Below are 142,947 nucleotides of genomic sequence, written 5' to 3' on the forward strand. Positions count from 1 at the left end.
GTGATCCACCCGTCTCGGCCTCCCAAAGTGCTGGGATTACAGGCATGAGCCACCACGCCTGGCCAACATTACACATTTTTATAATATTAACAAAAATTTAGAGATGGAAAGGAGAGGTGGAAAGAAAGATAAGTTTTCTCATTTCTGTATCTTTCACTATGGGGAGATACAGTTTAAAGGTGGTAAATCAATAAATAATTAAATTAATTGAATCAAATTAAAATAATTATATTAATGATAAACATTAGGAAAACTAAAAAGCAGAAATTGTTAACAGAATTGCCTCTGGGGTGTAAGACTTAATAAGAAATGTGTAGAAAACAAAACAAAACTAAAATAAATGTGGAGGAAAAGAGACTTTATTTTCTCTTCATAAAATGTTAATATTGCATGTGTGTATGTATACACCTGGTAAAAATTTTTGAAAACTTTAAAAGTTGTCTTAATGCTAAGAAAAAAATATTCTTTTCCATTGGGCAAGAAAATAGATGAAAGCGGCCAGTCCTGGTGGCTCATGCCTGTAATCCAAGCACTTTGGGAGGCCGAGGTGGGCAGATCATCTGAGGACAGGAGTTCGAGACCAGCCTGGCCAAAATAGTGAAACCCCATCTCTGCTAAAAATACAAAAATTAGCTGGGCGTGGTGGTGTGCACCTGTAGTCCCAGCTACTCAGGAGGCTGAGGCAGGAGAATCTCTTGAACCCAGGAGGTGGAGGTTGCAGTGAGCCGAGATTGAGTCACTGCACTCCACCCTGGGCAACAGAGTGAGACTCTGTCTCAAAAATAAAAAATAAAATAAAAATAAAAAAGAAAGAAAGAAGAAAGAAAAGATATATAAAAGCATTTTCTCAAAAGTTTTTACTATAGATGGCATGTCTAATATAATTTACTCACTTTTATGATCAGTTTTGTAGCCCTGAACAGTTAACAAACCAAGAAATCTTAATGTTGCTTTTACCCATTGCTGTCACTAGGTAACGGCTCCATAGTCTTTTTTCATGGCCCAGATACTAGAAGTAGGTTGTTTTTCAGTCCAAAAGTATTAGTATTAATATATTTAGTCACTTGGTGAAATTTCTGCTCATTTTATTGAAAAGCCAGTAAGTATCTAGACCTTGCTTATTCATAAGTATGCTTTTTAATAGCAAGTAACTTTATTAAAAATTTTAATCTGTAAAAAGTGTTTTCATTTCTCATGTCAAAAAAGAAAACTGAAACAGATGAGCATTCAGATACTTCTCTATGTTCCCATTGTTCCTTGAATTATAGTCTATTCAGGGAACTGATATGCATCTTATTAACTTTCAGTACTAGTTAGGTCGAAATTCAGGCTTTGCAATTTCTCACTTCTTATTACTATATTAATAAGCTTCAGGGTCTGCTTAATAAAATAACAATCAAGAATTGACTTACACTGAGAGAACTTATTTGTCTCCCACTAAATGGTTCCTCTTTAAACCAAATCCAGAGGAAGTAGGAACTCTGTAGGTATTTTTCTACATGGATACTTTTAACTATTTGATTTGAAAATGTTGTGGGGCTCTGGGGGGTCAATGGAAGAGATGGATCAGGACTTGAGCTTTGTGGGGTGGGTTGCATTTGTTTAATACAGATGAAGATGGCAAGCCTGTTCCAGATGGTAAAATGATTTGGGCAAAGGAACAGCAGCAGGAATTTTCAGGGAAAACTCTTTATATTAATAGATTAATTGCGTTATTATTAAATGTGGGAAGTAAGTTTGGGAAGATAGTTTGGGTTCTTATTTTGAATACAAAAGCTTGAACTACATCCTGAAGACTAGGGAGAAGTGTTGAAGGTTTGCTTTACGCTTTATTTTAAGAAAAATCAACTTATTGTTCCTGTGAAAATAATATGTTTTCACTGCAAATCATTTAAGCAATGCAAAAGAAAAAGAAAAAACTCCCCGAAATCTTATTATCCGATAATTATACCTCAATAAAGCTGGGGGAAAATATTTTTTTAAAAAAACAACTCCTAAGTCCCACCATCTAAAAGTAGTCATTATTAACATTTGATTAACATCATTCGAAATATCTTTTTATGCTTTTATATGGATAGAATGATAAATAGGTATATAGGCATAGGTACTTTAAAAAATTGTATCATAGGTGTGTTATTAAAAAATAAAAAGTATTAAATTCAAGTTTACTTGAATTTAACAGAATTGAGTTCAAGTTAATTGAATTCTGTTAATCCTGAATTCTAATTTAAGTTAATTGAGTTAAAGTTTCAAAAATTCAAATTTACTTGAATTAAATAAACTAAAAGGAATAAAAAGGAAAAAAGGAACAAGTATAAAAAGAAACTGTTAAAATCTGGGCTTCAAATAAGGGTTAGGAAAAGTGATTTTGACATTATGTTGTTTTGTTTATTTGAAGATAATTTAATTTAATTTAATTTTAATTTTAATTTTAATTTATGAGACAGGGTCGTGCTCTGTCACCCAGACAGAAATGCAGTGCCATTGCAGCCTTAAACTCCTCCCACCTCAGCCTCCCAAGTAGCTGGGACCACAGGTATGTGCCATTACACCCAGCTAATTTTTTAATTTTTATTTTTTAGGAATGGGGTCTTGCAATATTGCCCATGCTGGTCTTGAACTCCTGAGCTCAAGCAAATCCTCCTGCTACAGCTTCCCTAGTTGCTGGGATTACAGGCATGAGCAACTGCCCAGCCCTGGTTTTTTAAGAATACATTTTAAATTAGAATCTATTGTGAGCCCAAGGAGAGCGCACTCATACTGTACTATCTTCCATTATCCCCCCACAGGGCCCAATATTTCTTAGTCATACTATTTTACGTTGTTAACTCATATAACATGTACATAGTATAAAGCAATGATTCACACAGGTATTCAGTATTAATTCTGTATTTAAACGGATTCAGTGATCATCACAAATCCTTTTACCAAGACTTCTTAATTATTGAAGTCTTGATTTTGCCCTGTTTCTTAATTGGCTGAATTTCACTTTCAAGCATTTTCTCAAGAAGAATTTGAGAGAGCTTTTTTTTTTTTTTTTTTGAGATGGAGTTTCACTCTTGTTGCCCAGGCTGGAGTGCAAAGGCGTGATCTTGGCTCACCACAACCTCCGCCTCCCGGGTTCAAGTGATTCTCCTGCCTCAGCCTCCCGAGTATCTGGGATCACAGGCATGTGTCACCACACCCGGCTAATTTTGTATTTTTAGTAGAGACAGGGTTTCTCCATGTTGGTCAGGCTGGTCTCAAACTCCCAACCTCAAGCGATCTGCCTGCCTCGTCCTCCCAAAGTGCTGGGATTACAGGCGTGAGCCACCATGCCTGGCCAAAGAGAGCTCTTTCCTGTGCATTCTTTTGTATTTGTGGGAATCTGCCTAGTATCTTTATTTCCAAATGACATGTTGGCTGGGTATAATATTCTTGGATCACACTTTTGTTCTTTCAGAATTCTGTAGCCAGCGCTCCACTGGCTTCTGTCTCTGGAATGTTACTGTTGAGTAATGTAAGGATAGCCTGAGTTTTTCTCCTTATAGGCATTCTACTTTTTCTGCCTGGTTATCTGAAGTTCAATAAGTTAATTGCAATATTTTTCAGGACAGAATATTCTGTATCAAAGTGCTTTCTGTCTTGACCTTTCAAGCTGTAGATTTGTACTTCATTTTGGGGCAAACTTTTGTTTTTATATTTTTGAGTACTTCTGTTCCATTTAATGAGTTCTCAATTTGAGGGACACCAATAACTTCTGTCTTCCATATCTATTGATTTCTATCTGATTGTTTTAGTGTCTTCGTGTTTTCATCTACCATTATTTTGATTATTTAAAACCATTTTCCATATCAATAATTCCACTTCTAGGGGTGTAAAAGTCTTTAAAAAAGAAAAGAAAAAACTAATTCCACTTCTAGCCATGTCTATTTGGTTCCTTGTTTTGAGGTATTTATTAGTCTTTGGATTCTCAAATGTGCAATTTCCCTATTCATCTCCTTCAGTTGTTTTATTATCTTGGTTTTGAGTTCTTATTCTACTGAGCTCATTTTCTTCTCTTTTTTTTTTTTTTAGAGACAAGGTCTTGCTCTGTTGCCCAGGCTGGAGTACAGTGGCACAATCATAGCTCACTGTAACCTTGAACTCCTGGGTTCAAGAAATTCTCCTGCCTCAGGGTCCCAAGTAGCTAGGATTACAGGTGCCCACCACCATGCCTGGCTAAATTTTTTTATTCTTGTAGAGACGAGGTGTTGCTATGTTGCCCAGACTGGTCTTAAACTCCTGGCCTCAAGCAATCCATTCACCTTGACCTCACAAAGCACTAGGATTATGTAGGTGTTAGCCACCACACCTGGCCTGAGGTCATTTTCTTAATAAATTGTTCTACAGCTCAAAGCACTTGGGGTGAAGTTTTTCTGTTTTTCTATTTGTCTCCAGAATTGCTTTCCACTTTATCTGAAACTGGTTTTTTTTTTCTACTGAACTGCAGTCAGAAGGGTTTTATTTTATGCAGTATGCAGTTTTTCTACGATTTTTATGCTTGTCTGAAGAGGGGAGAGGGCTGCTCGTGTGCAGCCTTTGTTAGAATACTTAAGTTCTGCAATCACTTCTGAGGTTTTTTTAAGTGTCTATTCCAAAGTTCACCCCACTAATGGCTGGTGTAGTCCATTTCCATGGAAAAGATAGCTTCACTTTTTGGAACTTCTCCAGTTCAGCATGTTTTCCTGAGTCTTTACTGCCACCTTAAAGATTTGGTCTATTCCATACTTCCCATTTCAAGTTTTCCTCCCCAGTAGCCATTTTCAATTTTCTAGAGATGGGAGGGGAAAGAGAAGGAAAGTGTTTACTTTTCTTCTCTCTTGTAATGTATGTGTGTATGTTTGTGTTAATTTTCAGGATTTTGTGGATCTAATTGTATGAGTTTTGATGGAATGAAGGCAGGACTGGAAGCCTTGACATGCTCTAGCCCAGAATCTTCTATTTACTTCCTTGACCACCACTTACTGACATTTAAGATACTGACCCTTTTTTTGACGTGGATACAATTTTAACTTTTTAAACTTCCCCAGATATTGGTCGAAACAGAGTCTGTGAGATAGCTTTATTCCATTTTCTTAATCTAGAAGTCTAATAATTTTTAATGTGTGTATATTTTCAATTTTTATTATAAAAATTGTATATCCTGCCTGTAAAATTTCAAACCATACACAAGTATATAAAGTAAAAAGTGAAAGTTCCTTGTAATACTGCCCTCAAGAATATTACTTTTAACAGTCTCCAGATCTTTTTAAATATTTATTTTCTTTCTTTTTTCTTTTTTTTTTTTTTTTTTAAGATGGAGTCTCGCTCTGTCACCCAGGCTGGAGTGTAGTGGCTTGATCTTGGCTCACTGCAACGTCCGCTTCCCAGGCTCACGCCATTCTCCTGCCTCAGCCTCCCGAGTAGCTGGGACTACAGGAACCCGCCACCACGCCCGACTAATTTTTTGTATTTTTTAGTAGAGACGGGGTTTCACCGTGTTAGCCAGGATGGTCTCGATCTCCTGAACTCGTGATCCACCCGCCTCGGCCTCCCAAAGTGCTGAGACTACAGGCGTGAGCCACCGCACCCAGCCTCTTTTTTCTTGACAATGCTTTGACCTTTCAGTGAGAATATACAAATATATAAATACATAGATGTCTTCTTTAAAAAAAAAAACAGCTTTATTGAAATATATTCCACATGCCATAAAAGTCACTCATTTTATGCGTACAAACCAATGATTTTTAGTAAATTTATAGAGTTGTACAGCCATCATATATGTATGTACATAAATACATAGTTATTTTCTTAGTCCCTATTTAACTTACTCTCCCAGTTCTAAAATGTGCTTACCTACTTACCTATGCCCACAGCATGCCCACATGGCTAGAGGCTGCTTTTCAGAACTCTTGGGTAGCTCTGTTCCTGTCAATTGAGCTACTTGCTTACTAAATGCGTTTGGGCTTATTTTATTTATTTATTAATATATCAGTGATATTTGCTATCATAATTTGTTAAATTTTTGAAAACATGAAATATGAGCATAAAGAGAAAAGAGATGTTTCTATGAAAACCAAGTTGAATGAATTGGAAAGGCTTGTTAAAGGCAAGTTGTTAAAAAAAATTGTTAAAGTAACTCTGGGTCAGAAATCTGAGAGTGGAAATTCTTCCATTTAGAATAATTTCACATCCAAACACTGTGGCTCACACCTGTAATCCCAGCACTTTGAGAGGCTGAGGCGGGAGGATCCCTTGAGCCCAGGAGTTCCAGGCTGCAGTAAGCTATGTTTGTGTCACTGCACTCCAACTTGGGGAATACAGCAAGACCCTGTTGCAAAAAAAAAAAAAAAGTCATCATAGCACTATTCATAATAGCAAAGACATGGAATTAACCTAAGTATCCATCAACAGTAGACTGAATAAAGAAAATGTGGTGGGTATACACCATAGAATACTACACAGCCAAAAAAGAAATGAGGTAATGTCCTTTGCAGCAACATAGATGGAACTGGAGGTCATTATCCTAAGCAAACTAATGCAGGAAAACAAAATCAAATACCACATGTTCTCACTTATAAGTGGGAGCTAAACATTAAGTACACATGGACACAAAGAAGGGAACAACAGACACTGGGGCCTACATGAGGGTGGAAGTGGAAAGAGAGAGAGGATCAAAAAGTCACCTATTGGGTACTATGTTCATTACGGCGGTGACAAAATAAAATGTACACCCAACCTCCTTGACATACAATTTACCTATATAGCAAATTTGCATATGTGACCCTGAATCAAAAATAAAAAACAAAAAGAATTTTGGCCTGGCACAGTCGCTCACACCTGTAATCCTAGAACTTTTGGAGGCTGAGGGGGGCGGATTGCCTGAGCTCAGGAGTTCGAGACCAGCCTGGGCAACATGGCGAAACCCCGTCTCTACTAAAAATACAAAAAATTAGCAGGGCATGGTGGTGGCATGCCTGTAATCCCAGCTACTCAGGAGGCAGAGGCACGAGAATTGCTTGAACCCGGGAGGTGGAGGTTACAGTGAGCCGAGATCACGCCACTGCACCTCAGCCTGGGGGACAGAGCAAGACTCTGTCTCAAAAAAAAAAAAAAAAATTGCATTCAGATTGCTTCACAAGTGTCTTTCAGTTATTGCTCCAGTTTAAAGAAACCTTTAAAGAAATCATAAATAGTTCATTAAAGGCAGGAAACTTCATTGAGAGGGCTATATTCACGGAAAAATCCTGAAACTACTTCAATTTGTAAGTCTTAAGTTAAAATAAAATGCTTATACAATAAGCTTATTTTTCTTAAAACAAAATTCTATACTGTACTGTATAATGCTTTATGATTCTGCATTTTTTTGTCTTTGAGACAGAGTTTTGCTCTTGTTGCCCAGGATGGAGTGCAGTGGCTCGATCTTGGCTCACTGCAACCTCTGCCTCCTGGGTTCAAGTGATTCTCCTGCCCCAGCCTCCTGAGTAGCTGGGATTACAGGCACCCACCACCACGCCCGGCTAATTTTTTGTATTTTTAGTAGAGATGGGGTTTCATCATGTTGGCCAGGCTGGTCTCGAACTCCCAGCCTCAGGTGATGCACCTGCCTCGGCCTCCCAAAGTGCTGGAATTACAGGTGTGAGTCACTGCGCCCAGTGGATTCTGCATTTTAATCGACTTTTCAACTAACAACTTACCTCTAGTCCCAACGGCATCTAATAGAAGAGTTTCCCATGGGTTTGTAATCAACTTTTCTTTTACAACATATTAAGGGCATTTTTCATGTCACTTTATGTAAATTTACCTCATTTTTCTTTTTTGAGAGAGACAGGGTCTCACTCTGTTGCCCAAGGGGTAGTGCAATGGTGAGATCATAGCTCAATGCAGCCTTGAACTCCTGGGCTCAAGTGATCCTCCCACCACTGCCTGCCCAATAGCTAGGATTACAGGAACATACCATCGCCCCTGGCTAATTAAAAAAAAAAAATTTTTTTTTTGTAGAGATGGGGTGCTATGTTGCCTGGGCTGTACTCACTTTTTATTTATTATTTGTTTATTTTTTAGACAGAGTTTTGCCCTTGTTGCCCAGGCTGGAGTACAATGGCACGATCTCAGCTCACTGCAGCCTCTGCCTCCTGGGTTCAAGCGATTCTCCTGCCTCAGCCTCCTGAGTAGCTGGGATTACATGCGCCACCACACCCGGCTAATTTTGTATTTTTAGTAGAGACGGGATTTCTCTATGTTGGTCAGGCCGGTCTCGAACTCGCTACCTCAGGTGATCTGCCTGCCTTGGCCTCCCAAAGTGCTGGGATTACAGGAGTGAGCCACCGCGCCCGGCCCTATACTCACTTTTTATAAAACTGGCCTCATATTATTCCATTGTATAGTGGATACACTCTAATTGCTTTACAAATTCTTTATTTAAACTATTTTTTGATGTTCTGTTGGAAAAAACTTGAGCAGGGAACTGAGATTATGAAGGTGGATTGAGGGATGAATCTGGCAATAGAGCATAAAATGGATTAAAGAGGAGAGAATGGGAAAGGAAATGGTTGATGAGAGACCCTTGAAATAATCCAGCTGAGATTAGGCTGGTTAGTGGCCGTGGGTTTTCTCCTCACTCTTATGCATCCAACATATGCTTTTGTCTGTCTTGAAGTCCCGACATTTCTAGAAAACACAGCTGTCTTTCTCGTCTCTACCTTAGCTCATCTCAGTCCTTCTGAATTTCATCTTTGCTTGTTGAAATCCTACCTCTCCTTCAATATCTAGAACAAACCCCACACCTTGCCATGATTGGTCCTGGCTGGAAATTGTCCCTCCTTCTTTCTTCCTTCCTCTATGCATGTTTCTTCCAAACGCAGTACAGGGCAGTGGTGAAGAGCAACGACTTTGGAACCACCAATTTGCTATCTCTGTGACCTTGGGCACCTTACTCAGTGCCAATTCTCAGTGCCTAGTGTCCTCACCTGTCAGGGGGAGAAGTGCACACAGCATTGTTATGATGAGTGAATTAGTTAAAGGTTGTAAGAATAGTGCCTGATAGCATCTGATCAGCGCTGAATAAATGTTAGCAATTATTTTGATTCACCGCAGAGGGCGGTCTACGAGAGCGCAGAGCCCCACTCGGCCAGCGGGGCCTCGCGGGGGACCTGTCGCGCTGAAAGCTCCAGGGTAGGGCCGACGCCCATCAGGCTGGGCATCCCTTCGGGATGCGCAGGTTACCGTCTGCAACCGGCGACGCCACGCCCAGGCAGGCGGAGCGCGGTTCCCGGAGTCTGGCGCCCGCGGTCATGTGACACACTGAAGATGGCGTCGCCCCGCTGCCTGTGGCTCTTGGCTGTCGCTCTCCTGCCATGGACCTGCGCTTCTCGGGCGCTGCAGCATCTGGACCCGCCGGCGCCGCTGCCGTTGGTGATCTGGCATGGGATGGGTGAGTGAGTGAGAAGTTTAAAAGGGTTTGGCGATTCTCTCTCCTCCTAGCCTGGGTTCGCATCTGCAAAATGCGGGTGTAGAGGGCAAGGACCTGGTCCCACAGCACGCGGCTGCCTCGACATTTTAGGATTTGAAGGATTTGAAGGATCTCCATTGGAAAGAGAGAAGGGGAAGGAGCCGTCCCCTTCACTGGAAAGAGAGAAGGGGAAGGAAAGAGAGAGCCGCGCACGGCGTTGAAGTTTTACATGCTGTCCTTGATTAATCCTTACAGTAGTGGCGTCAGGATGCAGCATCTCGCACTTGGTCAGGCTAGGCGAGCTGCGGCTGGCTATATGACTGGCGCATCTACCCTTTTATTTATTCCTTCACACATTGAACAGAGATTTGTTGGGCACCTACAGTTCATTTACAAGTTGAGTAACCCTTATCTGAAATGCTTGGGACTGGGAAGCATTTCGGATTTTTTTTTAAATATTTGCATATATACAAGATATCTGGGGGGTGGGACCCACAGGAAATTCATCTATTTTTCATACACACCTTATACACATAGCTGGAAGGTAATTTTATGCAATATTTTAAATAATTTTGTGCAACCCATCACATGAGGTCAGGTGTGGAATTTTCCACTTGTGGCATCATGTCTGCGCTGAAAACTTTCAGATTTTGGATTTCGCATTTTCAGATTAGGATGCTCAACCTATATTCATTTAACACAGTTATTGAGCACCTACTAGGTGCTGAGGATACAGTAGGGAACTAAACAGACTAAATTCTTTGTTCTTTTGGAATCTACTCTCCAGTAGGAGAAGCAGATTATAAAGAAATTAACAAGTAAAACATAGCATATCAAATGGTGATAAGTGCAATGGAGAAAAATGGAGTAGGGTGTGGGATAAAGACTGGAGGTGGGGGCTTGCACTTTTAATAAAGCAAAGTTGGGAAAGAATTCTTGAAAAAGTGACATCTGAGTACAAAACTGAGGTGGATGAGGACAGTTGCCATTTGGCTATCTGGTAGAAGGAACAGTAAATGGGAAAGCCCTGATGTGGAAGTATGTCTAGTGTGTTCAAGGGACAGCATTCAGATCAGCATGGCTGGAAATGAGTAAGCAAGGGGAAGAAGTTAGGAGTTTAGTTTGGAAGGGAGGGGCAGGTACAGAAGTTATTGGGCCTAGTAATACTAATGCAGAGACTTTGGCTAGAGTGTCATGGGGAACTTTTTGAGCAGATGAGTGACATGATCTGACACATTTTTAAAGAATCACTTTAGTTGCTGTATTGAGAATAGATCATAGGGGGTCATGGATAGTCACAGGGAGACAGGTTAGGAAACTATTGCAATAATTTAAGCAAGAGATGATGATGACTTGGAACTGTAGAGTAACAGTAGAGGTGTTGAGAAGTGGTCAAAGTTTGGATAGATTTTGAAGGTGGATTGCTAACAAATCAGACTTGGAATAAGAGAGAAAGAAAGGAGCCAAAGATTACTCCACAGGTTTTGGCCTGGACAATTGGAAGGGTGAAGTTTTCACTTTACCAAGATGGGGAAGCCTGTAGGACAAGCTGACTTAGGGTGGGGGAAAGATCAAGAGTCTGCTTTTGGGCTGACTAAACTTGAGATCCTCAGGAGACACCCAAGAGATGTTGTACAGGCATTTGGAGCGTGGAGTCTAGGACAGAGATGTGGGCTGGAGATTTAAGTGGGGAGTCTGGCATACAGCTAGTAGTTAAAGGCTAGGGCCTGGGTGAGACCACCTAGGAAATGAGTGTACACAGAGGACTGAGCCCTGAGGCACTCCATTCAATTGGAGGTGGAGGAAATGAGGAGAAACTAGCAAAGGAGACTGTAACCGAATAGCCAGTGAAAGTGGAGGGGTCAAGAAAGTGCAGTGTCCTTGAAGCCAAGTGAAGAAGATGTTTCAGGAAGAAGGGCATGATCAACTGCATCAAATGTCGATAAGTCATGATCAACTGTATCAAATGTTAATGGATCAAGGAAGATAAAGGCTGACAACTGATTGTTGGATTTAGCAATATAAAGACGATTAATCCTGAGAAAAGCAGTTTTGGGAGAGTCATGATAGTGAGAGCTTTATTGGGATGGGTTACAGAAAAATATTCAGAGTAATTAGAGTCAGCAAATACAAACACTTTCAAGGTTCTGCACCAGGCCTTGGGGCTACTACAGTGGGGTCAAAAGAGGACACAGTTACAGAGGAGGCAGAGGCAGTTAAGTAACCTACAATTACAGCTCAGTGTGGAGAACGTTGTTTTCAGAGAAATAAAAGGAATAGACGATTCTCCAGGCAATAGCCTTTTCTTCTTCTAAAATTGGTGCTTAAGCTTTCTCGCAGGTTGAAAATGGAATGAGTAAGTACAAAATGGGAAATGATCTCAGTCCACTTCTCCTACTCAGTAGCCGGTTTGCTTCCTGTTCCTACTTCTGGTTCCTTGAAATAGAAGAAACAAGTCTGGGACTAGGACAAGATGAAGAGGCTCCTGAAGTGCAAATTTAAGGAGGCACTCACTCTCAAATTCAGGGTCAGCACTTACATAAACCTGAGAATGAGTGCCTCCTTAAATTTTGTGCCCTAGAGCAGGGGTCCCAAACTCCCTGGGTCTGTGACCTGTTAGGAACTAGGCCACACAGCAGGAGGTGAGTGAACATGGAGCCTTACTGCCATGAGCTCTACCTCCTGTCAGATCAGCAGTGGCATTAGATTCTCATATGAGCTCAAATGCTGTTGCGAACTGCACATGTGAGGGATCTGGGTTGTGTGCTGCTTATGAGAATCTAACGAATGCCTGATGATCTGAGGTGGAACAGTTTTGAAAAATTGTCTTCCACAAACCTGGTCCCTGGTGCCAAAAAGGTTGAGGACCGCTGCCCTAGATGCTTAATTTGCCTCACCCTAGTCCTGGCCCTGAAGAGAAAACTTTGCATCTGTTCACCCCAAATATCCCCTGTGATAGGGAAAGGGAATGTGTACCTCTGCTTATTTTTCATTTGTAAATTTGGTGTCTTAATTATCCTATATGGGCTTTTTGGTTTTTTTGAGACGGGGTCTCATTATGTTGCCCAAACTGGTCTCAAACCCTTGGCCTCAAGCAATCCTCCTGCCTCATCTTACCAAAGCGCTGGGATGATCAAGGTATGAGCCACCGTGCTTGGCCTATGTGGATGTTTTTTTTGTTTTTGTTTTTTTTGAGATGGAGCCTTGCTCCGTTTCCCAGGCTGGAGTGCAGTGGCATGATCTTGGCTCACTGAAACCTCCACCTTTCAGATTCAAGCAATTCTCCTACCTCAGCCCCCCAAGTAGCTGAGACTACAGACATGTGCCACCACACCCGGCTAATTTTTGTATATTTAGTAGAGATGGGGTTTCACCATGTTGCCCAGGCTGGTCTCGAGCTCCTGACCTCGTGATCCACCCGCCTCGGCCTCCCAAACTGCTGGTATTACAGATGTGAGCCATGACACCCAGCTCCTGTATGGACTTTTGAAGCTTGTTACTACTTGATAAACAGGAGCTAAGCAAAAAATGTTCTTTCTTCTATTTTTTAAAATTGAGGTAAAAATTCATATAAAGTTAACCATTTAAAATTGTACAATTCAGTGGCAGTTAGTGTATTTGCAATGTTGTGCAACTAACACGTCTCTCCTTTTCAACACCCCAGAAAAACACACATAGCCATTAAGCAATCACTCCCTATTCCCCCTCCTACTGCTTCTTGATAATCTCCAGCTTGGTTTTCTGTATCTCAGTGGATTTGCCTATTCTTTATTTATCCTGTGAAAGGAATCATGCATTATGTGGCCTTTTGAGTCTGGCTCATTTCACTTAGTATAATGTTTCTGGGGTTCATTCAAGTTGTAACATGTGTCAGCACTTTGTTCCTTTTTTATAACTCAGTAATATTCCATTGTGTGAATATACCACATTTTGTTCATTCATTCATTGATGGACTGCTGGATTGTTTCTCCCTTTTGACTATTACAAATACTGCTGCTGTTAACATCTATATGCAAGTTTCTGCATGGACATGTGTTTTTATTTCTTTGGGGTGTATAACTAGGAGTTGAATTGCTGAGTCATTTAGTAATTGTATGTTTAACTTTTTGAGAAACCACCAAACTGTTTTTCACAGTGGCTGCTTATTACATTCCCACCAGCAATGTCCAAGGGGTGCCATTTTTCTACATCCTTGACAAGACTTGTTATTTTCTATTAAAAAATTATTATTAAAGACATCCTAGTCTGGGTGAAATGGTATCTCATTGTGGTTTTGGTTTGCATTTCACATGCTTTTCACATGCCAGTTGTTAGCCATTTGTATATCTTCTTTGGAAAAATATCTGTTTAATTTCTTTTCCCGTTTTTAAATTAGGTTATGTTTTTGTTGAGTTGTAAGTAAGTTATAAATTCCTTGTATATTCTGGGTATTAAGCCCTTATTGGATAACTGTTTTGCAAATATTTTCTTCTATTCTATACATTGTTTTCACATTCTTGATAATGCTCTTTGAGGCCTCAAAGTTTTTAAACAATAAATAATATTTTGACTCATGAGTTTCCATCATTGTTTTTTGTTGGCTAGGAGACAGCTGTTGCAATCCCTTAAGCATGGGTGCTGTTAAAAAAATGGTTGAGAAGAAAATACCTGGAATTTATGTCTTATCTTTAGAGATTGGGAAGACTCTGATGGAGGTAAGGTACTTCACAGCTGTTCCTTTGAAGGGTTGCTGACTGATTTCATAGCATATACTGTTAAAATGCTTTGCCTTGTGTTTTTAGCAGCAAATCATACAATGATACTTTCACCCTTGAGTGGCTCATGTGAGGATACCAACCTAAATGAGTTTACCTCTTAGAGAAGATGTCAGTGGTTGTTTTCACTCCCATCCTCTCACTTCTCTCTGGCTTCTTTTTTAGGACGTGGAGAACAGCTTCTTCTTGAATGTCAATTCCCAAGTAACAACAGTGTGTCAGATACTTGCTAAGGATCCTAAATTGCAGCAAGGCTACAATGCTATGGGATTCTCCCAGGGAGGCCAATTTCTGTAAGTTCCTTTTTGTTATATTGTACCACTTATATGGAATTGATTTTTTTTTCTTTTATTCAGATAAATCCACTCCTCCAATTCAAGATTGTCACCTATCTTGGAAGGGAAATTTCCTAAAATGTTCCTGTGTAAGAAGCTTTATGGAACTTAATTTCTTTTCTTTCTTTTTTTTTTTTTTTGGAGACGGAGTTTCTCTCTTGTTGCCCAGGCTGGAGTGCAGTGGCGTGATCTTGGCTCACTGCAACTTCCACGTCCCAGGTTCAAGCAATTCTCCTGCCTCAGCCTCCCGAGTAGCTGGGACTACAGGTGCTCACCACCACACCTAGCTAATTTTTTGTATTTTTAGTAGAGATGGGGTTTTACCATGTTGTCTAGGCTGGTCTCGAACTCCTGACCTCAGGTGGTCCACCCACCTCAGCCTCCCAAAGTGCTGAGATTACATGTGTGAGCCACTGTGCCCGGCCCTCGCTTAATTTATTTTCTATGAAAGTTGAAAGAAATATTTGCATTTGCCCATATCAGGAAAATCCTGAAACTGCGGTTTTGGGGAGTCACAGAGGATGACTAGCTTAATCTGTGATGCTGATTGTGGATGATGCATTTCCATCTGACAGTCGGAGCTAAAACTCCCTTTTATTCCGTAGGAGGGCAGTGGCTCAGAGATGCCCTTCACCTCCCATGATCAATCTGATCTCGGTTGGGGGACAACATCAAGGTAACTTTGCCTCTTTGCTTTCTTTTTTCTCTATTCTAACCCACATGACCACCTGATTTTTAAAAAATCTAGGAACTGTATTTGCACAAGACATCAACCATCCTTGCAAAATCCTGTTTCTCTAGCTTTTAACAAACTAGCCAGCATTGCTGGAGACATAGGAAGAGACGTAGGATTCCAGAGGCCTGGATCGCTAGGTTGGCATCTACTTCTCTCCAATTTCATTGACACGATTGCATGGAAGTGAGATGGTTATAGCCACGTGGCAGGTGGTGGTTGAGGAATTAGGAAAATTGAGTGACCTTTTCTGTTCTCTGACTTGGTGGTATCCTCTTGAATTTAGGCTTAGGCAAAGAATAGTGTGTAAGCTCTTGTGTCTATAAATTTAAACTCTTTGAGAAACAGCAGGTTTTCTATTTAGACAGAATTCCATACTATTGGGGAAGGATGTGTCATTAGAATGGAATTTCATCTCTGTTGTGATGGGTATAGCTATTAGCTGGTATAATGTGGGAGCAGAATGATTCTCCGTCTAATCAGGAAGCCTGGACTCACTCAATTAACTATTACTCCTAGGCAAGTAATTTGGTATCTTAGGTTCCACTCACAGATGGAGGAAACCAAAATATGGCCCTGCCTGTCCTATGGGAATTTTTCAGAGGATAAATAATAGGTAGGAAAATACTTTTTAAAAGTATAAGGATTATACAAACGCAAGTTGGTAAGAACAGCTTTATTATTCATTCATTTAACAAATATTTATTGAAAACCTATTATATGCCAGGAACAAGACAGACAAGGTTCTTGCATTCTTGAAATACACACACACACACACACGTGCACATATATACACATACATACATAGACATATATATATACACATGCATACATAGACATATATATACACATATGCACCTATATACACACACACAGACATATATATACCCACATATATTCACTTATATACAGATATACACACACACACATATATATACACGATAAGATGGAGGATAGCTGGGCACGTGGTGGTGTATACCTGTAGTCCCTGCTACTTGGGAGGCTGAGGCTGGAGGATCATTTGAAGCCAGGAGTTCAAGGCACTGTGACGTGCTATAATTGAGCCTGTGAATAGCCATTGCACTTTAGGCAACATAGCAAGACCCAATCTCTTGGAAAAAAACAACAAGAACAACAGGATACTGTTTGAAGGACACACTAGTAGTTGTAGTGCTTAAAGGAGTGGGCTCTGGGGCCAAACTGCCTGTGTCTGAATCCTGGTTTATCCCTTATTGTCTAACCTTGGACAAGGTATTTAACTTCTCAGTTTTACAGTTTTCTATCTGTGATATAGGGCAAATAATGATATCTACTCCACAGGGCGGTTGTGAGGATTAAATTAATTGTTGCCAATATTTTGCTTAGAACTATTCGTGGTACTCAAAACAATGTTATTGATGAGGATGCTAAGGATGAAGTATAACTGGGGGAGGGGAAGGAAATGGGGGTGGATACTATTTGAGATATGGTGTCAGATATGACTTGCCTAGGACCAAGACCTGAGAGCTGAAAATGGGTCCAGCCATGTGATGCAGCACATCCTCCAGGGATGAGCAGGTAAAAAGATCATTAGGCGGGAAGGAGTGTAGCAGCACCAGGAGGAAGCTGGTGATAGTATGAGTTCTCTGCGCTTTATTTTCATGAGGAGTAAGTGAATGAAATCAGAGTTTGGTCCTGTTCATTTTGTTTCTCACAGTGCCTTGTGCATAGTGGGTATTCGATACATGATTATTGAAGGAATGGATATTTGTCATCTACCACTGTAGGTGTTTTTGGACTCCCTCGATGCCCAGGAGAGAGCTCTCACATCTGTGACTTCATCAGAAAAACACTGAATGCTGGGGCGTACTCCAAAGTTGTTCAGGAACGGTATGTATGGTTAGCTGAAAAGATGACAGACCTGTCATCATGTGAAAATATCATGCTGACTTTCCTGCTCACAGTGATTCCAGCAGTAGTTCCTTATGATATTCGAATGAGACTTTTTTTTTTTTTTTTTGAGACGGAGTTTTGCTCTTGTTGCCCAGGCCGGAGGGCAGTGGCGTGATCTTGTCTCACCACAACCTCTGCCTCACAGATTCAAGCGAGTCTCCTGCCTCGGCCTCCAAGTAGCTGGGATTACAGGCATGCACCACCACGCCCGGCTAATTTTGTATTTTTCAGAAGAGACAGGGTTTCTCCACGTTGGTTAGGCTGGTCTCCAACTTCCCGACCTCAGGTGACCCACCCGCCTTGGCCTCCCAAAGTGCTGGAATTATAGGTGTGAGCCACCGCACCCGGCCTTCAAATGAGATCTTTTTGTACTATCTGCTCAATTTTATTGTAAACCTAAACTTGCTCCAAAAAGTCTATTAATTAAAAAGCAAAGAAAGAAAAACAAGGGCATTTTTCTATGTAAGAAGAATGTAATTATAACAATAAATCTCCATCCTTAAAAAACAAACAGAAAGCCTTTAGAAAGTACTAAGCTCAAGGAACTATTGTTGGTATTTAGAGGACAGATTCTTTATGATGTTAGCTACTCCCTATGTCACTGTCCCTGACTACTCAAATGTATTTGGGTGTTTAGCATGGCCAGCCTGGCATAATGGCTCACACTTGTCATCCCGGCTCTGTGAGAGGCCAAGGCAGGAGGATTGCTTGAAGCCAGAAGTTCACAACCAGTCTGAACAACATAGTGAGACCCCTGTCTCTATTAAAATCTATTTAAAAAAAAACAAACATGCAGAATTAGTTTCATAGTGTGTGCTTGTTCAGTTGTTTCCAAACTTAATCCTATATCAGAACCACAGGGAAATTCATTAAAAATGGATTCCCAGGCTCTATCCTTAGAAGTTGTGAGCCAGGCGTGGTGGCTCACGCCTGTAATCCCAGCACTTTGGGAGGCGGAGGCAGGTGGATCATGAGGTCAGGAGTTCAAGACCAGCCTAACCAACATGGTGAAACCCCATCTCTACTAAAAATACAAAAATTAGCTGGGCGTGGTGGCATGTGCCTGTAATCTCAGCTACTCAGGAGGCTGAGGCAGGAGAATCGCTTAAAAAACCCAGGAGGCGGAGCTTGCAGTGAGCCGAGATTGCACCATTGCACTCTAGCCTGGGCAACAGAGGGAGACTCCGTCTCAAAAAAAACAAAAAAAAGTTTTGACGGTAGGTCTGACGTGCTCTTGATGATAGCTGGAGTTTGGGATCAACTAATACCCTGTGGGTTTTCCAAGTGTCTCATTCTTGTCAAATAACAACTTTTTATTACAGTATATTCTTGAAGCCATTTTCCAAGATACAGCCTTGTGACTGACTCATGTTGGAACCACCTACAGCTAATAGCTGTCTTTTCTCTTCCCACTCGTTGGCTACACAAATAGCCACAAAGCTGTTTTGGGTCAGCAGTACCACCTGATGGTTATTATAGAAAACTAAGATACTCTGTACCTCTAGCTCCTTTTTTTTACCCTCAGGCTACACCAGGCTTTCCCCTTTGCCTGGTTTGATTGGCTGTGGCTAATTACAACTTAATTATTTATATTCTACATATTCTCTGTTCTCATGGATTTGCATGGTGTTTAAACTTCATTCTTCCTCCTTTACTCTTTATTCTCACTCTTGCCCAGTTGCCTCCAAAAAGCCTACACTTTTCTTTCTTTGTGTGAACCAAAACAATCCTTGGCGACCAGAATTCTGTTAGTGATGCTGAGTGAGCAGTCCGTCGGGGGGTGACAAGTGACACCTAAATACTGATTAAGGCGGGGTGCGGCGGCTCATGCCTGTTATCCCAGCACTTTGGGAGGCCTTGGTAGGCAGATCACTTGAGGCCTGGAGTTCAAGACCAGCCTCGCCAAAATGGCAAAACCCCATCTCTACTAAAAATACAAAAATTAGCCAGGCGTGATGGCGCACACCTGTAGTCTCAGCTACTCCGGAGGCTGAGGCTAGAGAATTGCTTGCACCCAGGAGGGGGAGGTTGCAGTGAGCTGAGATTGTGCCACTACACCCCAACCTAGGTGACAGAGTGAGACTGTGTCTCAAAAAATAAAAATAAAAAATACTGATTAAAAGCGATAGATTGATGTGTTTATCTTCACTTCCTCCTTAAACTTTAATGAAGTGGTAGCAGAAGAATAAAAAGTGATAAACCCACAAGGGCAGAGAGAACAGGGAGAGAGGAGGTAAGAGATCATAAAAAATGGCAACATGTTTTTGAAAGCAAGCAAGTAGATGAATGAGTGTGAGAACTGTTTTAGCAGAGCAGATGGTGAAGGCTTAAAGTAATAAAGAGAAATCATTTTGTCTTTGTGATACTGTCCCAGGTTGCCCCTGGTATTAGGGAGGATTAATTCTGGTTGCAAGAAGAAACCCATATCAAGCCAAAGTAAATTTTAAAAGAAAGTCATACTCTGTCGGTGCCTAAGGCCTCATAGGGCCTAGAATCAAGAATTGGGAGCCATGAGGAGCCAGGGTATTCTTCTCCAGTGCCACTGTTGCTTCTGTCTGTGTCGCTGCTGCTTTCTCTCCTTGCAGACCAGCTTCCCCTGCCACCCACATGATGGAAGGTGGCCTCGCACGGCTTCCAAATGTTTAATCTTCTGTTAGGAGATTGTCTCAGTCTGAGGCTAGAATCTCTTTGTCCCGATTCAGATTCTTCAGGAAGGGACCATGCCCCAGCTCAGGTCAGGTCTCCACCTCTGCTCTCATTAGCTGTGGCCAGAGAAGTGGGACCGTGCATACTAACCATACTCACCTCCCTGTAAACCAGTAGGCGGGGCAGGAAGAGTGCAAGAGTGACTTAGGCAGAGAACACAAAAGATGTCTTCCACATTCTTCGGGTAACTTAACCTTAGCAAAGCAAACTTGATATCCTAATATGCACAGTAACTGGTGAGGAAGCCCCCGGCTTGGCATGGTGAGGGCAACAAGGAATGGTGTAATAGTTCTCTCTCTCCTTCCTGGATGTAAAACTACCCTCTAGTTCCCTTTTGCCTTTGCAGATGCTGTCAGCCCTTCCTAGCCTTCTCCTTCCTCCAGTTTGCTCCCTGCCATCCCCTGCCCCATGCTCTACCCTCCCACCTCTACACTCCCTGCCACAAGGAATACTTCAGTGTTGCCCTGGCCTGAGCCTTGGCCTCGGCCTCCGTCTTCCCCTGTACCAGCTCAGGGGAAGCTAGAGCTTTACATATCCTGTTTAATTTTCATAGCAACTTGCCCTCCCCAGGTCTGCTCTGGGCCCTGCTCCCAGTTTGCACCCCACCCTCAGTGGATCTCAGAGTGCTTTTCCTCAATTGTCCAGTTTTCCCCATGTCTTTGCCCTCAGCTGATGAACTTGCAACTTGGTTTTCTGGAAATATTGAGGCATCTACTCAGGCTCTCAGAGACTTTTCAGCCATTCAAAAAAGTTAGAGAGTAATGTAACGAACTACAGGCATACCTCAGAGATACTGAGGATTCGGTTCTAGACCACCACAATAAAGCAAATATTGCAATACAGCAAGTCACACAAAGTTGTTGGTTTCCCAGTGCATATAAAAGCTATGTTTATACTATACTGAAGTCTATTAAGTGTGCAGTGGCATTATGCCTAAAAAAAGTACATGCCTTAATTAGAAAATACTTTATTGCTAAAAAATGCTGATCATCTGAGTCTTCAGCGAGTCATCTTCTTGCTGGTGGAGGCTCTTGCCCCGATGTTGATGGCTGCTGACTGATCAGGGTGGTGGTTGCTGAAGGTTGGGGTGTAGGGTCCAGCCCCACAGGGTCGGTAGGTTTTTCTCCCCGTGTGCGGAGACGAGAGAGTGTAGAAATAAAGACACAAGACAAAGAGATAAAAGAAAAGACAGCTGGGCCCAGGGGACCACTGCCACCAAGACGTGGAGACTGGTAGCGGCCCCGAATGCCAGGCTGCGCTGATATTTATTGGATACAAGACAAGGGTAAGGAGTGTGAGCCATCTCCCGTGATAGGTAATGTCATGTGGGTTACGTGTCCACTGGACAGGGGGCCCTTCCCTGTTTGGCAGCTGAGGCGGGGAGAGAGAGAGAGAAAGACAGCTTACGCCATTATTTCTGCATATCAGAGACTTTTAGTACTTTCACTAATTTGCTACTGCTATCTAAAAGGCAGAGCCAGGTGTACAGGATGGAACATGAAAGCAGACTAGGAACGTGACCACTGAAGCACAGCATCACAGGGAGACGGTTAGGCCTCCGGATAACTGCAGGCGGGCCTGACTAATGTCAGGCCCTCCACAAGAGGTGGAGGAGTAGAGTCTTCTCTAAACTTCCCCGGGGAAAGGGAGACTCCCTTTCCCAGTCTGCTAAGTAGCGGGTGTTTTTCCTTGACACTGACGCTACCGCTAGACCACGGTCCACTTGGCAGTGGGCGTCTTCCCAGATGCTGGCATTACCGCTAGACCAAGGAGCCCTCTAGTGGCCCTGTCCGGGCATGACACAGGGCTCACACTTGCCTTCTGGTCACTTCTCAACGTGTCTCTTCAGCTCCTATCTCTGTATGGCCTGGTTTTTCCTAGGTTATGATTGTAGGGCAAGGATTATTATAATATTGGAATAAAGAATAATTGCTACAAACTAATGATTAATGATATTCATATATAATCATATTTATGATCTAGATCTAGGATAACCATTGTTGTTTTATATATTTTATTGTACTGGAACAGCTCATGCCCTCGGTCTCTTGCCTCAGCACCTGGGTGGCTTGCGGCCCACATTGGGGTGGCTGTGCTAATTTCTTAAAGTGAGACAATGATGAACTTTGTATCAATTGACTCTTTCTTTCATGAAAGATTTCTTTGTAGCGTGCGATGCTATTTGGTAGCATTTTGGCCACAATAGAACATCTTTCAAAACTGGAGTCAGTCTTCAAACCCTGCTGCTGCTTTTATGTAAGCTTATGTAATGTTTATTCTAAATCCTTTGTTGTCGTTTCATCAGTGTTCACAGCACCTTCACCAGGAGTAGATTCCATCTCAAGAAGCCACTTTTTTGCTCATCCGTAAGAAGCAATTATCTGTTTTATGAGATTGCAACAATTCAGTCACATCGTCAGGTTCCACTTCTAATTCTAGTTCTCTTGCTATTTCCACATCTGCAGTTACTTCCTTCATTGAAGTCTTGAATCCCTCAGCCATTCATGAGGGTTGGAATCAACTTCTTTTAAATTCCTGTTAATATTGATATTTTGACCTCTTCCCGTGAATCATGAAGTTTTCTTTGTTTGCTTTTGAGACAGTCTCACTCTGTCACCCAAGGTGGAGTGCAGTGGTGCCATTACAGCTTACTGCAACCCAGCCTCAACCTCCCAGGCTCAAGCGATCCTCCCACCTCAGCGTCCTGAACAGCTGGGACTACAGGTGTGAGCCACTACACCCCACTAATTTTTTAATTTTTCGTAGAGATGGGATCTCATTTATGTGGCCCAGGCTAGTCTCACACTCCTGGGCTCCACTGATTTTCCCTCCTCACCCTCCCAAAGTGCATGGTACCCAGCTCGTTAATGTTTAATGGCATCTAGAATGATAAATCCTTTCCATCAGGTTTTCCATTTACTTTGCCCAGATGCATCAAAGGAATCACTGTCTGTGCAGCTACAACCTTGTAAATGTATTTCTTAAATAATAAGACTTGAAAATTGAAATGACTGCTTGATCCATGGGCTGTGGAATGAATGCTGTGGCAAGCGTGAAGACAGCATTCGTCTCTTTGTGCATCTCCATCAGAGCTCTTGGGTGACCAGGTGCTTTTTAATGAGCTGTAATATTTGTTTGTTTTCTAAGTGTGTTTTTAAACTTTTTTTAATTTAAAAAAATAGTTTTCGAGACAGGGTTGTGCTCTGTTGCCCAGACTAGAGTGCAGTGGTGTGATCACAGCTCATTGCAGCCTTCACCTCCTGGACTCAAGGCATCCTCCCACTTCAGCCTCCTGAGTAGCTAGGACTACAGGCATGCACCACCATGCTCGGCTAATTTTAAAAAGAGTTTTCTTTTGTAGAGATGGGGTCTTGCTATGTTGCCCAAGCTAGTCTTGAACTCCTGGCCTCAAACGGTCCCCCTACCTTGGCCTCCCAAAGTGCTGGCATTATAGGTATGAGCCACCACGCCCAGCTGCGTGGTAATGTTTTGAAAGGAATCTTTTTTTCTGAGCGATAGGTCTCAATAGTGGGCTTAAAGTAGTCAGCAAACCACACTGTAAACAGATCTGCTGTCATCCAGGCTTTGTGTTCCATTTATAGAGCGCAGGCAGAGTAATTTAGCGTAGTTCTTAAGGGCCCTAGGATTTAAAAAATGGTAACCGAGCACTGGCTTCAACTTAAAGTCGTCAGCTCCATGAGGCACTCACAAGAGAGTCAGCCTGTCCTTTGAAGTTTTGAAGCCAGGCATTGACTTCTCCTCTATAGCTGTGAAAGTCCTAGATGGCATCTTCTTCCAATATAAGACTGTTTCATCTACACTGAAAATTTGTTGTTTATGGTCACCACCTTCATTAGGTATCTTAGCTAGATCTCCTGGATAACTTACTGCAGCTTCTACATCAGCACTTGCTGCCCCATCTTGCACTCTTGTGTTATGGAGATGGTTTCTTTCCTTGAACCTTACAAACCAACCTCTGCTAGCTTCACACTTTTTTTCTGCAGCTTCCTCACCTCTCTCAGCCTTCACTGAATTGAAGAGAGTTAGGACATTGCTCTGGATTAGGCTTTGGCTTAAGGGAATGTTGTGGCTGGTTTGGTCTTCTATCTAGACCACTCAGATTTTCTTCGTATCAGCAATAAGACTGTTTTGCTTCCTTATTATTTGTGTGTTCACTGAAGTAACACTTCTAATTTTCCTCAAGAACTTTTTTCTTTTTTCTTTTTTTTTGCATTCTATAAATGTTCAGAGTTCTAAACCTTTAAAAGGTTTCAAATACATGTATAAACACATTCTAGAATGTCAGTCTGACTGTTGCTTCCTTTAACTTCAGTCTCATCTGCTCCTGGGAGGGTGAGCTCCATCTCTGACGTAGCTGGCTCTGTTGGGCTTTAGCGCCAGCCTGCTCCACTGAGTGGGGTTTTCAGGACCCACTGCCTCTGCCCAGTGATCCTCAACCCACTCTGGCTGCCTCTGGGCAGCTCTTCTACTCTGGCTGCGGAGCTTATGTTGTAGAAATTTTGATTTCTCTCCCTGCCAAACCTGGGATAGAGTTTGTTCGAATTTCCCCATGTGAGGCCTTGTGGTAACTGTGGCTATTTTGAGGAGGTGGGGGCTGGAAGGGAAACGGAAGTGGAGAGAGATTGGAAAGAAAGTATAAAGAGTCTCCTTTGCTCCAGTTCCCAGCAAGTTCCTCATCCCCATCTGAGACCACCTCAGCCTGGACCTTATTGTCTATATCACTATCAGGCTTTTGGTCAAAGCCATTCAACAAGTCTCTAGAAAGTTCCAAGCTTTCCCACATTTTCCTGTCTTCTTCTGAGGACTCCAAACTGTGCCAACCTCTGCCTGTTACCCAGTTCCAAAGTCACTTCCACATTTTTGGGTAACTTTTCAGCATTTTCAGCAGCACCCCACTCTACTGGTACTTATTTACTGTATTAGTCTGTTTTCACGCTACTGATAAAGAGATACCCGAGACTGGGCAAATAGAGGTTTATAATGGACTTACAGTTCCATGTGGCTGGAGAAGCCTCACAATCATGGCGGAAGGTGAAAGGCACGTCTTACATGACGGCAGACAAAAGAAGAGAGCTTGGGCAGGGAAACTCCCCTCTTAATTTTATTATTTATTTATTTATTTATTTATTTATTTATTTATTTGAGATGGATTCTCGCTCTGTCTCCCAGGCTGGAGTGCAATGGCGTGATCTTGACTCACTGCAACCTCAGCTTCCCAGGTTCAAGCGATTCTCCCTCCCTCCGCCTCCTGAGTAGCTGGGATTACAGGCACATGCCACCACGCCTGGCTCATTTTTGTATTTTTAGTAGAGACGGGGTTTCCTTATGTTGGCCAGGTTGGTCTCGAACTCGTGACCTCAGGCGATCTGCCCACCTTGGCCTCCCAAAGTGCTGGGATTATAAGCATGAGCCACGGAACCTGGCCCAACTCCCCTCTTTGAAACCATCAGATCTCATGAGACTTATTCACTGTCATGAGAGCAGCACAGGAAAGACCCACCCCCATAATTCAGTCACCTCCCATGACATATGGGTATTGTGGGAGTTACAATTCAAGATGAGATTTGGGTGAGGACACAGCCAAACCATGTCAGCATGTTAAGTATAATAAACCCCAGTGTCATAGGAGAAGCAAATATTGATGAGTCCTTTGCCTGAATCTTTTATAATTTCTGTGCTATGCTGAATAGTCCTTGTCTCAACAAGGTGTCTTGTTGACAGACCGTTTCATAGGTGCAAGTCTTGTCTTCTGTATTAAAGGGTAAGGCCTGGGACTTGAGAGCTTTGGCCTTTTGTCCTTGTTTTTTGAGATGGAGTCTCACTCTGTCGCCCAGGCTGAAGTGCAGTGCTGCAGTCTCAGCTCACTGCAACCTCTGCCGCCGGGATTCTAGCAATTCTCCTGCCTCAGCCTCCCAAGTAGCTAGGATTACAGGCGCCTGCCACCGCGCCTGACTAATTTTTGTAGTTTTAGTAGAGACAGGGTTTCACCATCTTGGCCAGGCTGGTCTTGAACTCCTGACCTCGTGACCCACCTGCCTCAGCCTCCCAAAGTGCTGGGATTACAGGCATGAGCCACTGTGCCTGGCCAGCCTTTTGTCCTTTTAAAGTCTCTTGGTGGCCTTTGCACTGAGCATGCCCTAGGCATACTGACTGACCTGTAGCTTGATCACCTTATTCCTTTGTTTTCCTACAGCCTCGTGCAAGCCGAATACTGGCATGACCCCATAAAGGAGGATGTGTATCGCAACCACAGCATCTTCTTGGCAGATATAAATCAGGAGCGGGTAAGCACCCAAACCGGGCTCCCATAGATGTGCGTTCTTTTCCTGTTTAGGTTTTCATAAACAAATCAGCAGTGACTGTTTCTGTCCTGGGCAGACCCTAGGAAACAGAAGTGTTGTTTTTTTTGGGAGGCAGGGCCTTTGAGATTCAGTTCCCTTTAGGGAGGTTGAAATTCATTTGCCTTTCTTCCCTGAAGTTCTTTCCCTCTCCTGGTGTTGAAACACACAGGATAAGCTCGGTAGGTTGCTGACTGGGTGAGGTGGAAATTCACAGCTGCTGTCTTAATGAGGGAAGCTTTCCTGATGGATCAGTCTGGGGGTGGATTTTTCTCTGGAGATTTACCTAAAAGAGAGATACAGTAGGCACTGAGTATGTCCCAGACACAAACATGGTTTGGTAGGTTCTGGTAAACTAGATGGCTCAGTTTATATTAGACTCATCTGGAGAGTCTTTTGGTTTTTTGTTTTTAAACAGAAAGTTTGAAGGAAAAAACAAACCAAACAAAAAACAACACAGAATAGCATATACCAGAACCCGGAATTTGCAGTTTCTTATTTTGTCTTGGCTTTCTCTGACTAGAAGCCTCTCACCTATGTGATGGACACCTATGGAGTGTGGTGTAAACTCATAGTTGTACCTGTATGCCATGGTCGGTGGCATGTCAGTCAGATAGGATGGTAAGAAAAGCTTGTATAAGGCCGGGCGTGGTGGCTCGTGCCTGTAATCCCAGCACTTTGGGAGGCCAAGGTGGGCAGATCACTTGAGGTCAGGAGTTCGCGACCAGCCTGGCCAACATAGTGAAACCCTGTCTCTACTAAAAATACAAAATTAGCTGGACGTGGTGGCAACCACCTGTAATCCCAGCTACTCGGGAGGCTGAGGCAGGAGAATTGCTTGAACCCGGGAGGCAGAGGTTACAGTGAGCTGAGATGGCGCCACTGCACTCTGGCCTGGGCGACAGAGCGAGACTCCATCTCAAAAAAAAAAAAAAAAGAAAAAAAAAAGAAAAGGCTGTATAAGCAATCCCATGACTGGGTATATACCCAAAGGAAAACAAATTTGTCCTGCCAAAAAGACACTTGCACTCGTGTTTATTGCAGCACTGTTCACCATAGGAAAGACATGAAATCAACCTAGGTGCCCATCAGCGGTGGACTGGGTAGAGAAAATGTGGTACATATACGCCATGGACTATTACACAGTCATAAAAAAGAATGAAATCCTGTTCTTTGCAGCAACATGGATGCAGCTGGAGGCCATCATCCTAAACAAATGAACACAGAAACAGAAGACCAAATATCACGTGTTCTCACTTACAAGTGGGGGCTAAACACTAGGTACACATGGATATGAAGATGGGAACAATAGACACTGGAGACTCCAAAAGCTGGGAGGGAGGGGCTAGGGCTGAAAAACTTCCTGTTGGGCACTGTGTTCACTATCTGGGTGAAAGGATCAACAGAACCCCAAACCTCAGCATCACACAATATACCCTTATAACAAAACTGCACATGTACCCCCCTGAATCTAAAATAAAATATTTTGTTTTGTTTTTTAGGAAAAAAAAAAAAGCTGTACAGGTATATCCTGGTCAGGAAGCTGGAAAACAGCCCATACCCGTGGGGAAGAAACAGTGGCACAGGGTCAGGGAGACCAGAGAACTGGAAGGCTTTACTCCCTCTGCTGGTATCTGATAGTAATGACCTTAGGTGTTGCTGGCCTTTCTTTCAGGGTATCAATGAGTCCTACAAGAAAAACCTGATGGCCTTGAAAAAGTTTGTGATGGTGAAATTCCTCAATGATTCCATTGTGGACCCTGTAGATTCAGAGGTGAGACACTACTTAGGCCACATGCCAGGAGAGTAAATGGCATTAAAATAGGGCGGCTGCCGGCTGGGCACGGTGGCTCATGCCTGTAATCCCAGCACTCTGGGAGGCCAAGGCGGGTGGATCACCTGAGGTCAAGAGTTCAAGACCAGCCTGGCCAACTTGGTGAAACCCCATCGCTACTCAAAATACAAAAAGAAATTAGCCGGGTGTGGTGGCAGCCACCTGTAATCCCAGCTGCTCAGGAAGCTGAGGCAGGAGAATTACTTGAACCCAGGAGGCAGAGCTTGCAGTGAGCCAAGATCGTGCCACTGCACCCCAGCCTGGGTGACAGAGTAAGACTCTGTCTCAAAAAGAACATAAAATGAAATTGAAATGAAATGAAATAAATGAAATGAAATGAAAAAATACAGCTGCCTGCTGGGGAAAAAAACCTTCAGTCCCTTCCACCAACTTTTGTGTAGAACAGTTCTTCACTTGAGGTCCATAAATTGGACACTGAAGATTGTAATCTACCCCTCCAACCCCAAAATTCTATGCAAAATTATGTAATTGTATTCTCTGGGGAAGGATCTATAATTTTAATCCATTTTCCAGAGATCAGAGACCCAAAAATGGTTCAGAATCACTAGCCCAAAATATATAAATTCCTAAGCTTGGCCTCCAAGGTCTGCCTTGATCTGGCTTCACCCTGTTTTCCAGCCTAATCTTCCCTGTCTGCACGCTTCATACACTCTTGATCAAGCCATACTGTACTACTTATGCTTTTTTCTCTCGTATGCCTTTGTTCATATTTTTCTGTCTCTAGAATGCCCTTCCTTGGCTTCTCCACCTGATAATTTCTATTCGTCTGTCAAGGCCAGGATGCCATCCCCATTCCAAGCAGAATGTGATCCCTTTTGTAGAATCATCAGCCTCCGTTAGAACATTCATCACGTTGTGTCACACCACCAGGGATTGGCCGATTGTGGCCCACAGGCCCAGTCCATCCTGCTACCCGTTTTGGTGTTACCCACGAGTAACACCAAACACTAACATAAAAGAATGTTTTTTACATTTTTTAATGGTTGGGGGAAAGAATTGGACATACAAAGATTATGTACAATTTATTTAGACATATAAAGTATTTGAACATATAAAGATTATGTAAAATTTAAATTTCAGTGTCCTCATTGGAACAGTTTTAGTTACTTTTTACATACTGTCTGTGGCTGCATTTGTTACAGTGGCAGCAATGAGTAGTTGCAACCATATGGCCCTTAAAGCCTAAAATATTTTGTATCTGGCCTTTACAAAAACGTTTGCTGACCTCTGTGCTCAACAGTCAATTGTTTCTGTGCCTTGCAAGACTGGGAGCTTTTTGGAAACAGATTATGTGTTCATCCTTGAATGTCTAGAGCTCAGCACAGGAATTTTTCACATTTATTGCTTAATAAATGTAGGAAGCAGAAATTCTGGGGAAGTGGAAAGCAGCCTCTCAGAAAGATTAACTCATCCCTCGGGCTCCACCCTTAAGAGATGACTCAGACGCACCCTACCCATTTTTCCTTCTTCCTACAGCTTTGTGATGTTCACTTTGTGGGCAGTTTTAGCTTCTAACCCGTCTCAAATTATTTTGGCAGTATGTGCTGTGTGTCATATCTGAGCTTATTTCTTTTGCTTCTTCTGCAGTGGTTTGGATTTTACAGAAGTGGCCAAGCCAAGGAAACCATTCCCTTACAGGAGACCTCCCTGTACACACAGGTAACTGGCAGGGAGTCTCTCTTGGGAGGTTGGTGCTTTTTCAGCTCCCAGTTCCTGAAGCTGCTAGGTTCTTTGGTGCTGGAGCCCTTTCCTGTACACCTCAGAGCACTAGGTACTCCTGAAACACCTGACTCACGTCCAATATGGGTGAAGTTTGTTAGGCTCTTGATTATTTGCTCTAGCTTATTAGGCACTGGGTTACAGAAATCCACTACATCCTGAAACCTTATGGTTTCCAAACAAGAACAAGAGAAACCTCATGTCTGATTCCCTTCTTTTGATAAAAAGGTTTTAAAACTAGCTGCCTTTGCTGAGGTACAGTCTGCTACAAATCCAGGAAGCCTCCATGCATGATGAGGGGCATTCCTTTTTTTTTTTTTTTTTTTTTTTTTCCGAGACGGAGTCTCACTCTGTCGCCCAGGCTGGAGTGCAGTGGAGCAATCTTGGCTCACTGCAACCCCTGCCTCCCAGGTTCAAGCAATTCTTCTGCCTCAGCCCCCTTAGTAGCTGGGATTACAGGTGTGTGCCATCATACCCAGCTAATTTTTGTATTTTTAGGAGAGATGGGGTTTCACCATGTTGGCCAGGCTGGTCTCGAACTCCTGACCTCAGGTGCTCCACCCACCTCAGCCTCCCAAAGTGCTGGGATTACAGGTGTGAGCCAGTGCGCCTGGCCAAGGGACATTACTTTTAAACATTAATAGATGTGAAATCAGGCCAGGTGCGGTGGCTCAAGCCTGTAATCCCAGCACTTTGGGAGGCCAAGGCGGGCGGATCATAAGGTCAGGAGATCAACACCATCCTGGCTAACATGGTGAAACCCCGTCTCTACTAAAAATACAAAAAATTAGCTGGGCGTGATGGCGGGCGCCTGTAGTCCCAGCCGCGCGGGAGGCTGAGGCAGGAGAATGGCGTGAACCTGGGAGGCGGAGCTTGCAGTGAGCCAAGATCGTGCCACTGCACTCCAGCCTGGGAGACAGAGCAAGACACTGTCTCAAAAAAAAAAAAAAAAATAGATGTGAAATCCTGTTTCTGAATTACACACTGACAAGGGAAGCTCCTGCAGGAGGTTGAGTGGGACTAGAGTTTCGAATTTTGTTTAGCAGTAGGTCCTGTATCTTAAGCAGAACTTGCAGTAATTTACCACCTCCAGTTCTGGGGCCTTCTACACTTTTTAAGGATTTTTTTTTTTTTTGAGACAGTCTTGCTTTGTCACCCAGGCTGGAGTGCAATGGTGTGATCTCAGCTCACTGCAGCCTCCATCTCCTGGGTTCAAGCGATTATCCTGCCTCAGCCTCACTAGTAGCTGGGATTACAGTCACACGCCACCATACCTAATATTTTGTTAGTAGAGACAGGTTTCACCATGTTGGCCAGGCTGGTCTTCAACTCCTGACCTCAGGTGATCCACCTGCCTCAGCCTCCAAGAGTGCTGGGATTACAGGCGTGAGCCACCGCTCCCAGCCCTAAGGATTTTATATTGGAGACAGACTCTCCAAAATGCGTTAAGTACTATATCTGAACCAATCACCTTCTACTAGAATTCCTCCATGTTATTTCAGAGGTCATTTGTCTCCTCTTGGCTTTTCTTTTGCATTGGGTGCCTCAACTTGGGTGGTGAGGTAAAAAGGGAAGCTAGAATCTGATTTGAAAAAAAAAAAGGGCTTGAGAAATTACAGCTAAGAACTTCCTTATTGTGAAAGCTCAAAATGATGTTGGCCACGGCAGAAGCACCATTCTGGCACTGTCGTAACTGCTTATCTTCCGCACTGGAGGTTGTTCTCCAGCACCTAGTCTATGGGTAATGACATTTTCAACTCCAGAATATGAAAGTGTCCATGGTTTGTTACCTAAGGGTTGGATATGGTTTTTTTGTTTTGTTCTTTTGAGACAGTTTTGCTCTTGTTGCCCAGGCTGGAGTGCAATGGCATGATCTCAGCTCATTGCAACCTCCGCCTCCCAGGTTCAAGCGAATTCTCCTGTCTCAGCCTCCCAAGTAGCTAGGATTACAGGTGCCCGCCACCATGCCCAGCTAATTTTTGCATTTTTAGTAGAGACAAGCTTTCATCATATTGGTCAGGCTGGTCTTGAACTCCCGACCGCAGGTGATCCACCTGCCTTGGCCATCCAAAGTGCTGGGATTACAGGCGTGAGCCACCGCGCCTGTCCTGGGTTGGATGGTTTTTAAGTTACCTAGTTAATGTTCTGTCTTGGGCTCAGTCCCACTTACCTATGGCATTCTGAGGCAATGTCGTCTATGGCTTGCCCACCTATAGGTAGTTCTCTGACTCTGCGCTTTTCAAAAATCAGAATCTACAACTCTGTATAGAGTAATCTCAATTGCATATCCATTTTTAATACTTAGAAAAAACTGGCCGGGTGTGGGGGCTCATGCCTGTAATCCCAGCACTTTGGGAGGCCGAGGCACGTGGATCACCTGAGGTCAGGAGATCAAGACCATCCTAGCTAACACGGTGAAACCCCATCTCTACTAAAAATACAAGAAATTACCCAGGCATGGTGGCATGCGCCTGTAATTCCAGCTACTCACGAGGCAGAGGCAGGAGAATCGCTCCAGCCAGAGAAGTGGAGGTTGCAGTGAGCCGAGATTGCGCCACTGCACTCCAGCCTGGGTGACTGAGCAAGACTCCGTCTCAAAAGAAAGAAAGAGAGAAAGAGACAGAGAGAGAGAGAGAGAGACAGAGAGAGAGAGAGAGAGAGAGGAAGAAGGGGGGGAGGGGCAGGGGGAGGGGGAGAAGAGAATAAAAAGGAAGAGAGAGAAAGAAAGAAAAAGAAAGAAGAAAAGAAAGAAAAGAGAAAGAAAAGAAAAGAAAGAAAAAGAAAAGAAAGAAAAAGAAAAAGAAAGGAAGGAAAGAAAAATAACTAGGAGATATTTTTTTTTGGCATTTTTGAAAATACACCTCAAGTTTAATACTCAGGACAAACTGCATTTTGACAATATATCTCAAGTTAACGTACTTACCATTTTACTTCAAAACTTCATTAAGCTTTTTGATTAATTATGGCCTTTCCTTCTGCAGGACCGCCTGGGGCTAAAGGAAATGGACAATGCAGGACAGCTAGTGTTTCTGGCTACAGAAGGTGACCATCTTCAGTTGTCTGAAGAATGGTTTTATGCCCACATCATACCATTCCTTGGATGAAACCCGTACAGTTCACAATAGAGCTCAGGGAGCCCCTAACTCTTCCAAACCACATGGGAGACAGTTTCCTTCATGCCCAAGCCTGAGCTCAGATCCAGCTTGCAACTAATCCTTCTATCATCGTCTAACATGCCCTACTTGGAAAGATCTAAGATCTAAATCTTATCCTTTGCCATCTTCTATCACCATATGGTGTTGAATGCAAGTTTAATTACCATGGAGATTGTTTTACAAACTTTTGATGTGGTCAAGTTCAGTTTTAGAAAAGAGAGTCTGTTCCACATCAGTGCCAGAACTGTGCCCAGGCCCAAAGGAGATAACTAATTAAAGCAGTGAGATAGATTCTAAGGGCAAACGTTTTTCCAAGTCTTGCCATATTTCAAGCAAAGAGGTACCCAGGCCTGAGGTACTCACATAAACGCTTTGTTTTGCTGGTGATTTAACCAGTGCTTGGAAAAATCTTGCTTGGCTATTTCTGCATAATTTCTTAAGGCTGCCTTCCTCTCTGAGTACGTTGCCCTCTGTGCTATCATCTTATCAATTATTAGACAAATCCCACTGGCCTACAGTCTTGCTTCTGCGGCACCCACCTTGTCTCCTCAGGTAGTGATGAATTAGTTGCTGTCACAAAAGGAGGGAAGTAGCACCCAATTAAGTTGCTTAAGAGAGGAAATGTACATCTTGTATAACTTAGGGAGTGAAGAAAATGTAGGCACGAAAGTGAAAAGTGAGGCAGCTAGTTCTTCCTATTCCATTCTTGACCAACCTGCCCTTTCTTAATCTGCCTAGTGGTCTTGATGCTAGAGTCAACTTACTCTGTTGCTGGCTTCAGCAGAGAATAGGAGGACCCATATGAAAAAGATCAGACTTTCTGACTTCCATCCCCAAAACACATTTACCAGCATACTCCAAACTGTTTCTGATGTGTTCCATGAGAAAAGGACTGTTTGCTCAAAAAGCTTGGAAAATACTACACACTCCCTTTCTCCTTCTGGAGATCAACCCACATTAGAGTGTCTAAGGACTCTGAGAATTCCTGTTACAGTAAACAAAACTAACGTAATCTACCGTTTCCTACACTGTTTGTTTGAGCATGGAAATCACAGTCCCCACTCTGTGAAAACCTAACGCTTTTTGGAAGACATTTCTGTAGCATGTCAGTTTGGAGAAATGATGAGCTATGCCTTGATGAAAGAACCGTGTCGGTGCTGCTAAGTTTAGCCATTATGGTTTTTCCTTTGTCTCTCTTAAGCCTTATTCTTCAATTAAAAGATGAGGATTAAGAGCAAGAAGTTGGGGGGGATGTGAAAATAATTTTATGAGGTTGTCTAAAATAAAGAGTAGTTTCTTATCCTTGGTGTTTTCAGTATTTTTTACATTTCTGTACAGCAAATATCGCAGGTAAACAACTAAGCAAGTTTGGTATTAACTTTATTCTATTTTCTGTATAACTTTAAGTACATAAAGGTTTATTTCCACAGGCCTCAGGAAATGGGTAGAAATCACAGGACAATCTCTCCTCCCGCCAAAAAAAAGTTGCATATTTTGGTAAGTGTTTGTCCTAGATGGGAAAAACTGAAATTTACATTAGCAGTGCTGTGCAAGATTCTTACATAATTCAAGACCTAAAACCAGCCTGCAGTAGAGGTTTGAGTTCTCTGTTCAGGTGCTTGGACAGAAGCCATAAGCTGATGAGCATGACAGGGAAAAGGAGGCAGTGAAGACAGGTGACAGGCACCTGGCAGGGAAGGAGGCTTCAGGAATGCCAGGCTCCTTGAAAAGGTGTGTGTGTGGGGGTTTTCTTTTTTTTCCTTTTAAAGTCATCTCTGTAGGAAGGTGCTGGGCAGGGATCCCAGAGAAAGAAAGGGTCCGAGACTCCATTAACTGCCCTGGATGAAGGGCACTGCTACAGCAGCTCGTACCAGAGACTCTCCTATCTCATGGTTGAGGCAGACCCAGGATAGAATAGAGAATAAAAGGAATGCTTATAGGAAACAATTTTGCATGGAATGCTAGATGGCCAAGCCTTAGCCTTTGGTCCAGTGCAACCCTTGCCTCGCTTGTCAACAGTGAAAAATTAGTTTGGTTAGAAGAACCATCTGGAAACACACCAGCTTCTGCTACCTTCATGCTCATTGTTAAAAAAAGATTAACCAGTGTGAACATTCTGATCTGCTAATTCCTGGGACTGTTTTCTTTCCAATAGACTGTTTGTTTGTTGGTAGAATAACCCCCAAAAGCTCAAAGCTAAAATGCATCAGAAGTCCTAGTCGGCAGCTCCTTAAGAATGGACTGGCGGCGTGGCTGAGCTGATATGGAAAAGCTGCACCTTCCTGCAGAAGATCAACTGACCTGCTATCCCACCCCAAATTTCAGCCTGAGGTATATTTCAGTGAAGGCAGGTAGCTGCGCTTCTCAGAGCAGAGAAGCAGTTTTAAGAGCAGAAAGGTAGAGGAAATCTAGAAAAGAACCGTCTTGATACAGATTTATCCCATGGTGTGAAGGGAGGGCAAAGAACCCAGTGGCACTTCGCTTATCCAGCAATTTCTGTCACTGTGGTGACCAACTTCTGCCCATTCCATAGGGTCTTGAACTGCTCAGGAACTGGGAATTCATTCTGCAAATAAAGAGACAACAGGTTTAAATCTGAGCTAAAGAAGAGCTGGGGCTAAATCTCACACATTTCTCCCAATGCTTGCTTCCACTTAACCCCAGGAGCACGGTAGGATGTAGCAAGAGACAAATCCACAGAGCCATGCTGTGTTCTAGTGTTGAGCAATCTTGGACAGACTATTAAGTCTATGGGGTGTAAATAACAGTACATATGGCTTTACAGCACCAGCTTGACAAGGTGCCATGGCTCATCTCCATTCTTTTTTGCCACCTTGAGCTCCATTTAGGCAGAAAGCACCTTCCTTTGGGGCTCCACTACACTGGACTACCTCATTTCTGTGTGCTTTTGCTGTGCATTATTGGGTTTTTACCTGCTCAGTGCAGAATGTTCGTAAAATAGCTTTCTCCAATGCAAGAAATCTTCAGTCCCTTCTGTTTTTAACATCATACTAAAGAGATCAAGAAACTTACAAAGTCACCGCCTTCTGTAGGAATGAGGACGTTCATCTCGGAAGATTTGGCACTGACTATTTCACAATCCAGGGAATTCTTGCTCAGGTAAGCATGGCAGCCATCTGTTTTGTTGATGGATATGGTTGGCACTTTACCCATTACCTGCAGAGTAAACAAAGAGAACTGAGTCCCAGCAGTTGGGGAGGACAACAGTAAGTCGCAGGAAAAGCTTTCCTGTTTCACGTGACTCAGCAACTACATGAAAAGCTCACAGATGCGCAAGACACTGGATACTCGGTGGGTTGGGATGGGTCCTGAAAAGAACTCGCTTGAAGAGCCAACCCTTCTGCCACGTCCAAGGCAGCTCAGCTTACAGACTTTGTAGAATCAGATTCCCACCAAAGCAACATCTGTGGGTCTACCATGTCTCTTTCAATTAATTCCTCAGGGACAAAAAGAAGGAACCAAAATATCGAGTTACCTGAACTTTGACATCCCTACTGTTGATTATCTCCACAATGCCCACCACGTCATCGAATACCAGACCAAGTTTCTTACAGTTATCTAGGAGAAGAAAGGGAGTGTGTCAACAGTATAACTTTAAAGGAAAGCAATATACATTTAGGAATCTTTAAGAATAGGGTAGGTAAAATGGTATTAGCCTTCTCGGGCTCTGGGACGGGGCTTGCATGGGACAGCGACAAAGACTCACCTACTGTAATGGAGTTAATTTTGCCCTTGATTTGCAATGTTGTGTTGACACACTTGTATATGTAAGCCACCTGTTTCAGCTCTGTGTCCTCAATCACCAGGTTGGAAACATTTTCCTGATTTTCCTATTAGTGAGAGATCCCAGCATTCTCATCACAAAGCACACACCGAACAAAAAAAAACCAGGCTATCCCAAGCTTTTTGTTCTTGCAATTGAAGCCAGAACTCTGCCCTCATCTAGCTAAGCTCCATTTAACCTCCTGTTCCTACTCCTTTTCCCCGGGAGGCAGAGGTTGCAGTGAGCCGAAATTGCGCCACTGCACTCCAGCCTGGGCGACAAAGTGAGACTCCATCTCAAAAAAATAATAATAATAAAAATACCTGCCCCCGTCTAGGTATTTTTAACTCACCACTCTCCACTTCTTGCCCTCCAGTTCAAGCACAGCTGGCTCCTTCTTTGTGGCTGGTTTGGGGGATGGGCTGGTTTGGGGTTTAGGTGCAGAGAATGGTTTGGGGCCACTGCGTACTGGACCACTCTGAGCCTTCAGGGCAGGGTTCTTGTGAGTCTTCATGTCATCAGATACATGTTTCAGGGCTGTAAGAACAACAGCTACCTTGTTCTTGTCCTTCATACCAGACCTTTGAGCTGCTACCATCATGTTAAACATCCTTAACAGAAAATTCAAAGCCAAAAACCAGAGCCTTTGAGATGTTCTCTTGCAGGCAGTTTTGGAAAAGTACTTTTATCATTTCTCTTCTCTCCAAGATTAAATTATATGGTTCCATTAACAACAACAACATGGAATGTGTGTATATTGTGGGTGGGGATAAGGATATGTAAATGCACAGAAAAAGATCTAGAAAGACATATCAAATATATATGCACAAATATGTAGTTTTTAAAGCAATAAAGAAAAATAAGTGGTAGTGAAGAAAATTTGGTAAAAGGAAAAAAAAAATACCCTCACTCCCCACAGCTAACCCTACTTCCCCCACCTCCTCAGTGTTAGCATTTGCGACTCTGCAATATTGTTTTCTACATATATTTGGTTTTGTTGGTTATAATCATACAGATTGTTAACAAATTTAGTTCAACTATTGACACTTAAAAACTTTCCCATGTTAACCTGTAGTTTAATATCTTTCTAGGCCAGGCGCTGTGGCTCATGCCTGTAATCCCAGCACTCTGGGAGGCCAAGGCAGGTGGATCACCTGAAGTTAGGAGTTCAAAACCAGCCTGGCTACTATGGTGTATTTTTAGTCTCTACTAAAAGTACAAAAAAATTAGCCGGGTGTGGTGGCGGATGTCTGTAGTCCCAGCTACGTAGGAGGCTGAGGCAGGAGAACTGCTTGAACCTGGGAGGCAGAGATTGCAGTGAGCCAAGATCACGCCACTGCACTCCAGCCTGAGCAACAAAGTGAGACTCCATCTCAAAAAATAAAAATAAAAAAGTAAAAATATATTTCATGTTTTAAGGGAAAAATAATTAATCATCTCCCACAGCAGGCTGACACACGCCTCGCTTTGAACATGGCCTGATCTATGTTAACTGTGTAACAAATACTGAATGGCATTTTTATCTCCACCATTCCTTGTGGTTGTAATTTACATACTAGATTTTTTTTTCTTAAACATTACATGGTTCACTGTAGAAAAACATGTAATGGTGGCATAACATTTCATCAAGAGGCCGGGCACGGTAGCTCACGCCTGTAATCCCAGCACTTTGGGAGGCCGAGAGGGGCGGATCACCTGAGGTCAGGAGTTTGAGACCCGGCTGACCAACATGGAGAAACCCCCTCTCTACTAAAAATACAAAAAAAAAAAAAAAATTAGCCAGGCGTTGTGGCACATGGCTGTAATCCCAGCTACTCGTGAGGCTGAGGCAGGAGAATTGCTTGAATCTGGGAGGCGGAGGTTGCGGTGAGCCGAGATCGCGCCATTGCACTCCAGCCTGGGAAACAAGAGCAAAACTCCGTCTCAAAAAGAATAAATAAATAAAAAACATTTCATCAAGAGGACATGTGGTAGTTAACCATTTCTCTTACTGTTGGATTTAGGCTGTTACACCATTTTTAGCTACTATGATTGTAGATTCCTAGAAGTGGCTGGACAACTCAGACTTCCACCAGCTGTGTTAAGGGTATCTACTTTCTCTATACCAACATTAGGTCACTCTCATGCAAATTTTCCATGTAACCAGTATGCATCTTCTGAGGAAGTTAACTCCCTAACACAATGCCTTCCCAGAGGCCATGTGGTGCCACGGAAAAAGCTCTGGGGAAAACCGCCAGCTCTGTGCCTTGGCACAAGAGGGTCCTCTATATACGCTACCTAATATTAAGTCACTTTCCCATGGGGCAGAGGGCTTCCTCCAACTGTGATCATCATTTTCAATTTCCATTTAAGCCAGCTTTGCTGTCCCTTAAAGGAACAGGACACACCAAACGAGTCCCCACCACACAAGCCAGGGTTGTAGTTTACAGACGGTTCTGGCTGGTGGGGTCTGGCCCACACAACTTGTACCTACTGTTCGTGTCCAAGTGCTCACTCACCATGTGTGATGCTCTCCCCCTGATTAATCTGCGCGAACAGTGCTGAGCGGGAAGCGGACTCATCTGAGCCTGAACTGGTAGAGACTGGGGGAGGAGGGGGGCCTGGTGGAGGGGGAGGAGGACCTGATCCGGCAGAGGGTCCAGAGGGCAGTCCACTCAATTCTTTTGCCACAGGCCCCTGGAACAATAAGTGCAGATAACATCATCATCCTCTCTCCTCCCCTCTGTACCATTCCCAGTAGCGCCCTACATGTGACCAGTGCACATGGGGTCCCCACCACAGCCTTTGAGGCAATGATTAATGTGTCCTACCCATATCCAACTTGACTTCATGCCTTCTCACCCTTTCCCAAGGATCCAGCTCTCAGTTCTATTCTTGACCATCACATTTTGCCTTTGACCTCACCTGATTCCAGCTCTAAAAACTATTTCCACAAATCTACTTGACATCTTCCTTAGTGTGTTACCAGTACCTCAGATTCAACAAGTTCAAAACTGATTTCATCATTTCCTGCCTGCTCCCCTCCCTGTATAATCATCCCCTTGTCCCTATTTCAGTGAAAGATGTTACCATCCAAGACTGACTATTCAATCTTCTTTGAGGATTCCAACTTCTTCGACCTTATCAAATCTCTATTATCTTGGTGCTATCTCCTGCAAATGTTTTTCTACTATCCCCCAAACACCATGACCACTTTCATAATCTGAGCATGAGCCCTTATCCCTAACCTATACAATGAGACTCTTTTAAAGACAAATTGAATCATTATCACTCCCTTGCTCAAATACCTCATCCCAAAGTCTCAGCCTACCTTTCTTTCCAGCCTTTTCTCCTAAAAATCTGACCATTTCCCCTTATTGAAGCCAGAGAAGACCAATCTCTACATTTACTCTGCATTTATTTTGTTTAAGCTGTGCCTTTTGTAGTATCCCACTTCTCACTGCCCTATACTTCTTTCAAGTCTCATAGAAGAGTATATACCTTCAAAGTACAATATCTTCTAGTGAGAAGCACTCTTCTCTTCCTCATACTCTAGAGTCTGTATCTTTATTATAGCATTTGGCTTGGTGATTTGTATTGGGGTTTTGCATTCTTATTTTTAAGCTCCTTAAAGGCTGGGGTAGTGTAACTCATTTGTGTGTGTCTCCTGCTCCAGCACCAAGCACTGTCCCTGACATGTTTATTGAAATTGAATACCACTGAATATTCCTTCTCCTTTGATCCTTGCTTCCTTTACTCTTTTTTACCCTTTCTTTCTCCTCCTTTTCTTCCTCCCTTCCACTGAAAAAACTAGCATTCCCTCACAGACTTTGGTAGTGCTGAAGTCTGAGAAACCTGTGGACCCCACGCTGGAAAGAGAAAGTGGGAAGGAGGGAGGAAGGATTCACTAACCGTTTTGCTCCAGGCCAGGCCGGTGGTATGGAACTCCTTAATGTAAGCCTGCAGCTCTGTCCATATACTTAAGTAAGCTTTGACCCAGTCTACATGCTTCTTATCCCTGGGAGGATTAAAGAAGAACTCATCACAGGTGGTCCGGGTACGTAACAGTGGTGATTCCAGAACCCTTCTTTCCTGTGGGCTCACATTCTCCTACCTGTGGTGTTTCTTAGGCTCTGCTCAGTGGCAGCTTTTCTATCATCACCAAGCTTCTATGTATATACAACCTAGTCTATTACCCTCATCAGACCAAACTCCACTAAGATAGAGACTCTGGATTCTATCTCTATCTCTCATAGCAATGTTTCTCAAACTGTTTTAAGTACCAAAACTTTTTTTTTCTTTTGACCACTTGCTGGTTATTGAAACTTTTTTCAAAGTAGACCTTAAACGCAATCTAATATGTAAAACTGATAAAGCAGACATTCTGTGCATAAAACCATGGTAGAGAGGAGAGCTCTTAAGTATCACTGTGGAACTCTAAGACTAAGAAACTTAACTGCCTTACGAGACAATGCCTTATGTCAAAATATGCCCACCCCGACCAAAAGCAAACTTAAAAACTTTCCCTTAGGGGGAAACGATCAGCATTAAATTATAGCAGTAGCATTGTACCTGCGGTTCAAGTCCCCTCTCTTCTTGTGCATTAGCTGGGAAGGTTATTTAGCCTAAGACCTAGTTTCCTCAACTGTAAAGTGATGGGATAATGGTGGGATATATCAAAACACTGTCACGCTTAATTCCATGTTGCTAGAAGGATAAAGAAGTGCCTGTTGGCCGGGCGCGGTGGCTCAAGCCTGTAATCCCAGCACTTTGGGAGGCCGAGGCGGGCGGATCACGAGGTCAGGAGATCGAGACCATCCTGGCTAACACAGTGAAACCTCGTCTCTACTAAAAATACAAAAAATTAGCCGGGCGTGTTGGCGGGTGCCTGTAGTCCCAGCTACTTGGGAGGCTGAGGCAGGAGAATGGCGTGAACCCGGGAGGCGGAGCTTGCAGTGAGCCGAGATCGCGCCACTGCACTCCAGCCTAGGGAACAGAGAAAGACTCCGTCTCAAAAAAAAAAAAAAAAAAAAAAAAAAAAGAAATGCCTGTTGTTCTGGGACACATTTCACTCACAGGAAGGTGTAGTTTTCCTTAAAAAGAGTAGTTAATAAATGTTTGTTGATTGATGAAGGATGGAAGAAAGGAAAGGTTTGTGTAGATATGCAACTTAATAAATTTTGCCTGCAATCATTCCAGCTCAAAACCAGCAATGGAGAAGTCAGAACTGGTAGATGTATGTGGTTAGACATGCAATGACTACCCTACGTAATACCTGCATTGGCTAGGCAGCCTTACTCTCACTTTGACTGCACAAAAAATTTCTATTAAGTCCTATTGAACCCTTTGCCATTGGGCCAGTAACAAATTCTCAACAAAGGAACAAAATCTTATATAAAGGGCATTGGTCCATGTTACTGCCAGCAAAACTTCCTAAACCCAGAAGGGTAAGGATCAGAAGACTAAAAGGGCCTCTACCAACAAAGGAGAGAAAGCAGAAGTGGAAGCAGAAACATTTCCTGCTTGCAAATGCAGCTGTGAGACAATATCTGTAAAGCTCTCCAGAAAGCAGCCCTGAGATAAAACCAGCACAGTGGCTAAGGGCAGCCTTCAGTAACTCCAAAGTGCTACTCCAGCAAGTAACCAAATGGGTTTATCCTTTACCCCTTGAGAAAAGGCTGAACTTGGCTGGGCACAGTGGCTTACACCTGTAATCCCAGCACTTTGGGAGGCCAAGGCAGGAGAATCATTAGAGACCAGCCTGGGAAACAGTGAGACCTCATCTCTACGAAAAAATTAGAAAATTAGCCAGGCATGGTGGAGCGTGCCTAAAGTCCCAGCTACTTGGGGGACTGAGGTGGGAGGATTGTTTGAGCTGGGAGGTTGAGGCTGCAGTGAGCTGATTGTGCCACTGTACTTCAGCCTGGGTGACAACGCAAGACACTGTCTCAGAAAAGAAAAAAAGAAAGAAAGAAAAGGCTGAACTTACACATCTTTGTACTCTTTGAGGACTCGGTTTGTATAAAACATGGCAGCATCATTCATTTCTTTCACGTAAGGGCCAGGCTTGGGAGCCTAGAGGGAGATAAGCTGTCAGTGACTCAGGACCTCTCCAACTATATTGCCTTCCCTCTTACAATCTATACCCACCCCCAGCCCTGGAATCTGCGCTGCTCACCATAGCCACCCAGCCCAGGGCCTGGATACTTTCGCTGACAGCTGACAGGTGATTAAACAACTTGCTGCCTCGGTTCTTCTCTCGAAAGGTTATCACTTCTTTGATCTGCTCTGAGATGGGTGCCAACAAATCGGAAAGCTTATTCTAGGAAAAGATACAAGAAAAGATTCAGGTTAACATCTTTCCACAAAGGTGTCTGTGCCTTCTGATCCTGAAGGCAAGAATTCTCTATGGACTCTAGTGAGCACCCAAATAAACTGCATTAGTCCTGTCCTGATTCCTAAGGCTAAAATACTGCTCATCATCTCACTCTCCTCGTAGAGTTCCAACTCCTCAGGCTGCACCTGATGGTTCTTCATGATCAGGACCCATACTTCAGCTACACCACAGTACCTCCATTTCAGCCACCTGTTTCTTTTCTGTTCCACTCAGAGGACATACACTCAGGACATCATTCCTGTGCCTTACTCATGATGTTCTCTTCTTTTTCCATGAATCCAAATTTTCCTCATGCTTCATAAGGGCCCTCCAACCCAGCCACACCAGCCTCCTACAGCATTTGTTGTCAGCATAACCAATTTTGGCATTTTATCACTCACCAATACAAACTATTAATGGACCCATGTGAATATGTTTTACTTTCTCATTAATTCTTCAAAGACGAGCTCTTTTATCATCATTAAAGCCCCCAGTGCATTGCCAGCCATATAGTAGCTGCTGAGTAAAGAACTGATGAATCAAATGCAATTAGGCTAGTCTGGGCGTGGTGACCCACGCCTGTAATCCCAGCACTTTGGTAGGCCCAAGGCAGGAGAACTGCTTGAGACCAGGAGTTCAAGACAGACTGGACAACACAGCACAACTTTGTCTCTACAAATAATAAAAATAATTAGGGCCAGGCATGGTGGCTCATGCCTGTAATCCCAGCACTTTGGGAGGCCAAGGTGGACAGATCGCTTGAGTCCAAGAGTTCAAGATCAGCCTGGGCAACATGGCAAAACCCCATCTCTATAAAAATACAAAAATCATCTGGACATGGTGGCGCATGCCTGTAGTCCCAGCTATTCAGGAGGCTGAGGTGGGAGAATCACTTGAGCCTGGGAGGTGGAGGTTTCAGTGAGCCGAGATCCTGCCACTACACTCCAGCCTGGGCGACAGAGAGAGACTCCATCTCAAAAATAAATAAATAAATAATAAGCAAGCCAGGCGTGGTGATGCACACTGTAGTCAAGGCTACTCAGGAGGCTGAGGTGGGAGGATCATTTACACCTGGGAGGTCAAGGCTTCAGTGAGCTGTGATTGTACCACTACCCTCCAGTCTGGGTGACAAAACAACACCTTGTCTCAAAAAAAAAAATTTTTTTAAAAACATAAATAAAATAAGAAACAATTAGGGGCTTAGCATTCAAGTAGGCACCTTGGCAAAATGGATGAATTTTGTTTGTGTTTGCACCCTTCCTCCAAAGCTCCATTTCCTGAACATCTCAATTCTCAGATCTTAACCATTCAGGACAGATTAAGAATTAGAATCTAATTCTACAAATTAGAATTAGATGGCATCTATACACACACACACACACACACACACACACACACACACACACATTGTTTTTTGAGAGAAGGTCTTGCTCTATCACCCAGGCTGGAGTGCAGTGATGTGTTCATGGCTCACTGCAGCCTCAAACTTTCAGGCCCAAATCTTCCTCCCATTTCAGCCTCTCAAGTAGCTGGGACTATATGCATGCACCACCTTGCCTGGCTACTTTTATTTTATTTTTTTAATTTTTAGTAGAGACGAGGTCTTGCTATGTTGCCCAGGCTGGTCTCAAACTCCTGGCCTCAAGTGATCCTCCTGCCTCAGCCTCCCAAAGTGCTGGGATTACAGGAATGAGCCAGCATGCTTAACCAGAATCTAATATATTTGACATTATCTTGCACTATTTTTATATATCGAGGCATGCTGAGGGTCAAGGGTTTTAATACAGCATTTAGAACAACTTGCTTTATTATTCCTCTGTAACTAGGAAAACCAAATGCAAAATAAGGAAACCTATATTCTTTGACTCCAAGGGAAATCTAAATTTTCTCTAATTCAACTTTTCACATCTTGCACCATAAAATTTTGAGGTGGGAGTAAAATTAAAGGGAGATTCTCCCAACCAGTGAAGGATGAGGAAAGAAGCAATACTGTAGGAGTTTTAAGATCTCCACAGGAGCACTATTAAAGCCCATCCACAATGAAGCAAGAGAATCATCTTTAAAGGGCTTTGGAGACACTATGATGAATGTGGACTCAGCAAAGAGGCAGGCAAGCAAAGTCCCAGGGATAACCACAGTCCTATGCAAAATGACAGAGGAAAAGCCAGTAGAGACCATTAAGTACCCAATAGTACCTTCCCATTAAGGCACTTGAAGTATGGCTCGACCTCTAGGACTTGGTATGAACATGTATTACCAAAAGCCTAGTACGTCTGTTTTAAAATGTTATAATAGCTTGACAGAAATCTCTCAACTTGTCCTGAGCATCAAACCAAAATGAAACCAGCTAGTAGTGAACTTACATCTGCTGGCTGTTGACACTGAGAAGCTGTAACCAACAGAGCTCGTTCCAACTTCAAACCTGTGTGGACCATCTCCGCCTGCCAGAAAGAAGAATCAGCTATTGATGACACATTATAACTAGAGAAGTCTTGATAAGAATAACCTGAAACCTCTACTTCCATGTACTGTGATAGCAACCCAGGCACTTCATGTTATCCTCCTCATGTATTCCAGATTCCAGGGACTGATAGCAGAATTACATACACTACCGTTCCTATTGGAACTCGTCAGGGATATATATCCAGAGTTGGAAGTGAAGTTAATTGGATAATCACCTAGCTTACATGAAGTCATGTTAGCACCTTACACACGCATTGTGATACTGTGCGCTGAAAAATCCTTCCTATTTCACATCAGCAAAATAAAACAAACAGCAACCAAAAAAACACCTTTCTTTTCTCAAAAATTGGAGACAGGCGTAAAGGCAAAGGCCTAAATTTATGCTGAAAATTCTCAAGGTATTTACTCCTTTAGGTTAAAGCTATCTCTCAAATGCCAGATACCATGACCCATTAATAAATAATTAAATCAATTTAGTGAGCTTAATAGAACAAACGTATGAGTGCAGTGCACCAACTTCAAGTTATTTCCAAATAAAAAGTTAAAAAGTACAGCAGAAGTAGCATAAATATCATTTTGTGAAACTTTCATCTCAGTTACGAATACTTCTTTATTTCTAAGGGTCATTCGCAGTCAAAAGAATTTAAGAAACATGAGACTATAAGCACTATTAAAATACAAAAATTCAAAGAAAGCAATCTATTTTTTTCTGGATTTGCATTTTTAAAATACAAATGATAAATGTTTTAAAGTTTTTTCAAATGTTACAGAACTGTATTAAGTAAAAATGCAAGCCTCCACACCCTTATTAAAGTCCCAGTCCCACTCTCTAGAGCTAAAACCATTGGCAACAGATGGTATTTGAGAGGCTCAAAATAGATTTTCCAAAAGCCAAGCAACCAGTCTTGGAGAAAGGTTTAGGTGAAGAAGATCCCAAGCATGGTTACTGTTTATAATTCGGTGAGCTAGCAGGAAGGGTTTTGGGTCCCAAAAATAGAGGTAGAATGTATACGTGAGTGTGGGGTGGGGGTGGGGGGTGGTGGTGATGACGTAGGAGGCACAAAGGAAGGTGGGAGGAAAGGCACCTGTCATTGCCTACTTCATATTCTTGCTGTGGGTTAAGTGTGAAAATAACCCATATTAGCATAACTAATAACTATCAAGCACAGTTTTATAAATGCTAAGTCATGATAATGACTCCTTTAAATAAGCCACTGTAGGTTTGATTATATAATATGTTGGGATCAAACTGGTGCATATTCTTCACTACAAAGATAAATAGAACCATATTTTATGTACCAAGCAAGCTTTCTGTATAAATACACGATAAAAGCAAGGGGCCTAGAAAAAAATGAGGAATCGTTTCTGTGGCTGGACTGAACTCCTCAGTACAGGTAAAAGAAAAAGAACATGTGTAATGCCCCAAACCAAGAGGAACTTCTCAAGGAGCTCTTAAACCAAGGATGAGGACCTTGGCTGACTCAAGAAAGCTGTTAGTCCTTAAAAGAAGGGGAATAAGGCAAAACATCCTTACATGTTTCTGCACGTCTCCCCCAATCTCTTTACTGATCTTCAAGTACTCTGCCACAGGACCAGCAAGCAGCGAGTCAAATGCCTGTACATATGGAGCTGCTCCTGCTAAAGACAAACACGCCACAAACCATCAGCCACGCATCAGAAGGAGGCTTCTTTAAAACATGCTTCTATATGAAAGTGGGGAGGCAAGGTAATACAGTCAACAGGATACGGAACACGAGTAAGGAGACCTGGGTTCTAGGTCCAGTATCACCATTAACTGGTTGTGTGACCCTGACTAAATTCCTTTTCCTCTCTGAGCTTAATTTTCTTTATCTATAAAATGAAAATAAATAAAATGATCCTCCAAGGTTTCTTTTAGTGCTAACATTCTATGTTTCAATTGGTGCATGTGCAAAATGTCCAATTTGCCAATTGTATGGAGAGAGGAATTTTATTATCACTTGTCATTTGACTTACATTGGAGTCATTCTGCTAAAGAAAGAACAGGAAATATCACACAAGCAGGAAGTTCTTGTGTTAAAATAACTTAACCACAGGCCTCCCCGTACAAGTCATTTCCTCTCTTATCTGTTCACAGCAATACAAATTACAAAAGATAAACTTTCTAGATTAAGTTTTGGGAAGTTAGCTCCAAAGGAGAGAATAATAGAAAATTTTCAGGCCAAGACGCTCAAAGAAAGCATTCTGCTGGGCTGTGGACTGCTTACCTTTTGAAGGACTGTCTCCATACCCACGGTGCATGTCAGAGGTATGAGATACTGCCTCCAGGCGGCCCACTGCCCTCTCCAATCTTTCTACCAGATTTTGCATGTCAGCCATAATGGACCACCTGCTGAAACAGATCAAATGTCATTTGTTATTTAAATATTAAATAGCACCTACAGAGAAAAAAACAGAAAATTCCTGGTCATCCCCAGCTGGAGGAAGAGGATGCCAATTCTCAGGAACAGAATAATTTAATAAAATTAGATGTCATCTGCAAAATGGAACAATACAAAAAAAATCAGATAAAAAAGTAGTCTAGTGTATTTACAAAATCAAAAGACCTCATTAAGCAAGAGAACTGCTCAGGAAAAGGTGTTCACTAAAGTAAATGCTTACTCATTCAAATACTCAATATTTACTACGATACTGTGTGTAGAAAGTTAAAATTTGCAAAGGATAGTCACATACATTATCTCAGTTTGAGCCTCCCAACAACTATTCAGGAATAGAAGGATGATTACTACATGCTTAGAAATAGAAAACTTAGTTTCAGTGAAGTTAAATGACTTGCCTAGTCACACGGCCAGTGAATAGAGCAGCCAGTACTCCATCATATCCTTATCTGATCCTTCTGGTTCTAAGTTCAGTGTGTTTTTTCCCACAACATCCTGCTGCCTGCATGTGAAATATCCCAAACCAAGATGAATAGGATATTTACTCTTCTCTCAATAATTTTTTTTTTTTTTTCAGACAAGGTCTCACTCAGGATGGAGTGCAGTGGCAGGATCTCAGCTCATTGCAAGCTCCACCCCGCTGGGTTCAAGGGATTCTCCTGCCTCAGCCTCCCAAGTAGCTAGGGTTATAGGTGTGTGCCACCATGCCCAGCTAATTGTTTGTAGTTTTAGTAGTGACAGGGTTTCACTATGTTGGCTAGGCTGGTCTCGAACTCTTGACCTCAAGTAATCCACCCGCCTTGGCCTCCCAAAGTGCTGGGATTACAGGCGTGAGCCACTGTGCCCGGCCTGCCCTCAGTAATTTATAGTCTAATGGGGAGACTTAACATATGCACTAACAACTATGAAACAAATAGAAAAAAATGTTAAAGTGACATAAGAAAGTTGCTGATAGGCATGAGATTTCAAAGAGGGGAGTAATATATCAGCTGGAAGGATCAGATAAGGATATGATGGAGAAGCTGCCATTTGAGCCAGCCTTCAAATGAAGATGAGAAAGATCTGGACATGCAGTAGGGAAGGACACTAGACCCATCCAAAAGAATTTGTTATAGATCTTTCACAAGTACTATCTTATCTGAACTAGCCTAATTCAATGTCTAATATCCCAAAGAAAGTAAGCTCCAACAGAGAAAGGACCTTATATAGCTTGTTCCTTACTGTATACTCTACCATCTAGACTACTACCTGGCAGGTAGTAGATGTTCAATAAATATTTATGAAGTTATAAACCTCACAAATAGCATTCCAAAACTCCAGAGGGACAAGGGTGCTAAAAGTTGCCCATAAGTCACACGTAAGTGTAAAATATGATCAATGCACCTCTACATAAAGTATTTGAGACCCTAAGTGATCTCATAAAAACCAGTCAGTGAAATTTCAATCCAAGCTTTGACTTGGAAAGATTCCATTTCATGAAAGCGTCAATTCAGGTAACTGAATTCAGTTCAGGTAACTGAAGCTGAATGAACTCAACTCCCTTGAAGCTGCCTAAAATGACAACAGCAATTATGATTCCCCCAAAGATGACAGCATGCCAGAATTATCTCAATTTAACACATTGTCCTCCCTGTGGAAGAGATAAGCAGCTCACAAGATAAAGTAAGGAAGACAATATAATCTCTGTCCGTTCTCTGTGTACAGGCTCTGGTCTCTGTGGGCCCAATCACTTGTCAGAGAGTGTTGTTTAAAAGAGAAGCAAAGAAAAAAAACGAGAATGAGAACCAAACAAACCTTTCCATTACCTGGCCTGCAGCAGCAGCAGAAGCCTCCAGGTCTATGTCCTACTCTCAAATAGAGCAGACCATAAACAGTCAACATACTTGCCCTAATGTTATGACACTATCAACTGATATCTGAATTCCTGCCCTGTTCCATTATGCATACTGATCAAGAGACAGACTCACATATATATATACAATCCGCCACACTATAAATCCAGGGGAAAAGGCAAGGAATGCAATAAACTCCTAAGCTGCCTTCCATGAACAGATACCACTCAGTTCTGTTATAAAACATGTTCCTTCATACATGGATGCTTCAGGTTGAGACTACTGTTAACATGAAGACACAGTACATACGTTGCTAGAGGCTGCCAGAGTTTGTGAACATTTACCAATCTTAAATGCTTAATAATAGAGCTTCATGGGACTTTGGCTCCCTTTTTCCATATTTCATTTGTATTTATAGGCTTTCACTGCTAAACAAGCTACAGTTCCGCTGTCTGACTTAAGCAGAATGAAAAGGGACAATACAGCTACCATTTATAGCTAATCTCATTCTACCATTAACCAAATACAAAAGAACAGAAACTGTTTTTTTGTTCTTGGTGGGAGTAAGATGAGATTTGAGATGTTATGGAAAATAATGTCCAGAATTTAAGCATGACATTGTATGTGTGTGTAGAGAATGAGATTCCGTTGTGTGAAAGACACACCTTTTCTTATTCTCTACACATACGTACATTCTTCCGGTGGTCATGTACACTCCTAAGCCTCTGACTACCCTTGTTGTAGTAACACCCAGCCTATTTGCCAGGTGGTACCACCATAACCACCTATAGACTAAAGACTACCAGAGCAGCACATCCATCTAGCTGAGGCCATTCATCTAGGATTAAATTTTAGATTCAGGCCAAGTACTGTGGCTCACAACTACAATCCCAGCACTCTGGAATGCCAAGATGGAAGGAAGTGTTTGAGCTCAGGAGTTCACGACCAGCCTGGACAACATGGCAAAATTCCACCTCTACAAAAAATAAAAAAATTAGCCGGGCATGATGGTACACACCTGTAGTCCCAGCTAGCCAGGAGGCTGAGGCGGGAGGATTACCTGAGCCCAGGAGGTCGAGGATGCAATGACTAGTTACAGTAATAAACTTTGTTCATCCATTCTCCTTATTATAGTCAGAGTGATCTATCTCAACACTTCCCAGAGTCCTGAATGGTATTAAAGAAATATTTATAATTATATTTTCATTTGAGATACGATATTAGAGTTGCATTTGACACATACCCCAGAGCGTTCAGGGTAAAGTCCAGACAAGGGTTTCTCTAATCTAGTCCTGCTTAATCTTCTACCACTCCTGTTTTATCTCTTGCTACACCTTTCCTCGGCACACTACAGCAACCCGGGACTACTTGCATTTTGCAGAAAGAGCCATGCTTTCTCTCACTTCTGAGCCTTTATAATGCTATCCACTCTGCTTAGATGTTTTCCCTTTCCCATCTGCCCCTCTAGAACTCCTATTGTCCTTTAAGTCTCAGCTAAGTTATCACCCCCTGGGGAAGTATTTCTAGTATGTGCTACCATGACACTGTGCACTTATCTCTGTCACAGCACCGCACACACTGGTTTAAAATCATTTATTTGGCCGGGCATGGTGGCTCACGACTGTAATCCCAGCACTTTGGGAGGGCAACACAGGCAATCACTTGAGGCCAGGAGTTCGAGATCAGCCTGGCCAACATGGCAAAACCCCGTCTCTACTAAATCCCGTCTCTACTAAACATACAAAAATTACCTGGGCATGGTGGCGTGTGCTATGATCTCAGCTACTACAGAGGCTGAAGCACAAGAATGGCTTGAACCTGGGAAGTGGAGGTTGCAGTGAGCCGAGATAGTACCACTGCACTCCAGCCTGGGTGACAGAGCAAGATTCTGTCTCAAAACATTAGTAATAATAAAATAAAATAAAATAATTTATTTAACAGTCTTCAGAGTCTAAGAGTTTATGGTCACAATCCCCTGAATGCATCTGATCTCCTCTAACAGTCAACAGGCAACTAGCCCCCCCAAGGCAAGGACCATTTCTTGCTACTGTAATTCCAGTACTATAAACATAGGAGGCATTAAAAACACTGTACGTTGGCTCACGCCTGTAATCCTAGCACTTTGGGAGGCCGAGATGGGTGGATTGCCTGAGCTCAGGAGTTCGAGACCAGCTAGGAAGCATGGTGAAACCTCGTCTCTACTTAGCCAGGCGTGGTGGTACGCACCTGTAGTCCCAGCTACTTGGGAGGCTGAGGCATGAGAATTGCTTGAACCTGAGAGGTGGAGGTTGCACTCCAGCTTGGACACTGCACTCCAGCTTGGACAACACAGCGAGATTATGTTTCAAAAAAAAAGAACAGTGGGCTAATAAAGGTGTTTGAGTAAGAAAATAAATAAACAAAGGCTCTTACTCACTCTCCCCTCAACACAGTGTGGCTATCTTCTCTATCAAATCCATGGAGAAGTGTTTTGTTTTAATTTTTTGCTTATCTGCTTTTGCAGGACCTTACAAACCCTCTTGTCTTTCAAATAAATGTTGCCTTCTCAGGCACGAATCACACTGATATAGAGATCTTCAAACTAAGTACCATAAGGAAAGTACTCTTCTTAGAATATATAATATCAATTAAATATAATAATTCTTTATAGTTGTAAATGCTTAACATTATTAATCTGTTGATTCTTTTGAGACTTAAAATAATTCTGCAAGGTATGTTATATAGACATTGATCCCTATTTTTAGAATGAAGAAACTGAACTGACATTCACAGCAGTTAAAAGCTTGCCAGACGGCCAGGCACGGTGGCTCACGCCTGTAATCACAGCATTTTGGGAGGCTGAGGTGGGTGAGTCACCTGAGGTCAGGAGTTCGAGACCAGCCTAACCAACATGGAGAAACCCCATCTCTACTAAAAATACAAAATTAGCCTGGAGTACTGGCGCATGCCTGTAATCCCAGCTGCTCGGGAAGCTAAGGCAGAATTGCTGGAACCTGGGAGGTGGAGATTGCAATAAGCCGAGTTTGTGCCATTATACTCCAGCCTGGGCAACAAGAGCAAAACTCTGTCTCAAAAAAAAAACAACTTGCCAGAGATCAAACAACCAGTGAGTAAAGACCCCAGGCCTACAGTACAAATATTCTGAATCCTACTCTGCAGCTCTTCTTGCTACTCCACAATGGCTTTTAAGAAATTAAGTGACTATATGGTTAATCATAGTATCCAGCCCCAACTTGTTTGCACAGCACTATGGGCTCAAGGTCTCTTTATGGTATCTTTAATTACATTATTATCATCTTCTATTTTTCTTTTTTTTTGAGATGGAGTCTCCCTCTGCCACCCAGGCTGGAGTACAGTGGCACGATCTCGGATCACTGCAACCTCCTCCTCCCGCGTTCAAGCAATTCTCCTGCCTTGGCTTCCCCAGTAGCTGGGACTATAGGTACCTGCCACCACGCCCAGTTAATTTTTTGTATTTTTTTTTTTTGAGACGGAGTCTCACTCTGTCACCCAGGCTGCAGTGCAGTGGTGCAATCTCGGCTCACTGCAAGCTCCACCTCGCGGGTTCATGCCATTCTCCTGCTTCAGCCTCCTGAGCAGCTAGGACTACAGGCGCCCGCCACCACGCCCGGCTAATTTTTTGTATTTTTAGTAGAGACGGGGTTTCACCATGTTGGCCAGGATGGTCTCGATCTCCTGACCTCGTGATCTGCCCGCCTTGGCCTCCCAAAGTGCTGGGATTATAGGCGTGAGCCACTACGCCCGGCCAATTTTTTGTATTTTTATTAGAGACAGGGTTTCACCGTGTTAGCCAGGATGGTCTCAATCTCCTGACCTGGTGATCCGCCTGCCTCGGCCTCCCAAAGTGCTGGGATTACAGGCGTGAGCCACCGCACCTGGCCAGCATCTTCCATTTCTCTGCTTTCAATTTTCTCCACGGAGGCCAACTTTTTTTCAATCACATTCAGGATAGATGAGACATGTTTGGAAAGGAAGTTTAAAATAAGGCTTCTCAGGCCAGGCATGATAGCTCACACCCATAATCCTAGCACTTTGGGAGGCCGAGGCAGGAGGATGGCTTAAGGCCAGTTCAAGACCAACCTGGGCAACATAGCAAAATCTCGTCTCTTTTATTTAAATAAATAAATAAATAAGGCTTCTCCCAAACACAGAAGTATCAGAGCAGAGAATTGTAAGTCTGCCTAATCTTGCTCCTTGCCATTTCTAATTGTCAATAACCAAGAACTATACGTAAACCTCCACAAATGAATGTCCGGATTCCCAACTGCTTAAGCATTCATTATAAAAGCTTCAGAAACAGAGGTGGTAAAAATTACACAAGTCCAAATAAAATTAGAAGACTGAGGCCTCAGTCCCAAGCTATACATCCTAACTGTGTAACTTTACACAGTCACATAATGAATTATAATCCTCATCTAGCATACATAGATATAAGGATCAAGGGAGGTGATTTCATAGATACGAATAATCACTTCAGAAGCCTTAAAATGCAATTCAAATGTAAAATGTTAGCACTACATATTATGTACTGGAATATAGGCTCAAGAAGGATGGGAATTTATCCATTCTACCTCCCGCACTCACTCTATCTCCCAGCACCTAGAAAAACTAGGCACACAGAAGATGCTAATAAAATCAAAGTGCTTAGCATTGTGCGCCTACTGAAGAAATAGAAGACACATGGTCCCTCCCCTCCAGAAGCATTCATATTGGTTAGGACAACAAAATAAAATGTGAATGGAATAAACACTGTAGATTATATTTGTTAAAGTTTTTTGGCTTTTATTTAAAAAACAAAACAAACAAAAAAAAAACAGGCTGGGCGCGGTGGCTCACACCTGTAATCCCAGCACTTTGGGAGGCCAAGGCAGGCAGATCACGAGGTCAGGAGATCGAGACCATCCTAGCTAACACTATGAAACCCCGTCTCTAATAAAAAAAAAAAAAATTAGCCAGGCGTGGTGGCAGGAGCCTGTAGTCCCAGCTACTCAGGAGGCTGAGGCAGGAGAATGGCATGAACCCGGGAAGCGGAGCTTGCAGTGAGCCAAGATCGCGCCACTGCACTCCAACCTGGGCGACAGAGCGAGACTCCATCTCAAAAAACAAAACAAACAGGCCGGGCGCGGTGGCTCACGCTTGTAATCCCAGCACTTTGGGAGGCCGAGGCGGGCGGATCACGAGGTCAGGAGATCGAGACCATGGTGAAACCCTGTCTCTACTAAATGTATAAAAAAAAAAATAAGCCGGGCGCGGTGGCGGGCGCCTGTAGTCCCAGCTACTCGGAGAGGCTGAGGCAGGAGAATGGCGTGAACCCGGGAGGCGGAGCTTGCAGTGAGCCGAGACTGCGCCACTGCACTCCAGCCTGGGCGACAGAGCAAGACTCCGTCTCAAAAAAAAAAAAAAAAAAAAAACACAAAACAAACAAACAGGGTCTGGCTCTATTGACCAGGCTGGAGGGCAATGGTGTGTTCACAGCTCACTGCAGCCTTGACCTCCTGGCTTCAGCCTCCTGAGTAGCTGGGCCTACTGGGACTATAACTACATGCCACCATGCCTGGCTTTTTTGTGTGTGTGTATGTGTGTGATAGAGACAGAGTCTCACTATGTTGCTCAGGCTAGTCTCAAACTCCTGGGCTCAAACAGTCCTCTTGCCTCAGCCTCCCAAAATGCTGGGATTACAGATGTGAACCATGACAGCCAGCCTATATTTTTAAGTTTTATTATGGGAATATCCAGTTAAATTATCAGCCTATTCTTGCAGATTTTTCTTCACAGAATGTTGTTGCTATGGTTCTGAATTACATAAATTACTACATGCTCTGAGAGTTCAGAGGAAACCAATGAGGACTGGTGGTAGTTTGGTTTCAGGAGGGAAGTGAGGCATCTTGAAGAAGCAAGAGAAAAAAGGGAAGCCATTCCAGAGCAAGTTAAAAGCAAAAAAGGAGACCAAGCAGGCTATGCACAGAAAATGTGAGTGGGTTAGCCTACATAGAACGTGGAGTATTATAGGGAACAAGGATGCATGAGCAAGCTGGGCCAGATTATGGAGGGCACTGAAAGGCAGGGAAAATTTAAATTTGATGTTGTGATCAATGTGAAGCGAGTGAAAGAATAATATGATGAAAGCGAAGAGCTTACAAGTACTGTCTGATAAACAGAACGGGATGTGGAGACAAGTGATGATATTAGGGTCTAGAAAGTTAGGTTAAAAGCTATTATTCATTTAGCTGTAAAATAAGGCTACTACAAAAGATATTTGTATTTATTTATTATTATTGTTATTTTTTGAGATGGAGTCTCACTCTGTTGCCCAGGCTGGAGTGCAATGGCATGATCTCAGCTCACTACAACCTCCACCTCCCAGGTTCAAGCGATTCTCCTGCCTCAGCCTCCCGAGTAGCTGGAACTACAGGCATGCACCACCACGCCCTGAGAATTTTTGTATTTTTAGTAGAGACAGGGTTTCGCCATGTTGGCCTGGCTGGTCTCGAACTTCTGATCTCAGGTGATCCACCCGCCTTGGTCTCCCCAAAGTGCTGGGATTACAGGCATGAGCCACCATGCCCAGCCTACAGAAGATATTTCAAAGGAAAAAAATCCACAATATTTGGTATTTAACCAAATATTGGAACAAAATGAAAAGAATCAATTAACCTGTAAATAATCATCTTTAGGCAATTAAGAGACCAGCACCTGAATTAAGTGCTGTACAGAATATAAAAGAAAGGTAAAATAGTTTATCTGTCCTAAGGGAGTCTAGCAGGAGAGACAAAGCTGCCTTCTACTGACTCACTGGCTCTCAGGATTAGAGGGATTCTAGAAATCATCTTGTAAAAACACCACCTTATGCCAGAACAGTCCTTTCAATTAGCAATTAGGCAGCCTCTGCTCAAACACCTTCAGTGATGGAGAACCCGAGACTTCTGGAGGCAGTCCATTCCATTCAAACAGCTCAAAGTATTAAAAAGTTCTTCCTTATATGGAGGCAAATCTGCCTCCCTGCAACTTCCACCCACGAATCTTGGTTCTGCCCTAGGAGGTCACATGAAACAAGTGTGCATTAAACTGAGAACAAGTCCTAACTGTATGGTACTGACGGTGAGCACAGTAGCATTCAGAGAAGGGAGGCAAAGATGACTCCAGATTTGCAAATATGGGGGCCTTAAGAGAATAACGACATTATAGGCAGAAATGGGTTGTGGCATGTTCTAGTTAGGGCAACAAGATGAGGTCAGTTTTGGGTATGCTGAGTTTGAAAAGAAGACAAAGCTTCTAAGTGGGAATGACTAGTGAGTATTTAGAAATAAAGCCTGGGAAAGAATCAAGACTGGAGATAATGTTTGCAAATCATTGGCAAAGAACTGTCATGAAGTCATGAGAATAGACAAGTTTTTGGAGGGATATCGTGCAGAGTAAAAACAGACTATGAGCTTGATTCTCCAGCAATGTCTATCGTGGTTTGAAACCAAAAAAACCAGGCCGGGCGCAGTGGCTCAGGCCTGTAATCCCAGCACTTTGGGAGGCTGAGGCGGGTGGATAACCTGAGGTCAAGAGTTCGAGACCAACCTGGCTAAAATGGCGAAACCTCGTCTCTACTAAAAATACAAAAATTAGCCAGGCATGGTGGTGCATGCCTGTAATCCAAGAAATCATCTTGTAAAAACACCACCTTCTGCCAGAACTGAGGCACAAGAATCTCTTGAATCCAGCAGGCGGAGGTTGCAGTGAGCTGAGATCGCGCCACTGCACTCCAGCCCAGATGACAGAGAGACACTCTGTCTCAAAAAAAAAAAAAAAAAAAAAATCAGAAATGGCTAGTGATTCCTGCCAAAGCTGCTTCATACTCTCATACTTCTAACAACTTAACCCAATTCCTTCTGCCTATTCAAAGAAGTCATTCAGAAGTAAATGGAACCAGGTTATGCGTGCAGTTCTTGTTGCATCCCACCAGGCAATTAAGATAGTAGCATGAATTTCTACTTGAGTAGGAAGTTGCTATGCTTGAAATGTTTTCTACTTTGTCCCATAGTTGTTTTTCTAAGTCATCATCCTTAAGTAAAATTGAAAATAAAGCACCCATACAAATCAGCCTGTCTACTATGGTAGCCCAATTGATTTGCTTCAAAATGCTTCTCTTGCCTTAATTTTGTAATCCTGTTCCTGAGGTTTTATCCTAAGAAAGTAAATCATAATGTGAGAAAAGTGATAAGCATGGAGATGTTTGCTGCAATGTTAGATCTACTGCTCTATCTGTATCTAACTTGGACTTCTAATTACAGGGGAATAGCTAAATGCAGTGTGGGAAAAAAACTTGAACACAAAATTTACAATATTTATCACATTTGGGTGATGGGGTTTTTGACAATTTCTACCTGTTTTCCAAACTTTCTTTCAACATATAAACTTTTATAATAATAATAAAAATCTCTACTTGAGTATCTCTTCTAAATTACCACTAAACTATGTAGTAGTCAGTTCTACTTCTAATAAATTCTTATCACGAGGTTTTAACATGTCACAAAGTAAAACCTACACATGCTACCAGAAGATACAAGTTGGCTTGTTTAACACAGAAACCAAATAACAGGCACCACTTTGCCCCAGTAAAGATGCCATCTAGACCGGGTGCAATGGCTCATGCCTGTAATCCCAGCGCTTTGGGAGGCTGAGAAGGGCAGATCACCTGAGGTCAGGAGTTCAAGACCAGCCTGGCCAACATGGCAAAACCCCGTCTCTACTAAAAATACAAAAATAAAAAAATTAGCCAGGCGTGATGGTGGGTGGGTGCAATGGCTCATGCCTGTAATCCCAGCTACTCAAGAGGCTGAGGCAGGAGAACTGCTTGAACCGGGGAGGTGGAGGTTATGGTGAGCCAAGACAGAGCAAGACACCATCTCAAAAAAAAAAAAATGCCATCTAAATCTAACCCAAATCAGGAGCCACTGTTCTTCTCTAAGCATTTGGTTTCACTGATTAAACCAATGACATTTAGTGCCTGAGTCACTGCCACCTGAGGTTTAGATTTAAAAAGGCCTTCTTCTAGGGAGGGAAGGAATCCAACCCAACATCAACACCTGTCTCCTGTTCCCTCCTTACACATGTCCTCTATCTGAAACTCCAGGAGCGAGTAAAGTTAGTGTATTAAGTGAAATTAGACTTGGAAACCAGCTGTTTCAATGTCTGGAGCAAACAGGTAACTTTGTGTGGTCATGGGTTCTCTTCTCTCGTATGTTCAAAGAATATTATAAAGACTAATTCCACAGGGCATTCAGCAGTCCCTTTCTACTTCTACATGTTTTATAGCGTGTAAGGGAAAACCGCATTGGCTGATTTCAGCCTGAATAGTTGCTTTAATAAAACAGCATTTCCCACTCTAAATATATAAAGATGGATTCAAGGATGACGTTTGTCCTTAGCCATGATTCATCTACAAGTAGAAATATGGAAAGACTGTAAGTCTATAATTAACTAAAGTATAGGAATTTCAATGCACTCTGGAGGAAAAAAACAAAACAAAACAAAGCACGTCTGCTCCTTCCATTAAACATTTCAACGATTTTCCAGCCAAATGGAAAAGTTTGGCACAAAAGGTCTGGTAATACAAGGCAAACAAAGCAGCACTGTAGCTGAGGCATATTTTTAGAACTTTGTTTTTATCAGGTTAACATATAGTACATCAAGAAGAAATAATTTCATGGTGAACGCTGTAGCTGCATTAATTTAAAGTTATGAAACTACAGTCGTGCATTACATAATGACATTTTGGTCAATGATGGACCACAAAATCAACAGTGGTCCCATAAGATTATAATACCCTATTTTTACTATACTTTAAAAATGTGGCCAGGCGCAGTGGCTCATGCCTGTAATCCCAGCACTTTGGGAGGCCGAGGCTGGCGGAACACAAGGTCAGGAGTTTGAGACCAGCCTGGCCAATATAGTTAAACCCCATCTCTACTAAAAATACAAAAATTAGCTGGGCATGGTGGTGCACACCTGTAGTACAAGCTACTCGGGAGGCTGAGGCAGAAGAATTGCTTGAACCCAGGAGGCAGAGGTTGCAGTGAGCCAAGATCGTGCCACTGCACTCCAGCCTGGGCGACAGAGTGAGACTCCGTTTCAAAAAAAAAAAAAAAGTTTAAATAAACAAATACACTGTGTTACAAACTGCCTACAGTATTAGATACAGTAACATATTCTACAGGTTTGTAGCCCAGGAGCAATAAGTTACACCATGTGCAGTATCATCTAAATTTGTGCAAGTACACTCTATGATGTTCCCACAATGATGAAATCACCTAATGACAGATTTCTCAGAATGTATCCCTGTCATTACGCAACACATGACTGTATAATTTTATCAACTAAAATGTGAATAACTCCATAAACTATATGCAACTTTAGTGTTTGTTTTTTTGTTTTTTTTTTTTTTGAGACGGAGTCTTGCTCTGTCACCCAGGCTGGCGCAGATCATGCAGTGGCGCGATCTTAGTTCACTGCAACCTCCGCCTCCCCGGGTTCAAGTGATTCTCCTGCCTCAGCCTCCCTAGTAGTTGGGATTACAGATACATGCCACCACACCCAGCAAATTTTTGTATTTTTAGTAGGGACGGGGTTTCACCGTGTTGGCCAGGCTGGTCTCAAACTCCTGACCTCAGGTGATCCACCCGCCTTGGCCTCCCAAAATGCTGGGATTACAGGCGTGAATCACCACGCCCAGCCTATACGCAACTTTAAAATAAATGATAGTCCCTGTCCACTAAAACCAAGCACTCTAAATACAAGGAACATGAACAAAACAGGAATTTACATAATTTTCAATACAGAGAGGGAAATCTGCTGACTTACACTGTCAATAAGAAGCTTGCTTCTAGTACTTAAATCAATGGCATTTCTCTTAAGATCATATCTGCCAGGTGTGGTGGCTCATGCCTGTAATCCCAGTGACTCAGGAGACTGAGGCCAGAGAATCACCTGAGGCCAGGGGTTTGAGACCAGCCCAGACAACACAGTGAGACCCTGTCTCTGAAAAAAATCAAACATTTGGCCGAGTGCGTGGTGGCTCATGCCTGTAATCCCAGCACTTTGAGAGGCTGAGGTGGGTGGTTCCCTCGAGGAGTTCGAGACCAGCCTGGCCAACGTGGCAAAACCCTGTCCATACTAAAAATATAAAAATTAGCTGAGTATGGTGGTGTGTGCCTCTAGTCCCAGCTACTCAGGAGGCTGAGGCAGGAGAACTGCTTGAACCCAGGAGGTGGACATTGCAGTGAGCCAAGATCACGCCACTGCACTCCAGCCTGGGCAACAGAGCGAAACTCCATCTCAAAAAAACAAAAAACAAAAGAAAGAAAAAGAACTGTAGTCCCAGCTACTCAGGAGGCTGAGGCGAGAAGACTACTTGAGCCCAGAAGTTTGAGGTTGCAATGAGCCATGATTGCACCATTGTACTCCAACCTGCGCACCCAGAAGTTCCTTGAAGGAACAGTAATTTCTTGAAGCTTCAACTGAAACAAATGATTTTCATTCATTGCAGGATACTGAGTGCTTATCATGTACCATCGACTGTGCTAAGTATGGCTATGGGGCCTGCCCTCACAGAATTTAGTTGGGGACATTGTACAATCATAGCTATGATACTTTCTAATGCAGCAATTCTCAACCAGGGGCAATTTTGTCCTCCAGGAGACATATGGCAATGTCTGAAGACATTTTTGGCTGTCACAACTGAGGAAGTCTTACTGGCATCTACTGGGAAGAGACAGATGCTGCTTAACATCCTACAATGCACAGGACAACTCCATAATAAAGAATTATATGGCCCAAAACGTCAATTGTGCCAACGTTGAGAAACCCTGTTCTAATTTAATAAGGAGCATAGGGAGGTGCAAAAGGTTAAGTAAAATGCTAGTTCAGGACTTTCTAAATTAGAAAGTCAACCTGTACCGTCCAATAAAAATTAAGATAAGGGTCTAAACTGTAGAGAATTCTGTAAGATGGAAAAAAGAGTTCAGAATTTATTCTTTGTAAATAGGAAGTCAGTGAAGAGTAACAAGATGAAAAATGCTTCTTCTTAGAGAACTTTAAAAAGATTAGTCTGGTTGTCATAGAGAAGCTGAAGTATAGCTCATGAAAGCCAGGTTAGCACAAATAAAGAAAGAAACTGATGGCAACATTTCAAAGGAATAATCACTAGGACTGGGTAAGATACCGCTCAAGAACTCTCAGATTTCAAATCTCAGCATTAAATTTCAAACCAGAGGTTCAGCTTCCAGTGACACTTTGCATTTGCTTAAGTAAAAAAAAATTTGATTCACAATGCTTCACAAAAAACTGAAAGGAGGAAGTCACCTTTTTTTTTTCCTGTAGAGACAGGGGTCTCACTATGTTGACCAGGCTAGTCTCTAACTCAGCCTCAAGAAAGTCACTTTTTAAAAGCTAAAAAAATAACTGCAACCAGGAAAAAGGGTAAGAATAAAAGATCATCCGTAGGTTGGAAACAAAACATTTTACAGACTCAATAGCTAACCTCCAAAGCAAAAATATATTCACTGAATCTTAAGAATATCACCACTTTTGGTTTGCACATCAGGCTGTATTCTACAAAGTACTTTCACTGCTACCATTTTATTTAAACTTCTCTGAGATATCAATTATGCCCGCCCAATTGAGGACATATTTCTGGAAAAAGCGAGAAATTTTCTTTTTTCTTTTTTTCTTTTTTTTTTTTTTTGAGACAGAGTCTCACTGTTACCCAGGCTGGAGTGCAGCAGTGCAATCTCAGCTCACTGCAACCTCCGCCTCCCAAGTTTAAGCGATTCTCCTGCCTCAACCTCCCAAGTAGCTGGGACTACAGGCGTGAGCAACCATGCCCAGCTACTTTTTGTATTTTTAGTAGAGATGGTGTTTCACCATGTTGGCTAGGATGGTCTTGAACTCCTGATCTCAAGTGATTTGCCCACCTCAGCCTCCCAAAGTGCCAGGATTACAGCAGGCGTGAGTCACTGTGCCCGGGCCAGAAATTTCTTTATGCTGGACCTGGGCAAATCAATTAGCAAACTGCCAGCCACAAAATCAAATCCAAACAAATTCAACAAGGCATTAAAAGCCCTTCACCCCGGGTGCGGTGGCTCACACCTGTAATCACAACACTTTGGGAGGCCGAGGCAGGCGGATCACGAGGTCAGAAGTTCGAGACCAGCCTGGCCAGCATGGTAAAACCCCGTCTCCACTAAAAATACAAAAATTAGCCGGGCATGGTGGCGCGCTCCTGTAATCTCAGTTTCTCGGGAGGCTAAGGCAGGAGAATTGCTTGAACCCGGGAGGTGGAGGTTTCAGTGAGCCGAGATTGTGCCACTGCACACCAGCCTGGGCAACAGAGCAAGACTCCGTCTCAAAACAAACAAACAAACAAAAGGCCCTTCACAACTTGGCCGACATCTAACCTTTTTTGCAGTCTGGTCTTCTGCAAAACTCCAGGCCCCAGTATGTCACTGGACAATTTAGGCCCTCTCCTGCCTCTGTATCTTTACTCTTGCTGTTTCCTTTAGCTGACCCACCTTATTAGACATCTTTGCCTGGATGTGCTACAAACACCTCAAACTAAAAACATTCGAAATGCATTTTTTCCCATGTCACTTCCCTAATTTACCTCTCATACTCTTTATCTGAATGGTACTACCCATTCAGTTCCCTAAGCCCGAAAGCCAGGCTATCGCGCTATTCTTACCTCTTCATTCCCATAATCAGCCTCCAATTCTACGGATTCTATCTTCTTAATATTGCTCACATCTGATCCCTCCTCTCCATTCCCATTTCCACTGTCTTAGTTCAGGCCACGTCTACAGCAAGCTTCCAAACACTGTTTTACTTCCCCATAGGGCTGGTCCCCTCCTACTTGACAGAATGAACTTTCTGAAATATAAATCTGACGACATCATTTTCCTGCATAAAACCCTTCAAAGCATCTCTATAGCTTTCAGGGTAAAAATCCAAATTCCTTAGCATGACTTACAATGTCCTCCACGTATGACTGACCTGACCACATCTCACTTCCTCCACTTCCCCAACCATTACTAGAATTCCAGTCACACTGAACTCGTCATGGTCTTTCAGCTGTCCGCTTCTCCAGGTCCTTGCACCTGTAGTAGTCTCTGCCTAGAAATCCCTTTTCCGGATGCCCTATGTCGCTAAATAAATATTTCAAGAGTTAGCCTCCCATTTCCTCCCGGAAGCCTGGACACCTGGCTCAGGTATTTCTCCACTATGCTCTTGTAGCCCTGTGCTATGCACTATGACACTGTAAGCCATCCCTCATTTACTTGTCTATTTCCTCTCCCACTGTAAACTCCAGAAGAACAACTGTATTCTTTGCCACAAAGGCTGTCTCATTAAAATGTGCCTCATACATATTAAGGTCTTAATAAACGTCTGGTGGGGCCAGGCACAGTGGCTCACGCCCGTAATCCCAGCACTTTGGGAAGCTGAGGCGGGGGGGATCACCTGAGGTCAGGAGTTCCAGAGCAGCCTGGCCTTCATGGCGAAACCCCATCTCTACTAAAAATACAAATAAATAAATTAATTAAATAAAAGTCTGGTAAATGATAAATGTGCTGATATGCCACCGGATTTTCACTTGAAGAGAGAGCCCCACAAAGAGCTTCAACTGACACAGTTCTGATGCTAACCTGTCTCAAATGTTCTCATTCCCCTCTTCGAACACATTCCTATTTATCCTTCAAAATTCATCTTAAAAACTCTGCTTCTTCAGAAGGGCTTTTCCTGAACCCCTTGTTACATACTTTCAGAGCACCCTGTTCTTTCCTAACACTCATCAACATTTATAATTACTTCTTAAACATCCCTGCAAACACTGCTAGCTCCACGCGGGCAGGGTCTACATTGTTTTGTTATAAAGCTGCATTCCCCGCATCTGGGAAAATGCTGGCACAGAATAAACAATTTGTTACGCTGAATTTAATCCTGTGGGGTCAGCAGAGATCTCCACTTAAAAGATGAACAAAAGGAGGCTCAAAGAAATTTAAGGCACCTGTGGCCACAGACACTTAGCACTGAGGCCAGACCAAACCTGAGCCGTCTGATTTCAGGTCCAGAAGTACACACCTTCAATGTCAGCCTGGCTTTTCAAAATGAGAGCAGCAGCCGAGGAGGAAAAGGAGGATATCTGCCTGTAAATACAAGGATTTGCCCGCCTTTCTTTTAAAAACTCCCTAGGCATTTCAAACGGCTCCATTTGGGAGGAGGGAAAAAGAAAAAGTTCCACGCAGCGGTGGCCTTTAGCCTGCAGCAGCCTGCGGGGCAACACCGACCAGAAGACCATCCCAAGTTAGAGAGGTTCCAAGCAACATGGGAAGAACTGGGGCTGGTTATCTAAGGAACCAGGATCACGATTCCGATTCTTTTCCTCACTCGCTACATATCTCAGACTAGCCTCTTCTCTAGGGATCAATTTACCTATCAGTGCAATGGGAGCATCAAGAGGAGATAGGCAAGACTCTCCGATCTCAGAGGTTCCTTCCAGTCAGAGCACCTCAGGAATCAGGCCTCCGCTGAAGCTGATGAGCAGCGCTGCGAAATCGGGCAGAGGCGCCTCCCCGGGGCAACCGGACTCAGCTGCTTACCCCGGCCCCACCTCAAGAGACCGCGCCCAGGAGTCCGGGTCGGCCTGAGGGCCTCAGCCCCGGCCCTCCCGGCAGGGTTCACGACACGCGTGTAGGCCAGAAGGGCCATTAACAACACCAGGGGCCGATGGGCCCCGGAAGGGACCCCAATCCCTACCAAGCTGCACACCCTCACCTCAGAGTTCCGCCTCACCTCCGGACTGCGATCAGCCGCTCTCCGCTTCCGGCAAGCACCGCCCAGCAATCTCCGCGCGACCCACTTCCGGGCCCTCACTGGGCGCGGCGCCCCCACCGGAAATGAGCCGCCGGCTGAAGCGCTAGGCTGGCCCGCGACTGGGCAGGAAGTCTCACCGCCCCGCTCGTGACTCCGCCCCTCTTCGCCACGCCCCGGAGAGAGCGGCCTGGCTCGCACAGAGGGCACTTGGGAAAGAGCCCCGCCCTCAAGGCGGGAGCGACGCGAGGAGGGCTGGCTCACAAGAGAGGCCACGCCCTCATTCCGCTTTACCTACCCGGAATCGCCCCCGAGGCCCGGGCCCAGGAAGGGCAGAAGTCCCTGGCTAAGCTCCTCTCTGGAAAGAACACAAGAGTGACCAGTTCCTCTATCAGTTTGGTCTCAATGGCAGAGGCCGGTTCCTTTAAGCTGCAGTCCGTAAAGGGTCTTGGAACGACTGGGGGGCCAGGATTCTCTGAGGGCGGGAATCCGGGCGGCCGTCAGCTCTCGGTGGGGATCGAGGCCAAGCTCCGCCTGTCTCTGGGCGTGCATACCTCGGTTTCCCCGTTTGTGACATGGGAAGGCAATTAGTCTGGACATTGTTGTGGGAGGACTTACGGAGACTGGGCGCAGGGCGTGGGGGTCAGTGAGGGCGCGGTGGGTCAGCCCCAGCCCGGCTGGCAGTCGCCGGGCTGGGAAGGTAGGGAACCTTCCGCTCTCACCCCACTTCCTGTTTGGTCGGTGTGTTCTGTGACCATAGATGGTCAGGTCTGGGGCCGCGCGGAAGCCTCCGCCCTGTGGTTTTGGAGCCCTTCCTCCCGGCGCGCAGGGTGCGGTCCCCGAGAATAAGATGAGCAGAATTAAAGCAGATCCTGCACCCACTCTGCTGAAATCCGGCTTCTGAGGCAGCCTCGCCCTGGGCTGGGTGGGTTCAGGCGGTTGCTACTCTGTTCAGGGGAGGTTACGCACGGTGGCTGCCGCGCGCAGGGGAGGCTTCGCTTCCGTGCTCCTTGGGCCGGGAGATCCGATCTTTGTTCCCTGAAGACTCACACTCTCCAACTGGTCATTATCCTCCCACAAAGATTTATTTCTAGAAAAAATTGGCGAGTGCCACAGTTCCCGCCTCTTCAGCTGAACGACTGTGACAGCTCCGTGTTTCAAGTTGAATGCAGGCGTTATGTGCCAGAGTCAATCATTCAACAAATAAAGTTCTTATAATAACAGCTACCATTTACTGCACGCTGACTACTTGCCAGGCCCATGCTGAGTTCTTCAAGCGTATTTTCATTTACTCCTAATAGCAACTCTCGGTGGTAGGTACCATTATGCCCTCTGGTTTTCAAATGAGGAAGCTGAATAACTTGCCAAGGTCAGAAAGTAACTGTTGAAACTTTGAAGGAAACACATCTGACTCTAAATCCCATGAGCTTAATTAGCCCCTGTGATAGACCATACTGCAGTCATCTGAGGCAGTTTTGAGGCGGTGAATGCCTCTGGATCTGAAGACACTGGGTTCCAGTGCTGGCATAGGCCCTCTACTAGGGGTCAGACTTTGGTCAGGTTACTTTGGATGGGTTACTGGGCCTCTTCCTAACTATATGGCTCCCAGCATGTTTAAAAGAACATGACAACATGAAAACATATGGTATAAAAGTCATAGTATATTTTAAATATTGACATTTAACTAAAAACACTCTCTCACACACACACAAACTCTAACTTTATTTGGACATAATCTTTGACTCTGCATTTAGTTCTTCTAAATCTCTTTCTGGATTAGAGACAGAAGGAACATAGACCATACATGCATTCTAGAGGAAGAGGAGAGAGAAGAGGAAGCAGGAAGGAGAAGGAAGAAAGTTTCCTCATCAGATGGGGAATATTCATGGGGCTGTAATGAGAAACAGAAGCAGTAATGTATATGAAACCACTTTGTAAAATGCTTCATTATAAAGAATGCACACATGACTTAAGTTACAACCCCTGCCCTAAGGAATGTCCAGTCTTTTAAGAAGTCTAGATACACGCATTTGTAACTCCAGTAAGAGATTGGAAGATAGTTTAAGAATATACGTCACATGAAGGGCTGGGCGCAGTGGCTCACACCTGTAATCCCAGCATTTTGAGAGGCCGAGGCAGGCAGATAATGAGGTCAAGAGATCAAGACCAGCCCGGCCAATATGGTGAAACCCTGTCTCTACTAAAAAATACAAAAATTAGCTGGGCATGGTGGCACGCACCTGTAGTCCCAGCTATTTGGGAGGCTGAGGCAGGAGAATCGTTTGAACCCGGGAGGCGGAGGTTGCAGTGAGCTGAGATCATGCCACTGCATTCCAGCCTGGGTGACACAGCAAGACTCTGTCTCAAAAAAAAAAAAAAAAAAAGAAAGAAAAAGAAAGAAATTTGTATTATTTATAAATTACCCAGTCTAGGTATTTTGTTATAGCAACAGGAATGAATTAAGACACCATGTATACATTCTCATTCAATACTACTTTTCCTTCCTGGCAGGTATTACAATCCTCGTTCATTATTTGTGCAATTATCTTTTAATATCTTCCTCTCCTATAAGTTGCTTCCTCCCAATAAGTCCTTGTTTGTCTGGCACAAAATTGATAATAAGTATTTCTAGTAAAAATTGACTAAATTAAAAGGTGAGAGGGGCCAAGGTGGCTCTCAGACTTGGCATGTGGGGAAATGGAAGGTGTAAAAAGGATTGGATCTGGGTTTGGGGGTTTTGAGCCTCAGTCCTCAAAATCCAGCCTAGGAAGAGAAAGAGAAGAAGGAATTCAATTAATCAATTTACAAGCAAGAATTGCCAGCAGAGAGTTGATTGATTCTCACACATTCCCCCTCTTCATGTATTATTGCCACTTTCTTATGTCCTGGATTTCAGCACATTCTGAACCTGCAGAATCACTTTGTTTCTGAGGGAGCCACCCAAGTTTCCTCTTTATCTCTCAGGGTTTCAGACACAGAAGTCTGGCGGTTCTTCTGGAGCCTTTCCCAGCCTGACTCAGAGGACTGCCTGCATCTGTGCAACCTGGCTCAGAGCCTGTCTACGTTTGGGCAGAGCCTATATCCCCCTGCCAAATGGGCTAATGACAGACAACAGTCTGTGTGACCCTATCTTTCTTCCCCTCCAAGGGTATGGCCCCAGATTTCAGCCTCAGATAGGGGATCAGGCCCAAAAATTAGGATTTGGCAAAAGAAATAGCCGCAATATAGAAATATGATTAAGATCTGGCTTCAGGGTCACTCTGAAACTGAATCCCAACTCTGCCAACTGTGTGATCTTGGAGTTATCCTCATTTAACCTCAGAGAAGATATTAATACCCATCTTAAATGGTTGGTAGGAATTAGGACAGAAAACTAATAAAACACTTGGCTCACAGTAAACACTCAATAAGTAGTAACAATTATTATTAAGTATAGAGAATCTCTTGTCTGTTTCCCTGGCAAAGGCCTTCAGAAAGCAAAATAAGGTCTAAAGTGTCAACATACTGGATAGTGCCACCAGAACTACTACTACTGTCCCCATCCCCAGAAAGTTTTCCCACAGTCCCTGCTTCTTTGTATTGCTTTTTTTTCCTTTTTTTTTTTTTTTTTGAAACAGAGTCTCACTCTGTCGCCCAGACTGGAGTGCAGTGGCATGATCTCAGCTCACTGCAACCTCCACCTCCCAGGTTCAAGCGATTCTCCTGCTTCAGCATCCAGAGTAGCTGGGATTATAGGCACACACCACCATGCCCGGCTAATTTTTGTATTTTTAGTGAAGGGTGGGTTTCACCATGTTGGTCAGGCTGGTCTCGAACTCCTGACCTTGTGATCCACCTGCCTCAGCCTCCCAAAGTGCTGGGATTACAGGTGTGAGCCACCATACCTGGCCTTTTTTTTTTTTTTTTTTTAGTAGACAGAATCTTGCTCTGTTACCGAGGCTGGAGCACAGTGGTGTAATCATAACTCACTGCAGCCTTGAACTTCTGGATTCAAGTGATCCTCCCACCTCACCCTCCGGAGGAGTACCTGAGACTACAGGCGCATGCCACCGTGCCCAGCTACTTTTTGTATTTTTTGTAGAGCTGGAATCTTGCTACGTTGCCCAGGCTGGTCAGGAACTCCCGGCCTCAAGCAATCCTCCTGCCTTGGCCTCCCAAAATGCTGAGATTACAGGCATGAGCCACTGCACCTGGCCTGTATTGTGACCTTTGGACTCAAAGTTAGGCCAGGTGCCGTGGCTCATGCCTGTATTCCGAGCATTCTGGGAGGCTGGGGTGGTAGGACACTTGAGCCCAAGAGTTCAAGACCAGCCTAAGCAACATAGTGAGACCTCATCCCAAGGAAAAAAAAAATTAAATAAAAAAACCCACAAAAGCAAAATTGGGCCTGTGCCCTTGGCTGTAAATGAGACCAAATAAATCAGTTAGGAATGTGAATGCTTTTGCCCACAGATAACAGAAAACTTGACTGTAGTCACTTTTTTAAAGTCAGTTTTTCTCACATACAAGAAAAATGAAGGTAGGCAGTTTTACTGGCTTAGTAATGTCAGAGCTGATATTTCTGCGATTCACTTCACCTTACCCTTGTGGTTGCAAGTTGGCTGTTGCAGCCCTAGCGCCATCAAATCATGTTTAAGGGACAAGGAAAGAGGAAGGGGAACGTGCAGCGTTTGAAATGGGAAAGCTGACGTTTTCTAAGGAACCCACAAAGCATACCCTGCTTCCTGTCTCATAGCCAGATCTAACAGCAAATACTTCAGCTTTTTTGCCCAAGAGGAACACATCTGAGACACATTTCACAGTGTTTGTGAGGGACCCCAGCAGGCCTAGCCCAGTTGTCCATAGCAGTAACCACTCATTAACAAACCCAAGTTAGCTTTTCTCCTTTCCCTAACTTACTTGTGTTAGGGAATCCAAATTAAAGAGAATGGAATTGGCTGAGTCTGCTACATGCGGAAAGTGACAGTGAGCATTGCCAGCTTTGATAGCGTAAGGTGCATGCTCACTCTCTGTCTCTCTCTCTCTCTCTCTCTCTCTCTCTCTCTCTGTCTCTGTCTCTTATGTTTGGGATATTGTCCAAACATACAAAGGGGTTACAGATTCTGAGTGTACAATAAGAATGGTAGGTGTCCACTATAATAAACCCTTGTGGCTGCCTGACATCGAAATAACCCTTCTTTCTCTACTTACACTTCAAAAAACAAAACAAAACTCCAAACTGAAACAACCCTCCCTTTTATAACCTAAATTGTACTCACTATACTCACCTTGTACCCCCCAAAAAGAAATTATCTCAAATCCTCATCAGTAACCATCCAGTAACAAGTCCAGGATCTCTGAATAATGTTCATTCTTTCTCCAGTTCATAATAATCCTGCCTCAATAGTCTGTATGGACTGAACTTTATTTATTTATTTATTTATTTGTTTGTTTGTTTGTTTATTTATTTATTGAGATGGTGTCTCACTCTGTCACCCAGGCTGGAGTGCTATGGCTTGATTTCACCTCACTGCAACCTCCGCCTCCTGGGTTCAAGTAATTCTCCTGCTCAGCCTCCCAAGTAGCTGGAATTACAGGCGTGCGCCACCATGTGGACTGGACTTTAAAGTTAACCACTATAACATGCCACACCCTATATATATTCGTGGGAGAAAGGGAAATGAAAGGAGAAAAAAATTTGATACAACATGTAGATATTTAACTGGCTTGGCGAAAAACTTTCTGTAACTGATCACAAAGCCTTGGTGATCTTTGACTTCATATATCCACTACCCATTCTATATCCTCTTTGTCTTCAGCCAGCACCTCAGTTCACTAGGGTCATAGAGATGGAAAGAGAAAGAGGCATGAAGAAGGCATGCCACTGTCCTAAACGTCCTGATCCAGAAATGGGAAATATTAATTTCACTTACATTTCATTGACTAGAACTTAATCATATAGCTTCTGTTTGGGGCTATAACTGAGTTTCCTATAGGTGACCAAACCCTCTTTCTTGTGGGATTGGAGACCTTGGTGGTCCAACCTGTATAATATTTTCACAATTTTCCATTAATTTTTAGCACTGGATTTAGAAGAAGTAGGAAGTACCCCTAGTATTCTCTGGGTTATATGCATGATCCTACAAGCTATTTTATAGTGACATTTCTCCTTTACCTTGAAAATAGACCCATTTACCTGAGCTAACCATCATAACCGGTGCAGGTTAAGTTTAACATCAGGCTGTCCATGGGAGATAGCCCTGATTTGTAGCAATTGGCAATTTTTGTGGTGTAAATACTCTCACTACAATCAATTGTAAGCTACCAAGTTTATGTCACTGAATGTAGAGTTGAGAAAAATGCACTGTGGTATGCAGAACTATGGTGCTCCAAAGATGTGCACATCCTAATCTTTGGGACCTGTGACTATCTTACCATAAATGGGAAAGGGGACTTTGCAAATGTGGTTAAATTAAGTATCTTGAGATGAGGAGATTATCCTAGATTATCCAGGTAGGCCCAATGTGATCACATGGATCCTTATAAGGGAAAGAGGGAAACAGGAAAGTCAGAGTCAAGAAGCTCAGAAGTCAGACGAAGCTCAGACAAAGTAATATTACAATGAAAGCGGAGGTCACAGTGATGTGACCAAGGCCACATTTTCCCCTAGATCCTCCAGAAGGGGCACTGTTGAGCTGTGGCATGGGGGCAATGGTATTAAAAGGATTACGGTTTCGGCTGGATTTGTTAATAGCTTCTGAAGTCTTGAAAAAAGAAGATCTGGCTGGGAGAGGTGGCTCACTCCTGTAAGCCTAGCACTTTGGGAGGCCGAGGTGGGCGGATCGCCCGAGGCCCGGAGTTTGAGACTAGCCAGGCCAACATGGCAAAACCCCATCTCTACTAAAAATACAAAAATTAGCTGGGCATAGTAGCACATGCCTGTAATCCCAGCTACTTGGGAGGCTGAGGCAGGAGAATCTCTTGAACCCAGGAGGCAGAGGTTGCAGTGAGCCGAGATCACACTACTGCACCCCAACCTGGGTGACATAGCGAGACCCCATCTCAAAAAAAAAGAAGTAAGATCATGTTAATTATCAACTCCAGTATGGAAGTCAACTCTGGCTGGAGCGATACACTGCACGATTATATATTTATTTGCTTCTCCTTCATCAGCCACTTCTTTCTGTCGCTTTCCCTGACTTCTCTGCTGCATATGCCAGTTCCTAAAAGTCCAGTCTTAGTTATTATCTTTATTCCAATGCCTCTCTGGTATGTCTGCTATCCTTTTATGTAGCTTTAGTTTCTTTTTTTTTTTTTTTTTTTTTTTTTTTTGAGACGGAGTCTCGCTCTTTCACCCACGCCGGAGTGCAGTGGCGCGCTCTCGGCTCACTGCAAGCTCCGCCTCCCGGGTTCACGCCATTCTCCTGCCTCAGCCTCTCCGAGTAGCTGGGACTACAGGCGCCCGCCACCACGCCCGGCTAATTTTTTATATTTTTAGTGGAGACGGGGTTTCACCGTGGTCTCGATCTCCTGACCTCGTGATCCGCCCGCCTCGGCCTCCCAAAGTGCTGGGATTACAAGCGTGAGCCACCGCGCCCGGCATATGTAGCTTTAGTTTCTAGAACATCTTACTTCAACTCCGCTCAGTGACCTTGGACAATGTGCCAGTGAGTCACCACAAGATGGCAGCCTTGCTAATTTTGGCTGCACTGAATTCAGTTATTCATTCCTTCAAGTTGGAGGGGTAGGGGAGGTTCTGAATAAGACTTTAATCTTACTTATTTAACATTTTTTGAGAGCTTGCTCAATAATGGGTCTTTTAACATATTAGTGTTGTTGTCTTTTAATGGTGAAAGCTAGGATTATCCCCTTTGCAGATTAGAAAACTGAAGTTGAAAATGATTAACTTGTTCAAAATCAGGACCTAGATTTGAAACCAGAGTTTTCTGAGTCCAGAGCCAGTGCTCTTTCTATTACATAACTGAATCATAAGCTGCAACAGTATTATTTGAGGTTTTTTTAAAAATTATAAGTAACAGGCTGGGTGTGGTGGCTCATGCCTGTAATCCTAGCACATTGGGAGGCTGAGGCTGGCAGATCACTTGAGGTCAGGGGTTCGAGACCAGCCTGGCCAACAAGGTGAAACCCTGTCTCTACCAAAAGATACAAAAAATTAGCCAGGCATGGCGGCACACACCTGTAGTCCCAGCTACTCGGGAGGCTGAGGTGGGAGGGGAATTGCTTGAACCTGGGAGGTGGAGGTTGAAGTGCAGTAAGCCAAGATCATGCCACTGCACTCCAGCCTGGGTGACAGAGTGAGACCCTGTCTCAAAAACAAAACAAAACAAAATAAAATTACAAGTAATAGAAAACCAGCTTGAGCCAGGTTAACAGCAACAACACAACAAAGTGTTTGCAGTACCTCATGGAAACTTAGGATAGAAATGATGCCCTGGCTTTAAAAGACAGAACAGAGATAGGGATTGGAAAGCCTTCGAGGTGTGGGGGGAAGAAAGACAGAAACATGGGGAAAGGAAAGGGAAAGGAAAAGCTGGGGAGGCCCAAGAGATTAAGTTCTGTCCCATCCCCCATTCAACTAGACTGGCTTCATTTTGATGCATTTTACGCATCAGGGCCCCATGCAATGTATTACTTGAAAATTAAGGATTCACTACATTATTATTATTATTGAGACAGAGTCTTGCTCTTTCACCCAGGCTGGAGTGCAGTGCTGCTATCTTGGCTCACTACAACCTCCATCTCCCGGGTTTAAACGATTCTCATGCCCCAGCCTTCCAAGTAGCTGGAACTACGGGCATGCACCACCATGCCTGGCGAATTTTTGTATGTTTTATAGAGATGGGGTTTCGCCATGTTGGCCAGGCTGGTCTCAAACTCTTGGCCTCAAGTGATCCACTTGCCTCAGCCTCCCAAAGTGCTGGGATTATAGGGATGAGCCACTGCCCCCAGCCTAAGGATTCACTATATTAAACAATACTTTGAAAAAACCACATATATTAAGGCATTCCCCCATTGTTGGACATTTAAGGTTGTTTGTTTGTTTGTTTTGAGATGGAGTCTCACTCTGCCACCCAGGTCAGAGTGCAGTGGCACTATCTCGGCTCACTGCAACCTCCACCTTCTGGGTTTAAGCCATTCTCCTGCCTCAGCTTCCCAAGCAGCTGGGATTACAGGCACATGCCACCATGCCTGGCTAATTTTTTTGTATTTTTACTGGAGACGGGGTTTCTCCATGTTGGCCAGGCTTGTCTCGAACCCCTGACCTCAGGTGATCCACCTGCCTCGGCCACCCAAAGTGCTGGGATTACAGGCGTGAGCCACCATGCCCAGCCCTAGGGATTTTTTTCTTAATTGTTCACTCTAATAAGTAAAATTATAATGAATATGTTATCATGTTGCCATAGGCAGTACATGAAATCATAAAGTAATTCCATTTCCCCTGACTCTTACAAGTTTTCTTAGGGGAGCAGGGGGGTGTGTGTAGTCACAGACAGTTCTAGCCTGTGGCCAAAGTCCAGTGCTACTTAAGTCTTCCCTCGCTGGGCCCTAAGACTGCAAATATTTAGTAAGCATCTAACTGCATGCCAGGCACTGCTGAAAACTGTGGGTACAATGGTGAATAAAATAGGCACAGTCTGTCATCTTGGAGCTAGCAATCTAGTGTCAAAGACAGACACCAAACAGATACTGTACTAAATAATTACAAGAATCACAAGCAAAGTGCTGCCAAACAGAAGTTCAGAAGTATAAGGAAACACATAACAGGGTGAGCTGATTTAATCTGGAAGGATTAGGGCAGGATGCCCTGAGGAAATGCTATTTAATATGAGATCTGATGGATGAGTATGAATTAGCCAAACAATAGAATAGAGCAGAGAGAAAAAGTATGAAGTCCCAAAGGTGAGAGACAGCATAGTAGGTTCAAGGAATTGAGAAAAGATTAGTGTGGTTGAGCACAGAGAATAAAGGGAAATGAGATGAGACTGAGGCAAAATAAATAGCAGGGTCCAGATCATGCACGACCTTGTGTGTTATATTAAAGATTTTGGAATCTATTCCAAGGGAAGTCACTGAAGGACTTTAAACTGAGAACATGCACGGTCCTATTTGTGTTTGAACAAGAACATTCTAACCATAGCATGAAGAAGGGCCAAAGTGAATGCAAGGAGGCCAGAGAAGTTAGCTATTAAAGAAGTCCGGGCAAGAGATGATGATGGCTTGGACTGCGGCGGCAGCAGTAGGGATGAAAAGAAGTGGACACATTTGGCCGGGTGCGGTGGCTCACGCCTGTAATCCCAGCACTTTGGGAGGCTGAGGTGGGCGAATCACCTGAGGTCGGGAGATCGAGACCAGCTTTATCCACAAGGAGAAACCCCGTCTCTACCAAAAATACAAAAATTAGCTGGGCGTGGTGGTGCATGCCTGTCATCCCAGCTACTCGAGAGGCTGAGGCAGGAGAATCACTTGAACCTGGGAGGCGGAGGTTGTGGTGAGCCAAGATTGTCCATTGCACTCCAGCCTGGGCAACAAGAAAGAAACTCCGCCTCAAAAAAAAAAAAAGAGCTTTTCGTTGCCTGACCGCCGCCATCATGGGTCACAGGCATGCTCCCGGGAAGGGCCTGTCCCAGTCGGCTTTACCCTATTGACGCAGCGTCCCCACTTGGTTGAAGTTGACATCTGACGACGTGAAAGAGCAGATTTACAAACTGGCCAAGAAGGGCCTGACTCCTTCACAGATCGGTGTAATCCTGAGAGACTCACATGGTGTTGCACAAGTACGTTTTGTGACAGGCAATAAAATTTTAAGAGTTCTTAAGTCTAAGGGACTTGCTCCTGATCTTCCTGAAGATCTCTACCATTTAATTAAGAAAGCAGTTGCTGTTCGAAAGCATCTTGAGAGGAACAGAAAGGATAAGGATGCTAAATTCCGTCTGATTCTGATAGAGAGCCAGATTCACCGTTTGGCTCGATATTATAAGACCAAGCGAGTCCTCCCTCCCAATTGGAAATATGAATCATCTACAGCCTCTGCCCTGGTTGCATAAATTTGTCTGTGTACTCAAGCAATAAAATGATTGTTTAACTAAAAAAAAAAAAAAAAAAAAAAAAAACAAAGAAAAAAGGAGTGGACAGATTTGAGAGTGAGTGATCTAGGAGGTGGAAATGACGGAAGCTAGTGACTGATCTTTTATGGGTGTGTGTGTGTGTGTGTGTGTGTGTGTGTGTGTGTATGTGAGAGAGAGTAGTCAAGTGGACTTTTAGTTCTCCGGCTTGAGCAGCTGGGTGGATGGTATTTCCTTACAGACACTGGGAGCACTAGAGGATGAAGAAGTTGATGGTAAAAGGTGATAAGTTCTGCATGAGACATGTTCAATTTAAGGTTTTTGTGAGATTTCCTGAATATGCAGGACTGAAGCTCGGAAGGCAAGTCTGGCCAGAAGGTGTGGACTTAAGAGTTCTAAGATTTTTTTTTTTTTTTTTTTGAGACAGAGGCTTGCTCTGTCACCCAGACTGGAGTTCAGTGGCACGATCTTGGATCACTGCAACCTCTGCTTCCAGGGTTCAAGCGATTCTCATGCCTTAGCTGCCCCACTCTCACCCTCAGTGGCTGGGATTACAGGTGCGTGCCACCACGCCCAGCTTTTTTTTTTTTTTTTTTTTTTTTTGAGATGTAGTCTTGCACTGTTGTTCAGGCTGGAGTGCAATGGTGCGATCTCAGCTCACTGCAACCTCTGCCTCCCAGGTTCAAGCGATTCTCCTGCCTCAGCCTCCCGAGTAGCTAGGATTACAGGCACCCACCACGCCCAGCTAATTTTTGTATTTTTAGTAAGATGGGGTTTCACCGTGTTGGCCAGGCTGGTCTCAAACTCCTGACCTCAGGTGATCCGCCCACCTAGGCCTCCCAAAGTGCTGGGGTTATAGGCATGAGCCACCGCGCCTAGCCCTAATTTTTGTATTTTTAGTAGAGACAGTTTCACCATGTTGGCCAGGCTGGTCTTGAACTCCTGGTCTCAAGTGATCTGCCCACCTTGGCCTCCCAAAGTGCTGGGATTACAGGCATGAGGCACTGCACTTGGCCGTGGAGTTCTAAGATTGAAAGAGTACGGAGTGAGGCAAGAAAAGGGTCAGCCAGAGCTATGCATAGAGCTATATGAAGAGTTAGAAGCCAGAAAAGAAGATTGAAAAGGAGCAATTAGAGAGTTAGCAGAAAGTCAGAAAACTACATGGTCCAAAAAAGCCAAGGGAAGAAACATTTCAAAAAGGCAGTGGATACCTGTACTAAATAAAATAGAGCGATCACATAAAAAGGATTAAAAAGTATCCATTGGATTTTAAGACACGGTGGCCTTTGGTGATATTTTCAGAAGCATTTTTTGCAGACTGGTCGTAGGCAGAGACTAGATAAAGTGTAATGGGAAGTGGGAGGTGAGAAAATGGGGAGAGCAGTGTAGGTTACGCTTAAAAATTTTCCTCTGAGAGTGGACAAACAAAAGGGGTTGAAAGGAGACTTATTAACTCAGCTCTTCAAGCTAAAGATTGAAGAGTTGAATTTGATTCGACTCTTCTGTTCCTCTTATGTCCCCTTTCCAGTATATCAGCAAAGCCCATTGGCTCTAACTTCAAAATATATTCTGAATCTCTCCACTTACTTATTTTCTTCACTGCTACCTACTCCAAGCTACCATCATCTCTTGCCTGGACTATCTTAAGAGCCTCTCGATTTATCTAATTGATCTCTCTCTGCCATTTGTTTCCTGCATAGCAAATATATGAACTAATGAGGCAACTTATCTGCCTCCAGAGTTGCTCCCCTTCAAAACAAGGGAAAACAGGAGGCATACAGCAGAGACAACTCTGAAATCCAACTGATGTAGGTTGATTAGAGCTTAATCCAATTGCCGGAGAGTTGTTCACTGTGGTTTCAGCTCCAATGTCTGGGCTCTTGGTCACACTCTCTGAATCATCCTTCCTTTTCTATAAGAAAATTGAGTTTGTATCTGAGTAGCCTTCTAAGCCTGCTTCCTCCCTATAAAAGGCATCTTTCCATTTTGTACTGTCTATGTCCCCATTAGTCCTAGCTGATAGATGCTTCTGCCAGAGCAATTCTCTTAGAAGCTTTGTGGGTTCCTTATGCATCAATTTATTATCCACTCTAACAAAAGCTACTCTCATAAATCTCTTTGAGATAAGCACTTCCTTCCCTTGAGAGACTGCTCCAAAATGTCCTTAAGATCTTTGGAGAGACTTTTTTTTCTATCAGATGGATTCTATAAAGCATCCTATAAAGCATTCTATAAAGGTCTTAACCTTTAACTTCTTTTTTAGATAATATTTTCCTGACAGTGTCTTGGATTTTACTTCTGCCCAGAGCCATTTCTTAATTTTAGAATCATTTACCATCTGGAGAGGCTGACACTGAAAACAGTTTTATGTTCAAGCCAAGTAAGTACTGGTCCTAGATATATATATATCTTAGCTTTCTTGAGATATAATCCATACAAATCTCCCATTTAAAACATACAATTCAATGTTTTTAATATATTCACAGAGTTGTACAACTTTTACCATGATCAATCCTAGAACATTTTTATCACCCCAAAAAGGGACCTGGTACCCATTAATGGTCATACTCTGTCCCCCCTCACCCTTGCCACCTCTGTCTTAGTCTGTTTGTGCTGCTACAACAAAATACATGAGACTGAATTATTTATAAATAATAGACATTTCTCACAGGTCTAGGGGCTTAGAAGTCCAAGACCAAAGCATTGGTGTTTGGCGTCAGGTGAGGGCCTTCTCACATGGCAGAAGAGATGGAACCCACTAACTCAAGGCCTTTTATAAGGGCCTTAATGCCATCCATGAGGACTCGGCCCTTATTAATCATCTCCTAAAGGCCCCACCTCTAAGGCCCCTGCCTCTTAGAATAACAATAATAATCATAATGACAATCATTCCTTTTTGGATAAAATGATATCTCATTGTGGTTTTGATTTGCATTTCCTTGATGCTTAGTGATGCTGAGCATTTATTTCATATACCTGTTAGTCATTTGTATGTCTTCTTTTGAAATATCTATTTATATCCTTAGCCCACTTTTTAATGGGATTATTTGTTTTTTATTGTTGAGTTGTTTGAGTTCCTCATATATTCTGTATATTAATCCCTTGTTGGATGAATAGTTTTCAAATATTGTATATAAGCTTTTGTATGAACATTTGTTTTCAATTTTCTTGAGTATGTACCTGGGAGTAAAATGACTGGGTCATGGCCGGGGCAGTGGCTCATGCCGGTAATCCCACCCTTTGGGGGGCCAAGGTGGGCGGATCACTTGAGCTCAAGCGTTCGAGACCAGCCTGGCCAACATGGCAAAACCCCATCTCTACTAAAAATACTAAAATTAGCTGGGCATGGCGGTGCTTGCCTGAAATCCTGGCTACATGGGAGGCTGAGGCATGAGAATTGCTTGAACCTTTGGGCGGCAGAGGTTGCAGTGAGCCGAGATCACATCACTGCACTCCAGCCTGGGCGACAGAGGGAAACTCTGTCTCAAAAAAATAAGAATAATAAAATAATAATAAAGAATGACTGGGTTGTATGGGCCTTATGGAAATTCTATGTTTAACTTTTTGAGGAAGTGCCAAACTATTTTCCACAGTGGCTGCACCATTTTACATCCCTACCATCAACGTATTGGGGTTTCAATTTCTCCACAATCTCTCCAACACTTGTTATTGTCTGTTTTTTTTTTTTTTTAATTATAGCCATCTTAGTGGGTGTGGGGTGACATTTCACTGTGGTTTTAATTTGCATTTCCCTAATGACTTTAATGCTCGTGTGTTTATGTATGTGTGTGTGGTGCTGGTGGTGTAATAATTACCTTGCTTCAATAACAAGATATTAATAGATTATATGTTAAAGAAAACATAAAATACAGCAAAAGTCAGGTCTTTCCTGTCCCATATCTTTTATTCATCTGTCTATCCTTCCCTCGACAAATGCCCAATCAATTAATTTCCACTTCTTTATGTAGCAAGATGGCAAGATTGAACATAACTTCAGAGTCAGTGCTTTTGATGAGTGAATCCAATAATACCCTTCTCTCCACTTCTACATTTCTATTTAAATCTATCTAGTCTGCTTGAGCTGCCATAACAAAATAATGCAGAATGGATGGCTTAAACAACAGAAAGGTATTGTCCTATAGTTCTAAAGGCTTGAAACCCTAAGATCAAGGTGCCAACCAATTTGGTTCCTGGTAGGGGCTCATTTTCTGGCTTGCAGACAGCCACCTTTATGTTCTTACATGGCCATTCCTCAATGCATGCATGAATAGGGGTGGAGGTAGTCCTCTAGTGTCTCTTATAAGGACACTAATCCTATCAGATAGGGCCCCATACTTATGACTTCATTTAACCTTAGTTACTTCCTTAGAGGCCTCATCTCCATATATTACCACTGTGGGTTACCATTTCAACATATGAATTTGGGAAGTACACAAACATTCAGTGTATCCACTGATTTTCTACATTCAGTATATCCACTGATTTTCTAGGAACTTCTTGAAAAACAAAGTCTTGATCTCTGTCCACCCTCTGATTCAGACACATACAAACTGATCTGATGGGCTGGTACAGCCCTGACTGATCGCAGGGAACTCAACTGTGGGTTTGAGAGAAAATTCAAGAGGAGGAAGCTGCATGAGGCTAGCACAAAAAGCCAAATTCAGCAATAGGGACTGACCGTAACAGGACACTACACTGCACAGTACCAATAGCACCATTCACACCATAACCTGTGTAAGTTTCACTTCCAGGAATTTTTTGTAGTGCAAAGCCTGTGAGGCCATACCTCAGATAGTGGTCCTCAATACAATTTGTCAGGAATTACTGGTACCCTTCCTAAAATCTTTTCTAATTCAGATACTGTGGAGTTATGCCTGAGGAGAAAATTGCAATATGCATTTGTTGAAAATACTGAATCACTAAATATTATCTCATTTTTGGGTCCTCTTTGCAATGAGACCCTCTTAATTGAGCTAATGCCAAGAGATTAAGTACTAATTAAAATTATTTGGCCACAAGCAACAGAAGCCAACTCTGATTAACTTAAAAAAGAACATAAAGGAATTTATTGAAAGAAAATGTGAAAATTCACAGAGTCAAAAGACAATTTGGAAAAAAAAAAAAAGAACAGTGCGAACAGCCAATTATATACAGGAATCAAGGCAGTTAACAGAAACTCATAGAAAATCCCTTCAGGATACTGCCCCAAAATGAATCAGCTTCAAGTTTTCTGTCTTCCTGTCTCCCACTAAAATTTTCTTCCAGAGAAATCACTTCCAATTGATCTAGCTGGGATTGAGTATCTTCCCAATGACTAGGGAAGGGCATTGAACTATGATTGACAGCCCCACCAAACCAGTGTGTAGTAGGGGAGGGGGTGTTCTCCAGAGAAAGAGGTAGAATGCTGATAGAGAAAAACAACAGATGTCCTCTGCATTCCAACCATGGGTTGCCAAGCAACGTCTTCCCACTTTTTAAAATACCATATACAATTTTTTAAATGCCTCTGCCTAACATAATTATCTCAGATGCAAACAAAAGATACGCTCAACTCCTTCTAAAAGGAGACAACCCATGTTCATTTATTTCTTTCCTAGTTCCATCATGACCCCTCTCTATAGTTTGCAATTTGTGTACAGAATTACAAATTTAACCATCATCAGCCCATACCACACACAATTCTAAGAGAAAAGAGAAAGAAAATTACTTTAAAAATATATCTGACTTTCTGCGTATTACTATAAGTAAGTTATACCTCAATAAAAGAGAAAAAATATCCATGATGCAGCAAGGAAGGAATACTGATAGAAGCTACAGTCCTCATTCATGGAACTGATCATGGTATTTATGACTTCTCTCATCCCCCACCCAATCACATTCTCTTGCCATTGATTGGCCAGCACATCAGTTGGCTTAGCGCTTTGCCAGGTAGGTTGTGGTACTCAGCCTTCAAGGTAGCACCAAATGACTTTCACCTCTTGGCCCATGCCTTTGTGTAGTCCCCTCCCATATTAGGTATATCCTAGAATATTTTAGATTGTTGGAATTATAGCCCTTCCCCAGCATAGCTACATCTTCTGCTCTAAATTGATCAGTTTCTATCACTTTAGTAAACTATTTACCTGTCTGGTTTCAGCTCTTTCTTCACTCTGGACCCTGGAGATGTTTTTTTCTTCCAACTTCATTCTACATTTCTTTAAATTTTGGCCAGCATTTCTTTTTCTTTTTTCTTTTTTCTTTTTTTTTTTTTTTTGAGGTGGAGTCTCACTCTTGTAGCCCATGCTGGAGTGCAGGGGCGCCATCTCAGCTCACCATAACCTCCACCTCCCAGGTTTAACCAACTCTCCTGCCTCAGCCTCCCAAGTAGCTGGGATTACAGGTACCTGCCACCACATCCGGCTAATTTTTGTATTTTTAGTAGAGAAGGGGTTTCGCCATATTGGCCAGGCTGGTCTCAAACTCCTGACCTCAGGCGATCCACCCGCCTTGGCCTCCCCAGGGGTTGAGATTACAGACGTGAGCCACTGTGCCCAGTCTGGCCAGTATTTCTAAATATTTATTACGAGAACATCTTCAGATTATCTAGTCAGCAGATGCTGAATTGAATGTTCTGTGTTTTCACAATTCTGTCTCTCCAACTAGACTACGAGCTTCATAGAGACTGTCTTGCTCCCATAAACTAGCACTGTGGCTGGTACATAGTAGGCATTCATTACATGTATGTTGAATGAATGAATGTAACCAGGGAAGGAATGAATGCCATAACCGGACATGAATTGTCTCCTTTTGGAAGGAGTTGAGTGCATTTTTTGCTTGCATGTGAGATAGTTACAAAAATAAAGAAATTAATTGATTAATGAAGATATATCAGACTTGCCCATTTAAGATTATCTTTCAGAATTGCCTACTGTTGATAATGAAACCTCAAGAGTTGCATTTTACATATTATTGCTTGGCCTACAAATACAGTGGTTATTTGAGTTTTACTTCTTCTTGTATGTTATTTTTAAGCCTTGAAAGTCTCCAGGGGAAGTGGAATTTGGTTATGCTGACCTAGTTATAACACTGACTAGACATGGCTTTCTCTATGTCAGGGTAATAGAAATAAAATTTATTTCCGTGAATATATTATTTGCAGTGGCATTTATAGAGCTTAGTATTTAATTGATGACTATTTTAGTGATTGACGTGAAAATTTACATTGTTTAGAATAGGTATCCCTTAGACTGTGGAGTCATAGACCTTGTCAATTTCATGATCAAAAAAGAATTCTTGAATTAGACTCAATCAATTTAGTAAACTATTTCACTTAAAAAAAAAGAATTCTCGATTGTCTTTTTTTTTTTTTTTTTTTTTTGAGACGGAGTTTTGCTCTCATCGCCCAGGCTAGAGTGCAATGGCACAATCTCGGCTCACTGCAACCTCCACCTCCTGCGTTCAAGCGATTCTCCTACCTCAGCCTCCCGAGTAGCTAGGATTACAGGTGTGTGCCACCATACCCAGCTAATTTTTTGTATTTTGAGTAGAGATAGGGTTTTACCATGTTCGCCAGGCTTGTCTCGAACTCCTGACCTCAAGTGATCCGCCCATCTCAGCCTCCCAAAGGGCTGGGATCACAGGCATGAGCCACTGCGCCCAGCCATCTTCCTTTTTTCTGTAATTTCATCTACTAGGTCAGGCCAAACTCTAGGAAGCAACCTTCAATCCTCTTTTCCTCCCATCTCTCATCCCTCACCCCACCCACCCCACGTTCAATTCTTTAGCAGTCCTATTGTCTCTCCCTTCAAAAGATATCCAGGATCGAACCACTTCTCAGAAGTCCCACCTACCAACACTAAACCCACATCATCTCCTGCCTACACCACTGCAATACCCCCTTAACTCATTTGCCTGCTTTTACTCTTGTCCCCACTATCAGCTCTCCACACAACAGCTAGAGGGAACTTTTCAAAATACAAATCAGATCACATCAGATATATAGTCACAGGTCAATTTAAAAGACAGCTTCCAGCCTGGCCAACATGGCAAAACCTTGTCTCTACTAAAAATATGAAATTTAGCTGGGTGTGATGGCAAGCGCCTGTAATCCCAGCTACTCAGGAGGCTGAGACAGAAGAATCGCTTAAACCCTGGAGGCCGAGGTTGCAGTGAGCCAAGATCAGCCACTGCAATGTAGCCTGGGTGATAGAGCAAGGCTCCATCTCAAAAAAAAAAAAAAAGACAGCTGGAAAACATAGCCTCTGTGTCATCCCTGGCTATACTGTAGGAAGCCAGGGGCCGTCTCATTAAAAATGGTGTGATATTCCATCCCTAGCAAATTAATTTTTTTTTTTAAAAAAGGAGGGGGATCTTACCGCCAAGGGAACTTATAAATAGCAGAGTTTGGCCTAATCATCTTGGCTCTTTTCCACACTTCATAATGCAGCACAAACAACCTCTGAACAATCAGCATAATGCTGAGAAAATAGTCATAATAACCCGGATGTTTTCCGGATAGCTTCTTGCTATTTCTAATTGTTTCTCTCATTTCAAAGTTGACCTTTAATGAGCTAGTGAAAGGCTGGTTTCTGTGAAGACCCAGGCTTCCTGCTCTGATGTTATGCCACCCATTCAGCAGTAATTAATATGGTGGAATTTGGTCCTTTTCCACATTGCCTTCCAGAAGGACTGATGGCCAGAAATAAAGCAGGCAGAAAGAAGTTTCCCAAATCTCAGGCAGGCTTAGAGGCATATTTACCATGAAGCTAAGGAAGCTTAAAATTTAAGAACCCTTACTTGCAAAACACCCTTCCAAGGACTTGTACCTAATTTTGTATTCATACTTTTGTATTCTTTTTCTTTTTTCTGTTTTCTTTTTTTTTTGAGAGAAGTCTTGCTCTTGTCCCCCAGGTTTGAGTGCAATGGCTTTATCTTGGCTCACTGCAACCTCCACCTCCCGGGTTCAAATGATTCTCCTGTCTTTGCCTCCCAAGTAGCTGGGATTAAGGCGCCTGCCACCGCGCCTGGCTAATTTTTGTATTTTTTAGTAGAGACGGGGTTTCACCATGTTGGCCAGGCTGGTCTCGAACTCCTAACCTCAGATGATCCACCTGCCTCGGCCTCCCAAAGTGCTGGGATTACAGGCGTGAGCCACCGTGCCCAGTCGTATTCTTTTTCTTAAAGGACTCCACCTGTTTGAAAGCAAGCTTTCAGTTCCTCTTCCTAGGTGTTATGACAACTACCAGGAATAGGAGACATGAAGAACTAGGGGAAGAGAGCAGCAAATGCAAAGCTCCTGTGGCCTTCCATTTTGCTGGTATGAGGTTATCATGTTGCTAGTGGGATGAGAAATCTTCTGTCCTAACCATCCCATGTCATTGGCATCCATACTCTTTTTTTTTTTTTTTGAGACAGAGTCTCACTCTGTTGCCCAGGCTGGAGTGCAGTGGCGCCATCTCAGCTCACTGCAACCTTTGCCTACCAGGTTCAAGCAATTCTCACGCCTCAGCCTCCCAAGTAGCTGGGATTACAGGCATGTGCCACCACACCCGGCTAATTTTTGTATTTTTAGTAGAGACAGGGTTTTGCCATGTTGGCCAGGCTGGTCTCAAACTCCTGACCTCAGGTGATCCGCCCACCTCAGCCTCCCAAAGTGCTGGGATTACAAGCGTGAGCCACTGCACCCAGCCTCAGCGTTCATACTGTTAATGCAGCAAATACTGCTCTGAGTCCTTCCTAAGAATTCTGACAGATTGCTAGCTGCATGGATAGCAGTGAAACCCCATTGGGAAAGATGTTCCTAAATATCTTGATGGTGAAACCGCATGTTCGCTTGATCATCTCTTCTTCACAGAACAGCACGGAGACCAGTTTGCAATAGACAGTTCCACTTGGCCTTGTCTCTCTGCCACTGAAGATATGGGCTGTGAACCACTGAAGTCTGGGCATGATGCATTTCAACTTCTTGGAACGCAGCTTATTAAACTGAACTTGGCTTATTGAACTTAACTAGAAGTGGCTGGGCACGGTGTCATGCCTATAATCCCAGCACTTTGAGAGGCCAAGGTGGGCAGATCACTCGAGGTCAGGAGTTTGAAACAAGACTGGCCAACATGACAAAACCCCATCTCTACTAAAAATACGAAAAATTACCCAGGCATGGTGGCAGGCACCTGTAATCCCAGCTACTTGGGAGGCTGAGGCAGGAAGGAGAATCGCTTGAGCCCAGGAGGTGGAGGTTGCAGCAGTGAGCTGAGATTGTGCCACTGCACTCCAGCCTGGGCGACAGAGCAAGACTGCATCTCAAAACAAACAAACAAAAAACTGGCTAGGTACGGTGGCTCACGCCTGTAATCCCAGCACTTTGGGAGGCTGAGGCAGACATATCACCTGAGGTCAGGAGTTCAAGACCATCCTGGCCAACAAGGTGAAACCCCGTCTGTACTAAAAATACAAAAATTAGCCAGGCATGGTGGCACGTGCCTGTAATCCCAGGATTTGTAGTTACTTAGGTAGTTCCAGTCTTAGGCAAAATTTTACAAAGCGACTTAACCAGTGTTAGAAACTTCCAGGTGCTAACAATAGCCTCCCCTTCATCATCTCTAAAGCAGGACCTTAAAGATTTACCGAGGTATGCCTTCAGTAAATTTTTTTATGTTTAAGACTCACCATAAAAAAGCACCTGCCAAAACGATATAATCTTCAGTTCCACCTAACTCAACTTCATCTCCTCCATACTTCAGGGACTGGCAAACTGAAGATTTTGTGAAGTTTCTTTCTTTTTTTTTTTTTTTGAGATGGAGTCTCACTCTGTTGCCCAGGCTGGAGTGCAGTGGCATGATCTCGGCTCACTGCAACCTCCGCCCTATGAGTTCAAGCGATTCTCCTGCCTCAGCCTCCTGAGTAGCTGGGATTACAGGTGCCTGCCACCGCATCCGGCTAATTTTTTTTTTTGGTATTTTTAGTAGAGACGGTGTTTCACCATCTTGGCCGAGCTGGTCTTGAACTCCTGATCTCACGATCCACCCGCCTTGGCCTCCCAAAGTGCTGGGATTACAGGTGTGAGCCATTGCGCCCAGCTTGTAAAGTTTCTACTTAGAGATCGAGTTAATTAAATATCAATATATTAATGATTAAACAGGTACACAGAACATTATATATTTCCCAGCAGTGTGGAAGTCCATGTGATAACTCAAGTTTCCAGTCTGGCTAAAAGTCACTCTGCTTCTAATTTTACCTAATATTCTGTGCTTCCCTCCTACTTATTAATTATCTCATAACTGGCTGGGCACCATGGCTCACACCTGTAATCCCAGCACTTTGGGAGGCCAAGGCAAGAGGATCACCTGAGAGGTCAGGAGTTCAAGACCAGCCTAGCCAACACGGTGAAAGCCCGTCTCTGGTAAAAATACAAAAATTAGCTGGGTGTGGTGGCGTGCACCTGTAATCCCAGCTACTTGGGAGGCTGAGGCAGGAGAATCTCTTGAACCCAAGAGGCAGAGGCTGCAGTGAGCCAAGATTGCACCACTGCACTCCAGCCTGGGTGACAGAGCGAGACTCCATCTCAAAAGAAAAAGAAAAAAAAAATCACATAACTGAGGAGGTTCCCCGGCAAGTTGCATGGTTGAATAAAGCCAACCTTTTTTCCTTAGGTTTTTATAGCTGTATCATATGTATTACAGAGGATGGATTCCATTAAATATAAGACCCTACATGATGGGTTCAAATATTCAAGTTGGAGGTTCAGAACTGGAGAGAGCAAAATTGCTCGGCATAATAGAGGAAAACAACTTTGGGGTACAGAGGGCAGTTCTAGAGGAAAGAGAAATGCAAAGGGGAGAGAATGAAGCCAGGAACATTTTAAAAGATAAGAGTTAAAGGTTAGTGAGAAACCCTTAGAACAGTAGGACAACTGAAAAAAATATTAAGATTGGAGTTGATCCTTATGCAAAGTTTAAGTGTACATCACTTCAATTTAAACACTTCCTTCATCATCTCCCTGTCCTCCACCTCCAAATCTTTCATAATACATGCTATCCATATGAATGCTTAGTATGAGTAGTATTTGTACAACTTGGAGAAAGCAATGAGATCATATATGTGGAAGGAATCCCAAAAGCAGAGGGATCATGTGAGAATGGAATCCATGGGAATTCACGGAATCCTTAAAGAGTGTGTGGGTTTCCTTCATGGGGTCTGGGATTGGAGGTTAGAGGCAATGTTAAGTAATCTCAGAGGTTAGAGAGCTGGGCTACACATAAAACCTGTGTGCTTGGTCTCTCCTTTTCTCATTCTACAAGGCATGTCTGGAGATGGGAAGAGTCCTGGGCATTGCCGTTGTTCCATCTCCATTTGGGTCCATGCCTGTTGGCAGATGTTCCTCTGCAGGCCACTGATTTGCAATGAGGCCTGCCACTCAGGCCATGGAGCATAGCCTTGGGAGTCATGCAATGCACATGGTGCCTGGCTGACAGTCCTCTCATCAAACTGTGAGCTGCGCCACTTAGAGAGGGGGCACCTGTTTATAACTTGCACCAAGCGGCCCTGTGGGATAGAGATAGCCCTGCTGCTTCCAGCTGTCAGAACAGGAAGGGGAACTTACCCCTCCCACACCAGTCCTTTATAACACCTCCTCACCTACCTTCCCCTGGAGGTTTACACTGCTCTCCACCCTTGGATTTTACAAATTGTTCCTGCCCTAGTGACTTCACTCCCTCTACCCCTGTAATTTGCAAAGCTGCCTCCCTCGCCATGGAGTTAGGACTTCTCTTTGCAATACAGAACAAGTTGTATTTATTTCTTTGATCCTTGGTTTTTCAAAACTGTGCTCCCTTAGGCCTGCTGGGAATAATAAGCAAGCCTATTGAAGAGTCAGGTACCTCTTAAATGGCTTCTCCCGTTTCTACACAAAGACATAAAGGCACTGCCAAAGCTTTGAAACTAAACCTAGACTCCTGCAGTCTGTGCTTGTGTGTATTACATAAAAAGGAGCCTAGAGAAAGGGAGAAAGAAGGGGACACCAAGTGAGGTTTTCTTTTTATCGTATTTATTTATTTATTTTATTTTTGAGACAGAGTCTCACTCTGTTTCCCAGGCTGGAGTGCAGTGGCACAATCTCGGCTCACCACAGCCTCTGCCTCCCGGGTTCAAGTGATTCTCCTGACTCAGCCTCCTGAGTAGCTGGGACTATAGGCTCACACCATCATGCTGGGCTAATTTTTGTATTTTTAGTAGAGACGGTGGGGGGGGTGGTTTCCCTATGTTGGCCAGGCTGGTCTCGAACTCCTGACCTCATGATCCGCCCACCTTGGCCTCCCAAAGTGCTCAGATTAGAGGCATGAGCCACTGTGCCCAGCCAAGAGTGTGGTTTTCTTTTTCTAGTTGCAATTGTTTGCATTTTCTGATTCTTCTGAAATCAGTACACAGAGACTCAGGGAGGTTATATAAATTGCCTGAAGTCACACAGCCGGTACATTGCGAACTGTAAGTTAATCCCAGGACTTCAGGCTGCTAGTATGGTAGAGCATTTCTGCTATAGCTGAGCTAGCCACCGAGCCTGGAGTAGAAAGAAGTTTTTCCTTCAGGAGAGACATATTAGTGTCCCTCAGCGAGTGAAAACAATGGTATAGGACCTAAATATTTCCACAATCAAAGAGAGTTAAAGTACCCAAAACACCCACCTCCTGAGGTGTCTGCTCGCTTCACTCCCAGGTGGGCAGTCCTACATACCAAGTGTGTGTTCGATGACTCTGCCACAGGGATTGGACCAGCAATATCACTCTCACTCTTGTGATGTCTCTCTCTCTCTCTCTCTCTCACACACACACACACACACACAAATCTGTAATTAGAATCAGGAGTATCCAATTCAATCTGGGAAGGTTGAACGGAGAAGATACATACTTGGGAGCTGTGGGTTAGCCTCTTCTATCTGCCATGTGGAACGAGCAGCTAAGTGGTGGCGTGCAGAGAGAGGAAGAACCACTTATGAGAGGAGGAAATATAACAGGATTCCTGATATCTTTAGTTCCCGGTGCCACTGGGTGTCTACTTCATTTGGGGAGTCACAGAACTTGGAATAGAGAGCAATACATCCCAAATCAGTCATTTCCAAACTATAAGTCAATACCAATTTATCACGTTTTCAAGTAACAAGAGGCCATATAGGTTAATGATTTTTTTTTTTTTTTTTTTGAGACGGAGTCTCACTCTGTCATCCAGGCTGGAGTGCAGTGCCATGACCTCAGTTCACTGCAACCTCCTTCCCACAGGTTCCAGCCGTTCTCCTATCTCAGCCTCTGAGTAGCTGGGATTACAGGTGCATGCCACAACGCCCAGCTAACTTTTTGTATTTTTAGTAGAGATGGAGTTTCACCATGTTGCTAGGCTAGTCTTGAACTCCTGACCTCAAGTGACCCACCTGCCTTGGCCTCGCAAAGTGCTGAGATTACAGGCGTGAGCCACCATGCCCAGCTAGATTAATAATTAAAAGCCGCAATGAAGACATAGACTGCTTGGGTGAGCAGGGTAAGTTTATCAGTATCTGTTTCCCCAAATATAAGACAGGAATACAGGCCGGACGCGGTGGCTCATGCCTGTAATCCTAGCACTTTGGAGGGGGCCGAGGCAGGCAGATCATGAGGTCAGGAGTTCGAGACCAGCCTGACCAACATGGTGAAACCCCATCTCTACTAAAAATACAAAAATTAGCCAGGTGTGGTGGCGGGTGCCTGTAATCCCAGCTACTCAGGAGGCTGAGGCAGGAGAATTGCTTGAACTGAGAGGCGGAGGTTGCAGTGAGCCAAGATCGCACCATTGCACTCGAGCCTGGGCAACAGAGCAAGACTCCATCTCAGAAAAAAAAAAAAAAAAAAGACAGGAATATAATATTGAATAGTAGCTTTCTCATAAGTTTTTGTGATGATTAAATGAGTGGATCTGTCTCAGAATAATGACTCAAACATAGAATGCAGTATGTAAATGTTATCTATTATTCACATTTGTTTTCTCCTCCTTGCTCCTATTTCATATGTCACAAAGTTAACCACTACCAATACTTCCTGTATAAGGCAGTGAAGAAAAGGAGAGGCAAAATTTTGGTTAATATATACAAACATATACACAACAAAGAAAAGAGGAAAATAGGCCAGACACAGTGGCTCATGCCTGTAATCCCAACACTTTAGGAGGCCGAGGTGGGCAGATCACCTGAGGAGTTCAACACCCGCCTGGCCAACATGGAGAGAAACCCTATCTCTACTAAAAATAAAAAATTAGCTGGGCGTTGTGGCGCATGCCTGTGATCCCAGCTACTTGGGAGGCTGAGGCAGGAGAATCACTTGAGCCCAGGAGGCGGAGGTTGCAGAGAGCCGAGATTGCACCATTGCACTCCAGCCTGGGCAACAAGAGCAAAACTCCGTCTCAAAAAAAAAAAAAGAAAGAAAGAAAAGAAAAGAGGAAAATATACATAGTTGTAAAAGTCTGTATTTCTGTATCAGGTCACATGGCCAAGACCCAACAAGTCAAAGGTGTTGCCCTTGATGTAGCAATTACATAGTAAGTCCTGGAACTAAGGTCTCCTAATCCTAAATTCAATGCTTGTTCCATCACCCTATATGTCCTGCAACCAACCACCTGTTGCAGTTTCCTTGGGAAGAGTGTGAAAACCTAAGCCCAGAGGGTGTTACGAAAACTGCTCCGGGCTGGGTGCGGTGTCTCACACCTGTAATACTAGCACTTTGGGAGGCCAAGGCAGGCAGATCACTTGAGGTCGGGAGTTCAAGACCGGTGTGACCAATGTGGAGAAACCCTGTCTCTACTAAAAATACAAAATTAGCCAGGCGTGGTGGCACATGCCTGCAATCCCAGCTACTCAGGAGGCTGAGGCAGGAGAATCACTTGAACCCGGGAGGCAGAGGTTGCGGTGAGCCAAGATCACACCATTGCACTCCAGCCTGGGCAGCAAGAACAAATACTCTGTCTCAAAAAAAAAAAAAAAAAAAAAAAAAAAAGAAAAAGAAAAAGAAAAAAGAAAGAAAAGAAAAGAAAACTGCTCCATGCCTTGGGGAACCAGCCTATTCCAACTTGGCCTGTCCAGCGGGGCTTCCACACCTATGTAACTGATGAAGAGGAAGAAGGCTTAGTAGTGATAATATTTGATTTTGAGAAGTATTTTGCAAAGAATCCTATAGCAAAAAAATATATATCTGCTAATGTTTAGGAAATGAGGAAGTGCAGAAATCACAAGAAACCACCACCAAGTGATCTCATCTGCCAAAGGCATCAAAGTGGGTGATTCACAGGAGAATGTCTGGAAGCTGCATCCCAATCTCTCATCCTCTATCTGCTGAAGCCCTAGGCCTACTCACCACCAACAGAATTATAATGGCCTCTCCTTTCCTTCTGCCATCCAAATTTCACGTAAGCACCTCTCATTTGCAGCATACAGGCTAGAATCCTGTCTAGGGAGGCTAAGAAATATAGTTCTGAGGCTTCTAGCTCCCAAAATATAGGAGAAAGCATAGGAGGAAGTGAGAATGAGGCAGAGATGCCAACAATCTGGTATGGTGTACACCAAGCTTGTCTATCCCATGGCCCACGGGCCACATGCAGCCCAGGATGGCTTTGAATGTGGCCCAACACAAATTTGTAAACTTTCTTAAAACATTATGAGATTTTTTTTTTTTTTAGCTCATCAGCTATCATTAGTGTTAGTATATTTTACATGTGGCCCAAGATAATTCTTCTTCTGCCAATATGGCCCAGGGAAGGCAAAAGATTGGACATCCCTGGTCTATATCTTTGGCTAGTCGGTGAAATTCGTATACACTCTTTTATCTATGTTTAACTTTCAAACAACAATATTAATGACTCTAGCTAATATGATGCACCTATATGGCAGACCAGGTCTCACTAACCCAGGCCTCCATAACAACTGTTTCAGCACTGACTGAGGGGTTGAGTTACATATTAAAAGCTGATAGAGGCAGTGTCCTTATATAAAGGCTGGAATGTAACAACAGCTCACCAAGAGTTTTGCTCAGGCCTTTCCTGAGCCTTGAAGCATAACAAGATAATGAAGCAATTCTTTTTTTTTTTTTTTTTTTTTTTTGAGATGGAGTCTCGCTCTGTCCCCCAGGCTGGAGTGCAGTGGCACAATCTTGGCTCACTGCAAGCTCTGCCTCCTGGGTTCACGCCATTCTCCTGCCTCAGCCTCCCGAGTAGCTGGGACTACAGGCGCCCGCCACCATGCCTGGCTAATTTTTTGTATTTTTAGTAGAGACGGGGTTTCACCGTGTTAGCCAGGATGGTCTCAATCTCCTGACCTCGTGATCCGCCCATCTCGGCCTCCCAAAGTGCTGGGATTACAGGCGTGAGCCACCACCTGGCCAATGAAGTAATTCTTAACAGGACTCATTTAGGATTAAATAAGTTTTATTAGGGGTCTGAAGAAACTCCCCAGACATCCACGAATAAGTTTACTGAGAGTCTGAAGGAACTCCCCAAACCTCCATGATTTAGCAGGAGACAAGATAAGAGTAAATCACCCCAGCACCGGGAGCCATTTAGATTAAATAAATTTACTGAGGCTCCAGAGGAAGGTCTTCAGGACTCAGATCTCAGTTATAGGAGAAGTTAATCACTTACGTCTTTAGATGAATGCACACTTACACGTAGTCATATAGCTTAGAAGGTACATAAGCTCTGGAAACTTTGTAATTTTGAGTTCGTCTGGTGATATTTTCCAGGCCTTCTCCCTGTACCTAGTTACAGAAATAAACTCCCTCCTTTCCCAGTTCATCTGCATCTCGTTATTGGGCCGTGAGATAAGCAGCCCTTCCCTTGGTTTGACCCGGGAACACCTATTCCTCATATAAATAAAGGTGTTGTTATGGCTGAACTGCATTCCCTCAAAACTGCTATGTTGTAGTCCTAACCCCCAGTTCCCCAGTTCCTCAGTTTAAGACTATATTTGGAGATAGGACCTTTAAAGAGTTAATTACGTTAAAATGAGCCCATTATGATAGGCCCTAACCCAATCTAACTGGTGTCCTTATGAGGGGAAATTTGGGCTTGGTGCAGTGACTCACACCTGTAGTCACAGCACTTTGGGAGGCCAAAACGGGCGGATCACTTGAGGTGAGGAAGTTGAGACCAAGAGGAGGGGCCTCAGGAGCAAACCAAACCTGCTGACACCTTGATCCTAGACTTCCAGTTTCCAGAACTGTGAGGAAATACATTTCTGTTGTTTAAACCACCCAGTCTGTGGTATTTTTGTTTGTTTTTGAGACAGAGTCTCGCTCTGTCACCCAGGCTGGAGAGCAGTGGCGTGATCTTGGGCTCACTGCAACCTCTGCCTCCCAGGTTCAAGCAATTCTCCGGCCTCAGCCCCCCAAGTAGCTAAGATTACAGGCGCTTGCCACCACACCTGACTAATTTTTTGTATTTTCAGTAGAGATGGGGTTTCACCATGTTGGCCAGGCTGGTCTCGAACTCCTGACCTCATGTGATACACCCCCGCTGAGCCTCCCAAAGTGCTGGGATTACAGGCATGAGCCACCCTGCCTGGCCGAGATCCAGTCTTTTTAAAAAAAAAAAAAAAAAATCACACTGGCTGGCATGTTGCAAATAGAAAGTAGAGACCAGAGTCGAAGCATAGAGACCATTTTGGAGGCTGTTGTAACCATTCAGGGAAAGAGACAACAGCTGGGACCAGGGTGGTAGTGATAATGATGGCAGTGATTATAAAAAGTGGTCAAATTGGAAGGCATTTTGAAAGTAGAGCCAACTGAATTGACTGATAGATCAGATATGGGGCATGAGAAAAAGAGAGGTCTCAGGAATTAGTCTAATGTTGTTGGCCTGAACAAAGTAGAAGAATTAAATTGCCACATACTAAGCTAAAATAAATCTGGGAGAAGAGAAGGATGAGGGTGTATCTGTTGGTGAATAGATTCAAGGTTTTGGTTTTGACATGTAAATTTTGAGGCTGGGTACGGTGGCTCATGTAATCCCAGCACTTTGGGAGGCCAAGGCGGGCGGATCACGAGGTCAGGAGTTCGAGACCAGCCTGACCAACATGGTGAAATCCTGTCTCTACTAAAAATACAAAAATTAGCCAGGCGTGATGGCGCATGCCTGTAATCCCAGCTACTCGAGAGGCTGAGGCAGGAGAGTCGCTTGAACCTGGGAGGCAGAGGTTGCAGTGAGTGGAGATCATGCCGCTGTACTCCAGCCTGGGCGATACAGCAAGACTCCATCTCGAAAAGTAAATAAATAAATAAAATAAAAATAAATAAATAAATTTTGAGATGCCAGTTAGTGGTGTAAATCGAGACATCAAGTATAAATGTGCATATTCAGCAGAGAGGATGAGCCTGAATAAGTAGTTTTGAAGGCAGTGAATGTATTAATAAATCCGCAGGACCAGAGGAGATCACCTAGACCAATGATTCTCCACTGGTGTGACCTGCTCATTAGAGAAAATTCTGGAAACGTGGCACAACATTGATGGGGGAGGATGTCATGATGATTAGGGTAAGGAGCTCTACAGGGGGGTTCAGTGGGTGGGGCCAGGGCTGCTAAACATCCTGCAATACACAGAACAACCCTGCACTACAGAAGTTGACTCACATTCCATATGACTCTCAATTGTCCTATCAGACATTCATTTGGTGAAAAAGATGTTTATTATTTATCTCAACCTAGAATCTAACTCTGTTTTCCACATGAACCAAAGTATTTTCTGCATGGTTTTAATATACACTGGGTTTCCCAGGAACACCACTTCCATGTAATTGATGAAAGAGTGTGCTTTGTTTTGTTCAGAAAATCAACAACACACTGCTTGCTGAAGCTGCCAGTCCAGTTCTCCCGGATTGGTCTGCATGTAGCAACTTTCACAGGCACACTGATTCTAGGAATGACCACAAGCATCTGATGTTTACACTGGGCTTCTGATAAAGTTGTGTGTAATTTTTACATGTTCAAACATATAATATTTGTATGCATTAATTTCCTCTTATTTTTCTTTGTATTATGTTTAGGAAATTAAATTTATTTGTTTGAAATTATGTATGTAGACCAGGTGTGGTGGCTCATGTCTGTAATCCTAGCACTTTGGGAGGCTGAGGCAGGTGGATCACCTGAGGTCCAGAGTCCAAGACCAGCTGGGCCAACATGGTGAAACCTCTTCTCTACTAAAAATACAAAAATTAGCCAGGCGTCATGGCGTGTGTCTATAATCCCAGCTACTCGGGAGGCTGAGGCAGGAGAATCACTTGAACCTGGAGGCAGAGGTTGAAATGAGCCAAGATCGCACCATTGCACTCCAGCCTGGGCAACAGAGCAAAACTCTGTTCCAAAAAAAAAAGGAAATTATCTATGCAGATAATTGTGAGGGGGTATTCTCCATTTGCCCCTCCAGATCCACTCTGCTCTTCCATACCTTGCTTCCTGCCCCAGGAGACTGACTGTTACAGATGGCATCAACCAGCTTTCTTGCCCAGTGGCTTCCCGCTGGGTTCAGCCAAGGCGAGATACCATTCCCTCATGTTGGCCCCTCAGACCTAAGGGTGGCAGATACTCTCTCCAGTGCTCCACAGTTCCTTGTTGGTTCCCTTTACTTTGCCCACATCTTTGGCAATAATCCCTTCATTAAACTGGCATCAATTGGACTTGGTTTAAGTATTCCAGCTGTTTCCTGCCAGGCTCTAACAAACACAGTAGTTACATTATCTCTGAATTTCATTTCAGGACAGGAAAGGGCCAAATTACAAAAGCTTCGTTATAAAAAGAGAGTAAGTCCAGAATGTGGAACATTCTACAGGACAATTGAGCTGGTCTCTGCAATAAGTCAATGGTATAAAAAACAAAGTGTGGGGAGGAGAACTGCTGGCGATTAAAAAGATTTTAAGTGCACAACAAAATGCGATATGTAGACCTTTTTTGGATCCAAATTTGAATAAACCCACTGTAATAAGACATACCTGAGAATTAGGGAAAGTATAACTATAGACTGTGTATTAAATAACACCAAAAAACAATTTCACATTCTATTAGGTATAATCATGGCCTTGTGGATATGCAAGAAAATGGTCCATGTCTTTTTTCTTTGAGACAGAATCATGCTCTGTCACCCAGGCTGAAGTGCAGTGATGCAATCTCGGCTCACTGCAACCTCTGCCTCCCAGGTTCAAGCGATTTTCCTGCCTCAGCCTCCTGAGTAGCTGGGATTACAGGCACGTGCCACCACACCCAGCTAATTTTTTGTATTTTTAGTAGAGATGGGGTTTCGCCATGTTGGCCAGGCTGGTCTGGAACTCCTGACCTCAAGCGATCCACCTGCCTTGGCCTCCCAAATTGCGGGGATTACAGGCATGAGCCACCACACCCAGCCGACAGAGCAGTTTTAATGTAATGGTGGGGGCCAAACCTCATTGTGTTTGAGTTCTATCTCTCAGATACAACCTCTATGGATACTGCCCCATTTCTCTGCTCCCTTTTACAGCACTCCCTGTGGTTAGGGTAAGTGGATTGGAGTGGGCTCAAGGGAGAATGGGAGTAGAAAAAGTGAAGACAGGGCCAGGCACAGTGGCTCATGCCTGTAATCCCAGAACTTTGGGAGGCCAAGGCTGGAGGATTGCTTGAGTCCAGGAGTTTGAGACCAGCCTGGGCAATATGGCAAAACCCTGTCTCTACCAGAAATACAAAAATTAGCCAGGCATGGTGGCGCACACCTGTAGTCCCAGGTACTTGGGAGGCTGAGGCAAGAGGATCACTTGAGACTGGGAAGCAGAGGTTGCAGTGAGCCCACATCATGCAATTGCACTCCAGCCTGGGTGACAGAGCCAAACCCTGTCAAGAAAGAAAGAGAAAGAGAGAGGTGGAAAGAAAGAAAGAAATGGGGACAGGATAGAGTCAACCTTTTGAGATGTTTTGCTCTTAAAGTGGATTATAGAAATGGGGTTGTATCTGGAAAAGAGTGTGCTGTCAAGGGAAGGGCGTAGATTGGTTTGGTTTTTAAGACAGGAAATATCGTAGCATGTTTGTAAGTTCCCAAGAGTGCATCAGTAGAGAGGGAAAGATAGAAGATTTGAGAGAGATAAAATAATTGGCCTGACTCAATGGCTCACACCTGTAATCTCAGCACTTTGGGAGGCTGAGGCGGGCGGATCACGAGGTCAGGAGTTCAAGACCAGCCTCACCAACATGGTGAAACCCTGTCTTTACTAAAAATACAAAAATTAGCCAGGCATGGTGGTGCACGCCTGTAATCCTAGCTACTTGGGAGGCAGGAGAATCACTTGAACCCAGGAGGCAGATTTTGCAGTGAGCTGAGATTGCACCACTGCGCTCCAGCCTGGGCCACAGAGCAAGACTCTGTCTCGAATAAATAAATAAATAAATAAATAAATAAATAAATAAATAAATAATTGTGGAAGGAAAGTGCTTGGATAGGGGAGAGGAAATGGGATCTGGTGCACCAGTGGAAGGTTTGGCCTTAGATGAAAACAGGGCAGTTCTCTCGTTATTAAAAGCGGGAAAACAGAACATGTGGGCACAGATGCTAAGGGTAGGTAGATGTGGTGGGAGAATGGTAGAGGTTCTTTTCTGATTGCTTTTCTAATGAAATAAGAAGCAAAATCATCAGTTGAGAGTGAGAATAGGGAGGAGACTTTGGGGGCTTGAGGAAGTAAGAGTGAAATAGTTGGCTAAGAGAGTGGGAGAACAAACGATTAGGGAAATGAGCAGCATTACTGGCCCATTTAGAGTTAAACTAGTGAATATCATGTATTTTTCTCAACCATTGGTATGGACTGGATTGAGAACCCCCCAAATTCTTATGCTGAAGCCCTAATCATCATTATAGTGGCATTTAGAGGCAGGGCTTTTTGGAGGTAGTTAGGTTTAGATGAGATTATGAGGGTAGGATCCCTATGATGGTATTGGTGTCCTTATAAGAAGAGTAAGAGAGACCAGAGCGTGCACTCTCTCCAGTATGTGTGGACACAGAAAGAAGGTGGCCATCTGCACGCAAGGCAGAGGGTCCTCACTAGGAACAAAATCTGCCAGCATTTGATCCTGGATTTCCCAGCCTCCAGGACTATGAAAGGTAAATACTTGTTGTTTAAGCCACCTGGACTTTGGCATTTTGTTATAGCAGCCTGAATAGACTAAAGCAATCAGATTGAGCCTGAGCTTTGGATTTCAACATGAGCCAATCCAGGCAAGATCTGTGGCGGGGAAGGGGAACAAGAAAGTAATACTAATGAGACTGTGGAATCTAAGATGTGTAAGACGACAAGTTAAAGGGCAATGAAAAGGTGATAGGGTCAATGGGTTGGATGCCATGAAGAGGTTGACAAATTATTGGATTCAGAGTATTAGGGAGAGTGAGCCAGAAAGATAAAAGGTGATGGTCAAAGAATAGGATGTTTTTGTTTTTGTTTTTCTGAAACAGGATCTTACTCTGTCACCCAGGCTGGAGTGCAGTGGTGCAATCACGAGCTCAAGCAATCCGCCCGCATCAGCCTCCCGAGTAGCTGGGACCACAGGCATGCACCACCATGCCTGGCTAATTTTTGTATTTTTGTGGAGACGGAGTTTCACCATGTTGCCCAAGCTGGTCTCAAACTCCCGAGTTCAAGCAGTCCTCTTACCTTGGCCTCGCAAAGTGCTGGAATGACAGTCATCAGCCACTGTGCCCATCAGCCTAGGAAGTTTTAAAATAATCAAAATACTAGCTTGAACTTAAAGATCAATGCAAATATTTTCAAAATTAAAAATGTAGAGGTTTCGTATAATTAATATGTGAATTTAGCAAGACTATTGGATATGAGATCAACATACAAATGTGTTTCTTCATAATAGCAACAAAAAAATTAGAAAATGAAATTTACAAAAAATATCATTTACAACAGTATCAAAAATATCAAATACTTAGGAATAAATCTATTGAAAGATGTTCGAGATTTCAACCTGTGGCCAGGAATGGTGGCTCATGCCTATAATCTCAGCACTTTGGGAGTCTGAGGTGGGAGAATTGCTTGAGCCCAGGAGTTGGAGACCAGCCTGGGCAACATAGCAAGACCCCACCTCTACAAAAAATTTAAAAAGAATCATTATAAATGTTCAAAGAAAAAAAAAGACCTCAACCTGAAACATTCTCTCCCTCTCTCTCTCTCTCTTTTTTAAGAGACAGTGTCTCACTATTTTGGCCAGGCTGGTCTCAAACTCCCTGGCTCAGGTGATCTTCCCGCCTCAGCCTCCCAAGTAGCTGGGACTACAGGCATGCGCCACCATGCCTGTTTCTATAAGACATTCTTGACATAAATTAAACATGACCTAAATAAATGGACAGATATTTCATGTTCATGAATTAGAAGACTCAATACTGTTAAGATATCAGTTTTTTTCCAATTAATCCATAGATACAGTGCAATTCAATCAAACTCCCAGCACATTCTGTGTGTGTGTGTGTGTGTGTGCATGCATACATGGACAAGCTGATTCCAAAATACATGTGGACAATCCAAAAACCTTAAAGTTCGGCCAAGCATGGTGACTCATACCTCTAATCTCAGCACTTTGGGAGGCCAAGGTGGGCAGATAACCTGAGGTCAGGGGTTCAATACCAGCCTAGCCAATATGCTGAAACCCCCTATCTACTTAAAGTACAAAAAAATTAGCTGGGCGTGATGGCGGGCATCTGTAGTCCCAACTACTTGGGAGGCTGAGGCAGGAGAATTGCTTGAACTTGGGAGGTGGAGGTTGCAATAAGCCAAGATCGCGCCATTGCACTCCAGCCTGGGCGAGAGTTGAGACTCCATCTCAAAAACAAAACAAAACCTTGAAGTTGAAAGACTTACACTACCAAATTTCAAGATCTACTATATAAATCTCTAGTAATTAAGACAGGGGACTCTTGGAGTGAGAATAGCTGCGTAGATCTCTTGAATAGAATTAAGAGTCCAGGGCCAGCCACGGTGGCTCACGCCTGTAATCCCAGCACTTTGGGAGGCCGAGCCAGGTGGATCACCTGAAGTCAGGAGTTCAAGACCAGCCTGACCAACATGGTGAAACCCCGCCTCTACTAAAAATACAAAAATTAGCTTGGTATGGTGGCGTGAGCCTGTAATCCCAGCTACTGGGTAGGCTGAGGCAGGAGAATCACTTGAACCTGGGAGGCGGAGGTTGCAGTGAGCCGAGATCGCACCACTGCACTACAGTTTAGGCGACAGAGCAAGACTCTGTCTCAAAAAAAAAAAAAAGAGTCCAAAAACGGACCTACACATATATGTTCTTTTGATTTATGCCACCGTAATCAAATAGGAGAGGGACGTCCTTTTAATAAAAGGTGCTGGAATAATTGGATAAGTACAGAGAAAAATAAACTCTGACCCTTAACTCACACTATACACAAAAATTAATTTGAGTGGATCATAGACCTAAATAAGAAAAGTATAATAAACAACTTCTAAATAAAAACATAAGAGAATTTTTTTGATATTGGGGTAAGTAAAGATTTCTTTTTTTTTTTTTTTGAGACGGAGTCTCACTCTGTTGTCAGGCTGGAGTGCAGTGGTGCGATCTCGGCTCACTACGACCTCCGCCTCCCGGGTTCAAACAATTCTCCTGCCTCAGCCTCCCGAGTAGCTGGGATTACAGGCATGCACTATCATACCTGGCTAATTTTTGTATTTTTAGTAGAGACAGGGTTTTACCATGTTAGCCAGGCTGGTCTCGAACTCCTGACCTCAGGTGATCCAGCCACCTTGGCCTCCCCAAAGTGCTGGGATTACAGCGTGAGCCACCACGCCCGGCCTCCTGAATGTAAATTGTACCTCAATAAAACATTAAAAAGTAAGGAGTTTGTTTTTTTTTTTTTTAATTACAAAAGCAAAATAGATGCTTGCTCTTTATAGACTACTAAAACAAATATAACTGGAATGACAGGCCTTGATCTCATTTCTAGGGACAAGGTCTGTCTTCAAATTTATGCAGGTCTTCGATGGGACAAAGAGAAGGGTTGTACTGTGCAGATGCCAAAGAGAGGATCTAGAATCTGTGGGGACAAGCCACAAGGAGATAGCTTTCAAGATGAAGGAAACCTTTTTTTATGCCCTTCTCCACAAATGAAACAGGCTGCCTTGAGCCAAAATGAGCTGGCTGCCAAAGGCATGAGCAAGCAGAAGGCAGCCACAGGCATCCACGCATCAGGTGGGGTTGGATTAGACAGCCTAGGTCTCGTCCTCTGCCTCTGCTACTCCTTTAAGGAATAGCAAGGAGTAGAACAGCCCCTCCCACACTATGAGTTGTCCCTTTGTGTTAACAGAAATGGCCAAACCCATCTGCTGAAAGCCATAGATTGCTGGGGGACTAGCTCTGCAGTCTGAGCCCTGATGGCAGTGAAAAGGGAGGGAAGGACACAGGACAAAAGTCTTGGTTCTTAAGAAACTGATAGGCCAGGCAAGGTGGTTCACATCTGTAATCTCAGCACTTTGGGAGGCCAAGGAGGGAGGATCACTTGAGCTCAGGAGTTAAGACCAACTTGGACAACATAGGGAGACCCTGTCTCTACAAAAAATAAAATAATTAGCTGGGCAAGGTGGCACGCCTCTAGTCCCAGCTACTCAGGAGGCTGAGGCAGGAGGATTTGTTGAGCCCAGGAGTTCGAGGTTGCAGTGAGCCATGGTCACACTACTGCACTCCAGCTTAGGGGACAGAGTGAGACCTTGAAAAAAAAAGGAAGAAAGGAAGGAGAAAGGGAGAGAGAGAGAAAGAAAGAAAAAGAAAGAAGGAAAGAAAAAGAAAGAAAGAAGGAAGGAAGGAAAGAAAGAAAGAAGGAAAGAAAAAGAAGAAAGAAAGAAAGAAAGAAAGAAAGAAAGGAAAGAAAGAAAGAAGAAAGAAAGAAAGAAAGAAAGAAAGAAAGAAAGAAAGAAGAAAGAAAGAAAGAAAGAAAGAAAGAAAGAAAGAAAGAAAGAAAGAAAGGAAAGACACTGATAAATTTGGTGGGAAGAAATGGCCAGGCGCAGTGGCTCACACCTGTAATCCCAGCACTTTGGGAGGCTGAGACAGGCAGATCACCTGAGGTCAGGAGTTCAAGACCAGCCTGACCAACATGACGAAACCCCATCTCTATTAAAAACACAAAAATTAGCCGGGTGTGATGGCGCACATCCCAGCTACTTGGGAGGCTGAGGCAGGAGAATTGCTTGAACCCAGGAGGCGGAGGTTGAAGTGAGCCGAGATCGTACCATTGCACGCCAGCCTGGGCAACAGAGTGAGACTCTGTCTCAAAAAAAAAAAAAAAAAAAAAAAAAAAAAAAAAAAAATTTGGTTGGAAAACAAAAATAACTCTGAGCTAAGAGTGAGACAGATTCTCTCCTTCTGCCTGTGGCTGGCTGTGTGACCTTGTGCAACTCCCTTGTCCTCTCTGAGCCTGGGGTCTAGGCTGGGTAGTTCTTGGGCCTTCTCTGGTACTGGCATCCTTCGAGGCCACACAGATGGCCACCTGGGCCAGATGGGAGTCATTGAAGGGGAAGGTACTGGGATGAGTGACTGCGGTGACAGTAGTGGCAGACAAGAGAAAGAGAGACTTTAGGACTCATTCCCCATCTCTTATGAAACACAGTAAGGGCAAACAGTCCTGCCCTTTCCTATTTCTCCGACCATCAGTAGCCCTAGGACATTCCAGCTTCCTCCTACGCCACCCAGACCCCCTTGGATCACCTTGGGGCAGGAATCCACTCCACTCAACCCAGGCTAATTTAACAGGATTTCTGCCAGACAAAGGGCAATTTCCTGGATGGTGAGCAGGCAGGGCTGGGCCTCTTTAGGGCTTAGGCCTCACCCCAGAAAGAGCCTTAAGCCACAGCAATCAGGGACTTCCTTGATTGCCTTGGAGATATAAGCCCCACCCAACCCTGCCCAGCTGCCCTGGAGGGAAAAAGGTAGGCTCTAGATCTTATCCAACACACCCAGTCCTAAACCTTCTCTGACTGCTACCTCCTGTCATCACTGCTTCTTTCTTCTCCTCTCTTCCCTGCCTCCATTCTTTTCAACATATTCATGACTCCACTTTGTGCTAGGCATTGTGTTAGATGCCAGATCTACAAAGACTTGTGATCCAAGCCAAGGTGGGTCCTGCCCTAGGAACTGGAAGACTAGGAGAGACATGGACATGTACAGTTGGTTCTTTTTTTTTTTTTTTTTTTTGAGACGGAGTCTCGCTGTCGCCCAGGCTGGAGTGCAGTGGCGCGATCTCGGCTCACTGCAAGCTCCACCTCCCGGGTTCACGCCATTCTTCTGCCTCAGCCTCCCGAGTAGCTGGGACTACAGGCGCCCGCCACCACGCCCAGCTAATTTTTTTTGTATTTTTAGTAGAGACGGGGTTTCACTGTGGTCTCGATCTCCTGACCTCGTGATCCACCCACCTTGGCCTCCCAAAGTGCTGGGATTACAGGCGTGAGCCACCGCGCCCGGCCAAGGTTCTTAGGACTTGTAGTTGTTATATTCCGTATAGTCACAATGAACACTGAATTAGCAAACACTAGACCATTGTTCCTAGGGGAAATGGGAAATACAAAATTAGGTTCCTGAGAGCCTCTGATCAGAATACTTTTTTTTTTTTTTGAGATGGAGTCTTGCTGTGTTGCCCAGGCTAGAGTGCAGTGATGATACGGCTCCGATGAGTGAAAAAACGCCACAGCTCTTGGTCCTCATGCCAGTTTAGATGAAATGACACGGACACACATAGAGTGGTTTTAAGGAACGGAGGGTTTAATAGGCAAGAAGGAAGGGAGAAGAAAGAAGGCGGAAGCTCTCTTGTACAGAGACAGAGGGAGGGGGGCTCCAAAGCCAAGAGAGGAGACCTCACGTGCCACGGCTACCAACCAGGTATATGAAGAGGCTGGAGGAGGCGGTGTTTGATTTACATAGGGCTCAGGGGATTAGTTTGACTGGGCATGTCATTCATGTAGCCCACAAAAAAACTGGCCCTCCCACCCTAGCCTTTTAATATGCAAATACAGGGCACCATGATGTTCTACACATGTGGAGATATGTGGGGGTGGCTATTTTGCCAGGCATATATGGGGCAAGGGCAAGAAGAAGAGGGCAGGAATCCCCATGTTTGGGTGGACCCAGCTTCTAATGGCCTGCATTTGCGTATCAAAGGTTGCCGCCCAGGTCTAAGAGCCAGGGCTTTCACGCTAGACAAGAAATGTTTTTGGAGCTGCTTTGAAAATGAAAACTCTCCCAGGACCCCTTTTCCACTCTATCTGCTAAAATAACTTCTTAATAACTCCTACCACAGTGACGCAATCTTGGCTCAATGCACCCTCCACCTCCCAGGTTCAAACAATACTTCTGCCTCAGCCTCCTGAGTAGTTGTTATTACAGGTGCGTGCCACCACGCCTGGCTTAAATTTTGTATTTTTAGTAGAGATGGGGTTTCGCCATGTTGGCCAGGCTAGTCTCAAACTCGTGACCTCAATTGATCTGCCCGCCTTGGCCTCCCAAAGTTCTGGGATTACAGGCATGAGCCATTGCACCTGGCCTGATCACAACACTTTTATTAAATGATCAATACATAACCATGTTTTACATGTGCTTCTATTTAAAGACACCTTATTTAATTGGTATTGTTGATTCATTGACATTGTCTATTTAAAGACACCTTATTTAATTGGTATTGTTGATTCATTGACATTAAACTCATTATAACTTATGCCTGAATGAAGCTTGTCTAACATATGCATTTTCTCTGTAAGGCACATCACAGCTGTCTTAGTCTATTTTCTGTTGCTGTAACAGAATACCTGAGACTGGATAATTTAATTTATCAAGAAAAGAAATTTCTTTCTTACAGTTCTAGAGGCTGCGAAGTCCAGGAGCATGGTGTCAGCATCTAGTGAGGGCCTTCTTGCTACATCATAACATGGTGGAGGACAGTACATGCAAAAGTGTTAGATCAGGTCGCTCTTCCCCTCCTTGTAAAACCACCAGTCCCATCACAGAGGTCCCATCCTGATTATCTTATCTAATCCCAATTACCTCCTAAAGGCCCCATCTCCAATCAACATACAAATTTGGAGACTAAATTTCCAACATGTGAAATTTGGGGGACACATTCAAACCACAGCGACAGCCTTCTTGTGCTTAGAAACACTAGACAACATTTCAGCACTGTTTGGGGCAAGAAAAAGTATGAAAATGAAAAAACACGGCACTAAATAGACCACAAAAAGGACACTTGTTAACAGTGCCAAGTGAAAAAAAGAAGGGCATCTCTTTGTTCAGCCTCAGCTGGGAGCATGCACATTAGACAACTTGAAATTTTTGCCACTCTGTGCATATCCACGAATGACCATGAGTATTAATTTGGGAGCTGGGAGTTAAGCTATGAGTACACAAAGGCGTAAGAATAATCCAATGGACTTTGGGGACTCATGGGAAAGGGTGGGAAAGGAGTGAAGGATAAAAGCTACACATTGGATACCGTGTACACTGCTCGGATGATGGGTACACAAAAATCTCAGAAATCACCACTAAAGAACTTATTCTTGTAACCAAACACCATCTGTTCCCCAAAAACCTATTGAAATAAATAAAATAATAAAATAAAATAAAATAAAGTTCAGGCCAGGCATGGTGGCTCACGCCTATAGTCCCAGCATTTTGGGGGGCTGAGGCGGGCGGATAACTTGAGGTCAGGAGTTCGAGACCAGCCTGGCCAATATAGCAAAACCCCATCTCTACTAAAAACACAAAAATTATCCAGGCGTGGTGGCAGGCGCCTGTAATCCCAGCTACTTGGGAGACTGAGGCAGAAGAATCGCTTGAACCCGGCAGGTGGAGGTTGCACTGAGCTGAGATTGCGCCACTGCACTCCAGCCTGGGTGACAGAGCAAGACTCCATCTCAAAAAAAAAAAAAGTTCATAATAAAAAAATTAATTGTATTTCTCTACACTAGCAATGAAAAAAATATGGAGGTCACAAATAAATGTTAGCAAGTAGACAAATTCATAAATATGGAATCTGTGAATAATGAAGGTTAACTGTGTTTTGCTCTAGGAGATCCTGGAGGAATCTTTGACTCAGGTTGGAAGCATCAAGAAAGACTCCCAGAGAGATAATACTTTAGCTATGTCCTGAAATACAGGGAGGTCCATGCAGGTGGCCCATGACCAAAAACTAAGTTATGTGGTTTGACAAAGAATTATTTCATTCTTATTCAGAAGCATTTTGTTGTTCTCATAAATGAGGTCACCTCTTTCACTGTATCTTCTAAGTCAACACCGAACAATAGAAGTTTCTGCAATGATTGAAATGTTCTGATACAGCATATTCTATAAGACAGTAACCAACAGTCACATGTGGTAATGAGACCCTAAAATGTGATTAGCACGATTGAGGAATTGATCTTTAAATTTATTTGATTTCAATTATGTGGGATATGATGAGGTTTCTCTTCAAATAGCCTGATCAATCCTTTATTCTTTAATTTATAGTACCCCCTATCCACCCCTTTTTTCTTTTTCTTTTTTTTTTCTTCCTTTCTGCCTTTGTTACATGCCCAGACACGCCACAGTACCATGCATTATCAGTACCAGCTCACATTCCTTTCCTTATTTGGAAAGAAGACTAGCTCTCTAGCTCATTGCAGATACCCCTCTCCCTTTCCCCTCTCTCTCTTACATGCCCACCTTGTCTAAAAAAAGTTCAAATGTTTAGCCAACCAGGATTAGTTTAGAGTGTACGACCCGACCCCAGCCAATGGGAAAAGGGTACAGGGGCACGACTTGCGTCAGGGATAAAGGCTCTCGTGCCCCTTTGTTCAGGTGTGCTCTCATGGCGACTGGCCAAGGAGAAGCACTCCTCTGCCCAGAAGTAAAATTGTTTTGCTAAGAATCCTCTGTTTGAGTGTTCAATTTCCTTAGGATTTTGAACGTTATTCCCAACAATTCATTTTAAATTTAAAATTAAATAAGCGATGTGATGTGGTTATTACATTGAACAATGCAATTTAGCTTAATGCAGTTTGTATATATAAAGGGGATTGATTTTTGTGTAATAATTTTATACCCTTTTTCCTTACTGAGACTTCTCATTGTTTATAGTAATTTTTCAGTTGATTCACTTGGGTTCTCTTGGAATACAAACATGTCATTGACAAATAAAGATAATTTTACCAGGCTGGATGCAGTGGCTTACTCTTGTAATCCCATTTGGGGAGGCTAAGGCAGGTGGATCCCTTGAGTCCAGGAGTTCAAGGCCAACCTGGGCAACATGGTGAAACCCTGTTTTTAAAAAATATATAAAAACAAAAATAAATAAAATAAAATTGAAATTTTTACATATATCTTTCCAATTTTTATTTCTTTTTCTTGTCTAATTACATTATCTAATGCAATTTATATTGCTTGTTTATATTGGCCAATGAAATGTATAGTGGCTGGGCATGGTGGCTCATACCTGTAATCCCAGCACTTTGGGAGGCCAAGGTGGGCAGATCACCTGAGGTCAGGAGTTTGAGACCAGCCTGACCAACATGGAGAAACCCCGTCTCTATTAAAAATACAAAATTAGCCCAGCATGGTGGCGCATGCCTGTAATCCCAGCTACTTGGGAGGCTGAGGCAGGAGACTCGCTTGAACCCAGGAGGTGGAGGTTGCAGTGAGCTGAGATCGCTCGCCACTGCCCTCCAGCCTGGGCAACAAGAGCGAAACTCCATCTCAAAAAAAAAAAAAAAGAAATGTTGTATAGTAGTAGTGGTGATAGTTTGTAGGCTTGTCCCTGACAGTGGAATTCCTGTGATTTCTTCCCTATTTATACGAAAATGTTACAAACAAGTGGCAAATGAATTTTTTTGGCCTCCAAACTTGCTCATGTTTGCTGTGTTTAGAAGTCCCACTCATTGTTTCCCAAGATAGAAATGTAGGCATTGCCGGGCTCCATGGCTCACACCTGTAATCCCAACATTTTGGGAGGCTGAGGAGGAAGGATCGCTTGAGCCCAGGAGTTCGAGACCAGCCTTCGCCACATAACGAGACCTTGTCTTTACAAAAAGTCAAAAAATGAGACAGGAGGATCGCTGAAGCTTAGGAGGTGGAGGCTGCAGTGAGCCATGATCGTGCCACTGCACTCCTGCCTGTGTGACAGTGAGACGTTCTCTTAAAAATGGACAAACGAAAAAGAATTATAGTCCAGGTGCAGTGGGTCATGCCTGTAATCCCAGCACTTTGGGATGCCGAGGCGGGTGGATTACAAGGTCAAGAGATCAAGACCATCTTGGCCAAGATGGTGAAACCTCGTCTCTACTAAAAATACAAAAATTATCTGAGCGTGGTGGCACGCGCTTGTAATCCCAGCTACTTGGGAGGCTGAGGCAGGAGAATCACTTGAGCCCAGGAGTCGGAGGTTGCAGTGAGCCAAGATTGTGCCACCGCACTCCAGCCTGGTGACAGAGTGAGACTCCAGCTCAGAAAAGAAAAGAAAAAAAGAAAATAAAAGAAAAAGAAATATAGACATTACTTTCGTCCTCTCTCCCCCTCTCCCTATCCATCTCAATTATATCCAGTCATACCAGCTGCCAAATCAGTCATTTTCTGTCTCCACTGCCTCCACTCGTCTTGTACTCATCAATACCACTCATCCTTGGAACATTACATGAACAGCCTCTTCATTAGTCTTCCAGCTTCCCTTTCACCTTTTTCAATTCTTTCTCCTCAGAGCAGCTGATAGGTCTTTCCAAACTCTTCTATCATATGGCTTCCCTGCTTAAAACTCTTCAATGGCCTCTCTCTGCTCTTAGCATAAGGACCAAAATGCTTAACACAACCCACAAAGCCATGCTGTGGACCATCTGCCTCCGCCTTCATCCTCAGCCTCATCTTGCATCCCATTCCCTCAATCTTTGTGCTCCAGCCACACTGGCCTTTCTGTCCCATGATCTCCCTGGCCTCTGCGCTTTAGCACGTGCTGTTCCTTCTCCCTGAGATACTCTTTTTTTTTCCTTTTTTAAACGGAATTTCACTCTTGTTGCCCAGGCTGGGGTGCAATGGCACAAACGCGGCTCGCCGCAATCTCTGCCTCCCGAGTTCAAGCAATTCTCCTGCCCGAATAGCTGGGATTACAGGCATGCGCCACCACGCCTGGCTAATTTTGTATTTTTTGTAGAGACGGAGTTTCACCATGTTGGTCAGGCTGTTCTCGAACTCCTGACCTCAGGTAATCCACCTGCCTTGGCCTCCCAAAGTGCTGGGATTACAGGCGTGAGCAACTGTGCCCGGCCTTATTCACTACACTCTGGCCACACTGGTCTCCTTTCCATCCTTCCGATATTCCAAGCTATTTGGGGCCTTGGGGTCTGCGTTGTCTCCTCTACTTGCAATGCTTTCCCTCTAAGCTCTCTTCACATTTAGCTAATTCCCATCCTTCATTTTTTATCTTTAGTAGAGATGAGGCCTCGCTATATTGCCTAGGCTGGTCTCGAACTCCTGAGCTCAAGCGATCCTTCCACCTCAGCCTCCCAAAGTGCTAGGATTACAGGCACGAGCCACTGTGTCCAGCCAAATTTTACTTTCTCAGGACATTCTTTCCTGAGCACGTGACTTAAAGTAGCTCCGTACCAGTTTCCTCCATCACATCACCTCGCTTCTTTCATGATGCTTATTACGATCTGAAATTATTTATTCGTCATTGATCTCCACCGAGAATGTAACCTCTATTTTGTTCACCACTTTGTCCTCAGAGCCTAGTTGGTGTATGGCATATAGTAGACTCATTGTAAATGTCTGTTCGGATCAATGGAATCGATATTCCAAAACAATGTCAGATCTGGAATTTCTTCTTTGAAATGTGGAGGTGCTGCTCCTTTCTTCCAGCAGGTGGCGCCAAAGCTGCACCTGGTCCTTAGCAGAGGTGTGGGTGGGCTGTGAGGTTGGCAAGCCAGGGCAGCAGGGCTGAGTGAAGAGGGAGACAGGGTTTGTTGTAGTAATGCTGGATCCAAGCATAGAAGAAGTCAATGTGGCTCTTCTCCCAAAGAACAAGTAGGTATGATCTGTCCAGAAGGGACCTAGAGTAGCCAATGACCCAACAGACATTGCTTCCCCTCTTCACCCGTCCCACCCCGAAAGAAGTGCCCAAGAATTCAACAGGGGATCTTGGAAGAGGAGAGCAATTTTCTGTGAGTGTGAAACTGGGGAGAAGCAAGGGTGTTCAAGTCTAAATCCCCTGGCCGGGCGTGGCGGCTCACGCCTGTAATCCCAGCACTTTGGGAGGCCGAGGCGGGTGGATCACGAGGTCAGAAGATCGAGACCACCCTGGCTAACACGGTGAAACCCCGTCTCTACTAAAAATACAAAAAATTAGCCGGGCGTGGTGGCAGGCGCCTGTAGTCCCAGCTACTCAGAAGGCTGAGGCAGGAGAATGGCATGAACCCGGGAGGCGGAGCTTGCAGTGAGCCGACGCCACTGCACTCCAGCCTGGGCCACAGAGCGAGACTCCATCTCAAAAAAAAAAAAAAAAAAAGAACAAATGAAAAGTCTAAATCCCCATAGGAGGTTTGGGGGAAATTGTGACCTGGAGAGAGGTGTCACAGTGGGTGGGTGGGAGTCGGGTCTGACGCCCAGCCAAAGCCTGCTCTGGTCACAGCTCCCATTCACTCAGCTCCATGTGCCTGCCCCACCCCACCATGCCTGGCCCTCGGCTCAGTGTGGGAGACCATGATGAAACAGACGATCCCTCAGAGATGTCCCAAAGGCAGAGGGGTAGGGACTGCTTCATAGGGGCTTGCTGGAGTCAAGACACATTGGATGGGTGTCTGCCAGGTGGAGCTGCAGCAGGAGCTACAAGACCAGGGTCAGGCAGGTGGCCTGCAAAAAGAGCTGCGTCTAGATCTGGGCCTGGGGAGGTCAGTAGGGGTCTCAGACAGGAACTCACAGAAGGATTTCTAGGTAACTTTTTGTTTTGTTTGAGACAGGGTCTCCCTCTGTTCCCCAGGCTGGAGTGCAGTGGCACAATCATAGGTCACTGCAGCCTCAGATTCCTGGACTCAAGAGATCCTCCCGCTTCAGCTGCCTAGGTAGTTGGAACTACAAGGTGCAAGCCACCACACCTGGCTAATTGTTTTTTATTTTATAGAATTGTGATCTCACTATGTTGCCCAGGCTGGTCGTGAACTCTTGGCCTCATAATCCTCACACCTCAGCCTCCCCAGTAGCTGGGATTACAGGCAGAGCCACTACACCCAGCTTACAGAAAGGTTTCTAAACAGGAGAGCTACTGAGTTATCTTGGATAGTTTGCAGAAAGAAGGTGAGGAGACCAAATTAAAGTCAAGGAGACCAGACAGGATGCCGGTCTATTCACCCAGGTAAGAGCATAATGCCTGAGAAGGAATTGTAGGGATAGGAAAGAAACAAGCTTGAGTGGTTTGGAAAATTTTTTTTTTTTTTTTTTTTTTTTTTAGGCAGAGTCTTGCTCTGTTGCCCAGGCTAGAGTGCAATGGCATGGTCTCGGCTCTTTGCAACCACCACCTCCCAGGTCAAGCCATTCTCCTGCCCTCAGCCTCCCAAGTAGTTGGGATTACAGGCATGTGCCACCACACCTGGCTAGTTTTGTTTTTGTTTGTTTGTTTTTGGTTTGTTTCTGTTTTGAGACTGGTTCTCTCTGTCCCCTAGGCTGGAATGCAGTGGCGCCATCTCAGCTCACTGCAACTGCTGCCTCCCGGGTTCAAGCGATTCTCCTGCCTCCGCCTCCCGAGTAGCTGGGATTACAGGCATGAGCCACCACACCTGGCTAAATTTTGTATTTTTAGTAGAGACGGGGTTTCACCATGTTGGCCAGGCTGGTCTCGAACTCCTTAACCTCAAGTAATCAGCCCGCCTCGGCCTCCCAAAGTGCTGGGATTACAGGCGTGAGCCACTGCGCCCAGCTGAAAACTTTAATTTTTTTTTTTTTAAAGACAGGACTTGGTGGTTACTGGTTAGAGAGGAGGGAGAGAGGAGGTATAAGTGGGCTTCTATAAACATTATCTCAGAGTCTCTGGGCAGGCTAGCTCCAGAGGCCAGACCAGACTCCAGGCTCCTGCCTTGCCCAGACAGCCCGACATGAGATGGCTGATACAAAGACAGTGTGTGACTTGCCTTGGTGTTGACAAAACCACTGGTTCACCTAACAGCCTTAAGTAGTGGTTAAGAGCCCAGGCACTATAGCCAACCTCAATTCAAGTATCAGCTCTTCCAGTGACTGTCCAATGACCTTGAGCAGGTTACTTAACTTTTCCCTGCGTCAGTTTCCTTATCTCTAACGTGAGGATGACAAAAACACCTTCCTCATAGGGAAGTTCTGACAACTATCTGAAGACTAACTGAATTCATACTTATTACGCACATGTGACCATGCCTGTTAGTAACGCTTAATGTAATTTATCAAAGTAACCTGGCAGAACTTCATCAGTAAAAATGGTGGACCCCCCTCCCACCCAAAACGGAGCCCCACACTCAAGGTAAGAACCAAACCAGGATAGCCTAAGAGCTTCTCCTGTCTGGGCCTCATTTATCTATTTATAAAATCAGGAGATTTGACTAGTAGCTCCTGAGCCTGCCAGCTTTGCCTTGTGATTTTGGGGGCTTGGCCTAAGTGTGAGACCCAGTGGTGTTTTAGGCAAGCTCCTACCAGCTTGTAAAAGCCAACTACTACATGTTCAAAGTAGGAAATGTTCAAAGTAGAACAACCATGGATAACTTGAAATTGGCTATGGTGGGAGTTATTCATACCATGGAAGTTAGCCAAGTGCTCCCAACTAGGCCTTCCCCACCACTCTGTTCCCTACCGGAGGTGTTTGGTTTTTTTTGGTCACCAGTGCATCTGTGGTAAAATCCTCCCTCATCTGATACACACATCCAGCAGGTACATTCTCACCTTTCAATACCATCAGTAACAGTTGTGAAGAAAGAACCACCAGTCTCCAGGGACCCCGCAGGCCTCCAGCCCCGCCAGCCCTGCAGGCTCAGGCACGCACCAGGCAGGAAGCACAGTGTACAGGCACACCCAGAGCAAGCGTCTGTCTGCCGGTCCCCTGGTCATTCTCAGACACAGGGAAGTAGACGGTGGTGACTACGGTATTGGAGTCTTACAGAGTCGGGATAAAATTCCAGTTAGCTCACTCAAGGCTGCGTGACTTTAGCTAAATCCCTCCCTACACTAGGGTGTTCTTACCTTTCAAATAAGAACAGTCCTGACTTAGCAAGAGGCCAGGTGCAGTGGCTCACACCTGTAATCCCACTACTTTGGGAGGCTAATGCAGGAGGATTGCTTGAGTCCAGTGGGAAGGATTGGCCTGGGCGACACAGTGAGACCTCCATCTCTACAAAAAAATTTAAACATCAGCCAGGCGTGGTGGTGCATGCCTGTAGTCCCAGCTACTCGGGAGGGTGAAGCAGAAAGAAGGATTGCCTGAGCCGAGATTGCGCCACTGCACTCCAGCCACAACTCCAGACATGTTCGCCCCCGCCCAGTAGCACCTGGGGCTCAGTGTGTTCTCTAACGGAGTCTTAAGGCAGAAGGGCTCAGTGAGTGGCTGAGGACACAGACAGAAACAGGCAGCTGTTTTCCAGCTTTTATGAAAATTAATAACATTAATAGCTCACAGACATATACATACACACACATTGCTATGTACACAGTCATTAAGTTATTAATTAGGTTCTGTAAAAAAAGATTTCTACATTAGTGTTCCGGGCTAGGCCCGATCAGTCCTTGGCATATTCACAGTGGCAGCCCCAGGGCTTGGCCCCACAGGCAGGCAGAGGGGAGGCAGGAGGCCACAGAGCAGCCGGCCCCACAGTGAGCACAGCAAGTGTCCTGGGCCACCTCCTTGAGTCTTCAGTTCCCTTCCTAGGACCTGCAGTCTAGCTGCTCAGCAAGCCGGCAGACAGGTCCTGATCCCTCCTGTGGCCTTCTGCATGGTGGCTTCGGGCAACGTGGCGGGCCCTAGAGGATGCTAGCCAGCTCTGTGGAGTCTGTTTCTGAGCAGCCAGAGCTGCTGGCCTCGTCCCTGCAAGAACCAGAGGAGATGGGTTGGAGGAAGCATCCATCCTTACCCCTCCTCAGCCCCACCTGCCTCCTTCTTCATGTGATCTTGGCCCTGCTGTCGGACTAAAGTGAACCACGGGACACAGAGTTTGCTCACTCCCACTTTCAACTGTTGGTTGGTCTGTTTACTGTCCTTGCTGCACACAGGGTACTGCAAACCCTAGATCTACACTCTCGCCTGGGCTGGCTAACGGGCTGGCATGACTCACTCCGGCCTGCCCACTGGTTTCCCCAGATGCAGGGTTCAGGCCACACTCGAGGTCCTATATGCCAGGAGGCTGATGAAGAGCGCAGTCGCTGGAGCCGGAATGTTGAGGCTCAAACCTGGGCCAGGTACTCTTCCTACTGAAACCTCAACTTCTCCACCTGCAGAGGGGGAACCCTAAGAACCTGATACTTAGGGTTGTTGGAGGGCTATGGGAGGTGATGGATGCACACGTCCTATAACAGGCTCCTTAAGGACAGAGATTTTTGTCTTGTTCACTAGAGCAATCAATGCCTAGCACATAGTAGGCAGCCAGTATGTATTTGTTGAATAAAGGTAAGACCACTTAACACAGTGCCTGGTGCGTACTCAAGTGTTACAGCTGTCCAGAGAAGATGTGCCGGGGGTGAGTCTGGACTTGGCCACAGGAGACACAAATTGAGGGTTTAGACACGGTGGCGTCCCCTCCTCCAGCATCCCGTCCCCTCCCCACTCACCTCAGTGCCTGCAGGGCCTTCTTATTCTGCCGCCGCCTCTCCTCATCAATGGGGTACATTTTGAAGAGCAGCAGGCCCAGCAGGATGAGAGCTATGGGAGCCACGGTCACGAGCACGTTCAGTGTCAACTTGACACGTTCCGGCTGCGAGCAGCCACGGGTCTGGTACCCTGCAAAGCTATGGGACCCAGGGGGCAGGAGAACGGTGAAGATGGGGCACCTGGGGCCTGGCCCTGCCCAGTCCTGCCCCAGGTCCCCACCCCACTCACTCCAGACTGAGGGTGGAAATGCCCAGTGACACTCCAGAGGCAAACTTGGTGAAGAAGACGTAGAAGGAGAAGAAGATGGGCTCGGTTCCGTGGAAGTGGGGCTGCTTCAGATGGAAGTCATCGATGACATCAGGCAGCATGGACCTGCGCAGAGTAGTGACAGCCATGAGGACCGACCCATCTAATGGGCCTCTGTGTTAATGAGAAGAGGTGGCCCTCTGGAAGCTTGCAGTACCATGGGTACACAGCTCAGTGAGGATATGGCACCTTCACTTGAATAAGAAAAGGCCTCTTGCTCTAAGAGGAAGTAACCCTGCCTGGAGGTGCTCAGCGTGGCAAGTGGGGCCCAGGCCAGATTATAACCCCCATTTTTCACTCTGACTAGGAGTTCTTGCAAAGCTCACTACCTGTACAACTGTACAGGACAGACCTCCCCCATTCCTAACCTGGACCCACAGAATGGCCTGTGGCAGAACACCGCATAGAACTCTCCCCAAGGAGCTTCAAAACTGGGGACTAGGGGCTGCAGATACCCGAGGAGGGGGGCCTGTATATACCTACCAGGGTAATAAGAAGGCAGCTGCCACACTGATGCCAGCTGCCACAGCTACCACATACGTAATGATGAGGTTACTCTCCATGAGGGCCACCAAGATGAGAAATGGCACTGCTGACTAGGGAAGGGGGTGCAGGAAGATGAGTCAGCTGGGAGGTTCCCACCAGACATCCCCAACTCAACCCAGGCTCTGCTCTTCAACCCCACTCACTGAGATCCCGACATATACAGCTGTCTTCTTGCCAAACCGGGTCAGGAACCACTGCCAGATGGGAATGGTGAAAGTGGCTGAGAGCTGTGGACGGACAAAGGGGGTTAAAGGGAGGTGCTTTAGAGCCACAGAGCCCCTCCTGCCCTTCCCAGAACCCCAAAGGGCTCCCAGCCCTGCCGAAGAGCAGCCAGATGACATCATGTGGGCAGCAACGAAGATGACAGGCACCTTCGGCGGCTCCCCAGGGGAGCTCAGAGCCGGTCCAGGCCCACCTTGTCTGCTGCCCTCTCAAACCTCTGAGCCAAGTTCCTGGTGTCCTCGCGCTTGCTTTTGCTGCGCTCGCTACTCAAACATCTAACCTCAAACTCTTTCTTTCACGGTCCTGCCTTCGCAAGCTCCAACCAAATATCCTGAGAAGCCTCCCTCATCCTTTCATGACCTTGGGCCAGCCTGAGAAACATCCTCTGCCTATTCCATGAACCATTCCACAGCCTATGCCACCTCAGCCCAGGCTGCCCGCCCCTGCTCAGGCCCCACTCACCATGATGGCCAGGAGTAGATTCTGGAATTCATTGCGGAAGCCCAAGGTGTAGGTGCAAAACAAGACAAAGTTCCCCTCCACCAGCTGGGCATGGGGCAAGGTAGGGAAGGAAATGCAAGAAGGAGGTGATGTTGGGGCTGAGCCTCCCCAAGACATCCCCCGAGCCCCAGAGACCTCTGCTCACCCTGCTCCCATTACACCCCGTTCTCAGGCTGAGCATGTCATGAACCCACTCACCATGAAAGCCAAGGAGGTGAAGAGGAAGCCGGTAATAAGCTTGATGTATGGGCCATGGCTCATGACCAGCCTTAGGCCCCGGAAGTAGGCGATCGGCTCAGCCTGCTGGGCTTCATAGGGTTCTGGGGGCCAGAGCAGACAGTGAGGAAGGAGCAGAGACCCCTCCCAAAGCCTGAAGGCCAGGCAGAAAGACACAGCTGTCCATGCTGGGGCCTGCATCCCTTCCCAGGCACCCCCTTACCTCTCTGCTCCCGCACGCCCAGGATCAGGATGACAGCACAGATTATATAGATACAGACAATGACCCCCGCTGCCAGCAGGTATGCCTTTTGCTATAAGGAGGTGAAGGCAACATACAAGGATGGTCAGTTTGAGCTCATCCCAGCACCCCAGTTCCAGCAGCCCCACTCAATGATCTTGGGCCAGTCCCCTCCCCTCTGGGAGCATACTGTCTCCACGTGTGAAACGGGAGGATCATCCCGGGCCTGCTGTTGCTTCCCAAGGCTGGACAGTTAAGATTCACAACATGCTCAGAAACCAGGCTGGTTGAGGGCAGCCCTCACACCTGTAATCCCAGGAGTTTGAGACCAGCCTGGGCAACTTGGCAAGACCCCATCTCTACAAACAATAATAAGAGGAAAAAAATAGAAACCAGGCTGCAGCGTCTGACAGCCCAGAATTCAAATCTTCCCAAATCTCTGCAATTCACTAACTTTATGACTCTGGGCAACTTATTCAGCCTCTCTAAGCTTCAGTTTCTTTTTCTGCAAAGTAGGTATATCGGGTCTATTAATTGTTATGCATATCAAATGCCCAACATTTATTTAACAAACACTAGCTGTTACTATCTTTAGGATGACTACAAACCATCTCATTGTTCCTTATCTCCCCAAATCCCTGCCCTGCCCAGGGCCTCACCGTTTCCCTGTGTGAGGTGGTGCCATGTGTATGGTTGGCACTTTGTGAAGCTACTGTAGAGCTATTGAGGTCCTGGAAACAAGGCGTGTCTGCTTGGCCCACGATTTGCCCCTGGATCGCCGTGCCCAGCACTGTGCCCAGCACTTCCACAGTCATACCTGGCAGGAGAAAAGGAGGTGTTTTGGAGGGGCCTCATGGGTTATGGGCCCAGGGAGGAAGGTCAAATGGGTGGGAGCCCAGCGGTAGCTCCAGGCAGGGTGGGTAGAGGTAGTGGGGTAGGTGACACCTTGGTTTGAACGCATATGCACCTCTCCAGGTCTCATCTGAGCAATAAGGGGATTGAGTTATTTTTAAGATGGTTTCACACCCACACTCTAGAGCAGAGCAAAGAGCTGGACCCGCAAGGGAAGAAGTGTGGCTGGAGGGTCCCTGGAGGGTGGGGTCGGGTGGGCTGGGGAGACTCACGATAGGCGGTGGCAGAATCCCGTTCCGTCTGCTCGGTGCTGATGAACATGGTGAGAGCCGAGTAGGGAACATGGAAACACTGGCATGGAAGATAGGTCACTGGCCGGTCAGGCGGGTGGACACACCGATGTAGCTTCCGGTACCAACCCTGGGGGCCCCAAGGACCGCCCTCCTCCCGGCCCCTAGAGACACCCAAGGGAGTTACCCACACTCACCGTGACCATCGTCTCAAAGAGGCAATAGAAAAGCAGGTACCAATAGGTCTGGCCGTGTGGGAAGTCGGGCACGAACCAGATGAGGAAGTAGGCAATGATGGCCAGGGGCGTGGAGAAGATGATCCTGAGGAAGAGGAGGGTGTGAGTGGAGGCTGGAGGCTGAAGCCCAGGAGCCAGGCCCAGCCCAGTCTGCTGTGCCTTACAGGGTCTCCACAGGGAAGGAAGCTAAGCTCTTCCTTCCCTCCCCATACTCCTGCCGAATCCACCCATCCTGGGCCTCTAGGAAGAGGCTGATGGCCAAGCCCGGAATGGCAGATGGGAACTGGGCCCCCAGACTGAAATCCTAGGCATGGAGTGTGAGGTCAGACCCGGAGTCTAGCCCAGAGGCAGCAGCCTCTAATGGGCTGAGAGCTAGGATGGAAGTCCAAGACCTCAGGTGGCCGCGCGAGGAGGCAAAGAGAAGGAGCAGCCCCAACTCCTGTGTTCTCACACGGATACTCATCAACCACACACACACCCCGTTCACACACACACCCCATTCACACACACACGCACCCCTTTCACACACACCCCATTCACACACACACACCCCATTCACACACACGCACCCCATTCACACACACACGCACCCCTTTCACACACGCACCCCATTCACACACACACACCCCTTTCACACACGCACCCCTTTCACACACACCCCATTCACACACACACACCCCATTCACACACACGCCCCGTTCACACACACACCCCCCATTCACACACACACCCCATTCACACACACACCCCATTCACACACACACCCCATTCACACACACACACCCCATTCACACACACACCCCATTCACACACACACCCCATTCACACACACACCCCCCATTCACACACACACCCCATTCACACACACCTCATTCACACACACGCACCCCTTTCACACACCCCCCATTCACACACACACCCCATTCACACACACACCCCATTCACACACATACCCCATTCACACACACACACACCCCATTCACACATACACACACACCCACCCCATTCACATGCACACACACACCCATTCACACACAGGGAAGCTGTCATGATGGGGAGAGGCCAGCTCCAAGTGAAGGAGAGTTGAAGGCCCAGGTGGGCAAATGTCTGCCTTCCCCATGCGAGTTCCACACCATCTCAAGGGGTTAGACCTCAGGATGGACTAACTTCACAGCATCAGTAAAGCAAGGCAGCACAGGCCATGGTAAAGAGAAAGGCCTTTGAGCCACTCTTCAGGGATTCCATTCTAGCTCCACCAACTAACTATAAAACTTAGTCTTGGGAAGTCATTTAAATTATCTGAAGCTCGTTTCCTCATTTCCTCATAAGTTCCAACTATGGGCTGGGCGCTATTCTAATTACTTAGGATAACCAGAGAACAGATAAAAAATCATTGCCCTTGTGGAACTTACATACTAGTTGGGAAACAGAAAAGTTGACATAATTTTAAAGTTATGTATACCATTCAAACTTCATGAGGAATAAAATTCTGACACATGCTACGATATAGATGAACCCTGTAGACATTAAGCCGAGGAAAATCAGCCAGACACGAAAAGATAAATATTGTATAATTTCACTCATGAGGTACCTACAGTGGTCAAATTCATGAAGAAAGTTGAATAGTGGTTGCTAGGGGATGTGGGGAGCGGGGAATGGGGAGTTAATGTTTAATAGGTACAGAGCTTCACTTTGGAAGGATGTAATGGATGGATGGTGGTGATGGTGGCGACAAAGTGAATGTACTTAGGGCAGGCGCGGTGGCTCATGCCTGTAATCCCAGCACTTTGGGAGACCGAGGCGAGTGGATCACCTGAGGTCAGGAGTTCAAGATCAGCCTGCCCAACATGGCAAAACCTCCATCTCTACTAAAAATACAAAAATTAGCCAGGCATGGTGGCGCACACCTGTAGTCCCAGCTCCTTGGGAGGCTGAAGCAGGAGAATCACTTGAACCCGGGAGGCAGAGGTTGCAGTGAGCCGAGATCGCACCACTGCACTCCAGCCTGGTGACGGAGTGGGGCCCTGTCTCAAACAAACAAACAAACAAACAAACTTCTTGATTATTATATCCTTAATGTGGAATGTTAAACCTGCACTGCCCAAAAGAGAAATATTAGAGAACCGACAGGTTTGTATCCCTGCTGTACCAAAAACAAAAACAAAAAAAAACCGAGTGAATGTACTTAACGCCACTGAACTGTACACTTAAAAATGGCTGTAATGGCAGTGGCACATGCCTGTTGTCCCAGCTACTTGGGAAACTGAGGCAAGAGGATTGCTTTTCCCCAGGAGTTTGAGTCCAGCCTGTGCAACATAGCAAGACTCTGTCTCATAAACATTTTTTTTTTAACAGGCTTAATTCACTTTATTTTTCTTGTATAAAAACCCGGCCGGGCGCAGTGGCTCACGCCTGTAATCCCAGCACTTTGGGAGGCCGAGGCGGGTGGATCATGAGGTCAGGAGATCGAGACCACGGTGAAACCCCGTCTCTACTAAAAAAATACAAAAAATTAGCCGGGCGCGGTGGCGGGCGCCTGTAGTCCCAGCTACTCAGGAGGCTGAGGCAGGAGAATGGCGTGAACCCGGGAGGCGGAGCTTGCAGTGAGCCGAGATCGCGCCACTGCACTCCAGCCTGGGCGACAGAGCGAGACTCCGTCTCAAAAAAAAAAAAAAAAAAAAACCCTATGTTGTAGCCACAGCTAGAGCCTGGGTCCGCTGCACGGAGACTCTGGTGTGGGTCTTGACGAGGTGGTCAGTGAATTCCTGATAGGGAGACTTGGTAAATACAGTCTCCTTCCAGAGGTCGGGGGTCAGGTAGCTGTAGGTCTTAGAGATGGCATCAAAGGTGGCGAAGTTGCCCAGGGTGGCAGTGCAGCCCCAGGCTGAGGTGGAGCAGTCATCGATACCAGCCATCATGAGCAGCTTCTTGGGCACAGGTGCAGAGACGATGCCAGTGCCTCTGGGTGCAGGGATGAGGCGCACCAGCACAGAGCCGCAGCGGCCTGTCACCTTGCAAGGGACGGTGTGGGGCTTGCCGATCTTGTTCCCCCAGTAGCCTCTGCGCACGGGGACAATGGAGAGCTTGGCCAGGATGATGGCCCCATGGATGGCGGTGGTCACCTCCTTGGAGCACTTAACACCCAGATCGACACGGCCATTGTAGTCTCCGATAGCAACAAATGCCTTGAACCTGGTGCTGGCCGGCACGGGTCTGCTTCCGCACCAGCATAATCTTCAAAACCTCATCCTTGAGAGAGGCCCCCAGGAAAAAGTCAATGATCTCTGATTCCTTTTTTTTTTTTTTTTTTGAGACGGAGTCTCGCTCTGTCGCCCAGGCTGGAGTGCAGTGGTGCAATCTCGGCTCACTGCAAGCTCCGCCTCCCGGGTTCACGCCATTCTCCTGCCTCAGCCTCTCCGAGTAGCTGGGACTACAGGCGCCCGCCACCACGCCCGGCTAATTTTTTGTATTTTTAGTAGAGACGGGGTTTCACCGTGGTCTCGATCTCCTGACCTCGTGATCCGCCCGCCTCGGCCTCCCAAAGTGCTGGGATTACAAGCGTGAGCCACCGCGCCCGGCCTAATGATCTCTGATTCCTTAATGGGCAGGGAGAAGAGACAGATCTCCTCCAGGGACTTGATCTTCATGTCATTGACCAAGCGGCCCAGCTTGGTGACAGGCATCCACCCCTTATCCTCGGCCTTGCCTCCGCGAGCTCCACGGCCGCGACCCCGGCCCCGGATGCCACTGCCGAAACCTCCGCGGAAGCCACCGCGGTTCCCCATCCCAGGGCCACCAGGGCCTCCGGGCCCCCCCGCTGCACCGGCATCATCTGCCATTTGGTATTTTCTCGGAGAAGAAGCTCATAAACATTTTTTTAAGGTTATGGTAAATTTTATGTTACATATACTTTACCACAGTTTTACAAAAGGGTTATATAACGTGTTGGGAGATGAGTGCTGTGAAGAAAAGAAATAAAGCTGGCTCCAGGGGATTAGAATAAGAGTGCAATTCACAAATGGGTGGACAGGGTAGGCCTTACTGAGAAGGTGGCATCCATGCCAAAGGCCTGAATGAGAGGAAGGAGTTGGCCTTTTAGACATCTGAGGCAAGACTGGGCCAGGCAAAGGGAATAGTCAGTGCAAAGGTCTTCGGATAGGTGCGTATCAGGCAGGTCTAAGGAAGGGCAAGGCCAGGAGGGCTGGAGTGAAGAGAACGGGGAGATAGAATTAGGAGATGAGGCAGGAGTGGAAATGGAACTCCTGAAAGGCCATTGGAGGTGCCTTGGCTCTAGTTCACAGGATTGAAGTAACTTTGAGACTTGGTTGATACTAAAATGTCAAACAGTGTTTGGGACACTAAGTGCTATAATGATCACATCAGGGAGGCTCAGCAGGAGAGTTGGCATGCGTAACTAATGCAGGCCACACCAGGGGAGCTGCAGAAAGCCCTGGGCTGGGAAGAAGACCTCAGGTCCAGCTGTTGCAGCCTCCCCATGGACCCTGCTTGACATCTGGTCTCTCACACAGTGGCCTTGAGAACTCCAGGCAAAGTGACTGTCAAAGTCTTTCTGGTTTGGCCAGGAATGGTGGCTCACACCTGTAATCCCAGCACTTCAGGAGGCTGAGGCAGGAGTATTGCTTGAGGCTGGGAGTTTAAGACCAGCCTGGGCAACATAACAAGACCCCATCTCTCTCTCTCTCTCTGTGTGTGTGTGTGTGTGTGTGTGTGTGTGTGTGTGTGTGTGTGTGTTTTTAATTAAAAAAAAAGGAAAAGGGCCAGGTGCAGTGGCTCATGTCTGTAATCCCAGCACTTTGGGAGGCCGAGGCGGGCAGATCACAAGGTCAGGAGATCGAGACCATCTTGGCTAACATGGTGAAACCCCGTCTCTACTTAAAATACAAAAATTAGCCTGGAATGGTGGCGGGCGCCTATAGTCCCAGCTACTCAGGAGGCTGAGACAGGAGAATGGTGTGAACCCAGGAGGTGGAGCTTGCTGTAAACTGAGATCACGCCAGTGCACTCCAGCCTGGGCGACAGAGCGAGACTCCGTCTCAAACCAAAAAAAAAAGGGGGGGGTTGGGGGGGAGGAAAAGCCTTCCTGGTTTCTAGAAGAGGATTTAAATGTAGGCTCAGAGCAGGGGTTGCCCTGAGGCCCAGGAGGAGAGAGAGCTACAGGGCTCACGAAAACTGACAGACCCAGTTTCTTCCTACACTGAAAGGAAAGGGGGTTCCAGGTCTCCAGGCCTGGCTGAGGAGGGGTCAGGTGGTATGGATGGAGAGGTCTGGCCAGGCATGGTGGCTCATGCCTTTAATCCCAGCACTTAGGGAGGCAGAGACAGGAGAACAGCTCGAGCCCAGAAGTTTGAGACCAGCCTGAGCAACATAGCCAGACCCCACTCACCACAAAAAGGAAAAAAACTTTGGACAGGGAGGTCATATGCACACCAGCCTTCAGCCCACGAGCCATCCCATGTGCCCACATACACAGGCACCACCAGCCACAGAAGCATGCGCACACAGGCAACTGCTAGATCAGAAACCAGCCTGAAGGGCCCCCAGCAACTTCCCCAAGCTGGCTGCCACACCTGCCCAGGAAGTTGCTCAGTTCCTACACGCCACAGGGAGGGCCTGCCCACCTCCACCCCTCCTGACTCTGTCTCCTCAGGGAACAAGAGCTCCTCATCAGCCTTTGTCAAACACTCCGTCCTCTGCTCACAGGCAGCTGAGCAGCTGCTGCTGAGGAACCCAGAGTAACTGGGAGCAACCCCGCCTGCAGCCACCATGCCTGGGAGCGGCTGCCTCCCATTGGCTGGGCCTCATGAGGCGATATGGCAGCAGAGCCTCCCCTTCTACTGGCTGCCAGGGAGGTGGGCACAGGGCCAAGTCTCACGGACTGGCACCGGGGGAGCCCTGAGCAGCCTGCACAGGTAAGGCAGGCTGTCCTGCCCCCGGCCCTGAAGACTGGATCAAAGGCTCCAACCTGGGCCTTAGCCAGGGGCTGGCAGGATTGGGGTGGGTGGGGGGCCTCGTGGGAAAGGAAGCTGTAGTGGGGGAAGGGGTTGTGGGAAGAGCTTTGAAGGCCGGAGGCCAGGTATGGGCGCCCCTGGGGCAGGAAGGCGCCCACTTAAGCCTGGATGGGCTGGAGATGAAAGGGGTATGCCCCCCCACGCCCTGAAGCAGGATGTCCTGGAGGGAACCAGAGCCCCCGCCTGACAGTCTATCCTGTGCGTCTCCCCTGCCGTCTGATCTGATCCGTGGCACCACCTCCGCCTACTTTGCCCCTGAAGCTGAGTAGCACAGGCTTTGTACCAAGGGAAAAGGCAATTTACGTCATCCAAGGTGCCAAAGGTTATGGGTTTGCTACCCCATCCCGGGTATTACTCCATCCCCTGCTCTGCCAGGAGCCACCCTGAAGGGGTGCCAAATTATATATCACTGTGCTGTTGGAGGGTCCCACAAGGAGGCAGAGATACAGCAGGCTGGGCCTGAAGTCTAATTCCCAGCCCGGGATTCCGCAGTTCCCCTGGTGTGGCCTGTACTAGGGACCACGTGCCAGCTCTCCTGCTGAGCTTCCCTGAAGTGGTCATCATAGCGCTTAGTGTCCCAAACACTGCTTGGTATTTTAGTATCAACTTATTTAAGTCTCAAAATTACATCAACCTTATGAAGTAGAATTAAGTCAGGCACTGTTCTAAGAACATCAAAAAAAAAAATTAATCCACCACAACTCTGTGAGATAGGCATAATTATTATCCCCATTTTACAGATGAAGAAACTTGAGACTCAGAGATGTGAAGTGACTCAGCTCTAAGTAGGGAAATTGGGATTTAAACCCAGGCAGGGGCCGGCCACGGTGGCTCATACCTGTAATCCTAACACTTTGGGAGGCTGAGGCGGGAGGACACCTTGAGCCCAGGAGTTCAAGGCCAGCCTAGGCAACATAGCGAGACCCTGTCTCTACAAATAATAATTTTAAAAGATTAGCCAGGTGTGGTGGCACGTGCCTGTAGTCCCAGCTACTCGAGAGGCTGAGGTGGGAGGATCACTTGAGCCCAGGAGTTCTAGGCTGCAGTGAGTTATGATCACACTACTGCACTCCAGCCTGGGTGACAGAGCGAGACCCTGTCTCTAAAAAAAAAAAAAAAGAAAGAAAGAAAGAAAAATAAAAATAATAAAATAAGCCCAGGCAGGCTGGCTCCAGAGTACAACTGCTTAACCGCTCTTAAGTACTACCTCAGCCACTGCAGGAAGTGATAGAGTGGTACAGTGGGAGAATTCAGAATTCCAGCTTCACCAAGGGGAATGAGTGGACCCTGGGGAGGAATGAGGCCTGAGCTGCCCAGCCTAGCACTTTGGCTGTCCTGGAAGTGAACTGGCTGAGCATGCCAGTGCTCGTGCTCAGGGTAGCTGATGCCTCGGATGGGGTTTCGACACCCTTGGGCTTTTAACTCCTTCCGTCTCCTCACCCCCCAGCCTGTGACAAGACAGAGAGAAGGACCAAGGAGCAGATATGCTGGAAGTCCTGCCTTGTGCCACCTTGAAGGAGCATCTTCTACTCACCAGGGCATAAGGCGACCCAGGCAGGTCCAGGGGGATTTGCTGATGCAGAGGCCCACCAGGGGGTCTGTGATGGCATCCCAGGCTCGGCCCACAAACAGGATGATGGAGGCAGAGAAAGGGCCCACCTGGAATGGGGAGAAGCAAAAGACAACTTCCTCATCCTTCTACTCGCCTCAACTCTCATTGGTAGGCAGAAGCGGAGGCTCCCTCCCTATCTCAGCCAGGATCTTGTGACCCTGAGCTGCTCCCACGTGGACCTTACACATCTTCACTTGCCTTGTTAATAATGACAATAGCATTTCTCCAATAACAGTAGCACTGGGTGCCTCCTTAGAAGCTTTCCCAGCTCTATCTCCTTAATTCCTTCCCTCCACTGCCCTTGAAAACATTCCCATCAATTCAAATGAATCCACAAACATTTCCTTCCCTCCCTCTCTCAGCCCTGAGCCCATGACCACCTGATATCAGAATGAACATTCGCGGGGTGAACACAGTGTGCTTCAGTGTCCCCATCTGTATAACGGGAGTTATGAGTTCTACCTTACAGGTTCAAGCTCTATCTTGGATGTGGAAAAAGGAGCCTATAGATGCTTTTTACAAAGGGACTTGTCACTATCCACTCAAGCTATCCCCCTCCCTTCCCCAAAACCCCCCAGGCCCTAAATACAGACTCTCCGGACTCCTCCTCATCCATCAAAGCCCTGCTATTGCTATTTCTCCAGGGAGTGGGTATTCTTCCCCATACCACAGTCTCCCTAGTCTAACCCCCCAACCGCAGCTCTAACACCCAGTACAACAGGTTTACACTTTGACTGCAGGTTCCTCATATTTACACCCCACCTAAGTCCCAGCCCATGGGAGTTACTCAAAAATTAGCTGCTGAAGTTTTTTGTTCCTTCTGGAGCTCAGTGTTCCCCCTCTGTAAATGGATACAACTAAGATGCGATGCTTGCCAAGTTAGATGCTACACAGAGAAGACAGCTGGTGCAGGAGCCCCGGTAGTCATGGCTATTCTGCCTCCCACTCTCCCATCCAGACAGGGCGAATTCTCAGGATGCCAGGCTTCTGGCCAAGGCTTCTCAATGCACAGAATAGTCCTGTTTCACCCTAAGTACCCCTCCCAGTCAAAGACCCTGTGTACTGGGGCATTCTAACTTAGCCTGGCACCTACGTGCCCTTCTGCTCCTCAGGTAAAGGTGGGATGCATCTCATCCACAAGCCTGGCAACAGCCACCAACCCCTGAGTCAAGCCAGCTGACTATCTCCCAGCCAGGGACACAGTGTGCCAGTCTCTTCTAAGAACAGCATCCCCAGCAGGCCCCATTCTCCCTCATTCTACCGCCTACCCCTTCAGGCTCTGTTACTCATGCCAGGCAAGGAGGAGTTGCCAGACCTTTCCAGCAAAGACTCCTGGGGTGGAGACACTCCTCTCCTGGATACTTTCCAGGGTCTTCTCATTTCTTGCCCACTGACTCAGAGGCAGCAAAGTAGTGATTTGGGGTCCCATTTCACAGATGGGGAAAACTGAGCGAACTGACCCAGGGGTGCATAGTCTTTCCCACCTCAGGACGCTGAAGGAACCCTTGAAGGCTTAGACCACTCACCTGAGCCACATCCAATAGGTAGATCTGAAGGAAGAAACCCAGGGCACAGCCTGTCACCTGGTAGGGGGCTCCCCCAAGTGCATAGCAAAGCTTGTTGCAAACAGACAACTGTTGTTTCTTCTGTTTCGGTTCTTTCTGGGAAGAGGAGGAAAAGATGAAAGGCTCAAGGTTCTGGCCTCCATCCAAGAAGGTTCCACAGGAAGGACCATCCCTCTGGCCAACTCTACCAGAACAAACAACTCTGCTTTGACCTATTCCTACCCAGGAGATCCCACTTTTTTTTTTTTTTGAGACGGAGTCTTGCTCTGTCGCCCAGGCTGGAGTGCAGTGGCGCGATCTTGGCTCACTGCAAGCTCCGCCTCCTGGGTTCACACCATTCTCCTGCCTCAGCCTCCCGAGTAGCTGGGACTACAGGCACCCGCTACCACACCCGGCTAATTTTTTGTATTTTAAGTAGAGACGGGGTTTCACCATGTTAGCCAGCATGGTTTCGATCTCCAAGATCCCACTTCCTACAAAAGAAAGGTGTTCTCCATTCTTAGGAATAGGGACAAGGGGAATCCATACTTGTGTGAAAGTTGCCCCTAAGCCACCTCCCTCCTGGAGATTCTAAGGAAACTTATCAGCCCACCATCCCTAAAGAACTCCCAAGGCCTCAGCCACTGCTCCTTTCCAAGTTTCAGGGGGAGCATGCTCCAGCAGCCGACCTGTCCCCACCCGGCACCAGCTGCCACAACCTGAAAATCCGCTTGCTGCCAAGAGCAGCCTGAGCCCAGCCCAGGCTCCCACCCTGCCTCAGAGACAGGATCCACCTGCCTACTCCTGGTGAGAGCTCTGGAGAGCTGTGGGGGCCCGGCCCAGCTGGCTGCAGGCGCAGCTGTTCCACCTATCCCAGAGCATCCCTGACCACTATAGGCAGCCAGAGCTTCAGGCAGACTCAGGAACTGTCCTACCCTCCAGCTTCCTGACCCATCGCCCTCCAGCCCCAAGCTCCTAGAGGACCTTGGAGACGGGACGAAAGGCCTCCAGGTTCAGGCCTGAGCCCTCTCCGGGTGGGGCACTAGGGAGATTGGGTTGCCCAGGGAAAGTAGATATTACTCATACATAGTAACAGCATAATTGCTCACCCAGCTCCTTCCAAGGATCAGTTAATAAAAGGAAAAGGCAGTCACCTCCCACGAAGGTATCTATTGCCTGAGATCCCTTCCTAGGGGGCCGCATCATTTTATTTGGTCCTTCATTAAGTCCCCAGGGCTGGGGATGGGGTCTATGGTCTCGATGCGCAAAGCACCGTTCCCGCGCGAACATCCACATTCAGACAAATGCCTGAGGGACGCGGCTCCTTTAAGAGCAGAGCTCTTGTTCTTATGAATGAACTTGAGCGGCCCTAACAGCAGAGTCGAGGCGCAAGAGTAGGTGGGTGGAGTGGGAGGTAGCGGATGGGAGATGGGGAACCAAGGGGAGTTTCCCAGATTTCTGGGGTCATCTCTGGCGTTTGGGGCGGCAAGCCCCAGCCGCTCAACACTGAAGAATGGAAAGCGGCTAGGCAGAGCGGGGAATCACATGGGGCTGCCGGCAGAGCCTCTCCGCAGAGCGTGGAGTGCGGGTGAGCAAAGGGGGACGACGGCGCCCACAGCTTTTCTCCGTCACCCCCTGTCCCAGGGCACCCCCAGGTCCTCTCTCGCTCGTAGGCTTCCTGTCCCTGGCTATCCCAAAGGTCCCCTGACCAGGCCGACCCCGGGACAACCCCGATCCCCCATTTCCGCCTCCTCCCTCCCCTCGCCCTCCACGCGGGGTGCCGGGCCCTCACCTTCACCTGGGCCGGGCGTTCAGTGGTTTGGAGGATGCTGGTGGGCAGCAGCCCCGCCGCGGAGCCGCTCTCGGCGCCTTCTCCTTTGGCCATGACCCGCGGGCCACGCCGCCTGGGACCGGGTCGACGGGATGCTCCTCTGCCCCGCAGGCCGCTGCTCCTCCCAAGCTCGCGTCGTAGCAGCCTTAGCCACGGCCGCCGCGCGCTAGCCAAGCCGGCTGGCAGGCGAGGCACGCACTCTGCTGCACGCCCCCTCCGTGCCTCTTATAGTTCTGCCCAGCCCTCTCGTTTGCGGCCAATCCCCGAGCCCCGCTGCCCCGCCTCCAGCCAATCCCGTCGCCCGCCTCTCTGCCCCCGCCTCGCCCGGCGGCTCTGTGCCACCGAGCCACGTTCTCCAAGCCCCGGAACCGGCATCTGCCTGCGCTGGCTTCTAGCAATCCGAGAAGCAGGCCGCGAGACCTCCCAGACACGCGCGAGGAAACCGAGGCCCCAGGCTGAAAGTGATCTGCCCAAGGTCCCCGATCTGCCCGAGGTCCCCGAGGTCCCCAAGGTCCGGCTTTCCCCGAGTCGGGCCTACCACCCATGACTTCTGACCCCCAGGCCTAGGAAAGATAGGGGCTCTGAAGCCCGCTTTAAAATCTGGAGTCAGGGCTCTGAAGCCCACTTTAAAATCTGTCTCCTTCTCCTTCAAGCCTAGAGGATGTACGCTGACACTTTCCCTCCTGATGCCTCTCTCTCATCTCCGAAGACACACCATTCCCCCGTCCTGCCTTTGGCATCCGGGCGATGGGGAGAAAGATGAGGCAATCCAGTGGCTGCCCCTGCCAGAAGGCAGCTCCCAAGTCGTGGAGAGAAGCCGGGGCTACGCCCACTAGTACACTATGACAACAGTGGCCTTTTATGGATAGCTTCCTCCATTCTTAATGTGATCTCCTTCGGCCCTCAAAAACCACCAAGTGAGTGTGGTACTATTATTATCCCCATTTTACAGCACAGGAAGGGGAACTTGGAGGAGTGAAACAACTGTTATGTGGCAGAGCCAGGCCTGAAAGGTTTTGTCCGATTCCAAAGCAGTTGCTCTCAACAGCCCTGCTCTATCCCTCCTAGCATAAATTACAGAATGCTGAATGGGGTGTATGTGTCTCTCCAGCAAGAAGCCCTGGGAGATACAAGGCTCCAGAGACACTGAGGGTTGAAACAGGAAAAGTTTTGAAAAAGAGAATGCCCAGAAATGTGGTCCTCAAAAGAAGATGGGAGGGCATTAGTTTGGAACAGAAGGCAGGCACGGATGCCAGAAAAGAACAGTCTTTAATTCCACCTCTGAGTCCCTTATGTCAATGTTACCCCAGTCTTTCCAGTTTTCTGATTAGTGAAGGGGCTGCTGGAACTCTCAAAGGCCACCCACCCGGTTCCTGTGCTCCTTAATGTCAGCCTCCTTCTTCCTTTCTTTAAATCTCTGATTGCAGGAAGGAGAGATAAGGTCTATCTGCCCCAGGATGGTCACACCATACTCCCTCAATACGCCAGCAGATCCCATCTGGGCACATAACTCTTGGCCGTTGCTGAGCAGAAGAGAGCCAAAGTGAGGCACTGAATACTGTGGAAAGGGAATGGCTGGCCCCATGACTCCAAGCTGTGTGACACTGTTCTGTCTCCTTTCCCCTCTCCAGGCTTGGTCAGCTAAGCTCCCTTGCAGCCCCCAAATCTTCTCTCCCGCAGAATCACACCATACCACAAGTGATCTGTATCCCCCGGTAGACAATGAGCTCCTCAGGGGGGAACCACACCTTTTTCACTTCTGCGCCCCCACTAATTAGCTTAGGGCCTGAATTATTGTGTTCAGTGAATGAATGTTCCATCTTCCCCTGCTAAGTTACAAGCACACAGAAGCCCATTAGGAAAAGCCCTAAGCGTCTCCATTTACTAGCTGTGTGGCCGACCCTGAACAACTCTGTTAACCTCTCTATATAAAATGGTGATATTAATAGTAGCTACTGGCCAGGCGCCTTTGGGAGGCTGAGGTGGGTGGATCACGAAGTCAGGAGTTCGAGACCAGCCTGGCCAATATGGTGAAACCCTGTCTCAACTAAAAATACAAAAATTAGCTGGGCGTAGTGAGGCGCACCTGTAGTCCCAGGTACTCAGGAGGCTGAGGCAGAAGAATCGCTTGAACCCAGGAGGCGGAGGTTGCAGTGAGCCGAGATCATGCCACTGCAGTCCAGCCTGGGTGACAGACAGAGAAAGACTCTGTCTCAAAAAAAAAAAAAAAAATTAATAGTAGCTACCTAATAGATTTGTTTTGGGGATGAAACAAGAAAATGCACAGGAAGCATTTAGCACAAGTGCCTGGGAGCCGAAGCTGGGCTGGTCCCCCTCCTGGCCTGATTCCAGTCCGTCAGTGTAGCAACGCAAGATTCCAGATATGGCCTGACCAAGCCAGCACAATAGGCCTATTATTTTTTCCAGTCTGGACGCGACACTTTGTTAATGCAGCCTAAGACTGCTGGGCTTCAGAGCCTTTCTCTCCCATGATTAGTTCCCATCAGGTTGTGGTCAACTAAGTCATTCAGATCCTTTTCACCGGAGCTGGGGTCAAGTCAGGTCTCTCCCCCATCCTCTGCTTTCTGTAATGTCTTGAAGCTCACAACAGAACAATGTCATCTTGCTTATTCCAGCCTGTCGAAATTGTTGTGGATGCTGGTTCTATGGCTCACTGTTTTCTCTCACTCTAAAGTTAGATCTGGCCGTCCCTTGCAACTTCAACTCCACCAGCCATGTTGTTGGTCAGGACAGAGCCCCATAACACAGCACTAGAGACACTCACTGTCACCACTAACTGAATCACGGCACCGCCAATACAACAGCTCCCAAATATCAAGCAGCCACCGGTGTGCTGGGCAGCATGCCCCGTAAGTGCTTTAAATATACTATCTCATTTACTTCTGTTTTTTTTTTTCTTTATATCTCATTTAGTCCCAACAACACCACTGGGGAGAGTCGTTTTTATTACCCTCATTTTATTTATTTTTATTTTATTTTCTTAGAGATAGGGTCTTGCTCTCTCACCCAGGCTGGAGTGCAGTGGCACGCACAATCATAGCTCACTGCAGCCTTGAATTCCTCAGCTCAAGTGATATGATTAGGCTTTGTGTCCCCACCCAGGTCTCATCGTGAATTGTAATCCTAATAATCCCCATACCCCTATAATCCCCACATGTCAAGGGAGAGACCAGGTGGAGGTGACTGAATCTCGGGAGTGGATTGGATTAATTTGGGTTGGATTAATTTGCTGGAGTCATTTACAGAACTCAAGGAAACACTCATGTTGACTGGTTTGACTCCATGCTGTTCTCATGAGAGTGAGTGAGTTGTCACAAGATCTGATGGTTATATAAGGGGCTCTTCCCCCTTTGCTCAGCACTTCTCCTTCCTGCTGCTTTGTGAAAAAGATGCCAGCTCTGTGCAGTGGCTCACGCCTATAATCCCAGCACTTTAGGAGGCCGAGACAGGTGGATCACTTGAGGTCAGGAGTTTGAGACCAGCCTGGTCAACATGGTGAAACCTGTCTCTACTAAAAATACAAAAATTAGCTGGGTGTGGTGGTGCATGCTTGCAGTCCCAGATACTTGGGAGGGTGAGGCAGGAGAATCACTTGAACCCAGGAGGTGGAGGTTGCAGTGAGCCGAGATCACACCACTGCATTCCAGCCTGGGCAACAGAGCGAGACTGTCTCAAATAAAAAAAAAAAAAAAAAGAAGAAGAAGATGCCTTGCATTCCCTTTGTCTTCTGCCATGATTGGAGTTTCTTGAGGCCTCCCCAGCCATTCTGAATTGTGAGTCAATTAAACCTCTTTCCTTTATAAATTACCCAGTCTCAAGCAATTATTTATAGCAGTATGAAAACAGACTAATATATTAAGCAGTCCTCCTACCTTAGCTTCCTGAATAGCTGGGACTACAGGCATGTGCCACCATGCCTGGCTAATTTTTAAGTTTTAAAAAAATTGGCTGGGCGTGGTGGCTCGCGCCTGTAATCCCGGCACTTTGGGAGGCTGAGGCAGGCGGATCACAAGGTCAGCAGATCGAGACCAGCCATGACCAACATGGCGAAACCCCATCTCTACTAAAAATACAAAAATTAGCTGGGCATGGTGGTGTGTGCCTATAATCCCAGCTAGTCAGGAGCCTAAGGCAGGAGAACGCAGGAGGCAGAGGTTGCAGTGAGCTGAGATCGGCCAAAAAAAAAACTTCTGAGAAGATTGGATTCAGAGAGCTTCTGGCTAGCATGAACACGTGGAGCTTCCTAGAGGGTAATGTCCCAGCCAAGGCATGGAAGCTCCACAAGCCTTCCTCCGTATCTCACCTTATGCATCTCTTCATCTTTATCCTTTGTAGTATCCCAAACCAGTCAACATGAGTGTTTCCTTGAGTTCTGTAAATGACTCCAGCAAATTAATCCAACCCAAAGAGGGGATCATGGGAACCTCAATTTGAAGCCAGTTGGTCAGAAGTTCCAGAGGCCTGGCGTTGTGACTGGTGTCTAGGGTTCGGGAGACAGTCTTGGGAACTGAGCCCTCCACTTGTGAGATCTGATACTATCTCCAGGTAGGTAGTGTTGGAATTGAATTAGAGGACACCCAGCTGGTGTCCACTGTTTAGTGTGTGGGGGGAGAAAAAGAAAACCCATACCCGTGGTCAGATCATTCTTCTATGTTGGTGATTGTGGTGATGGTGGTGTGACGGTAGAGGAAAAACACAGTTTGAGAGGTTTTTCCTAAACAACTGGTGTCAGGAGTGGGATATTCTGGGCTGATCCAGGCTCAAGGAAACATGTGGTTTGGGAAAAGAAAGGACAAAAAGATAAAAGATGAGGAATCTTTGATTCCTGGGTGGCCATGTGCTCACCCATAGTATGAAGCCACAGGGACACACGTAGTATGTACCTAGATTAGGTACTAAAAGTCAAAGTTACCAGGGAAATTTAGAGATGGCTCCAACTCCCAGGGAGTTGATTCACTAGATGCGTAAGGAAATGCAAACTAATAAGAAAAAAAAAGCTAAATATTCAATTCTTTGGTTATTATCTGTAATAGCTACCGTGAAATTAAAAGAGAACGGTGGGTGAGACTTTGGTGCTAGACCAGCTTAGACCTCAATCAGTCTGAATTTAGGCTACCAGCCTCAAAGCTGCCCCCACAGGACAGAATTATGCAGGGACAACAGAAAGTACTTCTAAGACTTGTGTTTACCAAGAAAGTAGTCACTGTGGGAGAAGGGCAAAACCAAGTAACTATTGAAACCAGAGGGCATAGTGTGAAGGAATTATTCCATTTTGTAGATCCTTATCATCAGCTTCCTGAGGAACTTTTACGAAAATGAATTCTGAGAGTAACTAGTTTAGGAGCAGGATCTTTGGTTTTAATTGCTGCAGAGTGGAAGAGCCTGTTTGGGTTGATGCAGGACCCACAGCTCACTACTGAACAATGGCAGATGGGTATATGTGATTCAGACACACAAAAGATGTATTTCTGAGGCAATGACCAGCCTTAGACTGGTTTTATCCAGTGGACTGGATAAAAGCCACTATAATATCTATTTACCCTGAGAAGCAGGGACTGTCCAACTCCACCTATAAATGCCATGGGGACCACCCCAGATGAAGCAGCCCATATGCTTCGTATGCAAGCCATATGGGACTGGCTTTATGATGGCAGGGACATTCACCCACTGAAGATGCCCATTACCCAAGTCATGCTAAGTGCTGTGGTTAAAGGGACCTCTTCTACATTGGCACCCCATGTAAGCTTACTCCTGCAGAATCAAACGGCAGTTCAAATTTGCTGTCTCAGCTTCCCTTCATGGGTCTTAGAGATGCTAATAAAAGCATTAGGTTAGTTAGCAAGAGAATGAGAAAACGCAAAAGGTAGAGTCAAAAGACTCATCCCAAGGAGGTCGAAATTTTTAAACGGTTATTAAGAAATAAGATGAATAAAGAAAACATTTAGCCAGACGTGGTTGTTCAGGCCTGTCATCCCAGCACTTTGGGAGGCCAAGGCAAGCAGATCACTTGAGCCCAGGAGTTTGAGGCCAGCCTGGGCAACATGGTGAAACCTGTCTCTCCAAAAAAATATAAAAAATTAGCCGTGCATGGTGGCACATGCCTGTAGTCCCAGCTACTCAGGAGGCTGAGATGGGAGAATCACCTGAGCCTGGGATGTCAAGGTTACAGTGAGCTGTGATCACACAACTGCACTGTAGCCTGGATGACAGAGTGAGACCCTATCTCAAAAAAAAAAAAAAAGAAAGAAAGAAAGAAAACATTGATAGGGTTGATGGGGTGAAACTAAGAGGAAAAAGAAAGGGAGAGTTGGCCGCGCACGGTGGCTCACGCCTGTAATCCCAGCACTTTGGGAGGCCGAGGTGGGCGGATCACGAGGTCAGGAGATCGAGACCATCCTGGCTAACACAGTGAAACCCCGTCTCTACTAAAAATACAAAAAAAAATTAGCCGAGCGTGCTGGCGGGCGCCTGTAGTCCCAGCTACTCAGGAGGCTGAGGCAAGAGAATGGCGTGAACCCCGGAGGCGGAGCTTACAGTGAGCCAAGATTGCACCACCGCACTCCAGCCTGGGCGACAGAGCGAGACTCCGTCTCAAAAAAAAAAAGGGAGAGTTTATAGGACTCATCCCCGTGGAGTGAAAATCTTTAAACGGTTATTTTCAAAACTGAATGAATAAAATGAAAATTGATGGCTTTAAAACAAAGATCTTAATACAACACTTTTGAAGCCTGGGTGGACCAAAGGGAACTCTTACTGGTCCCCAGTGTTAAAGGGCCCCAAACCAGTTTCCTATATTTCCCCCAGCTGGGAGAAATTGAAAAATCTGGAAGGCAGAGATTACAATGAGAAATCTGATCTGAAACTGCCCAGGGAAACAGTCAAACAGATTAATCAAGATGTAGATCAAGGCGGGGTGTGGTGGTTCACGCCTGTAATCCCAGCACTTTGGGAGGCCGAGGTGGGCAGATCACTTGAAGTCAGGAGTTCAAGACCAGCCCGGCCAGCATGGTGAAATGCCGCCTCTACTAAAAAATACAAAAATGTATCCCAGCTACTAGGGAGGCTGAGGAAGGAGAATGGCTTGAACCCGGGAGGCAGAGGTTGCAGTGAGCCGAGATTGCACCACTGCACTCCAGCCTGGACAACAGAGCAAGACTCCATCTCAAAAAAAAAAAAGATGTAAATTGACGCCCTGTGTGGTGGCCTATGTCTGTAATCTCAGCCCTTTGGGAGACCGAGGCAGGAGGATCACTTGAGGCCAGGAGTTCAAGATCAGCCTGGGCAACATAACGAGACCCCGTATTTAAAAAAAAAAAAAATTCAAAAAATTAGCCGGACATGGTGTCACGTGCCCGTAGTCCCAGCTACTCAGGAGGCTGAGATAGGAGGTACACTTGAGCGTAGGAGTTTGAGGCTGCAGTGGGCCATGGTTGTACCACTGCACTCCAGCCTGGGCGACAGGACGAGACCCTGTCTAAAAAAAAGATAAAGATAACCAAAAGCAAAAGGGCCAGGATCCTTTGGCTCAACCCCTGGCTGGGAACCCAAAGTTTTTTGCACAAGAGTGGGTAAAATGGTCTGGGGATGGAGAAGTTCCTGAAACTAGGACATAAAAATGTAAGGATTGATAGGATTTTGAAAGTTGGTATATTTGAATATACCTCATGTGAAATGGTTGCATCTCTTTTACCTGATTGTAGCATGGGAATGAACACTGTATCTTATTGGAGAATGTTTCCCCTTCCTGGTTTTGTAAAACAGAACGCATGTAAATCTGCCCTTCAACATTATTAATTGAACATCTTTTATTTTATTTTATTTTGGAGACAGAGTCTTGCTCTGTCGCCCAGGCTGGAGTGTAGTGCCGTGATATTGGCTCACTGCAACCTCCACCTCCCGGGTTCAAGCAATTCTCCTGCCTCAGCCTCCCAAGTAGCTGGGACTACAAGCACACGCCGCCACGCCTGGCTAATTTTTTGTGTTTTAGTAGAGACGGGTTGTCACTGTGTTGCCCAGGCTGGTCTCGAACTCCTGAGCTCAGGCAATCCACCTGCCTCAACCTCTGAAAGTGCTAGGATTACAGGCGTGAGGCATTGTGCCTGGGCTGGGTAGGGAGTGGTTTGAGATGGGGTCTTGTTTTGTCACTCAGGCTGTGTACTGCAGTGGCTCAATCACGGCTCACTGCAGCCTTGACCTCCTGGGTTCAAACGATCCATCCACTTCAGCCTCCCGAGTAACTGGGACTACAGGTACAAGCCACGATGCCTGGCTTATTTTTGTTTCTGTTTTTTAAGACAAGGTCTCGCTATGTTGCCCAGGTGGCCTTGAACTCCTGGGCTCAGGTGATCCGCTTGCCTTAGCCTCCCAAAGCACTGAGATTACCAGTATGAGCCACAGTGGCCAGCCCAAGGTGCTTGGTTTATGGACTGCAGTTCCGAAGTGAATGAACAACATCCTGTTTGGATGGTAAAAATAGATCAACTTGGTGGGCTGAGCTGCATGCTATTTTTCTAACAGTAATGGAAGAATTGAACAGTGATGGAAGCCCTTGTGTTTGGGTTTTTACTGACTTATGGGCAATGACCAATGGCTTGGCCATACACTCAGGTAAAAGGGCAATGGAAATCTAGCTTATTAAAGGGATGCCCATATGGAGCATGGCTCTATGGAAATTTGAGGGGTGTATAACAGTAGAACAAGTTAACACCTGTCAGAACTCCCTTTCACGTTTGGAAGGTGACTAGAGTTGACAAGCAGATATCTCTGTGTACTCCCTAGAGGTGGCCACCTGTGTCCATGAAATGGACGTGGGGGTATTGAAATGGATATGGAGGTATTGCAGCAGTATAGAGATGGGCTGAATCTCGACATGTTTCTTTTGCTCCCTCTCAGGGACATAATGCCAGTAAAAACTGCTCTGTTGGTCAGTAAGAGAGACAGCGACTGCCAATGGCTATGGAACAGATTTCCTGATGGGAAGGCCCTAAACACAACTGGCAAGTGAGACTGATGTTGGAAACCCGGGAAGGGCTAAAAATGGGTCTTTAAAAATTTTTGTTTAAACAGATACAGGGTCTTGCTATGTTGCCCAGGCTGGTCTTAAACTCCTGACCTCAAGCTATCCTCTGGCCTCCGAAAGTGTGGGGATTGAAAATGGGTCATGCCAGGCGCAGTGGCTCACACCTGTAATCCCAGCACTTTGGGAGACCGAGGCAGGCAGATCATGAGGTCAGGAGTTCAAGACCAGCCTGACCAATATGGGGAAACCCCGTCTCTACTAAAAATACAAAAATCAGCCAGGCGTGGTGGAATGCACCTGTAATCCCAGCTACTCAGGAGGCTGAGGCACAGCAATCACTTGAACCCTGGAGGCGGGGGTTGCAGTGAGCCGAGATTGCACCATTGCACTCCAGCCTGGGCGACAGATTGAGACTCCGTCTCAAAAAAAAAAAGGGGGGGGGGGGTCTTGACATGCCGGGCAGAGTGGCTCACACCCGTAATCCCAGCACTTTGGGAGGCCAAGGCGGGTGGATCACTTGAGGTCAAGAGTTTGAGACCAGCCTGGTGAACATGGCAAAACCCTGTCTCTAGAAAAATACAAAAATTAGCTGGGCATGGTGGCGTGTGCCTGTAGTTCCAGCTACTCAGGAGCCTGAGGCAGGAGTACTGCTTAAACCCACCAGGCAGAGGTTGCAGTGAGCCGAGATCGCACCATTGCACTCCAGCCTGGGCGACTAAGTAAGACTCCGTCTCAAAAAAAAAATAAGTCTTGACAGAAATAAACACTGACTCTGAGGTGGGCTTTGCTTACACAGTGAAAGATAAAAATGCTCAGAGTGCCATTAAAAAAAAAAACACACAGGCTGGTCTGAAGGTACTGAGTTATCTCAGTTGTGCACAGTCAGTTACAGATGTAACTCCTTGTTCTACTCTTTCCCTGCTTCTTACTACTGCACTTGACTAGTCTTAAAAAACTAAATAAATAAAATTTGAAAATGAAACCAGAACAGAAGATATTGCACGGATTTGGATGCCCAACTGTCATTTTATCAGACCAAGGAACACACTGTACCGCCCATAATGTCCAACAATGGACACAGGGAGATATCCTCCTTAGAGTAATAGTTTGAGAGAGAAATAGAACAGGCAATTGAAACATATGGTTATGTAAAACAGGCGGAGATAAAAGCGTGAAGGGCTGGCTTACAGGCCTTCAAGAGCACGTGCTCACACTCAACGTGAGCGGGACTAAAGGAGTGTCCTCATTAGATTTTTGTTTTTCTGGTTGATGTGGGGAGGAGGAGGTGGGACGATGCTGGTATGACTATGCAATTCTTGTCGAGGGAAGAGTACACTTTTTTTCTTCCCTGAATCACCTAAAAAAAAATTTTTTTTTTCTCTTCTACCTGAGCAGTGGTCCTAGGACCACGGCTACAATTGAAGTGCTGGAAGCAGGGATGAGTTCTAAGCAAGAAACTGTGTTTTTAAATCTTATGTCAGAATTCCTAACGGCCTGATGGGAGTAGCCTTCACCCATCTAGCAAAGTTGGGGTTAAGAATGAATATGCTTGGCCAGGCATGATGGCTTATGCCTGTAATCCCAGCACTTTGGGAGGCCAAGGCGGGCGGATCACCTGAGGTCAGGAGTTCAAGACCAGCCTGCCCAACATGGCGAAATCCCGTCTCTACTAAAAATGCAAAAAATTAGCCGGGCATGGTGGCGGGTGCCTGTAATCCCAGCTACTCAGGAGGCTGAGGCAGGAGAATCGCTTGAAGCCGAGAGGTGGAGGTTGCAGTGAGCCGAGATCACACAACTGCACTCCAGCCTGGGGTGACAAGAGTGAAACTTGGTCAAAAAAAAAAAAAAAAAAAACACCCAGAATGAATACGCCTATATTGCCTGGTGGTAAAATGGCTCACTCCTTCAGAGCCGATGTAACCCTACCCTCTATGAATGGGAATGGACTGAGGGAGAGGCACTTGCTAGACTAGCATTGCTACCAGTGATCTGGACCAGTGCACTGGATGAACTTCATGTCCCTTCTGGAGGTGGAAAAGTTTGGGTAAGAATAAATGACAAATTGAGAAAAGGAGAAATAATAGTTGAGAGTAAAGAAATGAATAGATGGGTTACAGTAACACCTTGAAATAGGCTCAGAGCCAGAGATGACACTGTCTGTTAGCTCAGTTATACAGTGCCTGAAAGAGTGAAGCTCTATGTTTGCCAAGATCACTCCTGCTTTTGGAACTTAACAAGATTAAAAGGAAACCTGGGCCAGGTGCAGTGACTCACACCTGTAATCCCAGCATTTGGGAAGCTGAGGCAGGAAGATCGCTTGAGGCCAGGAGTTTTGAGTCCACGTGGCCAATAAGCAAGACTACATTTCTATTTAAAAAAAAAAAGTTAAAATAATAAAAAAGAAAAAGAAACCTGAAAACCTGAGTGGCCTCAGTGTGGGAGATGTTCATACAACATGATGGACTGGACTAATTATTAATGACTGAATGGGATTCTAATGATGTGGCAGTATCTTTTGAAATGTATATTCTTTTTTCTAATCTCTCAGCTCTGACTAAATGTATATTCTTTTGATGTAAGGGATCTGAGTTTGAAAAGCAGGGGGTGGCCTGGGGTGTTAAATGTATATATTGGTTTTCGTCTACAGTTCCAGGCTCATAACTCCCACAGCCTTTGTTAGTCTTTTGTTATAATGTTGATGTTAGGGCTCAGAGACAGGGCTCAGGAAACAGAATCTCTCTGACTTTCTTCTGCCCTCCCTTTACCTGCCGAGGTCCGAGGACTGGGTTTGGAGAGCTTCTGGCTAGCTGAACACATGGAGGTTCCTGTAGGGTGGGGTCCGAGGGAGGGCATGGAAGCTCCATGCTCCTTCCCC

General features: G+C 45.2%; 3 protein-coding genes and 2 pseudogenes across 37 annotated transcripts; 2 read left to right on the forward strand and 3 right to left on the reverse strand.

The window, feature by feature from the left end:
• The first annotated feature begins 9,098 nt into the window (after positions 1-9,098).
• On the forward strand, positions 9,099-34,299 carry PPT1 (palmitoyl-protein thioesterase 1). 3 transcript variants are annotated; one of them, XM_055254573.2, is made up of 9 exons: positions 9,099-9,433; positions 14,036-14,145; positions 14,371-14,498; positions 15,146-15,216; positions 17,040-17,142; positions 26,126-26,216; positions 27,946-28,044; positions 29,713-29,784; positions 32,826-34,299. In XM_055254573.2, the coding sequence occupies exons 1-9, from the start codon at positions 9,310-9,312 to the stop codon at positions 32,946-32,948; spliced, it is 921 nt and encodes a 306-aa protein (XP_055110548.1). In that variant the 5' UTR covers positions 9,099-9,309; the 3' UTR covers positions 32,949-34,299. The 3 variants fall into 3 exon arrangements, with proteins under 3 accessions (XP_055110548.1, XP_055110549.1, XP_055110551.1); XM_055254574.2 differs by lacking the exon at positions 29,713-29,784 and having other exon boundaries at positions 9,279-9,433; XM_055254576.2 differs by lacking the exons at positions 14,036-14,145; positions 14,371-14,498; positions 15,146-15,216 and having other exon boundaries at positions 9,282-9,433.
• Positions 34,300-34,362: 63 nt separating this feature from the next.
• On the reverse strand, positions 34,363-67,375 carry CAP1 (cyclase associated actin cytoskeleton regulatory protein 1). Of its 28 annotated transcripts, none has more exons than XM_063627824.1 (14): positions 66,443-67,375; positions 66,019-66,078; positions 47,848-47,972; positions 47,136-47,239; positions 45,502-45,579; positions 42,941-43,084; positions 42,752-42,837; positions 40,675-40,780; positions 39,282-39,459; positions 37,136-37,320; positions 36,727-36,850; positions 36,496-36,578; positions 36,033-36,176; positions 34,363-35,565 (listed from the first exon to the last, which is right to left on the reverse strand). In XM_063627824.1, the coding sequence occupies exons 3-14, from the start codon at positions 47,957-47,959 to the stop codon at positions 35,482-35,484; spliced, it is 1,428 nt and encodes a 475-aa protein (XP_063483894.1). In that variant the 5' UTR covers positions 47,960-47,972; positions 66,019-66,078; positions 66,443-67,375; the 3' UTR covers positions 34,363-35,481. The 28 variants fall into 28 exon arrangements, with proteins under 28 accessions (XP_063483894.1, XP_063483890.1, XP_063483902.1 ...); XM_063627820.1 differs by having other exon boundaries at positions 66,339-66,473; XM_063627832.1 differs by having other exon boundaries at positions 47,136-47,236; positions 47,848-47,969; positions 66,339-66,467.
• Positions 67,376-76,305: 8,930 nt separating this feature from the next.
• Positions 76,306-76,778, forward strand: LOC129468816 (small ribosomal subunit protein uS15-like; annotated as a pseudogene).
• Positions 76,779-115,376: 38,598 nt separating this feature from the next.
• MFSD2A (MFSD2 lysolipid transporter A, lysophospholipid) lies at positions 115,377-131,840 on the reverse strand. 6 transcript variants are annotated; one of them, XM_055254557.2, is made up of 14 exons: positions 131,000-131,840; positions 129,184-129,318; positions 127,580-127,704; positions 119,978-120,101; positions 119,763-119,841; positions 119,298-119,455; positions 118,621-118,711; positions 118,380-118,501; positions 118,143-118,226; positions 117,602-117,685; positions 117,396-117,508; positions 116,835-116,978; positions 116,567-116,743; positions 115,377-115,826 (listed from the first exon to the last, which is right to left on the reverse strand). In XM_055254557.2, the coding sequence occupies exons 1-14, from the start codon at positions 131,084-131,086 to the stop codon at positions 115,763-115,765; spliced, it is 1,587 nt and encodes a 528-aa protein (XP_055110532.1). In that variant the 5' UTR covers positions 131,087-131,840; the 3' UTR covers positions 115,377-115,762. The 6 variants fall into 6 exon arrangements, with proteins under 6 accessions (XP_055110532.1, XP_055110531.1, XP_055110534.1 ...); XM_055254556.2 differs by having other exon boundaries at positions 130,994-131,838; XM_055254559.2 differs by having other exon boundaries at positions 118,621-118,705; positions 129,184-129,207; positions 130,994-131,238.
• Positions 122,697-123,870, reverse strand: LOC129468814 (small ribosomal subunit protein uS5-like; annotated as a pseudogene).
• Positions 131,841-142,947: the final 11,107 nt, after the last annotated feature.

Source organism: Symphalangus syndactylus, chromosome 12 (genome assembly GCF_028878055.3).
Source record: "Symphalangus syndactylus isolate Jambi chromosome 12, NHGRI_mSymSyn1-v2.1_pri, whole genome shotgun sequence".
In the NCBI taxonomy this organism is placed as follows: Eukaryota; Metazoa; Chordata; class Mammalia; order Primates; family Hylobatidae; genus Symphalangus; species Symphalangus syndactylus.

Coding starts and splice junctions, on each gene's coding strand:
- PPT1 (XM_055254573.2), top strand. CDS start 9,310: ATGGCGTCGCCCCGCTGCCTGTGGCTCTTGGCTGTCGCTCTCCTGCCA. Junction 14,499..15,145: donor TCCCAGGGAGGCCAATTTCT/GTAAGTTCCTTT, acceptor TTTATTCCGTAG/GAGGGCAGTGGCTCAGAGAT. Junction 29,785..32,825: donor AGACCTCCCTGTACACACAG/GTAACTGGCAGG, acceptor TTCCTTCTGCAG/GACCGCCTGGGGCTAAAGGA.
- CAP1 (XM_063627824.1), bottom strand. CDS start 47,959: ATGGCTGACATGCAAAATCTGGTAGAAAGATTGGAGAGGGCAGTGGGC. Junction 39,460..40,674: donor GCCTGGCCTGGAGCAAAACG/GTTAGTGAATCC, acceptor TTATTGTTCCAG/GGGCCTGTGGCAAAAGAATT. Junction 37,321..39,281: donor GGGGGAGAGCATCACACATG/GTGAGTGAGCAC, acceptor TTGTTCTTACAG/CCCTGAAACATGTATCTGAT.
- MFSD2A (XM_055254555.2), bottom strand. CDS start 131,086: ATGGCCAAAGGAGAAGGCGCCGAGAGCGGCTCCGCGGCGGGGCTGCTG. Junction 129,319..130,993: donor AACGCCCGGCCCAGGTGAAG/GTGAGGGCCCGG, acceptor TCCTCTTCCCAG/AAAGAACCGAAACAGAAGAA. Junction 120,102..127,579: donor CTGGGTCGCCTTATGCCCTG/GTGAGTAGAAGA, acceptor CCTCTTCCTCAG/GATCATCTTCTCCACGCCCC.